At 43.6% G+C, this 113,966-nt stretch overlaps 3 protein-coding genes across 7 annotated transcripts; 2 read left to right on the forward strand and 1 right to left on the reverse strand.

The window, feature by feature from the left end:
• Nucleotides 1-1,347: 1,347 nt before the first annotated feature.
• On the forward strand, nt 1,348-31,211 carry METTL9 (methyltransferase 9, His-X-His N1(pi)-histidine). 2 transcript variants are annotated; one of them, XM_059716853.1, is made up of 5 exons: nt 1,348-1,853; nt 11,995-12,185; nt 15,041-15,250; nt 16,007-16,191; nt 18,623-18,892. In XM_059716853.1, exons 1-5 carry the CDS (start codon nt 1,680-1,682, stop codon nt 18,766-18,768), a joined length of 906 nt encoding a protein of 301 aa, XP_059572836.1. In that variant the 5' UTR covers nt 1,348-1,679; the 3' UTR covers nt 18,769-18,892. The 2 variants fall into 2 exon arrangements, with proteins under 2 accessions (XP_059572836.1, XP_006273736.1); XM_006273674.4 differs by lacking the exon at nt 18,623-18,892 and adding an exon at nt 30,489-31,211 and having other exon boundaries at nt 1,356-1,853.
• IGSF6 (immunoglobulin superfamily member 6) lies at nt 19,912-29,536 on the reverse strand. The gene is made up of 6 exons (XM_006273692.4): nt 29,395-29,536; nt 27,200-27,553; nt 25,693-25,802; nt 25,082-25,138; nt 24,243-24,326; nt 19,912-21,835 (listed from the first exon to the last, which is right to left on the reverse strand). Exons 1-6 carry the CDS (start codon nt 29,456-29,458, stop codon nt 21,791-21,793), a joined length of 714 nt encoding a protein of 237 aa, XP_006273754.1. The 5' UTR covers nt 29,459-29,536; the 3' UTR covers nt 19,912-21,790.
• Nucleotides 31,212-33,714: 2,503 nt separating the features above from the next.
• On the forward strand, nt 33,715-99,930 carry OTOA (otoancorin). 4 transcript variants are annotated; one of them, XM_059716212.1, is made up of 28 exons: nt 33,715-33,846; nt 41,980-42,063; nt 42,461-42,489; nt 42,581-42,611; nt 42,705-42,732; nt 43,166-43,253; nt 45,096-45,227; nt 46,324-46,559; nt 46,775-46,878; nt 49,937-50,043; nt 50,588-50,727; nt 54,976-55,099; nt 55,478-55,693; nt 56,152-56,319; nt 56,932-57,072; nt 57,482-57,537; nt 58,193-58,310; nt 59,012-59,085; nt 60,009-60,144; nt 69,050-69,240; nt 70,892-70,985; nt 71,960-72,089; nt 76,957-77,144; nt 81,848-82,003; nt 84,449-84,591; nt 85,201-85,337; nt 86,550-86,647; nt 97,434-99,930. In XM_059716212.1, the coding sequence occupies exons 2-28, from the start codon at nt 41,988-41,990 to the stop codon at nt 97,632-97,634; spliced, it is 3,342 nt and encodes a 1,113-aa protein (XP_059572195.1). In that variant the 5' UTR covers nt 33,715-33,846; nt 41,980-41,987; the 3' UTR covers nt 97,635-99,930. The 4 variants fall into 4 exon arrangements, with proteins under 4 accessions (XP_059572195.1, XP_059572193.1, XP_059572194.1 ...); XM_059716210.1 differs by lacking the exon at nt 33,715-33,846 and adding an exon at nt 39,673-40,048; XM_059716211.1 differs by lacking the exon at nt 33,715-33,846 and adding an exon at nt 40,776-41,600.
• The last annotated feature ends 14,036 nt before the right edge of the window (nt 99,931-113,966 follow it).

The raw sequence follows: 113,966 nt of genomic DNA on the forward strand, positions 1-113,966 counted from the left end.
AAAAAGGTGTTCACCAGCACTACTGCACAGTAACTCTGGTTACTATGCATTTATTTAGTGCTTGGTTGTACAAATACTATGTTAAGTGCACAGTGACCACTGTGCATTAATGAACATGTACACTGTGTCCACTGTCCACCCATTTGAACAAGGGACTGCATGTGAGTGCTCTGTCAACACCCCCCTAGCAAGGCTATGATGGGATGGTGGCAGTAAAGTGAAAGGTTCTTTGTGGAAGCAAAATACCTGCTTCCTTCTGAAGCCGGGAAGAAACTGTTGACGATTTGGTCCTGAAATTCTGGACCTTGAACAGAGCAACACAACATGGTAAAGTGCAGTAAGGCCTTGCCTCCAATGATGTTAATCTATTTTGATCCACTGACTCCTGTTCTTGGGCAAGTCTTGAGTGACACCTTAGTATCATTAAAACAAAGAAGCTTTAGCAAAAAGCAAATACAGCAGCCTGTCTGCTGTGCTGTCCAGTGAGGATGCTGGGCCTTATAGCACAAAGCTAAAGATTCTCTGATCAGGGATCAATATGCCAAATATCTGGGGTCATGACTCTCAAGATGGGAATCCTGGTGAATTGAAAATGTGCTCATCTCCCAAGTGAGAGGGTGCTGGGGGTTTAGCCCCAAAGAACATCACTTCGTGTTACTAGGGTGTGGGTTGTAGCCCTGTTCTCTTACTCTTCCACCCAGGAAGAACACACCAACCGCAGACCCGTCGTCAGCCTGACAAGGGGTATTTATACCCGAAAGCTTGCCAAGAAGAATTTTTCCAACAATTTGAATTGGTCTAATAAAAGATATCTGATTTACCCCAAAACTCTGGCCTGCCTTTGTGTTGTTTTTCTCCCATCTAAGGCTGCATCATCATGCAGTGAAAGGGAGTTTAAAGGGAAATTTGAGTGGTTGTTTTCCACAGACGCATCTTGGGACCTGGCCCCACTGGGACGTTCCCGGCCCGAGCCAAGGGCACCCCAGGGACGAAGGCTGCCTGGGTGAATCACAGAGGATGTCTAAAGAAGTTTCTCCCCGTTTCCACTCCGCACCCAACGACTTGCTGTTTTGGGGAGGGGGTATCGTTGCCTCCCCCAGGCTCGAGCTCCCTCGTCCCGAGCTCTCAAGAAGCTGCCTGGGGAAAGCCCGGGGGTCCCCGCTCTGCCTGGGGGCAAGGGCTGCTTCCCCGGGCGAAGCGCGGGAGATGGGACCCCGGCGCCTAGCAGGGCACGTGCTGCCCGGGAGAGGCGGGCCGCGACGGGCGCGTGACGCGCGGGGGCGGAGCCGGGCAGGCTCCACCCGCGCGGGGGCTCCCGGGCCGCCTCCCGCGCTCCGGCAGCGAAGGGGTGGGCGCCGCCATTGTCCGCCCGGCCCGTTTTGAAAGCGGCGCCCCGCGGCGCGGGCCTAGCGCGCAGGGCCCCGGGGCGCTCTGTGATTGGCGGGCGAGAGGGAGGGAGCCGGCGCGTGCCAGGCCCCGGCGTGTCCCCGCAATCCGCTCCGGCCGGCCCCGCGGCCCGGCCCTCCCGGGTTCCGGCCTGTGCGTGCGCAGGGCCCCGGCGGGGAGCGCGGAGCTGGGAGCGGGGCCGGCCGAGCCGAGCCGAGCCGCCGCCGCTGCTGCTGCCATGGCGAGGGGAGGCGGGGGCTGCGGGAGGGCATGACTCCGCGGCCCGCCCCCCGATGAGGCGGTGGCTGGTCTGGCTGGGCTGCTACGCCGTGTTCCTGTGGGCGCTGCGGAGGAGGATGCGGGCTGGCCCCGCCAGGTCCCTCAGGAGCGCGCTGTCCAGGTCCCTGCACGCCACGATGATGGGCAGCCACAGCCCGCCGGCCCCGGGCACCGCGGAGACGCACCAGGTACGGCCCGGGAGCGCCCGGCCCCGCCTCGCCTCGCCTCGCCTCGCCTCGGGGGAGCGGCCGGCACGGGCCGGGCCGGGCCGGGCCGGGGGAGCCCGGGCCGCCGGCGGCGCTGGCGGAACAAAGGGAGGACGGTCCGGTTCCGCCCGCCCGGGCCGGCGGGCTGCGCGCTGTGCGGGGGCGCTCGGCCGGGGCTTTGTTGCGGGCCGGCTTCGCCCGCGGCCCGGGGGGAGCGCGGGGGGGCTGAGGCCGGGGCCGGCGGCTGACAGGCCGGGGGCGGGGGCGGGCTCCGGGGCTGCCACGCGGCTGAGGGCAGCGGGTCCCCTCGGGGGGCTGCGGGGCAGGAGGAGGGGGGTGCAGCCCCCGCCTGGGACGACCGGCCCCCTGCCAGGGCCCGTCGGCTGTCATCCCCGCCCTGGTGCTCGCCATCCGGTGCCGCCCAGCTCGCAAAGTTATGGAGGGGCCTCAGGGCGGGGAAGGCTGGACCCGCCAAGGTAGAGCACCCAGTGACGCGGGACGGGCCCTGCGCCCGAGTACGGAGGGACCTATCTGCAGGCGAGGGGTCGCGCAGGTTGGGGCGCCTACTTAGGCACCTGCCTCAGCCGGCAAGGGAGGAGTTGGGGAGGTGCCCTTTCTAGGTGCCCTCCAGGCCAGGGTGGTTAGATCCAGCGTATGCTCAGGCCTGGGCTCTGTGTTACCAAACCTGTGGCAGGAGTTCAGGAAGAAGAAAAATACTAATGGATTTTTTTAAAATTTTTTTTATGGAGCTTTTGATGACTTGAGAAAAATTATGTGAAATACACAACGTGGTTAGTGAGGTAGAAGTGGCTTATGAATATCTGAGGGATACAAAGGAAGGGGAGTAATGACCCTGCACACTTGGCTACCCAGCAGGCGATTCTGCTCACATGTTGCTGCTTGGACTTGGTTGGGGCTCTGCTGGAGCGCAGTGGTCTGGCGCGTACGCCAGGAGACAGGGAGGCAAATTTTAGGCTGACTATTGAGGGAAACTTCCTGACCTTAGAACAAAGGAAACCTTGGAGATGTGTAGTCTGGGATGTTTAAAACACTACACTGCATCAAGAAACTAAACTACATCAAGAAAGTGTACCGTTGGAGGTGATTGTTCCATTACAGGCAGAGAGACTGGGGGGTGGGGATCAGAAATTACAGATGAAAGAGATCTGGCTCTGGAGCTTCTAGCAATGGTTTATCTAGTGTTTAGAGAGCCTCTTAACAAACTGTGATTAATGACTTCCATGGGATTACTCTCATGAATTAAGACTACATGATAAGACCCAAATATCTGGTTTTTATCAGTTGTGCTGTTTTACTTTTTTGTTCTTACGTCCAGAATAAAAAAGTGAATTGTGCGCTAACATTTGACAACTAACTTTTTAGCAATAATAGTAGTAGAGAGATTTGACTATTTCTTTCCAGTAATGATATTCACTGGTTTCATTACAATACTGTTACAAACCCCTATTTTTGTTGTTTGTAAATTACTTACAAAAATTTGAAAAGAATTAAAAAAAACTTGTTAACTGATAGTTGGGTTCATAGTCTCTGAAGCTGTCCAGTTGTCAGCTCCTTTGTGGTGTGGAGTGGAGACTTAAGGATTCTATTGAAGCACATAGCACATGGTCTTCTTACCTCTTTAAATAATATTAAAAGGTTTTAAACTTATAGAAAGGACCTAGCAAAGTTAAATGTTCTGCTTTATGTCTGCAGTGTGTCGGATCGTTCTGTGTCCTAATATGAGACCCTAGTGTACCTAACTGTTCTTCTAGTATTTAAGAAAAGAGGAAAGTAGTAAAAGCACATGCCCGTGAAGAAATAGTTAGAGATGGACATTGCCTTCCTACTCTTGCTGCTTAAGGAGAGAATATTGAGTTTGGACTTGTTTATCCCAGACTTCATTCTTTCAATTTTTCCATTACTGCTGATGTGTGGTAGTGCTTTGGTGCTACTGAGGTTTTAACCTTTGTGTTGTCTAACCCTGTCCATGGTAAATTTAGGTGATGAATGTTTAAAAAAGGTGTTGGTTACTAGCGGCTTGTCTGTGCACTTTTCACTGTTGATTCCACCTGTGATGGAAGAAATTTTAAGGAGAAAAAGTCCAACATGGACAAGGAGTTAGAGCATTAAACCATGTTATATACAAACCTGTTCGAAAGCTTTGTTTGAGCTGTGAGTCTCTTTGAGAAGCTTGTGAACCATTTTGAAAATGGATTTAACTCCTGTAACATTTGCTTCTGTATGAAAAGGTCTTAAAATGTGTCATTGCTGTAAGTAGTTGATGGAGATTACTTGAAAAGCTGGAATATTTGCTGCAGCTGTCTGCTCCCCTCTGCTCGCTGGCACTGTTACTGCAAACCAGCAGGATGTTGAAATAAGAATCCTGTACCATTTTAATTTGTTTTGTTTTATAGTAGTACCTAGACATCCCATTGTACTAAACCTTGTGTAATAGAATTAATATGCCCATGATCATAGAGTTGTTTTGCCCCTCAGAATGGTTTGTGGTTTCTCAGTGTTCTCTGTATTGGGTGTGCTCAATTTACAAATAAAAAGATGTGTTTCTAATTACCAGTCCTGCAGACAAGTCAAGCTGGGTTCTTTCCTGCTTATGCATTAGCAACAGTAATAAATGTTTCTGGGTGCCAAGTTATCCTCTTAAACCTCTTTATCTGTGCAGTTCTCAAATTAGGCCCTTGCTGACCTCCGTGTTTTATCATTTCCTTCAGGGGACAGCACTGATGTGATTGACTGGAACTCAGTAAGCAACTCTCTTGGATGATGCATAAGAAGACATAGTATTCACACCTTAGTTTAGTTATTAAAGGAAGAAGTAATTATGTGAATGCACAAAAATTTGAGTAAGAGGGCCCACTTTCAGTCGCTTTCAAAAGAAGTAGACTAGCCTAAAAACAGGATGGATTAATTTCAAGCCATCAGATAGGCCCTGGCCCACTACCTGTTGGTGAGTTTCCTCTCCATTTTATGCCAATTCATACATGGTTGCAAGGCATCTTTCCCCATGGTATTTCCACCAATCTCCACTACCAAAGAACTTGGTAAAGAATATTGTGCCTATGAGTCCATGCTCTGAGGGGTTCACAAATAGAATCTCCAGTGGTGTAATTTACTTGCATGTCTTATGCCATTTTTATGTTCTCTGACTTGCATATATCCTAGTCCTGAGAGCAGACTTATACTAGTGGACCCTTGAGCTTCTCCAGTGAGCCCCACTGACTTCACTGGGATTCTCCGTGGACATAAGTGTCTGCTGTGCTGATGTGGATTTTATTTCAGGATCGGAACTTCACATTTGTATGTATTTACAATGGTAGTTGCCTTCCCTTTTACGTTACCATTGAACTTGGGCACAGGTAGAGTCTAAGATCTGGTAGCTTCCATGCAGGAAGACAAAAGAGATGTGTGAAGCAAGAAGGGTCTTAAGAAGCTGTAAAATGCACCTTATTCCTGCTCCTCGTTATGTGAATTACACACATTTAGACATGTTTGTAGTAAGTGGGTGGATGTAGAAATAAGGCAATTGTATCACTTTTAGTGTGTAATGTATAAACTTGAAAAACTAGTTCTGGGAGTTCCCACAGTTATACTATGTTTCTTATCATCACCTCAAACTCAGGGGATTAAAGCAAACCCTGACCCTCAGAAGGCTGAATGCAGAAATATTCAGCTCCCTGATAAAAATTAAATTCTGAATATCTTCAGTCCCCTAAGAAGCATTTTCTTCTATGGACCTGGCAGGTGCCTATAAAGGCTGATTGGCTGGTACCTCAGGAGGTTCTTAAAACTCTTGTTTTCACAGCCTGATGTCCCAGGTCTTTATCAAGATCTTCATATTTGTGATTAGGGTTGATCATAATCCGTGATTTTTTTTTTTTTAATGCATACAGTTTTAAAAATTTTTAAATTAGAGTATTTTTATTGTTGTTCTTTAGCATATTTTTCATAGAATCATAGAAAATTATGGTTGGAAGGGACCTTAGGAGGTCATCCAGTGCAACCCCCTGCTTAAGCAGGACCATCCCCAGCTAGATCATTTCAGCCAGGGCTTTGTTGAGCCAGGCCTTAAAGTTCCAAGGATGGAGATTCTACCACCTCTCTAGGTAATCTTTCTAGTGCTTCACCACCTTCCTAGTGAGACAGGTTTTTCCTAATATCCAACCTAAACTTCCCTTGCTGCAACTTGAGAACATTGCTCCTTGTTCTGTCATCTGTCAGCGCTGAGAACAGTCTATCTCCATCCTCTTTGGAACCACCCTTCAGGCAATTAAAGGCTGCTATCAATTCCCCTCTCAGTCTTCTCCAGACTAAATAAACCCAGTTCCCTCGGCCTCCCTTCATCTGTCCTTTGTCCTAGTCCCCGAACCATCTTTGTTGCCCTCTGTTGGACTCTCTCCAATTTGTCTACATCCTTTCTGTAGTGGGGGGCCCAATAATGAACATAGTACTCCAGATGTGGCCTTACCAGTGCTGAGTGAAGGGAATAATGAGTTCCCTCGATTTGCTGGCAATGTTCCTGCCAATACAGCCCAGTATGCCATTAGCCTTCTTGGCAACAAGGGCACACAGTTGGCTTATATTCAGCTTGTTCTCCGCTGTAACCCCAAGGTCCTTTTTTGCAGAGCTGCTGCTTAGCCAGTGAATCCCCAGGCTGTAGTAGTGCATGGGATTGCTTCATCCTAAATGCAAGACTTTGCAGTTGTCATTTTTGAACCTCATTAAATTTCTTTTGGCCCAATCCTCCAGCTTGTCTAGGTCACTCTGAATCCTAGTCCTACCCTCCAGCATATCTACTACACTCTCCAGTTTGGTGTTGTCCACCAACTTGCTGAGGTTGCAATCCATCCCATCTTCCAGATTGTTAATGAAGATATTGAAAACCGGCCTCAGGACCGCCCCCTGGGGCACTCCATTTGATACCAGCTGCCAACTAGACATTAAGCCATTGATTACTACCCGTTGAGCCTGACAATCCAGCCGGTTTTCTATCTACCTTACAGACCATTCATCCAACCCATACTTCCTTAGCTTGCTTACAAGAATGCTGTTGAAAATGGTATAAAAAAATCTTGCTAAAGTCAAAGTATATTACATCCGCTGCTTTCCCTGCATCCACTGAGCCAGTCATCTCATCGTAAAAAGCAATCAGGTTGATCAGGCATGACTTGTCCTTGCTGAATCCATGCTGACTCTTCCTAATCACCTTGTCCTCTGATTGCTTAGGAATGGATTCTTTGAGGGACCTGCTCCATGATTTTTCAAGGGAACGAGGTGAGGCAGACTGGTCTATAGTTCCCTGGATTCTTTCTTCCCCTTCTTAAAGATGGGCACTATATTTGCCCTTTTCCAGTAGTCCAGGACCTCCCCCGATTGCCACAAGTTTTCAAAGATAATGACCAGTGGTTCTGCAATCACATACTTTCTATAAATAAATTATTTTCAATACAGTTTGATATAGCATTAAAGCCAAAACTTTTTATCTTTTAAAATATTTAAATTAAAAAATAAATGTGCAAAATACATGAGTGTCTCTCAAACTTTGAGTGACAGGCTGCGTGCTTCTCTAAATAAAGCAAACACCAGGAAGAAATCTAAGTTTTGAGGTCAAGCTGTATAAATGTGGCACATATTATATTAGTGGCTTGATCCCAGGTGTTGGGGCCTGGACTCTAAATCCAGGAGACATCAGGAAGCATCTTGTCAGGTTTGCCTGTTGAGACAAACTGCATGTTTACATGCTCTTATTTTATAACTTTTTCCTACCTTAGATGTGACAAGTTCAGTTTTCAAATTATAAGTATTTATGACTCCACTCACCATGGCAACTTACTGTTTTGTGTGTAATCACCAGCTTTTGCTGCCGGATGGTTCTGTCTGGATCGTTCTTGCTCTGTCTCCTTGGGTGTATGCACAGAGAGAGGTAAAGCAGTAATTAGCCTCACTGCGGGTATGAAGTCTATTCTAATAGAAAGGTGTCTCTATCTTCAGAGACTTGAACTGTTTTTAAATGGAGACCAGTGTGACTTAATTTCATCTGATGAACAGCTTATTCTTTGAACTATTTATAGGGACATCTGAAGGGGAGATTTAACAGAAGAGAGTTCTGGTTAAAGGCAACAGAGCCTAATATCACAAAATAGATACTGTAGGCTCTATGAGTTTCTTAAAGGCAGGGCTATCATTATGTCTTTGTATTAATTTGTAGGTACAAGGTGTCTCAATTACAGAAACTCTGATTTCAGAAAAATGGAGAGCCCTGGCCTTGTGTTCTGGATGATTGCATGATTCTTGAGGTTGGCAAAATTGTTATAACATCTGCATGGGATTTATGATTGAGGTTGCCAGCTATAGCAGGGCAACTTTTGTAGTTTATAAAATCAGTATTGTCATTCCTGATTGATTGCTCCTAGCTCAGGGACAAGAGTTGCCATTTTGGATCTATGTCTATAGAAAATACTCTTATAGACATCCACTGCAGTTGCACCAAAAGTCCATGTTTCTTTACTAAACACAAGATTCCTGTAGTCCTTTGTTTTGCCCAAGTTCCTTGCTTGAAGCTCATCATAAGCTACAGTAGATGTTAAATGAGTAGTTAAAATATATCATAGTCAAAATAACAAGCATCAGGATAATGGCAACTTTACTGTTTTTGATTCCAGAGTTGGAAGCAAAAGTGCATCCAATGGCTTTAGAGCAGGGGCGGGCAATTATTTTGGGCGGAGAGCTGCTTACTAAGTTTTGGCAAGCCATTGAGGGCCACATGACAGGCAGCCAGGAGCAGATACATATTAATTTTCTAAATTTTTTAGGGGCCCTGTGGGCCAGATAGAACGGTCTGGTGGGCCACATTTGGCCCGCGGGCCACATTTGGCCCACCCCTGCTCTAGAGTTACCTGGAAAATAGCTTGCCTGTCGGGACCAGCATCTGAAAAAGATGGCTTTTTACTTATGGGGTAAAAGTTCATTTTGTGAGGGGAACACTGTCTTCATGTCCAGAAAAAGTGGTCTTGCTGCTAAAACAAATCTGGGAGGCAGCCACATGAGCTGTTTTTTAGAATTTTATCAGATAGTCATATTTTCTGCTGCTGCAGCATTTCAACATAGAGCAGGGGTGAGCAAAATAATGCCCACAGGCTGGATCCGGCCCACCAGGCCATTCTGTTTGGCCCTCGAGGCCCCTCTAAAATTTAGAAAATTATTACCTGCCGGTGGCTGCCTGTCAAAGCTGACATGGTGCCAGCAACAGGAGGAGCCAGCAGCCAGATCCAGCAGTGGCAAGGAGCAAAGCCTGCCAGCCCCCACCCCAGCTCCCCCCACCTTCCAACCAGAAGCTTCTGCCTAGCAGAGCCTTCTGGCCTGGGACCCTGTGGCTGTTCCCCAGCACTCCTTCCATCTGAGAGCAGAAACTCAGATAAGGAAGAGATAGGCACATAAATCGGGACAAAAATATTTTTAAAATAAAATTAAAATAAGTTATACACATGCACTTCGGTGTGGGGCAAATTACCCCACTTCTGGCAAACTGCCCTTTCCGCACTCCTCCTGGCTTCCAGCATGCTGCAGGAGCTGGGGCACAACTGAAGGAGTGGAGATGCTCTGGCCAGGAGCCAGAGCATCTTCCTGAAGGACCAAGCTTCTGTGTCTGCCAGAGCACACTCCTGTCATGTGCGCCATGCTGCTTTTTGTTCACTTTACATTTTTTGCTACCTGGATTTGTCCCCTGCACTGCAAATTTGCAGCATAGAGCACTTTTTAACATTCCAGACATGCGGTTTGTGGTGCCACAAAGTTTTGCAGTGTCACGAACCATACTTGCCTGCACGTATGGATGCATCCAGAGAGTTAAAGACTGTATTCCCTCACTAATGCAAGGCTATTGGGTATAGCAAGGATGACAAAGATATGACCACACAAGAGCCCTGTCATCTGGCCCATGGGGCTCCCCATGTGTCCAGAATTTTGGTGGTGGAGCAATGGCAATATTAGTTGCCATTGCTCCCAGAACCACAGCCGTTAAAGCTGCTGCTGCTGCTTAACCTGCTTCCAAATTTGGACCCATCTGGAGTTTTGCAGCCCACGGACTGACTCAATGCACTGGATCAGGCCTGTGGAGCCAGATGAGTTGGGCATTACTACGGTATACCACTATATTTGCTTGGTTAGGTTCCTGGGTGGGGTGACACTAAATTATTCTACTGTCTTTCCTTATATTATTTTTAGCTAGTTTCCTATATTTGAGGACATGCTGAGAGATGAATCCAGCCAGGGCCATCCTGGGGGGGTGGGGAGAGCAATGAATCAGGGTGACCGCCCCGGGCCCTGCCTTTTGGGGGGGGTGGGTCGGGCTGTGGAGCAGGGCAGAGCAGCAGTGGCATGGAGCTGGGCGGATTGGTGGCTCCGCATCTAGCCACTTGCTACCCCCTCCCCAGCTGCTGGTGGTGGTGGTGGTGGTGGCAGCAGCTTCTTTGGGTCCAGGGCTGTGGGATAGGAGCAGAGGCAGGGCCCCGCATGGGCTGATTTGCCCTGGGCCCCACAACCTGCTCAGGTCAGCTCTGCATTCAGCCCTTTTAAAATTGAATAAGATGCACAAGAATATTTGTGGTAAAGAATCTGATTAACAGTTTTGTCTGTTTCCCACAGTTGCATAGTTTTTTGGAAAAAATGTTCTCTTATCAGATTCACTAGTAGCTTCTTAATGAGACTGTTAGACCTGACTGACACTCATTAAAACTGTTTTAGTCTCCGGCTGAGGACAGCTCTTCAATGACAAAGTAGTGGACATGCAGCATTTGTGAGGAAAACAATCTAATCAGCCAAGGCAGATTTTTCTTGTATGGCTATTTATTGCAATAGCAGTTGAGTGCAATTCAGACGATCAGTTTTATAAAATATCTAATTTTACTGGCATTCACCGCTGCTGTTTTGTACCTCATGCAGACAGCAAGCATTATTCCAAAACATGATTGCCTTGTAGCTTGAGCATAACTTGCAGTGCCATATGTGTCTTTATAGTACCTTCAGGGAAGCAGTGGAGAAAAATTGTTCCTCAACAATTTGAGTCCTTGATGAGACTCTGTGGCCATACACTGTGGATGGCCTGCATTTTGGGAGTAGACAAGAGGAGTACATACGGTGTGCAGATTTGATGGTGCTCTGGGCCCACCGTGGATGCTCTTTGGTAAAGTGTAAATCTGAGTATGCAGGGGACTCACTTTGTGCCGTCAGTCAGATGGGAGTGATTGTATAATGCATAATCTTGGTACATTTTTCTTGTGGAGTTGAGTCTCTGCATCTGGACTCACCTTTCCATTCTGAGCCATCAGGTGCTTCAGTGGTATGACTACTTTCACACCCTTGCCCAACTCCTTTTCCTGATGGATGGAATTGTGTGCAGCGAGGGCTGAGGCAAGAAATTGAGATGTGACAATGTTCTGAGTCAAAGCGTTATATGTTGTTCTTCCTGGTGTTCCTGCTTTGTTTAATCTCCTCTCCCTGGCAGTGTCTCCTTCCTCATTCACTCCCATCTGCTCATTCTCCCTAGTCTTGTATAACCAGGATAATGATCAGGCTGGGAAGGTTCAGAGGTGCTGTCTTCAAAGTTAAGCCTGATCCTGATCAGCCAGTGTATTTTGATATTCAGTGTATGAAGCGTGCCTTGGCTATATTGATTAGATTCTTTCCTTTCCTAGAAAGACTTGAGGGTACACATCCTGGACTCCTTCCAAGAGGAGACTCCATGAAAGGTTGAGAGAGAGAATTAGTAAACAGGCAGCAATATTTCTCAGCTTCATGTTGTTTCTACAGTGCTAGGCAGCTGTGTAGAAAAGTCTGTTGATGCAATATATTTTTTTATGGAAGACACTTGTGTAATAACTGTTCAAAGTTAATAAGAATAATGATTACAACACAGTTTAAAATAATTGTTTCTTAAGGATTAATCTACCTGCATTTTATTGCAGCCCAAACCTAAATTAATCTTGAAATCTAAATGTTCAAAGTTATGGAACAGATTAATATCAGTCTTCTATGAATTCAGCAGTTTTTAACTACTGTTTGTTTTTTGTATTGCTCAACTTTTAAATTGTTCCTTTCTCTTTCTTTCTAGTGGTATGTGTGCAACACAGAGCAGTTGTCTGAATCCCTTCAGCCTATTTTTGTCCAGAGTTACCTTGACCAAGGAACACAGATCTTCTTAAACAACAGCATTGAGAAGTCAGGCTGGCTCTTTATCCAGCTCTATCACTCTTTTGTGTCCTCAATTTTTAGCCTCTTTATGTCTAGGACCTCTATCAATGGGTAAGTGAAGAAGATGTACTTGGTCCCCTTTTTTGTAAACACATATTGGCCCAGAAACTCCAGGTTTAGATCACCAGGTGCTCAGTCCTTTGAAGTCCTGCTCTACAGAGTTGCTGATTTTCTTCCAAGATATGCTTAGCTTGATTTTCTTCATTCTGTCAACTGAATCACCTCTGAACCACTTTTATGTGACTCATTTGATCTGTACATTCAGTCAGGATTTTCTAACCTCACTTAAATGTTTACACTTTTACTCTTATCACAGCCTGACAGATCAGAAATTCTGTCATGCCTTTTTAAATTCAAGAGGGGAAAAATATACACCAGTTAACAAAAGGGGATCATAGGACTCCCAGTTTATCCCAACATAAATACTGCTATTATCCACTGCTTCTCAAATTCCCATTGGAATGGGGGTGCTCCCTTAGTTCTTCAACCAGTTATTTCCCCTCCTTCCATTTACTCATCTTTTGCTTTGCTTACCATCCCTTAGAGCTGTGATGATTTTTTTCCTAGTTGAAGATGGCTGTATAAAACCATCTCTGCATTCTGGCTCATCCAGGTAGCTGTTATATTTGCTGGAGAGGTCGCTTCAGAGCAATCAAAAAATTCCCTTACGTGTAACTTTCCATTGGAGGCTGAGTTCCTTGCCTCTGTAGTTTTGCTAGCTGCAGAAAAGTAGATACAGAAATATGGTCCAAATCTAATATATTGTGGATAGTTACCACACAGTCAGACTCCAAAACCTATTTTACAAATAATTATTTTCATATGCCTGCAATGTAGCTTTTTTATCATTCAGTTTTTAGTAAAACATAAAGTAAAACCAGAGCTTCAGCTTTTCTATAAAAAATAATTTTCTTTTGTGTGTATTTTAAATGTTATATATCCAGGAGTATCTTTATGCAGCCTCTGAGTAGTTAAACAGAATCCTAAAGTTTATGGGTTGGACTTAGTATAGCGCAGTGAATATATGCTGCCCACTTGTGCTAGACCATTGCTTCCCCTTTAGAACCCTATTTTTTCCTCTGTCTGAGGTACTTTGAGGCTTAATTGGTGGGATTATTTTGTTGGGCTCTTCCTGGATTAGTTGGGATGGGCTTCAGGGAGGTGTAAAGTTGAACAGAATTTTGTCTGTGTGCAAAACTGCTCTTCTTGTGAACCCAAATTCCAGACTCTAGAAACAGTTGCTACCCTTATTTTTGCAGAACATATAAAATTCCTTTAATGATGCAGTCTCTTCTCTTCCTAACCATCCCTTTCAGGCGCATGCGCAGTTTCACCTCAGTTCTGACTGTCTGTGAAGAATGAATTTATTATAGCTACATGCTTGATATTTTTTCCCTCTTCCCTTTGCACATATACACCCTTGATTTGAGGACAGTAACCAGCTACCATGGCTAGCAAATAGCCTTTTTCTTTATTTCCCACCAGCTGATTCTCTGAGCTTTCCTGTTGAGTTCTTCAGTTACTTTTACCTTTAGATAAAGGTCACTTTGGTTCCTCCTTTTCCCCCCTTTTTTCTTCCTGTTCCATCTGTCTTTTTTACAAAGGCTTTCAACTGCTTTGAATGATGCCTTTTGGTGCCTTCAGGAATAATAGCCATAAGCCAATTATGCAGTGGGGCTGACACAATGTGCTGCAAGGGGGTTCTACATAAATGGGCTGTACTCTATATTTAATATCTTCCCTTGGCATCTGTGCTAGAAATTTAACTGATGGGTTTTTTCCTGTATCACTTTTTATTAAGTATGTATCCTTTTTTTCAGAAAATTTGGCGTTTCCCAGGTTTACTACTTCCTCACCTGCACTGCTTATTCTCTTTATTACTCTTGATCATAAATCCTTGCCTTATTCACTCTTATAAATCTCTTCTCAGCTGTTGTGGCCTATTTGTATTAATCATTGTCTTAATTTTGACGTCAGACCTGAAGAAGGTAGGTTTGGTATTTCAGACAAAAGGTAGCCCACCATAATGTTCTTTATCTCCCTTGTACCTCTTATTGACCAATTCTTCTTTTTTCCTTGCCTTCCCTCCTAACTCTTTCATCCTCAGCCCTTCTATTGCAACAGCTGAAATCTTATAATATATGCCCTGCAAACAATAGCAGGAGGTCATTGACATGAACCACAAAGAATCCAACTGTCAACTGTCCAGCAGCCAAGTCCTTAATGAATTGTTCATTTTGTATTATACACCCTATCCAGTCCAACAGGGAGTCATCAGATATTAGCAGGGATCCCCAAAACTGAATCATTATTTTGTATGGTTTTAAAAAAGAACGCTTTGTCTTTCCACTGCTGCAGCAATGTCACCCTTACTTGCTCTTCAGTCCTCTTTAGTCCTTTTTCACAGCATATTCATCCTTCTTTGTGCCTATTTACATTTCTGCTCTCACTTCCTATTTCCTCTCCTATCTGAACATTTTGGCTAAGTCCTGCTCACCTTAGGCACAGAGTTAATTTAATGCTGAGATCAGCTGGTCTGCTAATTCAAATACAGCAAATTGGATTTTTCCTTTGTCTTTTCTTCCCATTTTTGGCTTTGTCCTTGTTTTCTTGTGGAGTCTTCTAAAGTAGCACCTCTTTTCCATAAACTTTCTTTCCCCTCATCAGATCTTCCGTAAAGCCCACATAAGCGTATGCAGATACCACTTTGTATGTATGTATTTGAGTTTTCAGGCAAGTACAATAGACAGGTTGAATTAAATTGTAAATTCTGCCAAGCAGGGAGCATTGTCTGTTATGTGATTGTTAAATGCTGGATGTTTCTATTGCACTCCATAAATTATTCCAATGTCCTCTCCTTTAAAGTTTGTGCAAAATCCAACACTTCTTAATCTTTTACATTTCAGGCTGCTGGGAAGAGGCTCAATGTTTGTGTTTTCACCAGAACAGTTTCAGAGACTGCTCAAAATAAACCCAGAATGGAAATCCCAAAGACTTCTCGACTTAGGAGCTGGAGATGGAGAGGTCACTAAGGTCATGAGTCCTCACTTTGAAGAAATCTATGCCACTGAGTTGTCTGAAACTATGATATGGCAGCTTCAGAAAAAGAAATACAGGTATTATAATAAATATATTACTTAGTAATATTTAGTGTAAAGAATGTGGGAGCTGTCTAGTATTTTAAGAATGTTGTTTGGTCTGTCACTGTATAGCTTGCTTATATGAATGGGTAGTTTGGGAATAGCTTGACCTGCGCATAAAGGTGTTATTTGCTTTCCTGTCTGACGTGCCTCACATATCAGAACAACTTTGCCTATTTTTAATAATTCCAGCTTCATGGCGAGCATACGCCAGCTTGATTTAGTTCAAGAGTCTCGGGGAAATGAAAACAGATTTAAGACCGACAGCTCTGAGACGTGAGGGCACTGTGGGGAAACAGACTGAACCCCAGTTCCCAAAAGGGGGGATATCTGAACAAGCTAAGACTACTTATGCTTTAAATAAGACAGATATTCAAGTAGATTTGTGAGAGAACTTGCTGTTCATTTACTTTGTTCCTACTATTGTTAAACAGTAGTGTAAGCAGATTTGATGTAACCAATCTTTGTGAGAGAGATCCAAACTAAAATGTGTGCAGTAGATTGTATAGACCTGCTAAAGTTTTTTGTGGAGAAATTCAACTGTCTTTTTAAAAGGCATAAAAAATTCTTATCTGCATGTTCTCTTATGACAGCATGCCAGTGATGCATGTTAGGTTAGCCTGATCCGTTGGGAATTCTCTTCTTCCCAGTCATTCTAGGGAGCAAGAGCTCTGAGACTATGGGTTCAGTTTGCAGTTTTTATTAAAACGCTTTCTGTATTTCTCTCTTTAGAGTGCTTGGCATAAATGAGTGGCAGAACACAGGTTTCCAGTATGATGTTATTAGCTGCTTGAATTTACTCGATCGCTGTGATCAGCCACTGACTGTTTTAAAAGATATTAGAAGTGTTCTGGAGCCAACTAGAGGCAGAGTCATTCTAGCATTAGTTCTGCCCTTTCATCCATATGTGGAAAATGGTAAGTTGACAGACCAAAGATACTTTGGGAGGTTGGGGAAGGGTTTTCAGGTTGTGTCTTGAATTAAGAGCCTCCTAATATAATTATGTTTACATTTCTGCATTACATTTTTAAAATGTGCTTGTCTTTTGTTCCTTAAGTGCTTCTACAATTTAAAAAAAAATTAAATACAAGTATGTGTTCAACTTAAGATTAATCTATCACTATAGCTTCTGACTGCTTATTCACTATCCTCATCCAAAGTTTGAGCAAATACATGGGTCATACACCACGTCCTGAAAGCTGCCTTGCTCAGGCTGAATCAAAACAAAGAGGGTAGTCAATTCTAGGGTGCTCTGCTGAGATCATGATACTAGGAACCCAGCCTCCATACACAGGGAGCAGCACCACGTAAGGTGAGAAAATAACTTCTGAGCAGTTAGAATCAAGCTGTTTAGAATGCTGTCGGTCAGTGTCAGTGGTTTGAATTGTATCTTGAAATGCATAGGAAAGTAATGCAATTTTGGCATCAGAGTATGCAGCAACTAAAACAGTTACCATTTTCTATAATTCTGATGGGCAGTTATGTGTGTTGGAGGGCCACTTAAGGAGTTTTGGTGAGTTGTTGAGTGGGGAGGGGGTGTGCTGACCTGGCCTCAGCCTCCCATCATGGCTGTTTACACCACTGGGGGGGGATGACTCTGGGAAGATGCCAGTTGACCCTATCCAGCCTGGTTTGCCCTGCACCCACTGCTGAGGACACTAGACAGAGGGGATGCGCAAGTGGGTACCTACTGAGACTGGCTTGGGACCCCTGTGGATAGGGCATGCTCAGCCAGGCAGATGAGATGTGGCAGTGGGAGGGTGGGGAGCAGTGTCCAGGAGCAGGATGGATGGGTGGGGCCTAGGCCAGGGCTGGGATTGTGGGGCAGTGATAGTGCGAGGCTGGGGCCCAGGGCAGAGCCACAATCGGCTCCTTGCATATCCATTGCAGGTTCGTGCAGGGAGCTGATCATGGCTCTGGCCCTGGCCATGCCCCTCCAAACTTCCCCCCTGCCACAATGCTGCTCCCTGCCTGCCCATGGTCCCATCCCATCCACCTAGCTGAGGGTCCCAGGCCAGTGTCAAGAAAGACCCCACCTATGTGTGCTGTCCAGCAAATGGGCCAGGGTGCCCAGGAAGTGGGACCGGGTCTGGCAGTGATGACAGAGATAGTGGCAGCGGCAGCCAGAATGTGAGGGCAAGACTGAGCTGCTGCCAGGAAGCCAAGTCCAGCTGCTGCACTGCTCCAGCCCCACAGATTACAAGCTCCTGGTATGCCTAAGAGCTGTGCTCAGGGACTGGGTGGACTGTGTTTCACGCCCAAGGGCAGCCACTCGCACCATGTCCTGGGCTGCCCTGCACCTGTGCCACATGGGGCCAAGGGGACCCACTGCAGGCTGGACAGAATCACTTGGTGGGCCTTTTCTGCCCACCCCGGTATAAGTTGTGGTTAATGTTTGTTTGATTTTATATTAGAGGGATCTAGAATGACCTTTCAATCATCTTTGAGTTTGGAGAAGCGACTGAAAGCTGGTTATACTTGAAAAAGCTTTTCTTTTAATGTTCGTAAACATTGTGCCCTAGATATTCAAAAGTGACTAGCAATTTTTATTTATTTATTTATTTTTATGTTTTCGGTCTCAATTTTTGAGTGCCAGTGTAAGGCACCCCGCAGGGGTTTACTGAGAGGCTGTGGGTGTTCAGCACTTCTGAAAATAATTAGGCATCCTTTCAGGTGCGTAAGTTTGGACACTGCTTTGACTTTGCCACTTGTGGGGCATCTCTGATCAGATGCTGTCAGTGGCAAGCTTAACTACCTGAATCACCCTGAAGACCATAAGGGCATCAAAAAAGATCCTTTTCGCTTTTGTAGGATAACATACTCTGGTGTCATTGTAACATTCAAGGTATGAAAACTAAAACTAGAAAAGGTTTTTGACTTAATGCAAGACTGTAGTATTATTACATTAATTACATTTTCTTTTTCCTTGAAGTTTTGAAAATAGATCATGGTTTCATATGCATATTAAAATGATATATGAAGGCCTGTAATGTGTATAAAGTGTTTTGTTTTTTTTTTAAATCAGTAACATTTAAATCTGTTTTTTTGTTTGTTTGTTGTTGTCTTTTTTGCTGGGAGGGGGCAAAACTAGTCTTGTAAAAACCTATACAACATTTTAAATGCATTTTGACATTTTGGACACAATTTCTTATGGCCTTTAAGGTGAAAAAGTTTGTTTTTCTGTCCTAAAAATTCTGTAAGATTCCAGTGAATAATGAAACATAGAATAGTCTCTCTAGCAGTATCCTTATGTTCTAGATTGAAACAGTGACTGAGTATTATTCTGTTTGTTATATACCTTTTTAGAATCGTACATGTGTATTCAACTTCTCTGTATTTTGCAATCAGTGGTATCCAGGATCTGCTTTCCTGCATTCACCTCTTCTGACTACAGCCTATTGGGCAACTGCACAATAAAATTTAATGCAAATTCTGGAGATACTGAAGAAGGGACAAATGCAAGAGCATATTTTTACTTCCTTGTGCATCAATGACCTAATATTTAGTGGAAGTGGAACTCTTCCCTGAATGTAGAACTTCAAGGTATTTTTTTATTGGAAGTAGGAATCTGCTGTTTGACACCTTGTAAACTAGAAACCAGCGGCATAACTAGAGAGTGGGGGGGTGATAGGGGAAACTGCTTCCCCCTATTTGGGGGGAGGGGGGGGGAAACTGGGGGAGAAGGGGAATGAGCAAAAAAAAAAAAGGGGGGGGGGCTGCTCCTGGCTGCTGCATGTTCGCATTTGCAGGTACAATCACCAACTGGAAGTCACTGCTTCCACTTTGCCCCATTCACCCAGCAGCATTTCTATACTGCTATCAAGGACGAGCTTTCCTTGGGCTGGTGACCTGAGGCAAAATAGATACTTAGTTTCAGACAGCGGGGTTTCCAATAAGTTTGTTACCCACCATCGTGATCATGAGCAGCATTTTTATATGTCCTTCTGATCCCTTTCAGGTATCTCCTTTAATGTATATGTACATTTGGATATGTGGGGGTGGGGAGGTGATTGGGTTATTTTAAGAAAGCTGTTTTGTGAACATAAGAGTTGAGTGTTTCTGGTTCCGTGTTTTTAATTTTCTGAAATGTTACAGGTGAGTTGCAAACAAATAGCCACTAAGCAAAGAGCGCCTATCTTGTTGTGAAAGGCACATAGTTGCAATTGTGTTAAGTTTTAGAACATAGAGTAAATTCCATTTTGGACTTTAACTTATGCAAACTTCTGATGGGGGGGGAAAAACTATTCCAATCTGGTACAAACTTTTAATAAGTTATGCCACACAGTTAAATACCCAAAAATATTTTCCTAAACCCATAAAGGGAAGGGGTGGAGGAGAGAAGAAACTTTTTAAAATTAATCTATTTGGCCTATCAAGTGACAAGAAAGCAGGAACCTTGGATTCTTAGATCACTTGTTAGAGCCTAGACAAATTGATTTTTTTTTTTTCCTTGCAAAGCAGTCCATAAAATACAATTATGACTTGAATATTAATTTAACTAATTTAGGGCCAAATAACTATAATATTTATATGAACATTAATCCAGACTCTGTCCAGTTTCAGCTCACTCGGTATTATGAGCCATGTCATTTGTTAAAAATTTCAGGCACAGAATAAGACTTTCTTACTTGCTTAATTAACTTTATTTTGCAAAGCTTTATTCAGTTTTCTTCACTCAAAAGTGCAAAACTTCAGTTTTAGAGACATTGTTGTCACTAGGGAAGAGTGGTTGGTAGCATTTCCCACATTCCAGTCTGTTGTCTTTTCAGTTCATTTTATAAACAAGACTTGGGGCCCAGATACAGTATTTTTACAGGCAATGGAGATCAATACCAACAAAAGAGATTCTAATTTTGACAAAACACTCCCTGTTGTACTCAGTCATAGAATCGTAGAAAATTAAGGTTGGAAGGGACCTCAGGAGATCATCTAGTCCAACCACCTGCTCGAAGCAGGACCGTCTCCGACTAGATCACCCCAGCCAAGGCTTAGTCTAGCTGGGTCTCAAACTGTGTGATCCAGCCCATGGGCCTCCCTATGAATCCCATGGGGAGCCCCAGGAGGTGGTATAGGGCCTGATACTGGGGTGCAGGGAGAGCCCCATGCCATTCTGCTGTCCCACAGGGCCAAAACTGTGAGCACTGCTCTTTTGTAAGATGATGCATAAGAGGGAGCAAAGGAGCACTTAAAACAAAGACTTGAAACATAGAGAGGAGTCTAGAAAGAGTATATCTTTTAATGATTCCTGGTCAATTATTAGAAAAAGGTAAGAGCCCCTTTAGAGAAGGTCTTACAGATTTGTATTTTATGATTTAGCCTGAAATTAGAATTTAATTAAAATTGTGTTCGTTAATAATTTAGTCTTTAAAAATCCCATAATGCTCTATACTTGCTACAGCCTGTTTCCTTGTTATTAAAAGTTGTGGAAACTATTGATACAGATGTTACACTGCAGAGAAAACAAAAGAAATGGATATTTCCTTTTTCACATTGCTTTATTAGCTAGCTACTTCTGGAATTATAGTGACATCTAGAGTTGGAAAGTGCTTTTCCACAAGTTATTTCCACAGAGACTTGGAGAGAAATACACCACTATTTTAATGTTAGACATACAATACAATCTTATCACTTTATCTTGACATTTGTGCATCTTGCCAATTCATAACATTTGAAGTAAACGGGAATCTTAAAAATTAATCATAGTACATTACAAAAAAGCCCACAATTTGTTTTTATGTAGTTAAGTTTTACTTTGTCCATGCTTGTATTAAGTATTGTGTAGTGTAATGTGTATAGAAAAATTGTTTATCCAATAAAAAATGTTAACCTGTAGAATTTGCAGCTATACTACATCTAGGCAAATAATTTAGAATTAAATAAAGGATTGCATAATTATTATAGGAGTGACTGCGGAAGTGTATGAGATGCCATACTTCAAGAGTGAAACCAGTTTTAAATGCCTGGGATTAAGAAGAAACTTGGCCTTATTGGTGGATTAATCTCTAACTTTGTCCATGGGGGATTTTGGAGAAGGGAAGTTGTTTCCACTTTCCTCTGAAATATCTGGCGCTGGCCTGTGTTGGGGACAGGACAGTGGACTAGATGGACCTTGGGTGTTGTCTGAGTTGGAAGTTCTTGAATTACTAAAAGTTCTTAAAATGTTAGCATTAGATTCATATGAAAAAATACAGAAAGTTGTTTGTTTGTTTGTTTGTTTGTTTGTTTGTTTTTTATATGCAGAAATAAATTCTGAATAAGAACATTTCCATGGAATATAACCAGCTCTTCAATGGAAGTCCCTTTCCAATGTATTTATTTACATTTGCAGGAGCGGACTTAGACATGCTTTCCTATCACTGTAATATCGGCTTATTTTTCTTAGTACGCAATCAGAAGCAATATTACAAAAACAACCCCCCTCCCCCAAAACATCATTCAGTAAGGATCTATTTTTTGGAAGGAAAGTTGAAAGACTTGGGTTTTGACTGAGAAATCTCAAACACCTGCTGAATTTTCTCATCTGTTTTGATAAATGCTGTCATCATCTGTTCCCAAATTCTCCTGGAAAAAAATATAGAAAGCTTCAATGTTTTAAAATGAGCAAAACTGTTCCATACAAAAAGACTGCCTCATAGAGGCAAGCTTCCCTGCTGTCCCCCCTGCCCAACTTTGATATTCTTTAAAGATGCTTCTTCCCCTTCTTTGTGTTTTATATCCAAATTCCTTCATGCACATGGCATCTGTGGCATTCTCAGCCTTTCTTAATTTGCTTTTGATTGTCTTTGAATACAGCCCCCATGGAGCTCATAGTGAGACATATACATATTTGATTTAAGCTATGTGCATCTGCCATTCAGAGCAAATACAAGCCACCAATTTTATCTGGGTGGAGGGAGGCAAGGAGAAGGGGAGGCAGTTATTAAAAGAAAATGTTCAGGGCCTGGAAACAAATAAAATTCAGTTTTGAGGGAGGGGAGGGGTGACTGTTTGTTTGACCTGTCAGCACTGCTTGCCTGTTTCATTGTATTTTCCTATTAAATGTTTTGATCCTTGGTTAGAATAGGAAAGGGGTTTTATTGCTTCTGCAGTATGAATTCAGGAGATTTTTTTCTCAATTGGAAGTATATGTGCGTGTGGTTCTGTAATTTTTGTGGCACAGGAACAGCCCATTTTGTTTTTATTGGTGTAAAATAACTTGAGTGCTTTTATGCAGTGCTAAAGAAAAAATGTTTTTAGAGCTTTTCAAAACTTTATTGGGACTATTTCTTATATCCCTCCACTTGACGCACACAGCTTTCCATTACCAAGGACCCAACTATACTCAGTTCCAGAGAAGTAGTTAAGATTAATGTCATGGCTAGCATGATGACTACTACTTTGGAAAGAGGAGAACCCCCCAATGCTCAGGTAAGATATAGCTGCCAGTTCTAGTGCCTCAGGAATGCAAAAAATTAAACTTAAAAAATCATGATGTTGTTAGATTTAGAACAGCTGTGCTGGTCTGGAACAGAAACTTTCATTCCTGCCTGATGCCCTTGATAGTAATTTCTCCCAAAATACTACAGGGAAGATGAAGAAACATTTCTCTGGAAGTTCATGTATGCATATATGAATTATTTCTGCTTGGGATATCAGCATGTTAGAATAAATCCAAGGTGGGAGAGATTACAGGGCAGGGGATGCAGTCATAAATAAGTGATAAGTTGTGCAGTCACATAGTAAATACATGCACATGCAGTAAAATAATCCACAACCTCTTTATAGTAAACTAGCTGAAACATTTGTCATTTAAATTTTTATTGCAAAAGCGTGGGTTTTGTTTGTTTGTTTGTTTTTAAATACAGGATTTTTACGTATCCTTTGACTGGATACTGTAACGGAATCGAAACTTCACACTTTCAAAAGGCACCATCCCCGCCAACCTCCTGCCGCCTTGCCTTCCCAGGGCAGCCAGCCTGGTCCCAGGCGGCGGGGATGGTGCATGGTGCATTGCAAGTCCACCAAGCCTGAGCTTCCCTGACCACGACTGGGCTTCCAGCATCCCATGCACTGTTTAATTCAGTGAGTGCTTCCTGCGAGCTGAGGCTGCACCTGAGCAGTTAGCATGCTGCCTCAGTGGCACCAGGGAGCGCTGGGAAGCACCAGGCACCATGACCTGGTGGTAGCTCATGCAAGCAGGCTCCACTGAGGGTTGGGGAGGAGGTGAGGGGCCTGTTCCTTTTTTTTTCTTCCTGGAGCCTGCCTGCATCTCCCATGGCTGGAGAGTGAGCTGCTAGCAGGCCCTGAGTTGTGGGGGACCCTGGTACTTCCCTCTGCGGCAGTGGTGCCCCCCGGGCAGCACCTATCCTCTGGCACCCTGCCTGGGCAGTCCCAGGTACACCGCTGTCATGGAAGGAAGCACCAGGGCCCCCCACAGCTCAGGGCCCACTGGCAACTTGCCCTGTGGGAGAGGCAAGCAGGCTCCGGGGAGGAGAGGGGAGCCAAAGGCCCTTCACTGCTTTTTTGCCTCGCGCCTTCCCCGCAGAGCCTGCTGTCTGTCTGTTCAGATCATGCTGGTTGTTTCGGTAAACATTGTGATTCGCTGCCAAGACAGCCAATCAGAGTGCTGCGGACAGAAAGACTAAGCCTATTATTATTATTATTATTATTATTATTATTATTATTATTATTATTATAGATTACATTTGCAGGTTGTGCATGCACACAGACATTTAGCATAAATGTTCTTGGAGAAAAATGGCTGTAAACTCTCCTATTCATGTAAAAACAAAAGCATCTAAAAGGCCAGTAATTGTTGATTGCAGCCTGTTGCTCAGAAGAATACTCTAAACAAGTAGGGGGAAAAATCTGTTTTGTTGGGAATATTATATAGTTCTGACATTTCAGTTGCTGTTTTGTTTCCTATACAGTTTGCTAGCAATAAACAGAAGATTTTGGTAAACACTTTCTTATAGGACTAGTTACTTACAATCCGATGACAGTTTTCAGCATATCTCTTCCTGTATAGTTCTTGTGCAATTGCTTGAAAAACTCTTCGTCTACTGTTATGTTTCTGTAAATTAAAGTGTGTAGTTAAAGTTAAAATATTGGCAAAGGATTTGGGGAAAAATGCATTTTTCCCCAACTTAAAAGTTAACCAAATTCTTTATTTTTATGTGGCTTAATTTTTGAGGATTATCAAATGTATAAATATGAGCATCACTATAATTTAAAACAAACAAACTAAAAAAATGAGTAACCCTAATTCTGTAGTCAAAAGGGGATTAATCCTTACTGGGATTAATTTTTCCAATAAGTGATAACTCTCTTTTTCAGAGCTTATGTTTTTTTATATATGAATTTTTAAATGCAGCCTAAAACTACCACACAAAGGACAAGAGGGGAAAATTGGTGTCCTAGCCAGGATTGGCTTTGTAATGATAGTTCATATGTTGCTGACTTGTAATATTTAAGGTTACTGAAAACTGAACAAAGCAAGTTGCCCATTTGAGGAGATGCTTAGTGTTGAACTCATTACAATATGCATCGCTTTTCTAGAGTTACCCCAACCATAGATGAACAGAAAACACTTTGAATTCAACAAATACTTTTTTTTTTAAATAAAACTTAGATTAAAAATCATCAGTGCCTAAACCCCACAGGGTTTATTAGCTCTATAGATTCCCAGCCCTTTATTTGAAGCTTCTGTCACCCAACTTAAATCCATGTTCAATGTATATTCAAAGTTATATTTGAAAGAAGAGGAAAAAAAAAAACAAATCTACGAGTTGAAGATGCACCAAATGAGTGAAGTCAATATTAACATACATGTTGCTCTCCATTTTCATTTTCTCTCTCAGTTTTCTTCAGTAATTTAGATTTTGACTGCAAGAAAATGTCATAGTTACTTACAGAGCTTTAAATTCCAACTAATAATTGAAGTAATGCTGTAGTACTGCTAAATGCATTGCCCTATGATAACATTGAAGAATTTATTATCTCTGTAACTTTTATCAAGGTCATTTAAGTCCCAAGTACCAATTATGATGACACTTAAAAAATTGTTTTAAAGGAAATCTTAAATTTTGTTATTAGTGTTTATTTCACTGCAGCTTGGCGCATATGTCTATATAAATTCTGTTACTAGTTTACCAGTAGAAATAAATCCACAGGTCTGATGTGGTAACTGATGTTAGATCTTTTTTCTTTAAACTAAATAATGCTATCGTCCCCCTTTCTTTTTTTTAATTCCTTATTTTTAAAAACTCATAAATAGCGGAGATCAGTTATAATGAGGATTTGGGGGCATTTGTTTGTTACGTAAAACTCATCTGCAAATGCTGCTGCAAACCAATATTGCCCTTGGCTCTTCCGAATAGAAAACATGAGAGTTATTTAAAAAGTGGGAGAAAAATCAGAAAAATCAAATTTAAACCTACCTTATAGTAGATTATAAATACTGAAAGTATGGTGGTGTTGTATAGAAACAGTAAGGCTGAGAGGACTATCATGAGGGTGTATTCTTCAGTGTAGCTCTTTCCAGTCCCTTCTATTCATAAAAAAAAAAAAAAAAAAAAAAGTGTTAGAATGATGTATAGCTGTTTCTATTTGCATGATATTTTTAGTAAAAATAATACATTGTACCAAAGCCCTATTTAGCTGAGGAACTAAACGCTGTACACACATTATTAATAGATTAATACCTCCTGGTGCTGATTTTTTTTTTTCTTTCATTTTTGATACCTAAATTACAATGTTTCTGTTGATCAGCTAGGAACTGCAGATGCATCATAACTTAAGTTTGTCCTCCATGAATCCCTGTGGCTTCTGGTCTAGAATCTGACTCCTAAGGAATGTCTGAAAAATTCATGTTTACTTGAACTTTTATTTTGGAATACAGGGAGTATATCTCAGCATGTGTGTACACAGAAAATGGAGCTCTTAGGAGAGGACCCATTTAATTAGGTCTTTTGGTGATGGGAGTGTTGTGGGGTTTTAGAGGAGGGTTGCTTTTTGCTTTGCTTTTTGTCCATAACTTGGTAACATAAATAGTTTTTTAAAAGTGGGAAACTGAGGCACAGAAATGAAAATGTTGGTCACATAGTAAACTTGTCCCAGGGTCCTCCTCTAGATACAGTAGATAAAGTTTTTCCAGAATATGGCTGTTTCTCAACAGAAGTCTTTTTTTAGTCTGTGTCTGTCTCATTATGAGATTTCCTTTCGGATAGACAAAACCCATGCCCTTATATGCAATTTGTTGCAGAGTGCATGCAGTTTTGACATTGAACAAATAGTATGATGCAATGCACAAATCTTATGGGCTACTCCTAGAATATTTCCTGAGGATCACTCGCGTTTAGATGAGGGTACGGCATCCTGGGTGCCTGTAAATGTGCTGCGGGGCTGCTCCAACGTGCTGTAATTACAGCACGTTGGAGCAGACTCAGTTAATTGAGTCTGCTGGAGTGTGGTAATTACCACACTCCCATGGCCTCCAGTGTCTCATGTATCGGCACCCCCGCACTTCGGAATGGTGGCGGGGGTGCTTGAACTAAAGCTCGTTGAACAAGCTTTAACTCAAGTGCTCCTGCCACCGTTTCGAAGGGCGGGGAGGCTGATACATGAGACACTAACGCTTTAATTAGAGTGGCCCACACTTGGAGCACATGTAAGAGTGCCCCCTGTTAGTGAACCATTAAAAAAATGCTTATTATTAGCTTTACCACTAAAACTAGGGAGGTATTCTATCTTGGCTCTAAATACAGAACTCTTATTGATACCAGTATTTCATTGAAATAGCTTAGGTGGTACCATGACCCTGTTTGCTGTTTTAATTACTATTAATTTCTAGTAAATTAATTCATGGACCATGTTTGCATGTTTAAATAAGTGAAGAGAATATTTTGGCTTTTAGGGTATTCCTATAGAAAGTAGTGATTGACTGACCTCTTACCACCAGAATTGTACCTTTCCCGGTTTGCTTAGAGGTGGGTGAAACTGATTGTGAAAATGCTACTCCACAGAAATAAACAGCACTGTCATTTACAGTCAAATGGCTGATCTGAAGTGAAGCATTATTCTTAGATGGTTCAGTCGCTTTGAATTTGCCAGTGTTTGTGCACAAAGGTGTGCATAAAGCCTCATGTTTATGAGCAAGAAAACGAAACCATAGAACTTGAGCGGATCCAGGGCATCCAGAAGCAGAGAAACTGCATGTTATGTTCACAGTGCTGAGAGTATTATCCACTTCCCTAAGCGAGGGTTGTGCGACAGTAACTTCGCAGGTATCTATAACGCTACCTGTTGAGGAGAAACAAAAACTTAGTTTGGTATTATTTATGTGACTGTATGTAGGCCCTTCTGCTTCACTGAAAGGAGTGTACCAGCAAAAGATTTATAGACATATTGCAAAATATGCATGGCGTGTAATCAGCTATGCTACCACCCTAGTAGATCTTTCTCAGCTGGACATTCACCAGGCTACAGCATCTGGGTCCCAATATGTTAGACTCATGTGTGCTTTTGAGATTCCTTTGGTCTGAGTAAGCCACCACACTGTTCTGCCTTCACACCTCTGATGTCCTAGCAGGGCACAGTCTTTTTGTTAACCCTTTCCAGCAGTGGGACTGAGAAGTCCAGCTACCCTGCTACAACAGATCTCACCCCTAGCCTCTGTAGATCTCTAACCTAGTAGCCACAAACTGAAAGAGAGCCAGCACACAGACCTTGTAAGTGTTCTCAGCTATTCACATTAGCTAGCACAGCAATATACCCATCTAGACAAGGTAATACACACCATATGTATTTTTCTGCCTCAGGTTTCTTACCAGTCTTGAATGTTCTTTGGCCTGTGTCCTCTAAGAAGCCCAGGATCTCCCATCTACACATTGTCTCTGAAAAATATAGTCTCCTTCCTGTGCAGCCAGTTACCTTCTTCCTTAGTTTATTCCACAATTAAACAAGATTTCCACCCCCCCCCCCACCTCAGTAGAAAAGTATCCCCCTGCCTTCTGCTTAACCTTCATGTGTCTCTGGTCCCCCTCCTTAGTGTCTCAGACATCTTTGTTTCTTTGTTCTTCTGAAAATTCTATAGCTGGAAGTCCCAGCACCTGCAGGGAAGTTAGAGAAAGCTGATTTCATCTTCTTTTTTACTTCTGTGTGACAGCCATCCTATTGTCTGTGGTCTTACATGATATCCATTAAAGTTTAACTATCCTCTAGTACTTCTGATCTGAGAGATAGTGAAACAGCCTTGACAGTGAATGGTGATTTTTTTTTCACGCACGCTGAGGCATTCCCAATGCAGCAGTTCTTATAACATCAACCAGACTTCAGAAATTGTGCATAAATGGCCTTGCCAGGTTGTTACACTTGTCTGTGGGTTTTGCAGAACAAGCGGTTTCACTTGTTGATTTTGACATTTTAAAAATGTAAGTAGTACAGTGAGGAAGAGAAGGGTAAGCAGAGCAGAGAAGTTCAGTTAAGGAACTGGATCATTAGCAACTTTAAAGTTTTTCAATTTAATATTAAAAGGGCATTTCCATAAGTTATAAAACATTGAAATCTACAGTTGTAGTATAACTGAGGCACACTTTGGTTTATTCAAGTCAGGGGCTAAATGCACAGAATTAGATCTGTTTGCAAAGTCCCCATTTCAATGTAAGTGCCATAGGCTTACCAACATTCTTTCTCCACTTTTTCTAGAAAAGTATTTGACAAAATTTACAAGAAAGCATGGACTCCTTTCGTATGGGATTATTGCAAAATATGCATTGATTGTTATCGGAACTGTAGAGTACAAGTATGATGGCGTAACTATCACTACTTAAGTGTTCGGTTACTTTGTGTCCTTTGCTGTTGTACTCGGATTCCTTGTGGGCCAAATTCAGGTCGATTTTTAATTTATCGGCCTCCATGGGGAAAAAGAGTAAAGAATCCTCCTTTTTCTGTGCCACAGAACAACAGAGCCATTGGTCACTGCTGCTTCCCTGAGGAAGCAGTTGCTGTGCTTTCCCCTGGATGAAGGATGCACAATATTTCATAGATTTCTTCAGAATTGTAACAGCCAAACTTGCCATTTATCTGCAATAAATACATGGGAGGTTAAAAGTACAGTAAATTTATAAAATAAAATGCCTTACCAACATTATGTAGAAACCAGGTGAATTTCACTGCTAGAATCAGTTTGCATTTGAACAACGCCATTTCTCTGCGTTTGTCCAGAGATTGTTCTGCTCAAAGAAAGAGGAACTTTTCATTAGGAAACTTTTGGAGTTGCAGTGATCTGTATCACATGGTTTGGGTCCTTCCTGCTTGCATATGTTTAGAGGCACTCAATATTGTTGATAGTAATGTCCTTAAAGGTACAGTATTATAAACTAAATCATTGGATTAAGTTTGCTTTGACAGTGACATTCGTTGCTGCTGTTGTAAAACAGCTATCTTCTAGCTATATGGTTTCAGATAGCTTCGTTGGTTATTGAAAATGTTGTGATTTCCTATCATAACAAAGGCATTATTGCAAGTTGCTCTAAGCCTTTTGGAAACGGTGAGATATAAATAAATTAAATTTTAATCTTCACCCACTCTTTCACAAAAAACAAGGCCGTAAGCACACAATCCTCTTCTCACGTGTCAGCAAATGGCCCTTGGATGAATAGAAGCGCTGTATGTGGTGATCCACAGGCGCAAATTAAAGATTCCATAATATAATGTGAAATTCTATTATTGTGGTGAGCTTCTGTTTTTGTTTTCTAGATATTAAGGAAAATGTGATCACATTGAGCACTTTATGGCCAATTATGGTTGTTAGCTTTTTGTTGTATTTATTGTAAGGAACTGGAGCCTACTTCAACAACAGAGACTTTGGGCCCTGATCACCATAAGATCTTGGTTAAATCCCATAATTAGATGTTCTCAATCCACAGAGGTCAAATCCCTGCCTCACTCCATTTGGAGTTAATTACTTGGCTAAGTAGACTTGGGTTTGGACTTTGGAAACCCTTTGAAAAGAACTTAACAAAAAATGAGCTTTATGGGGCACCTGCCTCTGCACTCCAGCCAAACCTCTCAGTGCGATGGTCTTTCTATAGAGCTTTACAGATGGTTTGCCAGCCATGTGTTTTGGGGATGGATCATAAACCCTGGAGTAGAAAGTAAGCAGCTTTGCAAAGAGAACACCATAGACAGGAAAGGGTTTTTTTAATTTTTTAAATAAAGTTCTTTGTTCTCTTAGTAGGTGGCAAGTGGGAAAAGCCCTCAGAAGTTTTGGAAATCAAGGGGCACACTTGGGAAGAACAGGTCAATAGCCTGCCGGAAGTTTTCAGGAAAGCTGGTTTTGCCATTGAAGCTTTCACCAGACTGCCATACTTATGTGAAGGTGATATGTATAATGACTACTATGTATTAGATGATGCTGTCTTCGTCCTCAAGCCAGTGTAAGTATATGTGAAGTAAATCTTCAGAGTCAAACCCAAGAAGCAGCCTCTGAAAGAGGTGTTTGATGTATGATTACTTAAAGGGAGAGGAATTTGGGATTGCCATTCTAAAAAAAATACCATGTAAGAATTTTAAAGGCCAAAATACTAATGTATTTCTTTGTAGTACGATTAGAAAGGACAGTTTTTTTAAAACAGACTCTTCAGTTCAGAATTTTTTACCAACTCTTAACAATGCATTCTGCAATCCAAGAGTAATGGAAGATATTTTTTTATAATTAATTGCAGTAGGAATCAGAATTGGACAGAAGCAATAGTCATGATGATACACAAACTGATACAAGGTGTGGATTGTTGTTAAAGCAATCAAGTGAAATCTGGCCATAAGGCTGTCCATTCAGTTCAAAAACATTGTTGACTATAAAGTGTCGGAATGGATATTCTTCCATGTTAAGAAGTTACTTGACCTCTGACTGTCGTTCTTCATGTTTTTAATCATGCTAATAAACTTTTTGAGATGATGTTTTTGCCTTCGTTTTTGTGTTCATTTTTGTAACTGTAGCCACATGATTGTTCAATATACAAGTAAGAATTTAGTAGCAGCACAATCTTGAGTTCATTGATTGATTAGCATTTAACTAATTGTTATTCACTGATGTAATAAATAGGAACCATTTCTCCTTTGTTGGGAGAGAAGATGTTCTTCCATGTCCTTAACCTCATTAATTTTCTTGACTTGTTTACATCCTTCTCCCTTCCAGTTAAGGGAGATCAACTTTCACAGCCTTTTCTGATGAAAATGTCAATGTTTATTCATGGCAGATTTCCAGGAGTTGAGCAAAACAGCTTTAAGAACTAAGGCCCATATCTTCAAAGTGACCTTTGAGCATCTGGGCCTAAAACTGGAGGGTGGCAGCCATAGATAGCTTAAAATGACCGAAGACAACCTACAGCCACAGCCTACATCTCTCATCTGCAGCAGAACCTTGTTTTTTCCAAAGACTTCTTACCTGAAAACCCTCACTACCTAAAGCTGTTATGTGGCTTTAATGCAAGGGTGGGCAAAATACAGCCCATGTGCTGGATCTGGCCCACCAACTGATTTGGATCTGGTCTGCAGGCAGGCATCCACCAAATGACTGCATCTGGCCTGGCTGCCCCTGCAGCTCTCCACATAGGGCCAAGTCTCACCTGCTGCCACCCAGGACAGCCCATGCCATGCTTCTGCCTGCACCTGCCTCATGCCCAGCAGGCAGCTTTGCCCTAACCCCAGCCAGTGCACACATCTTCCTAGTGCAGCTGCAGCTACCCAGTACTGTTCAGCTCTCCCTGCTTCTAGCAGCTCCTCATTGTGCCCCTGCTGCACCGCTTCAGGCAGCACAGGGAAGTTGTGGGGATGCATGCCAGGCAGCAGATGCCCAGCCAGGTGGCTCCTACCGCAGTGCACAGGACTCCAGCTCCCAGCCACCTTCCACCCACTCAGCCTGCACAGCGCAATGAGCAGCCACCTGTGGGCAGCTGAGTCAGTGGAAGGCAACCAGGAACAAGCTGGCTGTCTGGCTGCAGCTTCACCCCAGCCAATATCCTGCCTGGCTAGGCATGTAGTGCCTGGAACGTGGCCTCACAGCCTCCCCACGCTATCTGCTGCCTGGAGCAGTGCAGCAGGGGCAGGAAGAGAAGGAGGAGCTGCTGAAGGTAGGAGGGGCTGAACAGTACCCAGGCAGCTACAGCTGCACCAGGAACAGCCCCACCAGGAAGTTGTGCACATTGGCTGGGGCAGTGCTGACTGACAGGCATGGAGTGGAAGCACAGTGCAGGCTGCCCCAGGTGAGGGCAGGGCTTGGCCCCATGCAGAGCACCACGAGGGCAGCTCAGGGGGGTTGAACTGTACCTGCACCCCACCCAGGCAAGCTCTGCTGCATGCACCTTCTTCCCCCCACCCTGCCTACCTCCCTCCCACCACCCCACAGCTGGGTCCAAGGCCCTAGTGCCTAGGCAGCCCCTCCTCATGCGCGCATGCACGCACGCGCACACACACACACACACACACACACACACCTATACCACAGTACAAAAGTAAGACTATTTTGAGCTCTTATGTAATCACTTCTATATATACTACTCAAAAAAAATGTAAATCAGGACAAAAAGTATTTTTTAAATAAAATTAAAATGTTATAGTAGATGTTTGATTTTTAATAACATTTTTAATCCATAATTTGTCAAAACTATATTTTCTGAAATATCTTGCATGCATAGCCCTCAACAGTTCACCAAAACTAGTTAAGTGGCCCACCGTTGGAAAAAATTGCCTATCCCTGCTTTAATGCAGTTACATTGGAAAGATCAGTGTAATAAACTATATAGATTGCATTTGCTTATTTAAAAACACTTTCATTTTTAATCTGGTTGAGATAAAAGACTTTTTTTACATATGAAACTTTGAGCCTGTGTCTTGAAATGGCTAATCCAATAAATTTTGACACATTATTATCCTTAAAATTCATGGCTTTCAGAAAGGAGTTTCTGTTTTAAGGTATGTGGAACACCTGAGTCTGAGTGCTATACCTCAGTATAATCAGATCTACCTGTATTTCAAAGCTGCGCTTGTTTGCTAGCTAAAGAACATAATTGTTGCATTATAGTTCCTCTGAGGAAAACTACCTGGTCTTTATTTGAAATGTCTGCAAAGAAGCAGAGGACTGTGTGAGCATGGTGTTTTGGTTCTTCTCTCCCAAGTTAGTAAATTAGCACTTTTAAGCATATTGTGTACAATTAAAATAACTAATGGAGAACTGCACAACTCAGTTGAATCCAAGGTTGCTGATTCGCATGTAATTACAAGTGTTTAGGGATTCTAACTCTCGGAAACCTGATCTCGATGTGTTTCTGAGAAATGTGACATCTCAGGTAGGGAATTAAATGTGCCACTTCACTAACCTGGTACAGCCCTGATTAGGTAATTAAAAAGGCCAATTGGTCATTAAGCCAGATTCAGATACTTAAGGGGTTTTTTACCATTTCATAGCAACAATTAGCAGCATCACCAACACCTAATACAGAGGCGGCAGCTGTTCGACTCATTGTACCTGAAATGTAAGCAGCATGTCTAGCTCTTGGGAAAGAGAACAGAAACCTCAACTTGGTTGTTGGCAGGTAAGGAAGAACTGAATTACCATTTTGTTTTTAATGTTTAAGTCTAAACAAATTCTATTAATGACTGGTGACCCTCATGGTGTGGGGGAATTTATGAGGCTGACAAGGAGACTCTTGACCTCATTTTCTCTGGCCAGAGTTCCAAGCCCCACTACCTCCACTCTGGCACCCCTCTGCCTCCATTCTGGTGCTCCTCTACCTTTAGCACCCAATACCCCATCCCTAGAAACACTACTGTAAATAAACTTTATTCTTTTTCATTTTATTTCTTGCTTTGTGTTCAAATGAGTAAATGAAAACATACATAGATTCATAGATGTTAGGGTTGGAAGGGACCTCAACAGATCGAGTCCAACCCCCTGCATAGGCAGGAAAGAGTGCTGGGTCTAGATGACCCCAGCTAGATACTCATCTAACCTCCTCTTGAAGACCCCCAGGGTAGGGGAGAGCACCACCTCCCTTGGGAGCCCATTCCAGACCTTGGCCACTCGAACTGTGAAGAAGTTCTTCCTAATGTCCAGTCTAAATCTGCTCTCTGCTAGCTTGTGGCCATTATTTCTTGCAACCCCCAGGGGCGCCTTGGTGAGTAAAGCCTCACCAATTCCCTTCTGTGCCCCCGTGATGAACTTTATAGGCAGACACAAGGTCGCCTCTCAACCTTTCCTTGCGGAGGCTGAAGAGGTCCAGGTGCCCAAGTCTCTCCTCATAGGGCTTGGCCTGCAAGCCCTTAACCATACGAGTGGCCCTTCTGTGGACCCTCTCCAGGTTATCCACATCCCTCTTGAAGTGCGGTGCCCAAAATTGCGCACAGTACTCCAACTGCGGTCTGACCAGCGCCCGATAGAGGGGAAGTATCACCTCCTTGGTTCTGTTCATCATGCATCTGCTGATGCACGATAAAGTGCCATTAGCTTTCCTGATGACTTTGTCACACTGACGACTCATGTTTATCTTGGAGTCGACTAGGACTCCAAGATCCCTTTCTGCTTCCATGCCTCCAAGCAGGTCACTTCCTAGGCAGTAGGTATGCTGGACATTTTTCCTCCCTAGGTGCAGCACTTTGCATTTCTCCTTGTTGAATTGCATTCTGTGTTTTCCGCCCATATGTCCAACCTGTCCAGGTCTGCTTGTAGTTGTTCCCTGCGTTCTGGTGTGTCCACTTCTCCCCACATTTTTGTGTCATCTGCAAACTTGAACAGAGTACACTTCACTCCCTTATCCAAGTTGCTGATGAAGACATTGAAGAGTATCAGTCCAAGGACTGAGTCCTGCGGGACCCCGCTGCCCACACCCTTCCAGGTCGATACCGACCCATCCACTACGACTCTCTGGGTATGACCCTCTAGCCAACTCGCCACCCACCGGACTGTGTAGTCATCCAAGTCACAGCCTCTTAACTTGTTCACCAGTATGGGGTGGGATACCATATCAAAGGCCTTCCTGAAGTCTAAGTAAATGACATCAACCCCTACTCCTGCATCCAGGTGTTTTGTAACCTGGTCATAGAAAGAGACTAGATTAGTCAGGCATGATCTGCCTGCTACGAACCCATGCTGGTTTCCCCTCAGCATAATTTTTCCTGCCAGGCTCTCGCAAATGTGAGCCTTGATAATTTTTTTCAAAGACATTGGATCATGAAAAACAAAAGAGGAAATATGTGAACAGAAGATTCTTATATGCTTACCTCTGCTCACACCAGCAGCACTTTGGCCTAACCCTGAGGGGATTTAAATGCATCTTTACACACTGCAAATAGTCCCATTGTTTTTAACTACTACTTCCAGTAGATGGAGTTCCTTTTGTGTGTCTGTCTTTTGCAGGATCTTGACTTTACTTGAGAACTCTCATTTAAGTTCCTTTTTGACTATTAATTTTCATAGATTTTAGATGTGTAGGGTTGGAAGGGACCTTAGTAGATCATTGAGTCCGACCCCCTGCCCTAGGCAGGAAAGAGCGCTAGAGTCTGGGTGCTTGTCCAGTCTCCTCTTAAAGACCTCCACAGTAGGGGAGAGCACCACCTCCCTTGGAAGTCCATTCCAGATTCTGGTAACCCTAACGTTAAAGAAGTTCTTCCTGACGTTTAATCTAAATCTGCTTTCTGTCAGTTTGTGGCCGTTGTTTCCAGTGACTCCAAAGGGTGCCCTGCACACACCTCCTACAGAGCATCTCCTATTTCTTACTGTCCGCCCCGATGAATTTGCAGACAGTCACTAGATCCCCTCTCAGCCTTCTCTTACGGAGGCTGAAGAGATCCAGGTCCCTCAATCTCTCCTCATAGGAATTTACCTGCAGACCCCTAACCATCTGAGTAGCCTTCCTCTGGACTCTCTCAAGGTTTTCCACATCCCTCTTGAAGTGTGGCTCCTGAAACTGAATGCAGTACTCCAGCTGTGGCCTTACTAATGCAGCATAGAGGGGGAAGTATCACCTCCCTAGATCTGTTTGTGATGCACCTGCTGATGTATGATAGAGTGTGGTTAGCTTTACTGATCCCTTTGTCACATTAATGACTCATGTTCATCTTGGAGTCAACTATGACTCTGAGATCCCTTTCTGCTGCTGTGCTGCTTAGGAAGTCATCTGCCAGTCTGTAAGTGTATTGGAGATTCCTTCTCCCAAGGTGCAGTACCTTGCACTTATCTTTGTTAAACTCCATCCTATTCTGCTCTGCCCACTTTTCCAACCTGTACAAATCTGCTCAAATCCATTCCCTGCCCACTAGGCTGTTTACTTTTCCCCATAATTTGGTGTTGCCCATGAATTTGGACAGGGTGCTCTCCAAGTCCTCATCCAGGTCACCGATGAAGACATGGAACAGCACAGGTCTGAGGACTAAACCCTGCGGTACCCCACTGCCCACACTTTTTCCAGGTCAATACCAACCCATCCACAACCACTCTCTGGATGCATCCCTTAAGCCAATTTGCCACCCACCTGACTGTATAATCATCTATGTCACAGCTGCTTAGTTTATTTATGAGAATGGAAGGCCTTTTTAAAATCCAAGTAAATGACATCAACCTTGACTCCTGCATCTAAGCATTTTGTGACCTGATTGTAAAAAGACAAGATGAGTCTGGCAGGATCTACCTGCTATGAACCTGTGCTGGTTATCCTTTTAATACAATACATTCAGAAAACCAATAATTCAACTAGTTTTTACTACATAATTACAGTCTTTTTTTTACTGTCCTCATCAGTGACTATCATCTGGAACCATATGGTTCCAATAGTGAGTTGTATATGAAAGATCAAGTTGACTCCACATTTTCAGGTTCAGTTTAAGGGAAAATAGCATTTTCCATGAGTGTAATTGGAAAAATGTAACTTTTGGAATGTAACTTCAGGTAAAGTTCACAAAAGGCCACAGGAGAATTGAATAACTAAAGAAAGGACACAGGGTTAAAAGCACAAACAGTACTACCTTTAATTAAAAAAATTAAAAAGCCGCTTTACCAAAGATACTTTTGCCCAAGGCTGCTGATTTTAAAATTTTGTATCAATACATGTAAAGACAAATAGTGTTAGTGAGAGAAAGTTAGTCTGAAGTCAGGCAGAAGGCAGGGCAGAGTAACACCTTAGGCCTCTGGTGGACATTAAATTAATGGTGTGAGTGGACCTGAAGAAATTTTTTTTTCCCAGATCTCAACAATCCCGTATCCTGCCATGACTGACATTCAATGTCTGGTATGGCAGGATACATGATTGTTAGAAACAGGGTGGGGGCATGGAAATCCTCCCATCCTATTGCTCATCTGTTGTGGTATGCAGCTGGCACTAAGGGTATACTGGGCTATGAGGAGCTATGGATGAGGAGCTCCCAGTTCCTGGCAGCACACATGTTGCAAGCACCCCAGCACAGAAGCAGCTAGGAATTTGGGATTCCTGGGTCCCTAGCTGCCTATGCTATAAATCTGGCATTGGCTGCACAGGGTGGTTTTAAATGTCCCCACACAGGGAGAGCCCATCAGCTCCCATATGGGGACATTTAAAGCCATGCTGTGCAGCCTGATGCTGGGCTCTATGCCATACATTTCAATTAAAGCCATTCAATTACAAACCAGCCACAAAGATATTTCACATTGAATGTGGAACACATTTGTGAGTGGTTTGCCATTGTATGGTTTCATAAATTGGCTGAACCTGTGGCTTGTTATGGTTTATTGCATGATTATCATGTTAATTGTGCAATACATGCCTGCCAGGACTCTTAGAAATGAACTGATTCAGAGAAGCATAAGCTTTCATAAGTGACAGCCCACTTTGTCAGATGCTATGACAAAGTAAGCTGTTGCCTACAAAAGCTTATGCCTCTTTGAACCAGTTAGTCCCTAATGGAGTGGTTCTCAACTTTTTTTTTAGACTCAAGGCACCCCTGTTAAGTTAGCATTTTCCCTTACACTTGCCTTTTCACTATGTCAAAGAATTCAGAAAGACCGCACCAGGGCAGAATGCTTTGACACTTAAACCCAGAAATTTCAAGTAAGAATTATCTTCTGAATCAGATGTAGGTGCTTGCACACTTAACAGAGCTAATATTGTGTGGCACGCAACAGCACCCTTAAGAAAAATCTTAGGGCAACCAAGGGTGTTTCAGCAACCTGGTTAAGAATCATTGCTTTAAGGTGCTACTCTGCTTTCTGCCAATATTTTTAGTTAAATGGAAGCTGTTCACAGATTTAAAAGAAGATGCGATTATTAAAAAGCTAGATTTTAATTACAGTTTGATTCAAATTCTGAGGTGTGCAAAGCCACAACGTTGGATCTGTATGTGCCTGGTTTTAGGAGTTTAAAATCCAGATTTTCTCATTTTTTGAGGGATGCGAGAAAGAAGAGAGTAGGTGGTTGCAGGGGAATGTTGTGTTCAGTTTCCCAAATGGTTCACTATTGGTTTTGACCAACTTCCACTGACATGCAGACATGGGCTCTGCATGGTTTCCAGCCAGTTCACCTTGTGTGTCATGGTATGCAGCCTTGTGTACTGTCTCCTGGCTCTAAGGCTTCATTGGTGGCTTGCCACAGGGCTCCCTGGCTCCCAAGGTAAACCCAGAGGTCTGGAAACTTCAACTTCCCACAGGGCTCTTCTATCTTGGGAGGGAATGCTTGCCCCTCTCCAGAACTGCAGGTCATGCAGCTGCTTTGGCCTTTCCCTGCATGAGCTGAGCCTGTGCCCACGTTAGAGCAGATAACCTCGCCTGGTGCCCTTAACAGGCGAGGCGGCCAGTGTGGTGGGATCGTCTCTTCCCTGTCATTGTAGGTTGGCCATGTGTAAAAGCTAACTGATTTCATCAATCATTCTGTTCGAGGGAAAGAGGTGGGGAAAGACCTACCTTTAATTGTATCCCATAGTCTATTCTCAGTGAGTTTGTTGTGAAGTTGCAACCGTTCAAATGAAGGAAGTTCAGCATGTGACTGGACACAGTCCTTTTATAGCTAGCTGGCTACAGCATATCGTCCTACAGCTGGGCTTGGCAACACATAAGATCGCAAGCAGCAGCGTCCTCACATGCCCAGATGCTAGGGTTTAGTCTGGCATCGTCAAACAAGGAAGCACAAAAAGTACAAGGCGCACAATTGTCTTGAACGATGTTGCTGAGCCATTCTTAAAATAGTTGACCACGCTAAAGGTCAGGTGAAGTTTAACTAAAGCCATGAGCTAACGAAGTTGTAGGACTTGGGTTGGCGCCTTTAACATAGCTCCACCGGGCTTTGTTTTAAATATGCGCGCCCAAAGGCATGCAGCACGTGCAGTGCCCCCGGCGGGCGGGTCCGGGCGGCGGGATGCCGGCGCGCACCTGGCGCCCGGGAGGAGCCGCTGCCGCCGCCGCCGCCAGGTACGGCCCGGGCCCCAGCGCCCCCCGCGGTCTGGACCGGGCCCCAGAGCCCGCCCCTGCCCCGGTCCCGCGCCCTCAGCACCGCCCGCGGCTCGGGCTCGGGCTCCACCGCGCCGGGGTGGAAACCCTCGGGCCAGCCCCCATGGAGAGCGGTGCGGGACGGGGGAGGCAGACACAAGACAGTTCATTGTGTGGGAAACTGGATCCGGCTGAATGGGACGGATGTACTGGAGCCCTCCCGGGGGAGCCGCTGAAAGAGAAGAGCCCTGAGCTTTTCAGGCAGCCGCAGGATGGATTTGGGACCTGCGAGGCCGCCGCTTCCCCTCCGTACTCAGAGGTTCAGACTGGTTTCTCCTGCAGGAGTTTGGGTCCGTCTTTCATTTGCTGGGCAGGGCAGACGGGAAAGGTTTATGGGCAAGGAAGAGTGGAGCGATGCCCGGGTGGCAGGGAATTCGCATGTAGAATGAAGGCAGTTTAGGAACAAAGAACAGCTCTTGTTTGGGAGGGAGCATCTGAGCAACCGGCCAGGGAGCTACCGGGGGAGATCAAGGATCCAAGGTCTGTCACCAGAAGTACACAGAAAAGAAAGCGTGCAAAGAAAGCATCGCTCTGCGGGAAGGTAGGATTCCACTCCGCAATCTGGAAATCTGGGGGCAGATGGTCCAGGGTGCGTGGGCCTCTGCCTCCTTACTCGATTGGTTGTCATTTTAACAGTGACAGGCATTGATTGAAATCAGGCTACGTGTAAAACTTCAGGTGCGGGTCTGGTTTTCTTTCATTTTTTTTGGTTCTCAAGTGTCAGGTTGAGAATCCTCTGATTTTTTCAAAGAACAGGGTCAATATGGATGTCAGTAGTGAAGCCTGCGAGGCCTTTAAGAACACAAGAATTGCCGTTTGCTGCATCAGACTGTAGGTCCATCGCACCCAGTGTCCCAGGTCACAGAAGGACTTTGGCTGCTGTGGTTCCCTACTTTACCTGTGGCAGTTTTGGGTGTTGGGTCTGTGTTGTGTCAGGGTTGAGGGCATGAATGACGTATGGCCCCGGAGGCTGGGGGGGTGTGGTGACCGCCCAGAGGTGGCAGGAGTGGGGAGATCCCCCAGACAGCCATGCTGGTGTCAGCGGTGGGAGGGGAAGTGGCAAGCACCAGCCAGCGGTCGGCGACTGCCTGCAGGCACCGCCAGCAGTGCCGGCAGCGGAGGGGAGAGGGAAGTGGCAAGTGGTGACTGTCCACAGGCGCCGCCATCAGCATCAGCAGTGCTTTTCTCAGGGGGTGCACTGCCCCCTATGCATTGCCAGTGGTTGAGGGTAATGTTGTGTAGAGTTCTGATTACAGTTGTGCAAGATGGTTTGGATAGGGATGATCCTGCCTCAGGCAGGGGGTTGAAGTAGATGACCTTTGGAGGTTCCTTCCAGCCCTACTTCTCCGGCTCTCCAGGACTCTCTTGCTTTCCTTGCCTCATGGCCAGAGATGGGGGTTTGGGAAGAGATGGAACAATATCTTAAGTCAAGCAGGTGTCCTGCCATGAGGGGCCTGACCTGTTGTGAAGGGGGAGTTTTTGGCAGCTCCTCTTGTACCTACTTCTGTATAGTACAAGCAAACTCTTATTCCAGGAGAAGGATAGCCATATCCTGCTTCCTTTGGATACTTCCGTGCAGAGCTCTCTCACTAGTTCTTACTCCATTGCTTGCCCTGCATGAAGTATGTCCCAATAGTATGAGGTCAAGGGATCTGGTGGGGGCTTTCATACAGGGGTTTCTCAAGGGTCATGTGTGCATGAGATATTCTAGTAGGAATGGTTTATCTGTCACATGCTTTCAAACTTTGTTTTACTTTTCAGATTGGTCAGGATTTGTTCTCTTATTCAGTTGAGAATCCATTGGCCCACTGGCTCTTTACTTTGTCACAGCTATAAAAAGTGGTATGCAATTTCAAAGATGTATATTTCCTTTTTATTAAAGTGGGTTCATCCTTTAGCTAGAATACGACTTAAATTCTATAGAAAGTAAAATTAAAGACCTACCTAATATAAGGTAGGTAGGACTGACTAAGATATGACTAAGACTGTACTTGCATTTACCCGTTTTCCCTTAATATAATGGAGAAGGGCCTAAACTAAGAGCTGAAATTCAAACCACTCTTCCTTCTTAGAGCAATTCTGATCTCTGAACTTAGTAGGTCAGTGTCATCTTTAATTTATAACTGAAAATGTTGTATAAATATTGTCTTTTCAGTTGTACTTTTTAATTTTTTTTTTAATTTTCTTTTGCACTCCAAACATCTTCTGGTTCTAATAACAGTAGGAGAAATGTCCAAAAATCAGTGGATATGGTTCTTATTAGTAATGAATCACATGGAAATTGCAAGTAGTCAGAACTCTGAAGGTAAGATCAGAAATCTTGTTTGGGGAAATAGTTGGTGGGTTTTGAAAAAAGTTGTATAGTAAAATTGACACACTACAATTGGCAAAATGGAATCAAATCCCTTCTATTATAACTTCCTGGAGTTATGACAGCCAAGATTTTGCCCACTTTGTTGTATGTAATATTTTATTTAAATGTATTGACTTTTCTTTGAGGAAACCCCTAACTCTATTTTTATTAGTACTGTTTCCTTGTAGATTTCATAGACATTAAGGCTGGAAGGGACCTCGAAAGATGCATTTGACCAAAGCTGTATTCATTTAAATCAATTGACTTTATCATGGACATATATATGTTTGTCTAATTAAAAAAAAAATGAAAAGCTGTATAATGTCAGTAATTATATTCTTTGTTACAGATTTGCCTCCATTATTACACAAGGCTGTGGTACGTATTTCTATTTAATATATCTACCAAAACTCTGTAATCTAAAAATGCTGGTATTGTTACATATATATTTATAATTTTTGTTCTTTAGGAGGAAGTAATAGCTGGAAAATATCTTAATGGTAATGTGCAAAATTTTCCCTTTTTATATTTTTTAAACATTTTCAAGTATAATACAGTATAATAATCCATTGCATTTGTTTTTTCTGGTTTAGCTTTCCTTGATATACTCCATTTTCAAAGGTAATTTATAACTCAGATATAAATATCATCCTGCACTGTAAATATGAACTATATTAAATTTACATATGAATTACAACATTATGGTTGGAATGGGATGGGTACATCAGGTTATTATGATTTTAGAGCCACAGTGACAATGGTTTTATATCTTTTTAACAGGCATACTAGCACTACTTATGCCTAAATAAGAATGAGGCCGTAAATAAATGCTACCTTATTTCAACAGCTTTTTGATAGCTAGCTTTTTTTCACTGCATTCAGCAGGTTGCAGTTTTTGTAAACCTGTTTTGTCAAAGTTGAACAAAGGCCCCCCATTAATATGGGCATAACTGATAATAGTGCTTTTCTGTTGTCTGTTTATATTCTCTTACAAACTCATGTAGTTTTATATAGTTGTTTTATTGGTATTTTACATTCTTTTTTTTCATTGCAGCACTAATGCATGGACACCAGATATGCTTAAAAAAATTATGGGCTATTTCCATGATCAGGAAGTTATATTTACAACTAGCACCCTCCAGGTTTGTACTTTTTAATGTATCAAAACATTCTTATCAAAGAAAAGGGAAAAACAGATTAAGACAACTAGTATCTTTAGTCCAAACTCAGCAATTAAATCTTAGAGATGGCCAATAAGTCTATATGAGACAGCAGGGCAATATAGACTACTTGTGTTTTGTGGTCATCAGCAGTTTGTAAAGGATTAAGACATCAATAATACAGGAAAGCACTGAAAGCTTTTATGTACTGTTTTCTGCTATATTTATGGTTTAGCAACTCTGCTACACTGTTTCTCCCCAAAATGAAAAACTTCCCGTCCCAGGTAGCTGTGCTTTGCCTTGCTTCTGAGGGAATGTGTCACATTAGAGTACCTTACAGAAGACACTTTCACCTTTCACCAATCAAGCATTACAATTGATGTGTGGCCAAATTTTGATTGGGTATAACTTTATTGGCATTGGTGGGGTTGCAGCCTCCTAAACTAGATCTGAATTTGCTCCCCCAAATAAGAATAATCTGTAATGTGTAGTGCGGGGTCTAATTCCATCTTGCAAAGCCTGTGGCCATGCAGTTCAGAGTTTCCTAGGGTTCCAGTGCTCTTCCTAATCTGAAGGGATTTCTATTAAGGTCTTGTTTTTAATTTAAATTTTTGGGTTTTTCACAAGAGCTCTGTTATGAGTTTAAAGTACTTATTGATGACTGCGGTGAGTAGTTAAGTACATAGGGCTTGTTGATCTTAAGTAGAAATGAAGGGTTATAACATGAATTCAGAAATAAAATTTACAGGACAATTTAGTGTACAAGGTAATCACTGATGTAGGAGGGGTGCAGCCTGAAGGGCCAGATCCTAATCTGATGGGAAATGATATAGCTCTTTTGAAGTCAATGGAGCTGAGGTTCTGGTTAGAATTTTACCTAAAGTGAAGCTTTCCATTTATTACTAGTTATTAGATTACAGCATAAATTAGAAAACATAATTAATTGTTTAACTCTGTGAAACAATTTGTATAAGGATAAAGCGTTTTAAGGATTTATACTCCCCTCTGAGCCAGTTGTATTCCAGCAGTAGGTTGTACATTAATAATGTTTTCAGTAATACATAGTCATACTATATCATTGGTAAATGATAGAACTACTTGTGCACCCAAAAAAGTCAGGCTACCTCATCACCCATATTGCTGTGTTCATTAAGAAAAAGGCAATATACTTCTCTGCTTCTAATGATTTTTAACATTTGCTTATTCAGATTAGTTTTGTTAGTGTTTTGAAGCAGCATTAGTCACTCTTGGTCTTCCTGGAGCAAAAGGTATTTAGAGCTCTAAGAAAACTAAATGTGTCCTGCATGCAATGGATATCTTTCTGTACAAAAACAACAAAATAGTTGCAACCTGAACTTCAAGCTAATTGTCAAAGAGTTCAGTAAAAAATTAGCATAAATTCTTCCTTCAGCCCAGTAAAAAGTGAAGGCAAAGTGCTAGCACTGATCAGTCTTGTGATGCTTTCTGTTTCCTCTCAGAGTTTCAGAACAGGTATGAGATTTTAAACTGGAAACAGTATAAGGGGAGAAAGTGGCTTTTAGCCTAATACCTTGGCACACACTTTTCCCCATATCCAGTTGTGTATTTTTTTCAATTTAGCCTTAATAGGCAAAGTCCTTCATATTCTTTATTTTCAAAATGATGTAAGAGATTGTGCCTTTCAACCTGGTGAGTACTAGGAGCCCTGGTCTTGTACCCTGCAGGTGATGTGCTGAAATATGTCCCTACTTCTATTTACACAAAGTTGTCAGGGAGTAAAAGATTAAGTTAGTAATAACACCATTTAGATTATAAATGTATGTGTGTGTTTCTCTGTGTTTATAGATTTCTATAAAAAACAGCTTGGAGAATCTTTTAAACCAGCCCAAACAACTGCTGTCAGATTTTCAACAGACTGATCATCAGCAGTTTCAAACTGCGATGAAATTTCTCTTCAGCAGCAAAAAGCATCATTTGGTAAGTCACTTTACACAGAGTGCATGTGAAAAGTAAGAGCTGCCTTGGATAAATGGAAAAAGGCCAGGCTAGGGGTTCACAGTGAATGTCCCACACTCTAACATCTGGTCTCTTACACATCTTGTTGGCAGTGTGTGGAAAGATGGAAACATTGATCAAGCAGCTGGGTATGAGACACAGCAATCCTTTCTAACATAGGGCCTGATACTGCAGTGTGATCTATACTCACCCCCATGAAGCCCCAACAAAGTCAGTGGGGCTCCATGTGAATTTTGGAATCACATTGCAGGACTGGGACCATCACCTGGATATGGAAAAAAGAGCCTTTCTCACTGGGTAGAGAGGCTAACAACACACTCCTCCCTTCGGGGATTGAGACCAGAGCTGGAGTAATGACAGGTGTTCCCCGTTGGATGAGTGGCCAGCATAAGTATAACTGGAGAGTCTGCTTAACTCAGGCCTTTGTGATTCTGATCATACTGTCAGAGCACGTGTCTGTGCCCAGTCTACATGGAAGCTCTGTAACTAATACCAGTCAGCAAGAGGTCTGTGCTGGTGAGCTGCAAGTGTCATTTTCTCCCATTATGTTGACAAGTAACTACTAGGATTGATACTGCTGTGGTGCAAAGTCACACTCCCTAGAACTGGCCCTGAAATATTGGTCTCAGAACCATAGACTTCTTGAGAGGGGAAATGACCTATTAGTCCATCATTTTGCTGCAATAAGATTGTTCCTGCAGTATGCTTCTTCATGTTTACTCAGTTCTGGAGAGAGATTGTTTGGTAATGGCTTCTTGAGACAGGACATGAGTAAAAGGACAGTTGACCATTCTATGCCGAAGATTTTCACGATATCTCAAGTACATACATCTTCATGCTGCTTTTCATTTTGCTGAGAGGCTCGATCAGGCCTTCAGTCCATAGTAGAAAAGAATAATCTCAAATAATGGAATCTGACTCAGTGTTTTACAGCTACACTATTTCAGAACAGTAGCTTGTTATTTCTATAGTGCTTCTTGTCACGCCTCAGAAATGAATACTATATTAAATTGATTATCAGAAGAAATATATTCTCTTAACCCTTTGATACCTGCAGGAATTGGGAAGTGTTGTTCTGGATTTGGACGGGATTAGAGAGAGAGTTTTTCAAAGCCCAGGAATAAACAGGACATTGTTCCTTATTACACTGGAAAAATGCTTTGTGGCTTTGAGTGCTATGGAATGTGTGGATATAATGAGCCAGATTTTGCGGGTATCTTCAGTGAGCTATCTTCAACCTGCTATCATTGGCAACCTCCCAAAAGATCTTCAGGAAGATGCTTTCAGAAACTTGTAAGCCATTTATTTCTCAATGAAAACAATTAATAATTAATTTTGGTTTCTGATTAATATATTTTTCCTAAATGAGTTTGATATATAGTGGCTGTGGTTTCCAGGTGTTTAGTTTTCATTAATTTTTGCTGCTTTGAAAGTGTGCTTGCACATCTGTACCATTTAAAAAAGATTCCATTCATCAAATAATTTGCATACATCATTGTTTCATTTAGATCTGTCGTATTCAAGGACCTCTATGACAAAACAACAGCAAATGCACAAAGAGCTCTGTATGACTGGATGAAACAGATTTTACAAAAATCGTACAGTGCCAGTGGTATGTTGAATCTAAGTAGAACTTACCTTTTTTCCTTATCTCTCAGAAAAAAATGGCCAGCAAAAGGGTTCCTATTGCATTAATGAAGTTTTTAGTGTTATGATAAGAGTTGGGTTAAAGGTATCCCTTTTACCAACTGTTTCATCACTGCAATTTATAGCAACATTTCTTTCTCTACTGCGGCACAGCAGGTATACTTTTCTCCAATGTGCTTATTCTCCATTGGTAGTCTCCAACCCTTCTGCATGAGGCTAGGCACAAGGACTATGCACCATTTTAGTTATTTTTGCAAATCTTAAATAGGACTTAACATGGTGCATACATAGTTCTTGTGTAAGATGTCTGCACAGGTGTGATGTTCCCTCCAAAGCCCTGTTTGGAACAATAGGTTATTTTTGAAAATGCATTAGCCAAATGCATACAAAAAAACCCAGGAGGCTGTGCAAGTTCTGACTGAGGCACTGGCTCAGTCAGAAAAGCAGCAAAGGAAAATAAATAGGCATTGCTCCGAGTCTTACACATTTTTTCACAGCTATTAAAGTTCTGCCTCTCAAAAGCAGCAGCTGTTCCAGCGTCTGGGACAGTGTAACGCATGTTCCACCAGAGGGCTCCACAGCAGCAGGAGGAACTCCCTGCCAGGAGTATAGCAGTAATATCGTATTCTTTTAGGACTTGATTCTCTTCCCATTGAAACCAATAGAAAAATGTCCAGTGAAGCAAGATGCAGCTCCAGTGACATCTTCTGACCTAAGCACTAATAAATGACCCTTAAAGCACTAGGCAGACAAGTTTCTTTGGGTGAATCTGATATCTTTTATTAGACCAACTTAAATAGTTGGAAAACAATTATTAAGCAAGCTTTTGGGTTCAAAACCTACACCCCTTAAAACACTGGCATTATCACCATTCGACAATGAGGCACATTCCTTGCTTAAGGTCACAGAGCACATCTGTGGGAGACTGGTAAAGAGTCCAGATTTCCTGAGACATGGGTTTGTACCTTTAGCACAAATGCCTCCTTAAATAATACTCTTAATTATTACCTTAGAAAAATCAGTGTAACAGAGGTATACAGTGCCCCATCTAATGACTGCGAAGCACTGTCAGGGCTGCAGCATAGTACAGATATATCCAGCCTAGTTTTAAACTTGCTATCTCAGTAACTGGTAGTAACCTAGTAATGGCAGCATGGAGCACAGTGCAAGCTACAAAGCCTGTCCAATAGGCATGGCAAATACTGGCACAGTGAGGACATACGTGTGTCTTAAAAGTTGACTGTCAGAGTCCCTTGCCCACTCCTGACCACTGCAGATTGGCAGCACTGTGAAGACAACATGGGGGAGGAGGGAGACTTAATACCTCCTTCCTCTGTAACTCCACAGTGCAAGGGTCTTGAAAGGCACCATGCATGTGTGTTATTAATGAGGCTGCCTTGCTAATATTTTTGCTACTTCGGGTGACAGAGATTACCCCACCTGTACCTTTTGGGGTTGAACTACAGAGGCCTGTTTCATACTTTCCTGCTGTGTCAAACAGACCCATACACCTGTAGCGGGGTCACAGGATTAGCATGAGTTGACAGGTTGCCTTAGTGCCTCAGAATAATACCTTGAGAGAGGTGCCTTTATGTAACTCAGCCTATTCTCATGGGTTTCCTGTTACAAATACCAAGCTATTAAAAAATGAGGCATCCTGGCAGTTGCTACAGAAACTGGTGATTATGTGGTTTGCATTTTCTACCTGATTTGTAAAGAACAAAGAGAGATGTGAAGGATCACAGTCTCCACTGCTGCTCACTGCAAGTTTGAGCTTCTGTTAAATGCTGCAGTCAGGCTATTACATTAGGAATTCTCCTGTTTTTCCTCTTCTGTCTCTTCCCTCCACCTGTCTCTTGCTCTGCATGGTGACAAGGAGGGGGTGTAGTTCCATGGAGTGCAAAGGACTGGGAACCAGGACTCTTTGGATCTATTCTGATCTCTATAATTATCTTGGTGTGCATCTTACCGCAAATCACTTAAACTTACATTTCCAAAAGTCTCCATTAATGCTGTCTGTTTTGGTCTTGAGATAGCTACAGTTTGATTTGTTCAAGATACTGAAAAATTAAATGTATTTATGATGGTGATTGAAGTCAGGTGGAGTTGTGGGTGAAAAGCACCTCTGCAGATGGATCAGCAACAAGTTGAGCATACAAACATTGGCACCCCAAATGAGTGGATATTTTGGGAAGATTTAAGCATTACTTTCCAGGCCTCAGTCTTCCCCACTTACTAAATGGACATAACCATCTCCCTTGTGTTCTGGAGCCTGAGTTTGTGAAGCACTTAGACATCTTGACTTAATTTTCTGTCTAACTGCACTTAGTAGTGGTGTACTGGAGAAGTGTTCTTTGAATCTTTATCATTTTTCACTGTATTAAATATTTTGTACTTTCTCTAGTACTTTCTCTGTCTTGAGCAGGGGGCTGAATTAAATGACCTTGTGAGATCCCTTCCAGCTCTACTTTCCTATGATCCTACAATTCATATGGGTTCAGTAAACAATGACAACGTTCTATATATTCCTAGAATATAGACTGTCCCTTTGAAGGGATACTATCAGGTTAATGGTGTGTATGTATATATGAGAGAGAAATAAGTAGTATAATATTTCTTGCTTTACATCTGTTACCAAATAACACATTGGCTTATGAAAACTGAATTTCATAAATATTGTAATACACTCCATTTATGTTGGCATTTTGTTTGGTTTAGAAGATAAAAATAGTCAATTTAACTTTTTAGGTTCTCGGGTACTAGCATGGCTAGGCGCACACACAAATAATATATTGAAAATTAAAACATTTACAAGTGCTTTTCTACGAGAGCTTATAAAATTGTTTTTATAAAAAAACTTAATTACAGATGGGCAGTGTCTACTCTTAGAGAGGAAACTATAGTAGTGCTTTCTGACCTTAGAGTTCCTTTGACTACCCAACAGAAAGAACTGAATATAATGAATAACAAAAATTAAAAATGTGTTATTTATATTTTAATGAGCTTTTATTTGTACAAAACAGAGTTAAATGAGTCAGCCTCTTGGGTCAGTGCAGAAAACCTATGGATTTTGGGAAGATATATGGTACATCTTCCATTAGAAGAAATTATGAAAATTAGTCTTACTGAAGTAAGTAGCAGAATGAGTTTTGAATGTATTAGTTTTCCAGTGATGCAATTTGCAGCCAGAATGATTACAGTGCAAGCTAAAAAAATGAAGATGAGTGTATCTAATTCCAATTAGGTAAATTCAAAGCCATTCCAGATCAGCTGTCAACCAAACAACCCCTTTCTTCTCCTAGAATTCAGAAATGTATAACATCCATAGGTTCTTATTTCTTTGTGTACCCCTGCCATTGCCTTTTTCTTGTGATCTTTCTGTTTTTAAATGTCAATGTACTACACCAGGAGTTCCATATATTAAGGATTATAGGATGAGGCCCCATATTAAGCAGACACTAAATTATTTAGGAGTGAGGAACACTAAATTAAAATATGTATGAGCAAGTGAGAACTGCTCATCTTTGTCTTCCCAAACTGTTTATTATCTGGATTGTTCTTTGTGCTAACTTCATAATGTGAATGGAGGCAGGTCATTTATAATATTAAACTTGTATGTTAATGCGCTTGATTCCTTTGCATTACTGATACATGTTTTTGTTTGAACAAATTAGATGAAACAATTCATTAGCTATGACAATGCAACAAAACAGCTGGATACAGTATATGATATCACACCAGAACTTGCACAGGCTTTTCTAGAAAGAATAAACTCATCAGGATTTGATATGAGAAACACCTCAACTATCTACAGGCAAGACTTCTTTTTTGGTTGTCTTTGAAAATGGTCTTTAAGGGAAGTTGATGAACAGGAGAGGGGAATGGGGGACTGCATTACTCTTGAGACAGCGAAAGCTATAGAATCTTTTACTCCTGCCTGGGTTTGCGGTTAAAATCCAGCTTTGGCTAATAATAACTGAAAGTCATTGGAATCTCATGGACTTTGGAGCTGGTTGTACTGATCTCACTCCAGCTACCTAGTAGACGTATATCTGGATTATTGGTGACATCACAGCAATTTCTAGGAACCCTAGTCATTGTGCTGACAAGCAACCAATAACACCCCTGCTCTCGAGCAGTTATAATATAGATGTTGAACAAGACAGATAAACATGGTGTTGGGGAGCTGGGAGACTGATGTTCAGTAAAATAAAGCAGCTTAGCAGAAAGTAAGTTGCATCACTTGCCTAACCACTGCAAGTGGTGCTGCCACGGGGGCTACTTGACAGGAAGACTTTCAGGAGGGACTTTCCCTTCACTCTCCCCACAACCAGGAACATCATTTGGCACCCATATTACCATCCTCACCAGAGAGGCTAAAGAATGAATAGGTAGAAAAAATGATCTCCCTTCCCTGCTAGAGGAGGGAGCCTTCTGAGTAGTCTCGAGTTACATTTGGATGCGTTGTTTCCTGTCCTGCAGCAGTTCTGTATGCAGAAGACATCCATCTTCAGGGCTGTCAAACTGGCACTAAATTCACTTTAACAATAAAAGAGTGAGAGAGAAAATAAACTTTTCTTCCTCATAAATGCTTGGTTAGCATGAACCACCTGCAAGAAAGTGCTGTTCCTTTTCATTTACATTACATTTTGTCATATAAATGGTCCTATTTATTCCCCAGACACCACTATCTGAAGTTAGTTGCAGCTCCTTGGGGAATTTCTTGGGGTTTTCAAATTGATAAAGAATACTCTTTATGGCTTCAGTTCTCCTCTGATTACAGTGGTATAACTCACTGATTTCAGTGGAGCTATTAGTGTTGTACATAGGTCTAAGCAAAAGGAGAATTTGTATTTCTGTGTAAAAAATGATGGGTGAAATGCTCATATGGTTTATTGCTCATAAGAGAGGCCAATTTCATCCAAATTGGAGGAATGTCATGCTCCATAATCCTTACCATATTCCATTCTTACAACACATTTATTTTATATTACTCCTTTTAACCATACTGATGATTTAAAATGCACTTTTACTTTTCAGAAGTCATGTTATACAGTCCTACCAATCCCAGAGGGGATGTGGAGCTTGTGGTGGCTGTGCAGTAATGCATCAGATAGATGGGTAACTACTTGTTATAGAAGTGAGGTTGTAGATCTTTCTCCAATTTGTATGCAAGTATGATGGCGTCCTATGAATGCCAGTGGGCTGCTCACACAGTAGTTTGTTATGCTGCTGCGCAAATTGTTGTTAAGGGAAGTGCAGACTATTTCATCTGATCTGCAGTGCACATTTTTACCAGGCATGTGACTCAGCTGCACTATATATCTGTCCATATGTCGCAGTTACACTCCATGGTTCCCATCCTATGAGAGTGGCTATCATGGCCACTTGTGTTGTTCATTTTTCATAGATTTCATAGACATTCAGGGTGGAAGGGACCCTGGAGGATGATCATGTCCAGCCCCCCTGCCCCATGGGCAGGAAGTCAGCAGGGATCATAGGATCCCAGCAAGATAAGCATCCAAATGTGTCTTGAAGGCATTCAAAGTGGGTGCTTGAACCGCCTCTGGCAGCAGTCTATTCCAAACCTTGGGGGCTTGGACAGAAAATAAGTTCTTCCTTATGTCCAGCCTGAATTGGTTGCGGCAGAGTTTATGACCGTTCGATCTTGTCATCCCTTGGGGTGCTCTGGTGAACAGACGTTCCCCCCAGACCCTGATGAGCACCCCTGATAAACGTATAGGTGGCCACCAGATTGCCCCTGAGCTTGCGCTTTTCTAGGCTGAAGAGTCCCATGGCTCTCAGCCTCTTGTCATAAGGTCTGTTTTCCTGACCTCTGATCCTGCACGTGGCTCTCCTCTGCACTCTCTCAAGCTTCTCCACATCCTTCTTGAATTGTGGAGCCCAAAACTGGACTCCAGTTGCGGCCTCACCAAGGAGAATGACATCCCAGGATTTGCTTGAGAAGCATCTATGACTGCAAGCCAGCATTTTGCTCGCTTTACTAGCTGCAGCATCACACTGAAGGCTCATGTTCATTTTGTGGTCAATCATGACCCCCAACTCCCTTTCATCTGTAGTGCTAACCAGTGTAGCACTGCCAAGCCTATAAGCATGCTGCAGGTTTTTCCTCCCAAGGTTGAGAATCTTGCATTTTTCAGTGTTAAACACCATCAGGTTCTCATCCGCCTATTTCATGATCCTGTCAAGATGTGCCTGGATCACCCTCCTGTCCTCGGGTGTGGATGCTTTACCTCAGAGTTTGATGTCATTGGCAAATTTGGCCAGCCCGCTTCTGACACCAATGTCTACATCGTTGATGAAGATGTTAAACAGTATAGACCCTAGGACAGAGCCTTGAGGGACCCCACTGGTGACCGTGCACCAAGATAATTGGCTTCTGTCAACCACCACCCTCTGGGTCCTACCGCAGAGCCAATTCCCCACCCAGCAGATCATGGTGAGGTCGAGGCCACAGTTAGCCAGTTTTGCCAAGAGGTGATCATGGGATACCAGATCAAAGGCTTTTTTTAAAGTCAAGATATACAACATCAATCTCTTCCCCCTTGTCCAGGTGATAGGTCACCTGGTCGTAAAAGGAAATGAGATTGGTCAAGCAAGACCTACCCACAACAAACCCATCCTGGGTATCCCTCAGGATATTGCCATCAGCTTTTATTCTTCTGATGACCAAGTGCTGAGACAGAGTAAAGGAGAGCGGTAGAAAATTCTCCACAGACAGAGTGCTGATATTTTGTCATTATTGTAATAGAGCCATTAAGTCAAATATACCCCTGTGGGCAGTGCACATGCATAGGAACATCCTGTCCACCTGATAGCTGAAGTCATACAATCAACAAGTGCCTGGAGATGGCTGTTTCATAACATGATGTTCCTAAACACTGTGGATAGGGGTTTTTTCTGTATTAACAAAACTCCCCAGTAGACTTAACCCTGGGTGATACCAAATGCAACAGTCTATACCAGAAGCTGGCAATGTTTTCTGGAAATGGGCCAGAATGACGCAACTCAGGTCCAACTGGTGCTAGGACCCAGTCGCTGCCACTTTTCCCCACCACCTGATCATGGTGTGGCATGAGTGAAATTTGCTGTGATGCAAAGCAGCATGGACAAAGCCCCCTGCTACTAAATACCACCACAGCCCCCTGCTTCCATTGAGCCATAGATTGCTGACCCTTGTACAACAATTAAGAAAAAAAGTCCCTCTCTATTTTTAATTAGGGAAAACATATTGCAACCCTCACTCGCAATAACTGTATTTGAATTGTTTTGTGTTTCTGATATGGGAGGTTGGCCACGACACACACAAAGCCAGAAGAGTAGTTGATGTTTTATTCCCAGCTGTACCTGCACAGCTGTGTATGCTTCTCACACCAGGAGATAGAGGCATGTTTGATGTAGTCTGTTAAACATTGTTCCCCCTTCCAGTGAAAACAGCTGTGTTGGGGAGGGGAGTAGCCACAGCATAAGAAAGCATGCTGTTGTGGTTTTGTGGGAGATCAGCTGGATGGTCCTACAGCTGGTGGTGAATGTGTTTACATCCAGTAGAACAACCTCTGGCTGTGGTCTGAAGTGAAGTACAGGTGCTCTAAGCACCTGCTCCAAGACTTCACTTAATCATAGAATGTGTTGAAATCCCAGCTGCGACCCAAGGATCATTCCAGGCAGTTGTTCAGAATCAGTCTAACCACCTACACCCCTGTCCTTTATCCTTTTTAAATTAAAAATTATGCTCAAAATCCTGCAAAGGGAACAGATTCCAGAAGTGGAGTCTTTATGCAGAGGATCCTCCCATGACATACTGAGTCTTTTAAGTTCTCACAATGATCACTTCCCAACTTAATGGAGCTCAGAGTCGTGTAGTGAGATAGGTACCTCTCTCATAACCAAGTCTCAGAACTTTCAGAATTTTAAAGATTACAATTAAAGATATTGGTGACAAGCAGATGTGATTGGGAAAGTTTGAGCACAGGAGAGATGTTCATGCTATATTTCACTGCCCCAGGCATTACCTCACATATCTGGCTGGTCTTTCATACAGGTTAGGCTTGTTGGTTTGCTTTTATGATGATATGGGAGAGATGGAAGCCACTGTGGCTCGGGTTCTACTTCACCAGATGATCAAATGCAATCACCTGAGAGGCTTCCAGGCTGAGGTTCACAAGGTGTGTATGCTGTTTATTCTCCCATAAACTCTCATGGATAATCTGATCCTGGAAAGAGGCAGGAGATTGTTTCTTTACAATCCAAAGTGAAATGTCACTCACCTCTAGGAAATGCAAGAACAAGTACTTGATTGTGTAATGCAGAGGATAGACGCTCATTGATGCTTTTCCCAGATCTTTTTTTTTTTTTTTTTAGCCTGTTTTCTCATTTCGCATATTCTTATACAAAATGTGGTTCTACTACAATCCTTCTGCAAAATGGGTTCTTGTTGAGAGCATGCTTCTAATGCTGATGCCTATTCCAAAATGCCTCTGAGCATGGTGGAAACAGGATCTTGGCAAATTTCCCTGCTCTGCTTCTACCTTTTCTTGTTTTAGCTCAAAGCTCAACTGCTGGACATTGCCATGCAAAACCAGACTTTGAATGATACCCTTGGATCTCTGTCAGATGCAGTGGTTGGGCTGACTTCAGGTCAGCTGGAATCCTTGTCACCTGCAGCTGTGCATAATGCTATTTCAACATTAAACCAAGTCTCTGGATGGGCTAAAGACCAAATTATGGTTTTATCCAGCAAATACCTCACTCATGAAAAGGTATGTTTAGGATTTCTCTGATGTCAATCATATTTGATGAAAGCAACCAAAGCGCAACAGCCATTGCTCAACCACAGCTGCTGATTTGAAACAGGTTAGGAGCCACAAAATGTTTTGCTTTCTAGTTCATTCACAGGCAAATGTTTTGGTAATGCTGTGACTGAGATGGTCAGAAAATGTTGTTTAAATTAAGTTAAAAAAAATATAACCCCTAAAATATAACCTGATGCAGCATGGAGGCACATTTTCAGTGCCTTGTTCTGCTCACTCTTCCGTGTACATTGCACTTTGAGAATTATTACTGCAGGTTACACATTGCAAAGAGTAGGAAGTTGAAAACTGCATCTTAAACAAGAAATGTATTTCATGTCTAGCATTAAAAGTCATTTTACATTAGGGATTTTTACAGTTTGTGGATAAGAAAACTTCCCATTTTGTTTGTTCTGCTCTCCATGTAGGTTTTATCATTCCATAACATTAGTCAAATGGGTGCTTTGGTGACTGGAATTAGCACCCAGTCATTCTACAGCATGAACCCAAAGGAACTCTCTCAGGTGATTAGAGGCACTTTATCTCAGTATGCATCTGATTTATCACCTGCTCAACAACATGGCATCCTTAGTAAGGTAACTATGATCTCTTGTGTGTTCAGACCCAATCCTCACCAGCCCTAATGTGCAAGGAAGGACCACACATGCACAAAAAGATGTAAACTGGCACTCATACGTGGATTTGGGCTATATTCTGAACTGATGTAACAACATTATTCCTATTCTATTTTCTCTTAAGCATCAGTTAAGTTTCAAAGGTTATAAACTCATCCTTCTATCACACTATAACATGATTTAATTTTGGAGTATGAATCAACAATCAAATTAAAATGAGTTAACAGGAGTCAGGATCTCACTGCAGAACAGCAGATGCTCAGTGAGTCTCGGTTTGCCCATTTGTCTGCTCTGAACTGGTGAGTGAGAGATCAGAGCAGCTTATCCCTAGACGAAACAGCTATGTTTCCCTGATTTACTGTTCTCTTACTATGGGTTAATAGCAGGGAGACACAGTCCCTGTCCCCTCCTAACTGTTCCTGTTAACTCACTTTAATTTGATTATTCATAATCTTTGAATAATGAAATGTGTCTTTCCTTGAAACTTCTTAAGATAATGCAACACTGTAATGAAAAAATCATCTTGTTCAGGTATAAACTCTGAGAACTATAATTACTTTGCCTTTTTATTAGATGATTGCACCTAGAGATTTTCCTTCATCAGTCACAGATATACAAGGAGCTTTTTTTAAAGAAGTATCTCTTTCGGCTTTATGGAAAGAAACAGGTTTTAACTCTTCAGTGATGAAAGAAAAAGAATTGAGGAGGAGCCAGGTAATGAGTAGTTCCAGTGGTACCCAGTGGGGATTTCTTCAGAGACGCAATGAAACACTTAGTCTAGTCGTTTTGCTTTAAGAACTCTCCACTTGAGTGGGCTAAGCACAAAAATCATCATGATTCCGTCACGCATTTCTTCTCCCTCCTATACACAAATGTCAAATATGTAGCATCTGACTAGTCATGATTCCAGATGTAACAAAGTCTACCATCTACACAGTACACCATTCCTGAAGTCACTAATAAAATTTACCCCTGCCAATAAGTGTTCTAGAGTGCAATGAGTTGGATGTCATCAGTGCATTTAATGTTCATAAAAAAGATGAATGTGCCAGAAACATTCAGCAGTTCCTTTAGCTATCAAACTTATTACCCAAGAGCCACTTTCATGTGTTTTTAATTTCAGGCCTTGTATCTGTATGAATTATTGTCTAAGAAAACAGCTCCTGCTGACCTTTTAAGGTATGGATATTAGTCTACTCTACATTGCCAGTGAAACATGGTTTACGCCTTGTTTGCCATCATTCTGACAGCGAAGTAAAATATCCTCTGTTATATAAATGTAGAATCTTAAGAGAATGATACCTTTCATCCCCTGAGGCCCCAAGCACTTCACTTTAGGGGCCTCTAAATCCAGTGCCTAGATCAGAACATCCCAAAAAGCTTTGGGTAGTTCAGAGTTCATAAGCAAAATATTGCAAATGTAGGCTCAACTCTGCTTTCTGCTGCCTAAAGGATTCTCAAAGAATGGCACAAGGAAGGAGGGGGGATGAAGAGGTATCCAGAGGAGGTTCTTTCTGGAAAGCTGAGCTGTGGAATGAGAAGAGTTGAAGATTCCCTGTTAGATATGCTAACGTGTTCTTGAGATCATAGAATCGGAGAAAATGAAGGTTTGAAGGGACCTCAGGAGGCCATCTAGTCCAACCCCCTGCTCAAAACAAGGCCATCCCCAGCTAGATCATCCCAGCTAAGGCTTTGTCTAGCTGGGTCTTAAAAACCTCCAAGCATGGGCATTCAACAACCTGTCTGGGTAACTTGTTCCAGTGTTTTATTACCCTCCTAGTGAGAGTTTTTCCTAATCCAAGGATCCAGATTTGTTGGTTTTTTTTTCTATCAGTACAGGGCAGTTGGTGAAAGGAGTAACCTGCCAACAGATTGAGAGGATGAGCACAGACTCTTTTTTAAATCACTTCAGGCTCTTTGAAAAGCATCTTGAGTTGCTTTCTCCATATCAGGTAAAACTGGAAATATTATAGTACGTGTTTAACACAGGTTAATATTATATGTGTTTAACTTTCTTGCATACCACAGTTCAGAAGCCACACACAACTTCTGGACAGTTTAAATATGGCTTCTGATAAAAGAGAAGTTGGGGCACTATCTGCTGATAGTTGACTCTGGGGCACATGCATCTCAAGTATTGTATCTTGTGGTTCTCATCCCGGTGAGATGTAGGTTTGTGGCTAAAAGGATTAGGAAATTTGGTAACCCCAGTATATAATCTGATATACCACTGATAAATTAGATTATATACCAGTGGTATATCAGATTATGTAAAGTAGGTAAATCAGAGCCAGATGAATTCATGAATAAAATTCAAGCTTTATGTGTGTATCTTTCTGTATAACATTTGTTGTTCAAGAGTGAATTGCAGAAAACTTTCTACAGCTCATTCTTGAACTGCAGCTAACTCAAGAATAATCTGTTGTGTAATACAAACACTTGCATGCTTCCCAACATGAGACTTTTCATCTCTGGTACCTAGGAAGAGACAACTTCAAACATTTTTGTAGGAGCTATGTACATGAAAACAATCTACAAAGATAGTACACACAAATCTACATATGTTGATTCATTTGATGTAATAGATAAAACGTATGTGCATTTTTCCTCAGAATTCACAAGTGTCTAATTTGTAAATATTTCTTTTTTTTAGGTTAATTGTTTGGCATGGAAATTTTGGATGGACTCCAACACATCTATCCCCCCCTTCCTCTTATCAGTTCTTCCGTAAGTCACTCTTGTTACATACAAGCAATATATTCAGGGTTTTTTCATCTGTTTTTGCTTTAATTTAACTACGTACTAATAGGGGAGTTGATGACTCAAGCAAATGATAGTTTTTATAAGTAGGTGACTAATGCTAGCTGAAATTCATGTCCCCTGCTCCGTAGGGCTATCTGTTCTTAGGTTAGGTTTGTGTCTGCTAGGGTTCTCCAACCTTGGCCTAAAGTTGTGGCTTATAGAAAGACCTGGAATAGGTTTGGAGGCCTGGCCAATAGCCACCTCCCATCCCTTCAACCCCATCTAGGGTTAAGGTTGAAGCCAGGAGGGCTAGGGTTGGAGCTGATAGCATTGGTGACCTAGTAGTAGGGACAGAGCTGGATCCCCAACCTAGGGTTAGGACAACAGCAGCAGTGTCTTGTGGGTATTTGACCCCTAGGCTTTTGCTTGCTGCTTCCATTCATAGTAGGACTGTTCAGTTTCACCTCAGGAGGTCTCGTCTAACCATCAGGAGTGGAAAATACTGTAGACACATACTGTCTTCTTGCCCTCATCTCTCTTGGAGAGGCACCATGAGGTACTGATTCCACTCACCAGCTCACAGCAGAATGTCTTCACCTACCTGGCTATGCTTTCTGTCCTCTCTTAGCATGTCACAGTGAAGCACTTCAGAGTGTTGTTCCTTTTTCATCCAAGATAATTTTTATATGATATAAGACAATTTGTGGTGCTTCAGTATTGTGTATCATCTGTACGCTCATTTTCTAGAGCATTTTAAAGGTACATGGAGCACTTAAAACATTACATCCTTCCAATCCCCTTTGGGCTAAACTCAGAGAAGAATCTATCACCATAGACTTGACTTGTGGTATTATGGACAGCTGAGGTCCATCTTTACAAACTCAGAAGCACTTTAATTCTTTCTCCAGAGCTCAGTATTTGGAATCAGTTTCAGACTCTTTGTGTGTACCTTTCCTGATAAGTCTGGGGAAGACTGAACTGGATCTTCTAATTCTAGACTCCCACAAAAAGAATGCAGTCCTACAAAAAGTACAGGAGTGTTTGGTAAGCAGATCTTTTTCTTCATGCAGTAAACACGGGATAGAAGGGGAATGCTAATTTGGAATGACTTCTGTTTCATCCAGCTAAAATAAGTGCTGGTTTAACATTGCTTTGGAAGTTTTGCATTACAGCTTTGTCAAGTCTGTAGCTTTTGCTATAATACAGTCACTTCAAATATATGTTATGATTTATCAATTTGTGTTTGATTTAATAACCCCTGTCCACTGAGTTAACATTAAGATATGACTGGGAAACATGGAGTATTCAAACCATGTTATAACATGGCTTATTCTTTTCTGTGGCCTTATCTGTACTTTACAGGAAGTCCAATGCTCACAGTGGTTGCAGTGGTGGTAAAACTAGTGTAGATTAAGTTCTCTCTAACTCTGCCTTAAAGTTAGACAGCACAGTGGTGAAAACTGAAGCTCTGCAAGAGCTTCCATTACTGTACCAGAACAGTGGTGAGAATTTTCAGAAAAATCACACAGTGTTAGATGCTAAGTGGACAGAAAATGTATGTTATGACCATGTTGGAGAAACAAATTTTATCCTAAGTTATCTTAGGACCCAGGGAAGTCCCCAGCCATTCAGGAGCCCGAAAGGGTAGGGGATCCCACAGCAGACAGTCACTTGAGTCTGTCTGCTAAGCAGCAACAACAGCAGCTGGTGGGGTCCACGTGTGAGTAATCACCAGGGATCCTGGTTTTCTCTGATTAAAAATGGCAAATTCTCCGGTTAAAAACCCAAAATCCATGATAAAAATTAAAGGCCCTCCACAGCCCCTCCCAGTGCTGCTGGTGCCCTCCCTCCCCACCCCCCCAGTCTCAACAGCCCTCCTGATGCCCCACAAACAGTCCCCCAGACCATACCCACAGACACTGCCACCCACCCCAGCAAGTAAAATGTATATAGGGGGAAGGGACGGGGCAGGGTGGGGGAAAGGGAAGGTGCTGGGGGGTAGATCAAGAAGTGGGAGTGTGCCCTGTGCCCACTCGCAGGAGCAGGGCTGGGGGGTGAGGGCAGGGGTGCCACTCTGTGGGCCACGCACATGCCGGCCAGCCTGACAGGAGGCTCGCACATGGAGGCCGCCACCACGACTGACACTTTGCCCTGCGCTACCATCCCACGGCCACCTGAATGCGCCACTTATCTACAAAACCAGGGCACAGCAGCAGCAGTGCGGTGGCAACCACCGTGAGTGGGCCACATATGTGCCACCCGGCTGGGGGGTGAAATGGGGGGCTTGCATACAGCGGCATGCCCCACAACTGGTTGCACGGCTCCACGGCAGTGTGTGGTGGTGGCAGCTGCATGCGGGGTGGGGGGGCTTTGTGGGCAAGTGCTGCCACCGTGGAGACATGCCCTTTGCCCCTGGATCCTAGAGGTAAGTGGGGCTTGGGGACTGTGGGGCAGGGCTGGGGAAGATTGTTGGGGGCTGAGGGAGTGGGAGATGCTGCCGGCCCCAGATGGCACATGGCAGCTGGGAGCAGGGCCGGGGGGTGAGGGTAGGGGTGCCCCTCTGCAGGGGGCTTTGCAGGCAAGTGATATGGGGGCAGTGTGGTGGTGCCCACCATGTGCAGGCTGCACACATGCCCCCCGGCCGCCTGTCCAGGGGAGGGGGAGAGGGAGGCTGGCATGTGGCCGGAGCACAGCTCCATGGCCTGCTCTGCAGCCACAGCGAGGGATGTGGGGGGCGGCTTGGACTAGCACACAGCAGCCGCTGCCACTTACTTGGAGGGCCATGATGGCAGTGATGGCCACTGCCTCCACAACCTCCCGCTGCCACTGCAGAGCCATGCCTGGAGTTGTGCAGCCGGTGGCAGCGGCACAGTGTGTCATGGTGGTGGGGATGGCTGCATGCTGCCCCACCACGCTGCCACCCAGCAGCCAGCTGCACAGCTCCGGGCACGGCTCCGCGGTGGCAGCGGGAGGTTGTGGAGGCAGCGGCCATCACTGCCATCATGGCCCTCCAAGTAAGTGGCAGCGGCTGCTGTGTGCTAGTCCAAGCCGCCCCCCACATCCCTCGCTGTGGCTGCAGAGCAGGCCATGGAGCTGTGCTCCGGCCACATGCCAGCCTCCCTCTCCCCCTCCCCTGGACAGGCGGCCGGGGGGCATGTGTGCAGCCTGCACATGGTGGGCACCACCACACTGCCCCCATATCACTTGCCTGCAAAGCCCCCTGCAGAGGGGCACCCCTGCCCTCACCTTCTGGCCCTGCTCCCAGCTATGATGTGCCACCTGGGGCCAGCAGTACCCCTCACGCCCTCAGTCCCCAACCACCTTCCCCAGCCCTGCCCCAAGCCCCACTTAGCTCCATGCTCCAGGGGCAAAGGGCGAGTGTGAGCCTGAGCCTGAGCCTGGCCTTGGCTGCCTCAGAGGCTCAGGCCCCCTCTCCCCCTCTCCCTCCCCCTCCAGCCAGGCCTGGGGGTTTCCCATCCTTTTTGTAAATCGGCTCTTGCAGTCTGGAGCTGCGCCAGCCTGCAAGAGCTTTTTGCAAAAGCGGAGAATCCACGGATTTCTCTGCTAAAAAGAGAAATCCACGTTTTCTCCGATTTAAAAACTGGGAATCCGTGGTTTTGTACGTTTTTCCATGGGAAGCAGAAAACCCAGATCCCTGGTAATCACACCACCTGGTCTTCAACTTAAACAAGCACCTAGGAGGCTGTGTGACTGAGGTCCGCCCCACAGACATGGTGGTGGGTACATGCCATACCCCTAGGCTTCCAGGTCTGGCTGGAGCACCCACCCTTGGTGACGCAGAGGTCTTTACCCAGACAGAGTCAATGGTCCCAGCTTCCACGCAGACAGAGCCCTTGACTCCAGGCTGCAAGGTCTGCCTGGCATGTTTGATGGAGACTGGGAGTACGGCCACTGGCACCTCCACTTGTGGCATGTGCTCCCTGGTGAAGGCTCTGAAGGGCCTAGTGAGGGAGTTCCAGGAGGAGGTGAACAGGCTGCGAGTCATCGGGGAACATGAGGCAGAGATAGATGCGTACTGCGGGGCCCTGCACCCAGAGAAGGACGCCATGGAAACCGAGCAAAAGAACAAGCTTGAGCGAGATGCCCCTATCAATGGTGGGTGGAAGTTGGTCACATCAGGCCCGAAGTCACGAGGTGGGTCAGTAGTTCCACCAATAGAACATGCAGCTATGCAGCCCTCGCATCACAACAGCTATGCAGCCTTTGCATCATCGACATCGAGGGGCTTCCGTGTCCGCTGCTCTGCAAACCGGACAGGAACAGCCACCCCCCACCAAGGAAACAATGAAGGGTAATTGTTGTGGGAGACTTCTTGCTACGAGGCACAGAAGGACCCATTTGTTGTCCGGACCCCCTTGCGGGAGAGGTCTGCTGCCTTCCAGGAGCCAGGATCCAAGATGTCACAGAAAGGATCCCTAGGCTGGTCCACCCTATGGACCACTACCCCATACTTCTTGTCCATGTGGGCACCAATGATAGGGCAAGAAACAGCCCTGAGAGAATCATGGGTGAGTACAAGACCATGAGGGCGAGGCTCAAGGACCTAGGGGCACAAGTGGTTTTCTCAATCCTCCCAGTCAAGGGCCGAGGCCGATGAAGGGAGGAGTGCATCAAGGAGGCCAACTGAAGGCTTCGGAGATGGTGTCACTGCATAGGCTATGGATTCCTCAACCTAGGTAGACCATTCAAAAGCAGTGGGCTACATGCAAGGGATGGTATTTACCTCACAGGCAGAGGGAGAAAGCTCTTCTCCATGAGAATTGGCGACTTGCTGAGGAGGGCTTTAAACTAGACACGACTGGGGGTGAGGGGGGAGGCTCCATTGTTGTATACGAAGCCAATACTGTACATGAATCCTCTTTCCATGATGCCCTGAGAGAGGGCATTGAAGTAGTGGACACCCAGATGAGCACCAACATCCTGAGACACTTGCATAGTAACAGAAAACCTGAGGTGACCAGAGGGGAACTCGGGTGCCTTTATGAAAATGCCAGAAGCATGGGCAACAAACTGGAGGAACTGGCTCTCCTTCTGATAGACAAAGATTTTGACCTTGTCGAGTTGACGGAGACCTGGTGGGATGACGTGTATGATTGGGTAATGGATATCGACAGCTATAGGCTCTACAGGAAGGATTGCATTGGGGAGAAGAGAGGAGGCGTGGCCCTCTATGTGAAAGAGCGGTACCCCTCCCTGCAGGTTAGGTTTGATAGCAGGGAGACATCCCTCGAGACCCTCTGAGTCAAGATACAGGGGGGTTCAGGAGAGAGAGACATGATGGTGGGAGTCTACTACAGGCCTCTCTCCCAAGAAGAGGAGAGCGATCAGGCATTCTCCAGGGACCTGGCAGAGGCAGCCAGCACCAAAAACCTGATTGTCACGGGTGACTTCAACTACCCTGACATCTGTTGGGGGGACCATTCAGCCGGGTCCAGCAGGTCAGCCAATTTCTTGGCAACTTTTGATGACCTGTTCCTGTCACAGGTTGTCGAAAGACCGACCAGGGTGAAGCCACTCTGGACTTAGTGTTTACCAAAGGGGAGGACATGGTAGGCAATCTTAGGATTGGTGGTACTCTGGGTGACAGTGACCACAAACTGATTGAGTTCACCATTTACCAGAAGGCTAGGATTTCAGTTAGCAGAACAGAGGTCCTAGATTTCAGAAGGACAAACTTTAACAAACTCAGGAGACTAGTTAGAAAGGCCATCTGTGACCAGCAACTGGAGGATTTGGGAGTTCAGGAGCGATGGTACCTCCTCAAGGGAGCAATCCTCTCTGCTCAAAAAGAGGCTATTCCCATGATATAAAAAAGCAGGGAAGGAGCCAAGAGACCTGCTTGGCTCAACAGAGTTATTAGAAAACTCTTGAAAAAGCAAAAGGACACATACAAGCAATGGAAAAAAGGATCAGCAACCAGAGAACAGTTCACTAATATAACCAGGGTGTGCAGGTATGAGATACAAAAAGCCAAGACAGCATAGAAATCAAGCTAGCATCCAAAATTAAGGACAACACAAAGTCCTTCTACAGATACATAGGGAGCAAGAAAAAATCGAGTTCGACTGTGGGTTCCCTGCTAAATATGGAGGGGCAGCCCACAGTAGATCCCCATGAAAAAGTTGAGCTCCTAAATGGTTACTTCACATGGGTATTCCAGAAAGCTAACAGGAGCTGTGTACCTGGAGGCCCAGGGAATATGGGGAGGTCAAAAGACTACATGAAATCAGCCCCGACCAGGTGAGGGTCCTTTTAGAACAACTGGACTTTTTCGTGTGTGCTTGGTCAGACGACCTACATCCAAGAGTTGTAAAAGAACTGACTGAACTCATAGCAAGGCCTTTGGCAAAGATATTTGAAAAGTCATGGAACTCGGGAGTGGTCCCAGACAACTGGAAGAGGGCCAACATTGTACCTATCTTTAAGAAAGGGAGGAGGGATGACCCTGCAAACTATAGACCAGTCAGTCTGACTTCGGTCTGAGGAAAAACTTTTGAGAGAGTTATTAAGGAGGCCATCAGTCACAAACTTGTAACTGACAGGGTGTTAAGAAACAACCATCACAGCTTTGTGGAGGGTAGATCATGCTTAACAAACCTGGTGTCCTTTTACAACCAGGTAACTAACCAGCTGGACAAGGGACATGAGGTAGACATCATCTGCTTTGATTTCAGTAAGGCTTTTGACTCCGTCTTCCATGAAATTCTCTCAGTTAAACTGCACAGGCCTGGACCAGTCTATGGTGATATGGATGGATAACTGGCTTAGAGGCCAGTCCCAGGGATGGCTTCATCCTGGATGTCTCCAGTGGTGTCCCACAGGGATTGGTGCTTGGACCCCTGCTTTTAACATATTTATTAATGATTTGGACAAGGGGGTGGAATGCTCTGTGATTAAGTTTGCCAATAATACCGAACTGTGGGGAAACGCAAGCACACAAGAGGATAGGGCAAGGATCCAGGACGACCTAGACAGACTAGTTCTATGGGCAGATCAGAATCAGATGAGGTTCAATAGGGACAAGTGCCAGGCCCTTCATCTGGGTAGACAGATCGTTCACCATAACTATAGGATAGGCAGTAGCCCGCTGGCTGGCGCAACATCTGAACGAGACCCGGAGGTGACAAGTGATCAGAAAATGAGTAGGAGCCAACAGTGCGATGAAGCTGCCAGCAGGGCAAATAGAACTCTGGCAGGCATCAGCCGATGTGTTGCTAATATATCCAGAGAGGTGCTCCTCCCTCTCTATTCAGTGTCGGTGAGGCTGCAGCTGGAGTACTGTGCCCAGTTTTGGGCACTGCACTTCAAGAAGAATGCGGATAAGCTCGAGAGGGTGCAGAGAAGGGCCACCCGCATGATCCTGGATAGGCCCTAGGAGGAGAGACTCCAAGAACTAGGCTTGTTCAGCCTGAGTAAGAGGAAGCTGAGAGGTGACCTATAGCCACATACAAGTATGTCAGGGGGAAGCACCAAGATCTGGAGGAGCAACTCTTCAGGAGGGCACCCCTTGGAAGGACAAGGACCAACGGGCAGAAACTAACAGGGGGAAGATTTAGATTAGAACTTATATATATATAAGGATATAAGGAAGAACTTCTCCGTAAGAGTAACTAGAACCTGGAACACACTCCTGGCAGAGGTGGTGCGGTCACCACCCCTGGAGGTGTTCAAGACAAGCCTGGATAAGCAAGCACCTCGTTGAGCTAGTTTGAGCTCAGTAACCTCTTGCCTATGGCAGGGGACTGGGCTCTATGATCTTCCAAGTCACTTCTGGTCCTATGATTCTGTGATCTATCAAGGTTTCTGTACACTGTTTGTAACAGATTCAGTGCTTCCTTGTCCCCTCGCATCTGTTTCTCTACATCCCCCCCCTGTTGTCTCTTTCTTTTACTTGGGAGTATAAGCTGTTTGGGGTAGGACCCATCTTTTTGTTGTATTTGTGCAATATCTAGGATATTGGCACCCTGATCAATGATGGGGCTTCTACATGCAACACCACTTACAAATATTAATAAGAATACTGTTTTGTCAGCCCCAGGTGCAAGCCTAAGATATTTTGACATGGTTTATCAGCAGCTGTTGCATCAGTATATCTAAACAGGGACAGGGAGTTTTTTATTGGCTAGTTGGGGTCTTCCTGACTTACTTGAGTAAGGATCGTGGAATTGGGTCCACTGCCTTTAAAAAAAAAAAAAATTTGTAGGCAATAACATTTAAGGAATAAGCTAAATTCTTTGGTTGAAATTCCAGTGGCACCAAAATTTAGGGCTCCACTCGAAGCTCCAACACAAGATACTGTAAAGTATCCATGAAATTCTGGACCAGAAAAGCATAGGCAGAGACTGAGGGGCTGTGTTCCTAAAGACAGTTAGTGTTAGGTAGACAGATTTAAATATATTTATATTTACATATCTCTTCAGCTCTGCTCCCACCAGATGTAAACGTGTGTGCTGGTGCATACAAGTCCCAGCACATTTTCTGGCTTAGCAGCCTGCCAGTTTATTCAGGACAAAGGTTGGACAGCTGCAAAGGGCCAAACGTTTCTGTAACTTCTGGTCATGCAGAGTTGTTTTTGGAATGGCTCGCAGGGATTATTGCTTTGGTTGTTTTCTGAAGGAAAGCCATCTAGCTCAGCACACAACATTCCTTTGTTCTCATTTCAAGCACAATAAAGCCTGTATTTGCCACTCATTTCCTTACAGTCCCCTTGTTTGTGTTGTAGTGCTGTATTACAAAGATATTGGTCTCTCATCTCCACTTCTTGCATATGTTCTCTGTGTCCCCCATTAAGTTTTATTGTTTGCACTCTAAACAGTAAACATTTCTTTAAAACCTTATTCACTTCCTTTTGTGGCTCAAAGCACTCTCCTGAGAAGTCACTGCCACACATAGAGAGTTGGTGACCAGAGCCCAGACTTGACATGTTTGTCCTAAAACTGTATCCTGTTCTCCCAGCCTTTGCTGATCCTGAGCAGCTGTACCTGGCACAGGGAGCTCCACAGAGCAGGGAAGTGGAAGATATTTTCCCTCAGGCTGCAGAGTTGGTTTTTTGTTTGTCTGTTTGTTTTATGAAAATTTTTCATGTTTCAAGTCAAATCAGCCAAATCAATTCCAAATCAGTGAGTCAGTCAAGAACCATAAGTGGCCATACTACCGGCAAACATCGTCCACCCCCACCTGTGGCTTCAGATGTTTCCAATTCATTTAGCAGGCATCCTACATGCAGGCCCAGAGTCTTAGGGTTCAGGTGCCCCGAGTTTTGATTGCCCTCAGCCATATGGCTACAGGAGCAAGCTAGGGAGGAGTCTCCCATTTCCATAAAGTGGGCATTAAGCCAAGATCTTCCCACTCAACCTCCCACTTGTTGCTTAACTATACATTACTTCCATGGGTACTACTCCATGCCAGAAAAGAGGTTATCCCCAGCGACTAGGAAAACTGCCTTAGTGGTCACTTTTACTAGTGCTGTTCTGTTTTTGCTGCTGTAAACCTTGAGACTGTAATGGTCCCTGCTGATGTTGAATCCCTGCTACACAGGGAGAATTGATTGGTTGATCCACGTAGCTACAGATGCTCTTTCCTCTCATCCACTGCTACTGAGCACCATACAGCCTAGTGCACTGGCAAGCAGAAAAAGACTCTGCAGAGACTGCAGACCCTCCAATGCAACATCTGTTCAATAAATCTACGCTCCATGATCTCAGCAGATAGTAGCTGCTTGTTTGCAAGTTGGGTAGATATGTAAAGGTGGGAAGGATTTTGCTCTAGTAACAGCTGTACTTGTTGCTTTACTGTTTAATGTACAAATTTGCATTTAAAGACGCAATAACCCCACATTTAACTTTACCAAATTTCCATGAAGTGTATAGTACTGATACTAGCTTTGCCAATGAGGCAAACACATTAGCACGGACCCTCTTTGTTTCAGAATGGCTCCATTGATGATGAGTATGATGTTGATGTGCTTGGCAATCTCATCTGCCACTTACCTCCAGCAGCTATACGTGGTGGAATGGCCCTGCAGGCAATGGCAGCAGCCCTTCACCAGTTCAAATTCTGCCACCAGCTCAGCCATGAGCAGAAGACAGAAATCAAATCCAGACTTATTGAGCTGTATGGGTAAGATCTTAGATGTACAGTAATGCTTTGGTTGGGGTTAATCCATACAAATACTAACCATTTGCTTTGTCCAGACAGAACTGCAGTAAAAACAAATCAAATCAACCTCTGTAATTGGCTGAGCCTGTAAGGCCCACATTCATCTTGATGGCATTTCTCTGTTTGCATGTAATGTGATAAGCCTAATTTATCACTGCCCATGCTCTCAATAGAGTTAAACATCCTGACATCCTGACTGACAGCTCTGGGAGAAAGACTAATAACTCTTTTATTAGTGGCAGAGATTGAAGGGCACACAGATCTTCTGGCATGAGGAGCGTGGGGCATTTTCAGTGAGTCCCTAAAATAGAGGCAGGGAAGGGTAACATACAGGAAGCTTGTGGAGGTTAGGGGGAGCCTCTGGCATATGCAATCCACTTACCTAGAGAAACAATTAAACATACAACCCTCTGGAGTTAATTCACAACTGTCGGGATAAAAGCCCTATCAGAGCCTTACTCATGTATCACTTATACAAAGAAAATGATCTCAGCTCCCCAGATTAGAAGAATGCACAATTTCCCTCTCTTTTGTTCCTTTTGGGGAAACTCTTACATTTGAGATACTCAGTTCAAAACTACTACCCCCTACTTATCCTAAGCTAAGCTGTAGTACTGTCTCTCCACAGCCAGTCACTAAAAGCTGCTCATCATTTGTTGCTCTGTTTGAATTGCCTCCAAATTGTCAGCATTTATCTGGTAACCAAGTGCTCAGAACTGAATACATTAAAGAAAGGGTTAAAAATCAACTTTCTCTTCACACCAAGAAGTTGGATAACAGCAGCTCTACTGAAAACTGTGTTTTAGCTTTTAAACTGTATTTTTCATATACTGTACATGCACTTGACACAGCTTAACACAGATACAAGGTAACAAATCACATCCTGTGGAGCTAAATTGTACTGCATTTAGTAACATGTTCGTCTACCTCAGACATCATGATAATAGGGAAAATCCTGGAAATCCAATAGGACTTTGCTACTGTGATCATGCAGAAGCCTGCATGGAGCTTGATGGAAGGGGAGAAGAATTGATTACACTCCAAGATGTAGCAGCCACCCCAGGTGGGCTGGTAACTAAGCAACAGGCCACCTGTTGGGGAACATGAATACGTGACTGGTTAAACCAGGCCTTTGACCTTTATTCTGCAAATATTTAAGCATGAGAGCAAAGTTACAAGTATCTCCAAAATTAGGCTTTGGATATAGCATTTTACAGCAGGAATGGAATCTATTTTTGTTGAAGCTCCTAACTGATTATAATAGTTGTCCCTTTCATGAAAAAGACAAGAGAAGTTTAAAATGGGGCAGTCTTGTTATTTTGTAGATATGATGGCAATGAGCTGTTATAGATGCTGAAATAGAGGGATGCACTAAGAGGGTATTTGAAAGCTCTCTCTGGCTTTACAGATGGACCATAAATCAGGGAGTTAAAGAAAAATATGGCCTGATGTTAACAAATCTAAAATAGCAGTTTAGCACAGAGACCTTGATCTTTCTGAGAGGATAGGGTATAAATATGTGGTGTTTCAACACTAGCATTAGGCAGATGTGATGTTGCAGAAATTATTGATTTTTTTTTTTTTAATATAGTTTTCCTAAACATTTTCTCAGCTCCCCAAGGAACTGGACAGCTGAAACAACACTGGATATTGGACCATTCATAGCTCTTTTGACAAAAGATGAATTAAATGTCCTTGCTAAAAAGGTATCCTTTCATTTAAATTTTTTAGAATGTAGATCATTTTTAAACTTTGCGATGGCAGATGTTATCGTTCAATTTAAAATGCATCGTCTTAGTACGGATACTGGGTATTGAATTCCCCTCGAAAGAAACCTTGTATATATTTTTGTCCAGTCCTTTATTCCTTGTCAATCAAAACTTGTATGGTTTAATCTGGGAACTCATGGTAATGTAATCAGTTATTTATGTAACCGCTTTAGTTAGTTGTATATTGTTGCATAGGATGATATAGTTGATGGGCCTACCTATTTTTTAAGCTTTACATGCAGCAGTGTTGCCTGCTTTCTCAATCCTGTTAACCCAATGTGTAGACTTACCTTGGTTGAATTAAAACTGTGTCTTTTGTCATTATTAACTGTGGGAGCACACAATGAGAGAGAGAGTCAGATGATCACTTGTACATTTACTGTTTTGCTTAAGAGCTAGTTCGGTATCGGCATCCTCAGTCATCTAACATCCTCAGTCATAACACTATATCTTGCCCTCCCAGAGAGTTGGGCTGTGTTTTCTTTTTCCTATCATTCTTTATAATCTTGTGATCTTTGTGTGTCAATGTAAACTCGTGAATCCACAGTACAGCAATAAAGCACTGTTCCTGTCAGCAAGGTGTTTTCCTCAAGAGATCATGTTTATAACTGGAAATCAAACTGAGTTACAAATCAGCAAAAAAAGTGCTGGTGGGCCTTATTCCAGCCTTCTGACCCTGGGGCTAGGCCTTCACCTCCCCATAATCTTCCTTCCCTTCCTCTTGTCATCCAAGCAGCTATTTTACATTCCTCCACTGCCAAACAGCTAGAGAGGACTTAAAAGCTCAGCTGCAACTAACCCCTTGGTTAGAGACTCATGCCATTGTCCTGCCCTTTGTCCCATCCTAATCACCTTTTTGTTTCAAAAAGGAGGGAATTCTGAAAATGTCTCATTCATCTCTCATCTTGCAGTTTCCAGATACCATTCTGCAAATAGCAAAGATGGCTGGGCCAGCTCCTCTACCTGAAGAGTTCCTATCTACTGTATTTGAAACTGTTCACAACTCTACTGTCCTCATTGCAGCATCTAACCATGGGACTGGTGAGTATTTTTGTTGTGTCAGAAGGACAAATTGATAATGCTGATATTTTTGGTTGTGCTTCTGCAGTCTGAATGGTCTCTTGGGTTTACTTTGTCATGAAATCCATCTTGAGAAATGGCAACTGAAAGCACAACCTCAAGCATTTTAGAGGTTCAGTCTTTCAGAACAATCAGTTGGTTTGTATTATTGTCTAGCTAATGAAACACTTTGTTCCATTAAAAATATGCAGCTAAATATCTACTGAAAGGCCTGGGGGTGCTTGGAGGAAAAAGATGCATGATTTTTTGTTAAGTTTTAGTTTTGTTTTGTTTGGTTTGCTGGTAAGAAATTAAACTTCCATGAATTGAGAGATACAGAAGATGGGCAAGATATTGAGCCAAGAGATTGCACTCATTTAATCTTTTGTCAGATGTCAGTATATGTTGACTCGGCTATTCTGAATGTGACAAATGGTGCTATATTCTAGCTGTCTACATGGACTAAATGTGTTGTAATCTAAAATTTATGTTAATCTGTAGTGACTACATTCAAGTGTTCACTGTACAGGAGATCTTGTGCCAAATGGAGTCTATCTTCTGTATGTCTTACGTACTTCAATTTTACATTAGTGTTTCTGTAACAATAATTTCTATGGGCTTCGGGTGCCATAGCAGTCCTTTTGCCCCAATATCTCATCCATATATGTGCAAGGATGAGTCTGTATAGAGCCCCACTTAAACCCAGAGGAGAAATGCCAGATTTGCTATGGTAGTTGGAGAATGAATTTAGCCCCACAATATGCCAACCTTTTTATGAGCCACCTGGAAGAAGACTTCCTCAAGAACTGCACCATCAAACCCTTGCTATACTTAAGATACATCGATGACATCTTCATCATTTGGACTGAAAACCTGCAATCTCTGATTGAGTTCCATCAGAAAGTCAGCAGTCACCATCCCTCCATCCGACTTTCTTTAGAATACTCCAGCACCAACATCTCCTTTTTAGACACAATGATCGGTATCCAGAATGATGAAATACAGACCATGTTATACAAGAAACCCACAGACCAACATACATATCTGCACAGAACCAGCAATCACCCTAAACACAACAAAAAAGCTGTGATATACAGCCAAGCCCTCAGATACCACCGCATTTGTACTAAAGAGCACACCTGGGATTGCCACCTCACCAATCTTAAAAAGGCTTTCACCCAACAAGGACACTCCTCCAGAGAGGTAGATCGCACGTTTGAAAGAGCCACCTGGATACCACGTGAAGAACTGCTGCAGTACAGAAGAAAACCCCCCACCAATCGCACACCGCTGGTTATGACATATCACCCCTCCCTTGAACCTGTATGGAAAATCCTCAAAAAATTGCAACCCATATCAGAAAGAGACCCTATTCTTAAAAAGATCTTCCCAGAGCCACCCATCCTAGCCTTCAGACAAGCACTGAATCTCACCAACCTCATCACCAGAAGCAAACTTCCTCAAGCCCAGAACACACCAAAGGGATCCAGACCGTGCCAGGACAAGAAATGCAAAACCTGCCAACACATCTCGACCACCCCCACCATTACTACACCCCACAACAGAGCCATCAGCATCCCAGGATCTTCCAGCTGCACCTCCAGAAATGTAGTATACCTCATCCAATGCACCAAATGCCCTGATGGAAAATATGTAGGAGAGACCAAACAACAACTGCACACCAGAATGAACGCACACCGGAAATGTATCGAAGACAGAAATACCCAATTACTGGTGGGGGCACATTTCTCACAGGAGGGCCACTCTCTCTCCAATCTCTCAGTCCTGATCCTCAAGGGAAACTTACACAACACTTCCCAGAGACGAGCCTATGAGCTCCATTTCATCAACCTCCTGGATACTAGAGATCATGGAATAAACATAGACATTGGATTTTTGACACATTATAATCTGCCTGGCAACTGACTCCCCAGCCCAGCCCAGCCCCTGGCTTCTTTACTTGTCATTCCATCCAGGAAGAGCACACACCAACTGCTGAAGCTTCCTTAGCCTGATGAAGGGTTTTTGAACTTGAAAGCTTGCTTAATAACTATTCTCCAACTATTTGGGTTGTTCTAATAAAAGATATCAAATTCACCCAAGGAACCTTGTCTGCCCTTATAATGGGGCATTCATGTACAAAAGGATGCAATGTGACTGTACACTTAGACTGCTGTGTTTTTGCCTCAGTTCAACAAAATAATGAGCTGTGGTATTATTCCAGATATATGCTGATGTAGAAAAGCAGAATCTGACCCAAAGGGGATAGCCGTGCCTTTAGGTGATTCGGCATTTCTGTGGAGGATGGATGAAATTCACCCCTTCTTGCACCAGGAAACTATAAATCCAGGAATCATAAATCAAACTTAATTCCACCCTGGGGTGTGCCACAAATTTGAGGACCCCAACCCACCTATTTCAGCTTGCCTTCTGCTTCCTTTAGGATGTGTTTTAGGATGTGGTCACAATATCATAGATCAGTGATTCTCAACCTTTTTAGACTTGAGGCACTTCTCAAAAATCTTGAGGCACCCCTCAGAAAATTTTTAACTACAGAATAATAGAGGATTTTTTCTGTTGCAGAGAACTCAGAGAAATCGCAATACTATAGATTCCTATTTGAAAACACTGGGTTTATCTTATGAACTGTGTTTGTACACCTAACAATGCTAAAACTGTTCAGCACCCTGCAGCACCTTTGAAAGGATCTCAAGATACCCCAGGGTGCCACAGCATGTTTGTTGAGACTCACTAGTATAGATCCAGAAGCCTTCCCTTATTTTGCTTCACCCAGGGGCCCCTCTGCATTCAGGACTGGTGTAAGGAGCCCCTGTCTGCAGTAGGTAACCAATAGTGACCCCCTCATGCAGCTGCTCTCCCCACCAAGGGATGTGCAGTGGTATGGAGCACACAAATGTTTTCCCCAGTATGAATTAGTTTGACCAGTGAGGAAGCTGAATGTGGAAAAATCTGGGACGTTTTTTTATTTCTAAAACCTCCCCAAAACAGGAAATACTTTTAGAATCACAGCTGATCTAATATTAATCTTCATAATTTGGCAGCAACAGTATCATGTAGCACTAAGAGCTGAGTTTTCATCTCTATTTCCAGACGATTAAAAAATACTCCTGAAAGTGTGTGTTTTTTTTAAGCCCATTTTTTACAGATGGGAAATCCGAGGCACACATAGTAAGTGATTTACCCAAGGTCAACAGCAAAGCAGCAACAGTGCTAGAAACAGAAAGCAGTCCTGAAATGCTATTATATATGTTAAAATGGAAGCATTTAAACAAATCTTTCCCATTCATACTAGGTTAAAGTAGATTTGATTACATCAACAATAAGTATGAAACAGCATCAGATACAGGACACACAGTCAGAGTTGTAATGAGCATTTGTTGCCAGCAGATCTGGTGTGTTCCAAGTAATGAAATCAAAGGTTTTTCCAAGGATAAAGAAATACTAGGTTTTGTGTCTTGGACATGGAACTCTATTGTGTCTGCATTGGCAGCATTTACATAAAAAAAAGTTGACCTTTTGCAGGGGAGGAAAGTGAAACAGTCCTGCTTTATATGAGACCAGTTTAAAAAGCAAGTAGAGAAGTCAGCTGGTACAGTAGAAGCTAAACAGCTATTGTGTTTGCTCGACAGATTTGGTCTTTTCAGTGTTCTACCGGCTGCTCCAGCTTTCTTTGATTCCAGTAAATTCTTCCCCTGCCTCCTTTCAAAAGATAAATCTATTTTATATATCCTTGCTTTAATCTGTTTAGGTAGGGAAGCTCAGCTCAGAGGCAGCATCTATGGAGTTTTGCTTTTCCCTGGTGATGGCCAAACCTGAAAACATTCAGATATTGTTTGTTTTTGATAATTGCTGAACAAGTTTCCTAAACTAGAAGCAGGAGAGGGGTTAGGAAGAGATCATGTTAGGATGCTAGGCTCTCCTATACATCAGAGACAGCCTGAAAAAGAAGCAGATTTGTCAAAACACACAGTGACAACACTGTTCTCGGAGACCCAGAATCTGTCCTTGCATCAGATTTTTGACCATATAGTTTAGCTGCTTGGTAGTTCTGCTGTAAATAAGCATCTCTCTCGGGTTTTCTAATTCCTGGCATTTTAACATTGTGCTTGACAAAAAATAAGCCAGGGGAATTTTCCGCCATGCTTAAATTCTCTAGGCAGTGCCTTGTTTAAATATCCGACATCTTTCCAGACATGCATGTCTGTACGTGTCTTTCAAAAAGGAAAGATCAGTCATACCTGCTGTTAGGCTAGCTGGTGAGTTGGATTTAATAAGTCCTGTTTGAACAAGAATAAGCAGGTTCAGTTTATTCAGCTGCAGTATTTTCGTGTAAATAAATGTATACAATACAGGTACATGGAAACTTCCATGGTCAAATTAAGGAGCTTAATTTGACTTTTTATTCCACTGAAGTCAGCAGAAGGTTTCACCTCCAAATGTGGCCCTGAGGAATTTAGAATGACACATCTGAAAACTCTTAAGCTGATATTCTAGCTGTTGCAAGCAAGGGTTGTTTTAGTAAGGTGTTTTATATAGTCACTGGTTAATCTGCCCCTCCTTTCCTTTCCAATACACATTGTCTTCAAAGAACAAAGCACATAACTAATTAGGTAAATGCTAGTTTTAGATAAAGAATATCAGTTGCATATGATTCTTTAAAATATATATTTTTATTTCATTGTAAGAACATTGGATGCTTAACTTATCAAGATATGTTACCATCATAACAAGACAGCATAAGGCTTCATTGCTTTGATTTTTGCATCAGAATTCTTAAATCAGTCCCCTTGAAGAAAGCTCTTCAAACTGTGTTTTGTTTTCTTTCCAGGTTGTATAGGAATCAGAGCTCCCTCTTCAGATGAGATTATTAAGTTAGGAGAAGCAAATGCCTTTTGGTCAGTTCAAGAACTGCAGTGCATGGGCACAGACACTTTTATCAAAAATGTGGAACTCCTTGGGACTGTGACAGGTTTCAACAAATCCCAGCTTATTGCTTTGAAGGAGAAAGCTAAGCAGGTAGCTATTACATCTCCAAAGGAAAATACATCCATATTTTATTGTTGAAGTCTACATTTCTAAAGTAACTGTTGCTTCAGCATTATTGTTGCTTCAGTAATACCTACAGTTTTTTTTCAGAAATAATCTCAAATGGTATCAGATATCTTAAAGGAAAATTTGTATTAGTTTAGAGTCAGCAGGCTAAATTGGACTGAGCTGCTGGTTGCTGAATGAGTTAAATGCTTCACTTTTGAATCCCTGTTTTAGCTACTTTATTCCTGTTCTTTCAAAACTGAAAAATCATAAGCCAACGTCAAAGGCTATTACTCAGCCTGCTGAGAAGCAAGCTCAGAGTGTTGGTATATCTTGGTGTTTTAAACAACATGTTAAATTAACCTGATTGAAAAGTCTTTTCCTATTCAGGACAAGGCTAGTATTCTCACCATCACTATCTCTTTTGGAACTGCAATGACAACAACAAGTGAGGGAAATTTTAGGTGGAAAAGAGCCCAAACACTTAGAGTGTTTATATGCGGGCTCTGGGAGTGGTGGGGGACACTTTAATTAGAGCGGCTCTGAGAGCTCCTCTAATTAAAACATCTGGATCACATCCGGCATTCCCACACTTAAAAATGGCAGTGGGGCACTTTAACTAAAACTCGTCAAACAAGCTTTAGATAAAGTACCCCCACTGGCCTTTTTAAGTGTAGGTTCACTGATGCAAAAGACACTGGAAGCTTCTGGAGTGCAGTAATTACCACTCTCCAGCAGACAGTGCATTAGAGCAGCCTCACTGCTTGTGTATAGGCACCCATAGGCTGAATCTTCACTGATATAAAAAGGCAGAGTTTTTTTTACTCTGGGATAACTTTTGTGTATTAGTTACCTAACTGTAAAAGCAGAGTAGTGATGAAACGCCTTAATTTTTCCACCACATCAGTTATGGACAGATTGGAAGTATGACACTTCTCTATCTCCCTCATGGTGGACACTAAAAGTGTTTTGTTTCCACTTAGGATTACACAGCAGGAGAACTGCTGCTGGTTGGTATCTCACTATAAATGACCTAACTTCACATCAATCAAGACAAAGATAAAGCCAAAAAATGGAAGTTCAAGCAGCATGAGTCAGGCCTAGCTTTTCAAACTGATGATGAGTTAGGGGGTGGGAAATGGTTCAACTCTGATTTCCAAATTTTATGGTGCCTCCTACAATGGGAAATTCTATGTCTGCTAATTTGGCAGAGTGGGTCAACATGTTGTGTAATAAAAATACCCTTCTGGAGATACTGCCTCTTCCAAAATGAAGATACATGACCAGGAAGAAGAGTAAACATCTCAGAAAAAAAGAGCATTATTTATCTGAGTAGGTTGGAAATTTAAAAAGATATTACCATAGTTTCATAAGTTCATAGTAGCTAGGGTCAGGAGGGTCCTAAACAGATCATTTAGCCTGACCCCCTGCCACAGGCAGGAATGAATGCTGGGTTCACAAGACCCCAGACAGGTGATCATCCAACCTCCTCTTGAATCTGCCCAAGGTAGGGGCGAGGACCACCTCCCTGGGAAGTTGGTTCCAGATTTTGGCCACCCTAACTGTAAAATATTGCCTTCTGATCTCCAACCTAAACCCATTCTCCATCAGCTTATGACCATTGTTCCTCGTACTGTACCACAGTACAGTTGAATGGCTTCCTTGCAGAGTGGTAGAGAAATTGCCAATGAAATTAATATTCCTATTTCCTAGCTGTATTCAGTTAAAAGATATGTAGGCCTGTAAGGCACCGAATAAAAATCTTTCAGTCAGTGCAGGCATTTGTAAGAAACACTGCAGCTCAGCAGGAAGCAACGAACTTTCTATATATTAATTTGTCAGAAATACTACAGGGTTATACTGAATACAAAATATGAGGAATGAACAAGTATAAGCCAGGCTGCTAGAGTTGATTGAAATAATATGCATGAGATGCTGTACAGTATACTGTTAATCACAGGGCACCTTTGATGAAAGGCTTGAAGAAACTGGCTTTATTTCCTCTAAATGAATTCTCAGAAAGAGTTTGTAATTCTGTGTTTCCAAAATAATGCAAGGAATTCACAGTTAACTGATTGTGGGCTAATGAAACTAAGCTTAACCCACTTGTAATTGGGAAATCTCCAAATCTCTGTGCTTTGACATATGTATAAATGAGTTTTTTGTCTCTTCTTGAATGGGGTAAGATCCATTTCAGTTTTCATTATGCCTTATGTTCAGATCTACATGGCTAATGTTTCATGTATCCTCTCCTGCACTGTGAATCCATACTGCCTGAGAACATTATTTGTAAACCAGTTCAGAACTCTCTTTATTTCATAACCGCGTCAGATATGAACAGTTTTAAACAAATGCAAAAAAAAAATCTAATTATGTGTCATTCATGTACTTCTTTATCTAGCAAATCAAGATCTTTAATACTGGGGTTTATACATATTACCATGTTTAATCATCTTTGTAGAAGATTAAAAGGTCTTGGGTTCGATACTATGTACATTATAGTTGCTTTATGCAGGCATAACTGGTCAGATAGATTCTCTCAGGCTAAGGAAGGTCAGTGTTTAATGTAGGGCAGGGCTAGCCAACCTGTGGCACAGATGCCACAAGTGGCACAGAAAGCCTTCGTATGCAGCACACAACAGATCAAGGAGGGAACAGGAAGCAGAAAGCAGCAAATTGGGCAGGAAGCATAGGGAAGGAAGTGAAAAGCAGAGCAGCAAATCAGGCAGAGAGCATAGGGTTGGAAGGAGAAAGCAGAGCAGCAGATCAGGTAGGGGGCACAGGACAGGGAGCAGAAAGCAGAGCAGCAGATTAGGCTGCTCCAGAGGGGATCAGAGTTGCACTTGAGGAGAGTGTGCAGCTAATTTGTGGCATACCTGCCAAAAAGGTTGCCCACCACTGATGCAGAGCAAGCAAAACTGCCTCCCCAGAGCCTTATATAGGAGACATATTTGAAGAAAAGGGTTACACCAGGCTTACCTCTGTGCTCCACTAATACTTGACTGTAATAATGTCTCCATGAAGCCACTGTCAGCCAATGCAATTTAGAAAAGCTCTGAGGCTGCCCCAAGTTTCATTTGAATATTAGAAAAACTTTCCAAGGATATAATAAAACAACTATTTTTGTGCATGGTCCCAAGCTCTCCTGGGTGTCAAAAATCCTGTTCCCAATGATTTGGTCCTTTTTTACTTTATTTCTCTTTAGTTTGTGTAGTGTCATCTTCAGGGGATCTGAAATTGGAACTGGAGTTCATCTTCAATAGGTACCCCTTTTTCACCTTTCAACCAAATGTGAACTTCAAGAAAAATAACTCCCCTGTGTCAGAATGGTATGAGGTGTTTGTTCAGACCAGGGTTGGCCTTCTAGATCTATTTCTCTACACAACATTAGCACCAGGCTCATCTTTGAACATCACATTATGGAGGAACTGACATGATGAGAGGTTGCTGCTATTCCAGAGGCCAAGGTGGAGAACATAGACTTGTCTGATTTTTTTTGAGACGAGCGTATTTCATTGTTTGGGGGGTCACAATTGCTGATTATTCAAACAAACAGTCAAAAGACGTCTACTCTGCAGTAGCGGTAGCTTGGGTAGATCCATTGCAAGCTAGCTTTAACCTTACTAGCTTGAAAACTGGTAGCATTGTACCATAGTGGCATGGCATAACATATAGCCTAGGTGCCAAATATTTACCCACTCTCTAGGCTGAAGCAGCCACTCCCCTCTGCTGTGTGCAGCAGGGTCCTTCCCCCAGCCCCTCAGTGCAGCCAGGTCCTGCCCTTTCTAGGGCTGGGTCCATTCAGTCTCCCCCACAAGGTATGGGGGCTTGCCCTGCCCCTGGCAGTGGGAGCACCAGGAGAAGAAGGAGCCCTTCCCCAGCTGAAGTCCAGCTCCCAGGACCTGGGGCCCAGTTTCTCCAGGCCCAGAATGGTCTCATGGCCCTGCCCTGGGCAGAGGGAGGAGAGTGGGGAGCCTGGCCCAGAGACCAGCCAGTCCTGGACAGCCTGGAAGGATCGCATCTTCCCCCTCAGCCTTGCTGCCCCTGGCCTGGGGTTCAAAGGCATCATGCAGAGGAGCAGGGGCTGAAGGGCTCCACGCAGCCAGTCGCAAGAACTGCTAGGCTTAGCCCCTCCTGCTGCAACTGGCTCGGGAACTTTTACATGTGCTCCGGGAAATGGGGGGCAGCACTTTAATTAGAGAGACTCTGAGAGCCACTCTAATTAAAGTGCCACTGCATCTCCTGTACAAATGTCCCCATGCTTAGAAATAGCAGTGCTCCATGTGTGTGTTATAAATGTAAAACAAGCAAAAAAGGTTTGTTTATGTCAGTAATTTAAAATACCTTGCATTATTACTAAACATTGGTTATTGGATCAGCATTGGCCAATATGGTTGGTTAATAATCGGCCAAAACAATCTTTATCAGTGCACCCCTAGTTACAAGGTAAGGTAACAAAACACAGTATAGTAACCAGCTTCTCCACCCTAGAACTGGAAGTGCTTGGTTTTTTTTTTGTAACATCCAAGCTCTGCTTATGCCAGACAGAGCAGCATAAGCAGACCAGAGAGTCTGGCCCATAACGTTTATCTTTGGTCATTATTTTTTTCAGATCAGAGAATGGGGCATGCCTGTGAGTCTTCGTCATAAACTAATAGATATTGTGTGTTGATGATTTTATTTTAAAGGTTTGGGGCATGTTGCCAGATTGGAAGAAATATCATATTATTTCCCTTGGGTACATTGCCCTAGCTCTCAACGAGAGTGAGATACGGGAGTTGGATTTGAATTCTATTGATACTGTTGCTGCACTTAGTCAACAAACAGAATGGACTCCTGACCAGGTAAGTGTTGTAGTGAATTTATTGCTGGTAAAAGGCCCTAAATGAGTGTCCGTCCATACTGAAGTTGTAGGATTTCCTACAAAACAGGTACAAAACACCACACCCTTCCAGATTTCCAGTTCTTCCCCTTCACCCTCCTTGAAATGGTAGATTAGTGCTGTTCCTTGGCCTCCCTAGCAAGGTGTCCAAGAAGGATGGCAGTAAGTACAACCTGCGGTAGAGTTCACTGTGCTTGAACATTTGTTCACTTAGAATTAGTATGAGGCTGCTAACTCCTCTTATACCAGCTTCTAAGCATGTAGCAGTTGATACAAACTACTAGTCTATTCTGACTGAGGCTCAAGTCAGAAGTACCAGTAGCCAGCCTTTAACACCTCCTCCACCTCTCCCCCAAACAAAAAAATTCTAGTACCTATGCAGGTAAATTATTACTGCTTATTCTATTCAGATACTTGTTCACTACCGCTTTTCAATTCTCTGTTTGCCTGAATGGCCCCATTAATGTCAGTGGGATTTACATGGCATATGGAGGGAAGATTAAAAGGCTTTTTGTATATGCAGTGAGCAGCACATTTTTGCCTGTGTGATCTTGCCATCTCTTCAGTGTATGACATTAGGATGGTAGTATCTAGTATCTAGTAGGGCTGTGTGAGGCTTCGGACCGTGCTTTGGATCCGGAGAAGCTTTGGACGCTTTGGTGTCCGAAGCGGCATGTCTGGATCGAAGCACTGGCTTCATTAGGCTTTCCAAAGCACTTCGGAAAAGCTTTGGAGCCGCCTCGGAGATTTGGCCATAGGGTATAATGGGAAATCAATGAAATATCTATAACTTTGTTGTTTTTTGTCTGATGTGGATGAAATTTGCAGGGATGGTAGCCTCTGCTGAGACCACAAAGCCTGCCAAGTTTCAGGAAGATCAGTGCAGGGGTTCAGGGGTAACTGCACCCCAAATTCTTGAAAGAAAACTCATGTCACGTCTATGTGTTACAACACAGGGAGTTGAAAACTGCAGGGGTGGTAGCCCCTGGTGAGGCCACAGAATACCCCTGCACCAATCTCCTCAACAGCTGGCAGGTTTTGTGGCCTCAGCAGGGGCTACCATCCCTGCAGCTTTCACCCTGCTGCGCCTTAACACACACAGTGTCACCCATGTCACAAGTTTTGCTTGTCCTCAGCTTGAGGTGCAGTTTCCCCCAAAGCCTGCACTTATCTCCTTGACACTTGGCAGGCTTTGTGGCCTCAGCAGGGGCCACTACCCCTGCAGTTTTCAGCCCGCTGCGCCTTACCACACACAGGGTCATCTATGTTACAAGTTTTGCCTGTCAGCAGCTTGAGGTGCAGTTCCTTCCAAACCCCTGCACCGATTTTCTTGAATCATAGCAGGCTTCATGGCCTCACCAGGGGCTACCAACCCTACAGTTTTAACCCCCGTGGCATAATACATACACGTGACATAAGTTTTGCTTTCAAGAATTTGGGGTACAGTTCCCCCCAAACCCCTGCACCGATCTTCTTGAAACTTGGCAGGCTTCATGCTCTCAGCAGAGGCTACCTTCTCTACAAGTTTAATCTAAATCAGACAAAAAACAACAACATTATAGATATTTAATTGATTCCCCATTATACCCTATGACCAGATCTCTGAGGCGTCACCAAAGCTTCAGAGCTGCTTCGGTCAGATCAAAGCGAGAACCTGGTCTGGAGCTCTGGATCGGATCCCTGGCATCCGAAGTGGACGGATCTGAAGCCGGATCAAATAGCTACCTACTTGCACAGGCCTAGTATCTAGTACTGGCAAAATATCACAAACCTCTTTATAGATGTTTTGGCTGAAGAGCCAATAAAAGAAGGAAACAGAAGGCACTGGAGTGTTTTTATATACAGTGCTACTTCACTTTTGAGATTTCCTGTTGTGTTTTAAGAAATGCAGTCATTTACTGACTTGAGCATAGGTTAACATCTTCATAAGACACTTAAACAGGATAAGTTAATGTTTAGGATCCTTAATAACTTAATATTGATTGCTTAGCAGATTTCAGATTTTCTTCGGGGGGGTTAGCTCTACTTAACATTAACCATTCTTTTCGGCTGAATTAAATATGGGCAGTTTTGTGACTACTTCAGTGGTATCCACTCTGGAAGAATTTGTTTGTAACCCAAAGATGGAAAGGGCTGAGTGATCTCAGGTTGTGCTGTATGCTTGCCTCACTCTCTGGGAGGCAATACTCAGCATTGCTTAGGAGGCACTAAGCATGCGATCTCTACTGACATTGCTCCTGCTGAAGGCAATGGTATAACTCCCACTGACTTCAAGGGATGCAGGCTCAGGCCCAGTTTAATAACATCCAGGCCAATTTGTAATAGCTGGTATAGATAATGTCTTCCTCTAGCAGAATCTTATAATGCCTGCATGCTGTCCTTGCATGATGTCTCATTGCTTTTGCAGGCTACATCTATTTTACAAGGGTTTCTGGAAGACTCTAGTCAGACAGTCAATGAGTTGAAAAGCTTTCATTTAGCAGGATTAGGAGCTAATCTTTGTGCCCTGAATACTACAGACATCAAGTCCATCAGGATTACAGAATTCAGGTAGAAACATTTTACTGATATTGGGTGTGTGGAGTTTGTCTTCCCTAAAGGATTTCCAGAACACCATATCTGGTGACATTTTTCTGACATTTTAAACGTTTGTCAGCAGGTCATAATCTTTGGTATGGTGTCTACATGTGTCCTTGTGAGAATCAGCAAAGCTCTGGGTGTAGTGAAACCTGTACAAAGCCCATCCTGGGATATACAACATCCCATCCCATCCCATCTCTTCAATCACTTAAAAAATATCACCAGATTTTTATATACAGCATTACTCAGCCTTTATGTTAGAAACCCCTGGATTAGGCAACTGATTTAAGTGGTGCCTGGACTGGTGGTTTAAAATAGGTCCCAGCATAGTATTTAAATCCTCTACCCCATTTAAATCCAAACATGAGTATTGCATTGAAAAACTTGAGCTTGTTGTTCAAGCATACTCATTTTTAAAAGGTTGACAACACTTTAAATATTACTTGCAATATGTGCACCCTGATTTTTTCCTAAAGCTAGGATAAACTTGGCTAGTGTAGATGAAGTGTGTTGCAGGCCTTTTAAATGCTGGTTGTGATGATTACTGTATGTGGTGCTAAGCCTGTTGTTCTTTTGCAGTGCTGTTGTTTCCAGAGTTGGTATGTTGACTTGCAGTACTCCCCTTCTGCAAGAGTTTAAGAAGATGGCAGAATCTGTGTTTGGAATTGCCACAGGATGGAACAGCTCTGTAATGCATGAAATTGGGACCATCGCAGGTAACAAGACCCAGACTCCTATCAGTGATATTTCTAAAATACCATCTGTACGTAAAAAAAAAAAAAAAAAAAAAAAAGTCCATGTTCATTCCATACTTTGCACCTCTGCATTAGCAAGAGATGCTATAACTAGGAGTCATCTTCAGGTATACTCAGGCAGTTTTTTTTATTGAGGTCTTCCACAGAGGAAACCATGTGCTCAAACTCAGAATCCAGAGTTTGGCCCTATATGTTTATAGGGGTTGACTATAGGCAAATCAGGGCCCATGCAAAACAATAGCCAAAGTTCAAGTGCACCCTCCTCAATGGGTTGCTCTTCTTGCTCCTGGGTCTTACTTCTAAGCGAGATGGTCTACTAGCTTTGCAGCAGATGGGTATCCAGCTGAGTACCATGCTGCCCCCAGCTGCTCTTTCTGCCAAAACTGGTTCTCTCTATTAGTAGGGTCCAGGAATCCTAGATGAAGTTGCTCATATGAGGGCATTTCCACTGATGTAACCAGGAATTGAGTGCAGAACTTTGGATGCTCTTTACTTACTCAGGGCATGTGAGCAGGCAAACTTGCCAAGCTGGTGCTGAAGTTCTAGTTTCTGCCCAATTCAAGTATGTGCTCAGTCCAACAATGACATTTTTTGTACAGCATTAAACAGTGTGTGCAAAGTGCAAGGATAGCTGCCTGCAACAGCAGAAGCTTCCTTTGCCAGTGGGCATTGTCTGCATCATAGGGTTTCTTATTTAGAGCATTTGGGGGTGGTATCCTGTAATTCTGTATTGCAGAGAAGAGCACCACAAACTTCAGTTATTGTATCATTGCTGCACTGATGATGTTTGCTTGTAAAGTAATGGTATAATTCTTTACTTGTGTCTTGTGTGTTCCAGATGTTTGTGGTCAGTTGGTTTGTGGTGTTGGAATACAATGAAAGAAAGCAAGGGGCAGGAAGGAAATAACATATTTGCCTTTAAATTATAACTTGCTAATTTAAATTACAATACACCTCTTAAGGTTAGGATCCTCAACCTTGAGCATTTATATAAGGGCAGTGGGGCTCCTTTTCTCTATTTGATTTGGGAATTATGATTTCCCTTTGTCTTAATGGGAGCTATTTTAAGAACAAATACTGCCTAAGATGTATTAGTACTTGAAACACATTTGCATAAAACTCCCCCAATTAAAAGAATATCAACTAAGTTCTATTCCTGTTTCATTTCTGTAGGAGGCTTGCATGAAGAGGAATTAAAAGCTCTTGATAAAGACCTTATGCCATACTTCCAGCCAGCAGCAATAAGACACATACCTGCTGAAATTTTCAAAGTAAGTGCTCAGTTACTGAAGTGAAATTTTCCATCATTTTTACTCTATTATAAATAAACTGCAACACTAATTTATGCTTTATTTTGGGGTTTCAGCACAGAGGTTTTTGTCTTGTTTATTAAGTGAGAGGCAGTCAAATGTATGAAACTTTAACTTTCAACTATATCATTTGTTTGTGATGCCCATAAAATGTGTCAAACTGTATTTATATTTAGTATGAACTGTATTCCAAGGAAAAAGCATTAACAAACGGTGTAAAAATCCAGCCTGAGGCCAGGGAGGTCAGATGGCTTATAGCAAGGTCTATCTCTATGGATTCTAGGTTCTGGTCGTCTTCTTCTCCTTCTCCTTTATTTATTAAAATGAATTAATCTTTTCACCAGTACAGTCACAGCTGCAAACTGCCTTATTGGTTACACTCAGGGTTTTTTGTTAACCCTGAAACTTGATGCAGCTTTACAGAGCAGCATTTCTCCCCCGAAATAAATGCAGCTGAGTCTGGAATTAGTACATCTGACTTCACTGAAATTGTGCCTGTTTGCATAAGTACCAAATGTGACCCAGATTCTAGAATGTGAATGCTGAGGTCACTGACCTGTGGGCCTCGATTTCCGGATGGTCCTTGGGGAAACAGCCACAGTTGCATGTCGAGTGGGGCACCGGGTGGTGACACCAACCCAGACACGCTCGGGGATGCCAAGTGCGAGAGGGAGATGAGATAAGCACTGCAGACAATGGGGTTTGAAATAAAACTTGATATTTACTTACAGAACTGTCGACACAACTTGAAGGGTGATATAACTTGGAGGCGATAAACTATATACAGCAGCAAGGGACAAGCAGTGGGTGGCGGGTGAAGACCGCAGTATACAAGTACAATGTCTGGTTGGGACAAAGTACAGGGCGTTCTGGATTTGGCAAGGCAGTAAACTATAATGCTCGGAGCGACCAGAGCAGCTTCTGCTATAGACCTAGGGGTCTGGCCAGGCCCCAAGATGGGTGATCAATCTGCCTTAAGAGTCAGAGCCTGGGGACCTCGCGCCGAGGCGTGCGGTCCCCTATATAACTTTTTCGGCCAATCAGGAAGCTCCCCTGATGGTACATTCTGGAACCCATGGACATGCTGGCCAGCCAGCCATGCCCATTAGGTGGTCTTTGATTGGCTAGGCCACAGGTGATCACGCCCTGATCACTCATTGCTCGCATGTTGGGTCAAATTGCTGATACACTCCGCCACCGCATCACTATTTACAATGGTTGCGTCACTTAACACTTTGATACAATAATCTGGTGGGGTCACTTTGTTTGTTGACATGCCCCCTTGACCTCTGCCAGATTATTGCATGAAATACATACAAGATTATACAGTACTGTCCATTGAAGCTCGGGCTCTTCCTCATCGATATCAGAGGTGGACAGTTGGGTGTAAACCAAAGTAGATAACGTAGCTACTCTTTTCTTGATGGTATCTACAATACAGCATCCAATACAGACGCAACATAACATTCCCAACAGGGGTATACACAACGCAATTAATGGGGTTAGTAAATGCATTAACCATGCGGAGGGTCTCCATGCCAACGAGCTAAAAATACTTGCAAGCCAACCCGTTCCCTCATCATTGATCCTGTTGGTTTGCTCGGCCACTTTTTGGAGGTCCCTAATTTGTTGATTTAGGGGTATTGATACGTTTGAGATGGATATGCAACAATGCTCATGCGATAAGTTGAGATATCCACAGATACCTCCTTCATTAAGGAGCATAAGATCCAATACTAGACGATTTTGTAATGTCATTCGGGACCTGGCTTGGAGCTGTTGATCCACCAAAGCAAACCCCCTTGCAGTTTTGTTGGTGGCTGTTTCTACTTGCTCTGCCAACACAGCGATAAGTGTTCAGGCTTGCGCTATACTGAATCGTGGTCCTGCCCACCAATAGGCCCCACCAGTCATCCAGCCCCAGAACTTGTGCTCCTTTTCGTCTTGCGAGAGTGAACTCCACGTTGCACCCCGCTTTTGTCTAATCAATATGGGGCTGGTTGGTTTTGCGCTATTAATGGATAGTGGAGGACATAGCAGTACGTTTGCGCTGAAACAACTTACACTCAATAGTGTAGCCAGGAGGTTAGTATAGAGGTGGCCATCAGAGCACGCCCACAACGTTCCCAGGGGAGCCGGAGTTTTAAGCTCTCCACAGTTTCTATTTTTCCATCTGCTTTTGACTAACTCCCCGGGTAAGGCAATGTCGCTTGGCAGTAGTTCGTACCCATGGCACCACTGACTGATCATAGCAACTTTACGTATTGGATAGAAATAAGATGCCCATTCTTTTGGGTTAGATACATTAACAGCGTTGTTGATATTCCACGTGGTTAAGACCACACGGTGGTGTAATGTGGTACGAACCACAGGAGTTTGGTTGGTTCGTCGAAATGGGCCAGGGGGAAGCTTTATGAACCATGTAGGTTCAGTTTTCTCTGGGTCCCAAGTGAGGGAATTGTCGTCTCTTACCCCATGGATCCCGTGTGGGTGAATGCCCCACGGGATTTCAGAACATCTAATCGGAGCTGGCTTACCAGGTACTGGTATTCCCAAGAGACTCTTTACATATTTGGCGCATCTGCTTGCTTTCATGCCAGCTACCGATAAATTGCTTTCCCAGGTATATTGATGTTCTACAATAGATTGATCTCTTACCCTCATGTCGACGCTCACATTACGGGGGTCATCATGGTTTCTGGCTTGGAACCATGTCCCGAGGTCGAGAGCATGTACATATGGGATGATTATTGAGTCATCAACCGACAAAGGTACTCGCAAACATGCAGTGAGTCAGCTCTTATCCGGGTCCCCGATGATGTTGGCCCAGAGTGTTAGTAAACTAAGTATGGAGTTTTCTTGGTACCCGGTCGTGGTGTCATTGAGACTCTCCTTTGCTTGGGTTGTCACCAGGATGGCAATTACACACGTTACGATGATATGTGAGATCTTCATTTTCATTCTTTTTGTTGTTTTCTTATTGACGTGACGTCGTGTAGCCTGGCAGCTCCAAAACGCTTGTTTCTTGCCTCAGTAAGCCAAGAGTTGTGATAGCAGGTTAGCAGGTTTGGGGTGTCTGCAAAAGAAAACTTAACACCTATTAATATAACTTATTTACAACATTATATCTAATTAGTAACTAGTCGGTCCTTCAGCTTCTCCTGCTCAGCCAATTATGGTGAGCCAGGATGACGCGTGGTGGTATGGCTGCTTCTAAGGAAACAAAATAGGTGTTGGGATAGTTCCCTGTTTTCACAATTGTTCCTGGAACCGGAGCTGGGCGTGTCGATGTGGTTATAGGTACGGTTAACCACACCCTCTCCGGTGCTTTGTAACAAGGTCTCCAGGCTGATGGTGTTATTGCTGGTCTCTTTTCCCATAAGTCTTTTGTTTTATTCATTGATATTAATACTTCATCTTTAAATTGTGTCCAATTTTTGTAAGTTCCATTGTTTTTGAGGCGTAGGTGCTCTTTATATAGGCCTATGTGTCTTTCAGTTATGTTGTTCGATTTGAGGATGGTATTGTACATGATGGTGCCAGTTGATATTATGTTTAGTGGCAAACTGTTCAATAATTTTTGAGGTGAAGGGCAGCCCTCCGTCTGAATGGATCTCACTAGGCACTTGCCAACGGGCAAATGCGTGTAATAAACTTTCTTGAACCTTTATAGCTGTTGTTTTCCTTATCAGAATAACAAGGAGTTGCCTGGTTCCTAGATCCACTATAGCCAACCCTTTATTTGGCGTTTTGGCTTCCGGGAGTGGGCCTAACAGGTCGACCTGCCAGGTCTTCCCGGGTGCAAAGTGTTCGGCATTAAAGGCACCGTGCTGGTGTCTGTGATGCTTCGGCTTCTCCCTGGCACAAGCAGGACATGCCTGTACTATTTCCTGCCATTGTTTTAGGCTAGGCCCTTCTTTTGCGTCTAACCGCCACCGAGCTCGGGCTTTGTCGACACTAGGGTGTCCCCAAAACTCGTGGAGCCAGGCTAGAAATACTTGATTATCTGTCGCATTGTGATTATTTGGGGTCTTCATTTGATTGAATTGTATTAATTCTACGTTGTCCGATAATGTCTTTTGTGCTAGGAGCTGATCTATGATTTGATGTACCGGATCAGTGTCCTCGCGATAAGACTGGGTGTGTCTTATTAAAGGTAATGTTGTGAGTTGCATTAATGTTTCTCTAATATCTTCCCAAATTTGTTGATGTTCGGTGGCTTTAGCGGCCTCAGTTACAACCCGGTACATGCATTCAGAATCGATGGTGATTATAGGTACCGGTAGGGTGTCATTATGGTAGTCTTTAACATGCAACAGAGCTAAGTGGAACCCTCGTAACTCTGATGCTTGCACCGATTCGTTATTACATGCATCGCAAATTTCAGTACATTTGCGTGGCTTACAGTGGAACCCATACGCTCCGTTTCCCCTGGAGGTACCATCAGATGCCAACCAGCCCGGTTTTATGGTTCCGTATAATTTGGGTAGATGTGGTTCTTCTCTTTCCTCTGGTGGCAGGTCTCCCTCCAGCGTTCTCCACCCTGACCAGTAGTACTGGAATCTCAGTACTATGGTACACCAGGTTCTCGCAGTTCCCTGATATTCCGGGTGGCTTCTGCCGGGGTTCAATAATGTTAGGAGCGAACCTCCAGGCGCAACTAAGGTTCCGGTATATGGGGCCAGGTGTTCCACTAATTGGGTGGCTAACATAGTTTTGGCTAGGCACCCATATCTGTGTTGGTGTTCCTGTAAGGTGCGGTGGCCCATATATACTGGGTGCTCCACCTCGATGTTTCTTGCGACAGCCCAAATGTGTTCCTGCGTGAATCCCACATAGATGTGTAGTGGGGTGTTTCCCGATGGCGCAGTTAAGTGAGTATTGCTTACTTCAGACAATACTGACTCTAAGGCCCTTTGGTTCCGGTTTGTCCAGGGCTTACGATTCCTTGGCTTTTTGCAAAGTTGTTGCTGGATACGTTGGACTATTTTTAAATGTGGGGGCGCCACATAGTGACGAAGCCAATTTAATTGTCCTAATAGGGCTTCAAAGTCAGTTTTCGTCTTTGGTTGTTGTATAGATGTAGGTATGATGTTATGTGTGATACCCAACCGGCACTGACCTGTGAATTGAGTTCCAAGGAAAATGAAGCTGTTGGCTGGTTCCTTCATTGATTTGTTGTCGTTTATTCTCCAACCCTCCTTTTGCAGATGGTCTCTCAAACTCATAGCTGTTTGGTGCACGGTTTCCTGATGGTGTCCCATTATCACTGTGTCGTCCACGTAGGACCAGATGCTCACTTACTTGTTTCCTACATAGATACCTCTAAAACTCTGAATACTGTCATTTATTTCAGTAGTGGCAAGGGCTGGGGAGTTCTGATATCCCTGAGGACACACGTTCCATTTATACATTTTGCCATTCACGCACATGGTTAGTATCCCCTTGTCATCTTCTAGTGGCACTGAATAGAACATATCTTTTAAGTCCAGTGTTACCGCCCACCATTCACCTCCTGCCTGGATTTCCGTTATGCCGTGTATAATTTCCATTATTGTGTGGGTTGCGGGCATTTGTAGTAAAGCGCACCAGCGATTGGCCTGTCGGTAATCGACTACCAGACGGGCTTCCAATGGGTTCCCTGGCTTTGGGATACCCCACCCTGGCGAAAGATAAATAGAGGATTTTACCTCACTTATACAGCCTCGATGGTGTAGGTTCTGTAGCAGCTTTTTGACTGATTCTTGTAGACCTTCCTTTGTCGTGATCGGTCTATAACGCCACGGCGTTGGGTTCTTTATGGTCGGTCAGTGTTTTCTCTCATGTGGGACACATAATGGCAAGGCTGAAACAATATACTGTTGTAATTGAAGTAATTTGATTCCTGGTACCCCTAGGATGTTTACACTCCCTAGGGTTCCAGATAAAATTTTGTTGTTGATTTTAAATTTAATTACAGGGGTACTTTTGATGGCGTTAAGCCCCTGTACAAATATTATTCTTGATGTTTTCTTGTGTGGGACATTAGGTTTTAAAACATTTACTCGTGCACACGGGCATTTCCTGGTTGTAATTTGGTGTCTGTACACTTAGGGTTAAATACGGGCATTCGTCGCCATCGGTGCCCGTTACGGTGGCCGCTATTCGTTTTTTTTGTTGTTCTAGCCTTTTATACTTAAATCCCAATCGGGCCGCTAACTCCTTTTGACCTCTATCTCCCACTTTTCGTAATTCTATCGGCGTGAGCCCGCTGTTTTTTAGTAGGAAGCCAAACCGTGCCTTTTCTTCTGGCGTCCTCTCTCTCCAATAATTGTTGGGAGACATTTTAGGGGATAATTTAGGAGATGATTCCTTTCCTCCCTTTTGTTTTGCTACTTGCACTCTTGGAACAGCACATGTCTTCTCTACCTTAAAAACTTTCCTAATCTCCGGCAACTCATGAAGAATATTTCTGATGGGGGTTCCTATTAGTGTAAATAATGACATTTTGAGAAGTGTCGCTTGATCGCCCCCATAAAGCTCTACACACGCTCGTATTGCTTCTTGAGACACAGGAACCTGGTTCCCGGCACCAGCGATGAGGCCAATAATCACGCCGTTGCTCTTCAGTTAGTGTCAATGGATAGGCGTCAGCGTCCCAGATAAGATAACTCATGCCGGCTATAGCATATAAGAGCTGTTCCGATGTCGGGTTACTCGGTGGATTTTTGTGCCACTTATAGATTTGATTTGTTAGAGTGGGGACCACCGCTGCGCTTACTGGGATTGGCCAGACTTGGTTATAGGCAATATGAGTCTGGTTGGTACATGTCCCCCCGCTCCATATCGGGTGGCGCATTAATGTAGCACTCTCATCCACATCCAATAACTCGCCCCCATTTAGTAAAATTAGGTGGCCTACCCACATTACCGGGGTTTCTTCAGAATTGATTTTCGTTTCTTGTATCGATTCTTGCATTTCTCCCCTTGTTCGTGTTCGGTATACCGCAACAGTATGAGTCAGCTCACCTTCTACTGTAGTTTTCACTGTGGTTACAGGGTTCGCGTGGAGAGTTGGGGCGCTCGCGGCTTTGGTCTCTTCCGTGAGGCTAGGGTACATTAGTGGTACACTGTACGGCGGTGGTGAGCTAGATGACACTAAAGAGTTAATTTTTTCACTTCCTACCGTGGCAGGGGGCTAGAGAGCCTCCTGCTGTGCCCTCTGCTGAAGCATTAGGGGGCGCTAGAGGGTCCTTGTTCTCCTCCCCCGCTAGGGTTATATTACTCGCCCCTCCCATCTTGTGGCCCGCGTCTTCTCTACTCACTGCGCCTGCTAGGATTTTTGGCGCCCTTTTCTCAACAGTCGCGCTCTTTCCCTCAGCATCGGCGCCATCTTGGGATCTCAGTGTGGCCGGCGCTGCATTCTTTTCAGTGGCTTCCTGGGCCATGGTCTCAATATCGCCGGCTTAATTCACTGCATGCCTTAAAAGCTCAGTTATTGTGCGAAACATGACATTAATTACTTTTCCTTTGCTCCATCTCTTTCCCCCGCATTTCCACCTGGAGGCTTCCCGTCCACCTATCTCCAATCGTTCCCTGAAATCTGACAGGATTTGGCTCTCTCTGCTCCCCTCCCGGAGAGCCGGGCAAAGGAATCGATCGGGCGGTGTGTCACCACGGCCACTGCTCTCCTTTATATGCTTAATGCACCGACTATACTCTCTTCGTGAGTCTTTATTTTTACCATCGGTGACTTGCTTTGAGGATATAAAAGGCATCGCTTCTTGGCCTTATCACATGGTCGGTACAGTACCGCCGGGCTCGATAGCAGACAGCTGAATGCGGCCGGAGTGAGGCCTTCGACAGCCCACTCCTTCCCCTCTTGGCTCCTTTCAGCGGTGCGGACGGAGAAGTATCCGCTCAGCTTCCCCGCTTCAGCCCGGTGATAGAGGGCATGGGCCCGTAGATCGGCTGTATTTTCTACCGGAGGCCGCTGACGGTCCCTCCGAGGGCAATTTAAAGTGACATAATCAACTTGGCCCCCCTTATTTGCCTGGGGCCCTGATTTCTGGGTGCTGTTTTCCTCTCTCCGCTTTGGCGATCCCATCCTCGTCGCCACGTGGGCCTCGATTCCCGGATGGTCCTTGGGAAACGGCCGCAGTTGTGTGTCGAGTGGGGCACCGGGTGGTGACACCAGCCCAGACACGCTCGGGGATGCCAAGTGCGAGAGGGAGATGAGATAAGCACCGCGGACAATGGGGTTTGAAATAAAACTTGATATTTACTTACAGAACTGTCGACACAACTTGAAGGGTGATATAACTTGGAGGCGATGAACTATATACAGCAGCAAGGGACAAGCGGTGGGTGGCGGGTGAAGACCGCAGAATACAAGTACAATGTCTGGTTGGGACAAAGTACAGGGCGTTCTGGATTTGGCAAGGCAGTAAACTATAATGCTCGGAGCGACCGGAGCAGCTTCTGCTATAGACCTAGGGGTCTGGCCAGGCCCCAAGACGGGTGATCAATCCGCCTTGAGAGTCAGAGCCTGGGGACCTCGTGCCGAGGCGTGCAGTCCCCTATATAACTTTTTCGGCCAATCAGGAAGCTCCCTTGATGGTACATTCTGGAACCCATGGACATGCTGGCCAGCCAGCCATGCCCATTAGGTGGTCTTTGATTGGCTAGGCCACAAGTGATCACGCCCTGATCACGCATCGCTCGCATGTTGGGTCAAATTGCTGATACACTCCGCCACCGCATCACTATTTACAATGGTTGCGTCACTTAACACTTCGAAACACTGAAGGGAAATTTTCCATCATTTTTACTCTATTATAAATAAACTGCAACACTAATTTATGCTTTATTTTGGGGTTTCAGCACAGAGGTTTTTGTCTTGTTTATTAAGTGAGAGGCAGTCAAATGTATGAAACTTTAACTTTCAACTATATCATTTGTTTGTGATGCCCATAAAATGTGTCAAACTGTATTTATATTTAGTATGAACTGTATTCCAAGGAAAAAGCATTAACAAACGGTGTAAAAATCCAGCCTGAGGCCAGGGAGGTCAGATGGCTTATAGCAAGGTCTATCTCTATGGATTCTAGGTTCTGGTTGTCGTCTTCTCCTTCTCCCTTATTTATTAAAATGAATTAATCTTTTCACCAGTACAGTCACAGCTGCAAACTGCCTTATTGGTTACACTCAGGGTTTTTTGTTAACCCTGAAACTTGATGCAGCTTTCCAGAGCAGCATTTCTCCCCCGAAATAAGTGCAGCTGAGTCTGGAATTAGTACATCTGACTTCACTGAAATTGTGCCTGTTTGCATAAGTACCAAATGTGACCCAGATTCTAGAATGTGAATGCTGAGGTCACTGACCTAGGCCCTGTGTATTTGACTTGGAGAGAAAACTGAAACTCTGTCCAAACCCCTCCACTTCAACAGTTCTGTAAAAAGGAACACATGCACCAAGCAGACAATTTACCTGTATAAACCTCCATAAAAAGGGACACACTCCTTGAACACAAGCCATTCTATACAGCATCTTAGACAGCTCAAATGAAGTCAGCAGCTTTCTCCTATACTATTGCTCTTAGTTCTGGACTGGTGAAAATCTACAGCAGAGTTTGAAGGTATTCTATAGACTCTAGAGGACTTTTCCCAACTCCTAGCAATGTTCTGAATTTCTGACAAGGAGGATATTTCTAAAGGGACAAAACACTGCACAGAACAGGCAGTGGTTTTTTTTCCACATCAACTTCAGGAATTTAGAGGGGCATTTGTCTTTGGCCAGGTTTTGTGTAGCTTCAGCTTATGTTGTCTTAGGGTCCTCTATATTTAACAAGACAGTTGGGTTATGGATTCATTCACCACTTTGTAAATGCCCCCACAGGAGTTTGCACAGCTTCATAGAAATGCAGACTAGTGAAACTATCAAGTTTTGACACATACTTGGCCAAAACCAATTCAGGACAAGAAAGGGGTTGATTTGTGACTTGCCTCTTTTCTAAAAGAAATTTGGCCCTTTATCCACATAGAGCTTGGCTGCTGCACTACAACAACAAACAAGTCTTGCTACGTAGTTGGGCTAGAACTCTTCTAAATGCTGAATGTTAGCAGTTATCACTCAGGGCAATACAGCATGTGCTGTAGATGAAAGTTTAGAGCAATGTAAGATAACTGCTCTAATACTGTGATTACCATATTCCATTTTTATAACAAGAATTAATATGACCAAACAGAAGATTTTCAGTTTAGAAGGAAAAAAATAATTTGGTAGTAAAACAATAGAACATCTCCTTTTATTGTTGCATTGGCAGCAGAATCACGTGTCACATGTAGCATATATAGTCAAGGATGGGGAAGCCGTAGAAACCAATATAAGCAGAAAGAGACAAAAACGCATTAGGATGCACTAGAGCATCAGTCTTTGAGCAAATCCTGAAATAAGTGGTTTGAAAATGAGACTCCAGAACAATATTGGATTGTTAGATACTTTCAGTGTATTGTGAGAATATCCATATCATCTCCACCACAGAAGCAGGGAGAAAGGTGAAGGATACATGAGTGGTCTTTGAAGCAAACAAATAGAATTAAAAAAAGAAAAGAAAAAAAGCAGCAGTACTGAGCACTTTTATAGCAATATAGAGTATTTGGCCTATTTGGCTTTTTCTCCCCTTCTAACTATAAGACAGTGTGGTTCTCCAATTCCAGGTAATGTAACAGATCTCCTAAAGCAATTTTTCTGATTCTTATTCCTCAAGGCACTGTCCCCAGAACAAATAGCAAACCTTGGCCCTGAGAATGCAGCCATGGTTACCAAATTGCAGAGCCAGTATCTCAATGCGTTGCAGCTTCAGAGTCTTCAGCTGGCACTAGATGGCGCCAGGACCAGCATCCAAGATGCACAAGAGGGTGCAGGCACCACTCAGTCAATGCCTACGCCAGTCTCAAGCTGTAAGTAGTCACTCCCGCTCTGTCCCAAGAGGCAAGGGCATCCACATTCTGTAGGGATATCAGGATCTCAGCACCAGTTGGGCCCTTATTTTGGACTCATATCTTATTAAAAATTACGGTTGGCATGTTTTAACAACAAATCAACAATCTAATAGTGGTCCTGTTTTTCTAGAGTGGCCACGTAGTACAAACAACTCTTGTCAGCTTCAGTGGAAACTTTGGGCGGTCAGCTGTCTGAAGGTGGGAGGCAGTTATTTCTTTAGTTGCATAAGTACAAATGTAGATGTCTAACTTCAGGCACTAACATCAGAAAATGTTGGCCTCTACTTTTCCAAGACACAGTTAGGAGAAACTGAGCCATGACCATCATCCTAGGCTGGTAGTTTATTCAGCTGACCACTTTCAGTAGCAGAGAAAGTATTACCTGCATATTGCCACATATACAGTCTTATTTCCAACCAGGAAAATCAGACATCAGTTCACAAAGAAACAGGTCTGGGAAGCAGCTTTCCCATCTGAAAAATGCACATTCCTAAACCCCCCTCTGCCTGTCTTACACATGAGCTATGAGGCATGTCTGCTTCAGCTGTCACTAGCCTCGTTCCAAGCTTCCTCTGCATCTCACATGCACAGGCAGCATTAATCCTGTCAGATCTCTCTCTCATATTGAAGAGAGTAAATCCTACCATTTCTTCATCATGTAAAAAGCAGTAGTGAGAGCTGGGCTTCCACATGGACAGTTGGGATGATACGAGATGAATACACCAGCCACAAGAGATGGATAGTCCCAGGTAGTGTTTACAGTGAAACCCTGCAGGTAGTATCATGCCATGCTAATAAATGGCTCAGGGATTCTCAGCCAGGGTGTCATGGCATCCTGGAGCATTACAAGATCCTTTTAAGGGTGCCACACAGTATTAGCACTGTAGGTGTGCAGAAAATTCATAAGAGAATGATTCAAAAGAAAAGCCCAGCGATTTCCAATGCATAGTATCAAAACATTCTGACCTGATATGGTCTTTCTGAGTTCTTTGCAAAAGAAAAATTGCTCTGTTATTTTTCTGTGGTCAAAAAATTAATGGAAATGAAGAGCTGGCATTTTCCAAGGTGCGTCTTGAGTTTAAAATGGTTGAAAACCACTGAAATAGCTGATGTAAAATACAGTCTAAGAAACCCATTTTCCATTACTTCCTTCCCATATTTCTGAAAGATTTATAGCCAAATCATGCTCTTTTTGACCCCACAATCCCTGAAAAGCTCTTTTGGATCCCTGAAAAGACAGGGATCCTAATGAGAAGCTTATCTCACAGAGGCGGCCATGGGAGGAAGTAATGCAGGGGGTAACACTCCATCCGATAGTGCTTAGACCATTCCAGTAATTTTCCTGCCATTTCCACCCTGTTTGGAGGAAGGCCACACAGAATATGGGCTGCAGTGACTGGATTACTAATCCTCAGGACCAAGTACAAAATTCATAATTCAGAGCACAGCTCTTTCAGTTGGTTACATTCACCCCAGCTGGTGTCAAGGAACATAAGTTACCTCTCCAGCCTGGCTCTCAGCCTGTTGCCAAAGAGGGTCAATGTTGCTGGTCCTGCTGACACTCTTCTTTCTAGGTTCCTCCTGAGACATGGACAGGAGGAGGGTGGAGCTCTGTGGGAGCACTTCCAGGGGAGATGCTAAGTTGCCACTGAGAGCTGCTGAGCTGTTTTTGCTGTCACTAGAACTGACCTTCCTAGAACTAAGGAAAGGATGTTTTCAGCACAATCCCCTTATTTGTGCAACCTGCTCCTGCTGTGTTGACAGCCAACACCTCCAGTGATGAAGAGTCTACAGCTTCCCCAGGCAGTCTCTTCCACTGCCTCACTATTCTAACAGTGAAGTTTTTCTGGATATCCGATCTAAACTTATTTTTCTGCAAATTTATGCCATTGGTCCACATCTTTTTCTTCTGTTGATTTAGGACACCTCCAAGCCTTTATAATTTGCAGAGTTGGTGGTATCTGATGTGCCTTATAAGAAGACCAATGCAGGTTTCAAATGTATTCATATATTAAAGAGGAATGTGAATGGTGCTGGAGACTGGGTACAGGATATTAGGCAGCTGGTATGATATGGCCACTTTTTGTATACTATAGTTGCTTTGTTGTATCCATCTATTGTCTTTTGTGTTATACTTGAACTGTAATTCCTCTAGGTATAGTCTGTCTTTTTATTGTGTCTGATTAGTGTCTAACAGTAGGGGATGCCACTGGGGTCCCTAGGTGTTATTATACTACAAATAAATAGAATCTCTCATCTCTAGGTTGCTGGTTGAAATCCTGTCCAGTAGTAATTAAAAGTTAGTACCAGGGCCGGATTATAACATGCTGGGGCCCTAAGCTATGTCAAGCTTAAGAGGCTCCATAGCATTATCAAAAAAAAAGTATTATTCTAACAGAAAGGACAAATAAAATAGAAATATTAAAGCTTTATATTTGCATGTATACATAGGAAAAGGTGCAACGAAAAACTAATAATCTAACTAAAACATATCTTGCAATAAGCCTGTTTGTATCATCAGTGGCAACACGTATGGGGTGCACGGGGGTTCAGGGGAAAGCACCAGTGCACCCCCTGTCAGGCCACACTCCATGTTTACCCAGCAGGCAGAGGGGCAGGTAGGAGCACCAGTGTCCCCACCCTGCAAGCAGCAGCTGGGGTGTGGGGTTGGCAGCAAAAGCCTGCCAGCCATAGGACTTCCGGAGGCGGCACAGCCATTTTTTGGTGAGCGAGATTGGCTATGGGGGACTTCCCCCCCCACCAGTCAGTGGGATCAGGCCCCCCACCCCAGTCAGTGGGATCGGCTGCTGGTCACTGACTCATGTCAGGGGGGGCACATGCCCCCCTGACTCAAAGCACCAATCACCCATGTGCAAGTTAAAGTACTTTATGATTTCTTGATTAACATATATGCAAATTTTTAATCTACAGCAACACAAGAGCAATTACACAGATCAGCACACACAGTCTCTCTGTCAGACGCACACATACACACAGTCAGTCTCCGTCTCTCACACGCACACCCCCACTTCTGGCTCTGGGGTGTCCTGTGCTCCCATGGTCTGGTGATGCAACCACATGGTGCTGAAGCAGCCCGAAAGGTGTGGCAGGCAGAGACTTCTGGTTAGGGGGCAGGGCATTGGCGTGGGGGTGGGGCTGGGGGAAGCTTGCACACAGCTGCTGCCACCTCGATTAAGCGCCCTATGCCACTGCTCTGCATGCAGTTGGTTCTCTGGGACTGGCCACCACTACCCTTCCTTCCCCACCCCCCGCAAGCTCTGCAACTGGCAGTAGTGCTGGTTTTAAAAAAATGGCGTTTTCAAATTTCCGGCACACGCTGTATCCCAAGCACATTGGATTTGTGAGGTTTTACTTGGGGGGGAATTTCATATTTAGAGGCCCCTCATAAATGTGAGGCCCTAAGCTATAGACTTAGCTTGTGCCTAAATCCGGCACTGGTTGGTACCGTTTATTGGCCTCTATGAAATACAGTTCCTGGTGGTTCTGTGTGTACAGCACAAAACTATCCATGCAGTTGGCACTTGGCAATACTATTAGTGTCTCACATAACTGGCCAAGAATTGAAAGGACCATGGAGACCTGGATTGCTATCTTCATCTTTAGAAGTGGGGCAGTGAAGTGAAGCAGATGAATGGGGAAGCTTGCATGACTGCTAATATGGTAATTCTTCTGGGATTGACTACAGTCCCCAGGTCAGTCAATCCTGCCTTTTCCAGAAGCATTGCATCGACAGTTGTAATCTACTCCAAGTGTTTTATCAACATATGACTCCTGTGTCCAATGGTAAATGAAAAGCCTTCGTGACAATTGTAATATTTTAAGCAGTCAAAAGCAGATTAATTAAAAAAACTGTAGCGGGTATAAGCCTTTTTTCTGTCTCCCTTGTACCTTTTGCTGCCTAGATTTCATGGAGCACATATTTATTGTGCCATTGCAAAAGTCTGTCCGGAATAAGAAGGCAGTGTCCTATGTAAGTACATTTAAACAGAGAAAATAATACAGTTAAAAAATAGTGCTATTCCTTTTAGGTTGTATTATAATTATAGTAAATAGCTACCATTGTTGCAGTTGTTACACACTTGTTTTTTTGGTGTAGCATGTAAGATATCATTTTTCCCCTTGAGTTTTTTGCATGAAAATAGTAGATTATTTAATACACACAATCTTTTTTTTTCCCCAAACCTAGCAAATATACTTTAAAGCCTAAATAGCTTCTGTGAATCAATTGTACTATAAAGATTCAGCTGTTTAGTCACATTAAAAACTTCTGCCTCAATTAGATGTGAAAGCACTGAAAGCTTATTTGATTTTTTTGGAACTTACCTGACTTGAATTCCACACACCTTTCCATGGAAAGGCAGAAGAAATATTTTCATACACAAGGTAACAGTCAGTGCTTTCAGTTCAACTCTGTTATGAAAAGTATGTACCTTAAAGTAGCTTCACCGAGAACTTCAATATCTTTAGCAAATGAAAACGCTGTCAAAGTACCTAGACAATTCTGTTTCCGCTTATATCAGTAGGTTTCTTTTAATAAGCAGTCATATCCTTTGTTTTTTTGTACAGTCTTTGGAGTAGTTTCTGTTAAATGCAAATATTTTTAGAACCTTCAGGCCTCTGATTTGTTCTTTTTTAGATTAGTTACCAGGCTAATTTTTAGTTTCATAGTTTTACATATTAAGGGGGGTGTGTGTGTGTGTGTGTGTGTGTGTGTGTGTGTGTGTGTGCATGCCATAATGAAAGATATGATATGTACTCATCTCAAGGTGAAGTTTTAAGGCCTAATGGGCACTGATAGAGGTGAAAAAACCCAAGAAACAGCACTTTACTGGAAGAGGCGGTGCATTAATTTGACAGCTCCTCAGCATCTGTATAGTGTGCGCGTTTCAGTGGGGCATTTTGACGCTTGTATCTAATAGCTGATTCAATCATCATCTATTAGATACAAGCACCAGAAAAGCCCCACTGAAGTGCCCAATCTGTACAGACATTGGGCAAGCCAGGTCCAGCCTAACACAATGTCTCTTCTGGGCATGCAGCAGGATCAGCTTGGGGACATGCCAAGTTTAAAGTATGGCACTACTGGGGGGGGGGGTGCTACATGTATAAGCAGACAGTGTGTTTGTTAGGTGGCTATGGTTATCTGGGATGAAAGGTTCTGTAGAAATATAAACTGATATTTCCCAATATTAGAGGCATTCATAGAAAATAGATTCCTGTTTTGCAATGATGAAATTCAAAGTGTGGTCCTTTTCAGTACTCTTGTAACTTAGTTTGTGTGTGTAGTATCCTCTTACCTGTGATTGTAACCAGCCCTCCTTCCCCTCTTCCTCGGAGCTCAGTGTATCTGGGGTTCCATGGCTGAGAGGAAAGGGAGTGAGAGAAGCATCCTTCATGATCCAGGTGCAAAGCATAAGGAGCAGCACAGCACAGGCACACTGGAAAGGTCCTGCTGATCAACAGCTTGAGTGTAAGAGGCAGACCTCCCAACTGCCACATGTGCAATTGGACAACCCCTCCCAAAGACCTGACATTATGTTACAGTGAGTAACCTTCATGCCCCTTGGGCTAGGCAGAGTTTAAACTGCAACATTCATTCTGCACAATATATTTTTAAGTACCATATTTACTCAAATATAATACGAGGTTTCCTTCCCCAACAGCATGGGGGAGGACAGCCCCTTATGTTCTCATACCAAGGGGAGGGGGGAACAAGGGATTGCTGCAGCTCTGACTCTCTGTCTTGAGCCCAGGTCAGGGCCAGAGTCAGACCCACAGCAGCCTCTTGCTCCCCACTCTGCTCCTCTGCACCCACTCACCCTCTTCCCTGGGCATGGAGTACATGGAAACTCTTTCCCTGGCCCAGCCAGTCAGCAGTGTGGACACTGCTGCATTGCCTGCTCAGCCAATCAGCAGCCTGAGCAGTGTCTGACAGTAACGGGAGGGAGGGGAAGAGGCAGAGTCTGGTGGGGTTGGTGGGATAGAGGAAGAGACTGGGGGAAGAGACAGGCTGTTGGGAGCAGAGGGGAAGAGGCAGAGACTGGGGGAGTGAGGGGAAAGTAGGTGCTGTGGGGAGTTAGGGGTTGGGGTGCAGGTGGCAGGGGTCAGGAAGGCTGCAGGGGGAAGAAGTGGTGGGGCAGAGAGCAAGGGAGCCACCTGATTTCCCTCCCCTACCTCCCACTTTCCCTGCTGTGGTAGGTGGGGGGAGAGGATTCAAGACAAGCCTCCAATACTTAGATTCTATACCTGGAAAATTATAACAAATTTATAAATGTTCCATATATAAAATAGAATTATGGGTGGGGTCTTATATTCAGGGTCATCTTATATTTGATGAAATATGGTAGGGTTCTTCTGGACAGAGGCAGCAAAAAGGAGCAGAGTGAGCCACATCTGATCCTGCACTATAAATTCTGCTACCATAGGGTGGAACAAGTTACACCGAATCTGTCCTTTAAATGCTTCTTTCAACTCTGCTATTAATTTAGATTAAAAAGAACACCCTTACATAAATTACACAGTGCTAATCAAACTTAGTCCAGGATGTTTTCAGTTAGAAAGACCATTTGTCTACCTACATTTTTTGTAGAAGAATTTAAATTTCATTAATGATTTGAAGATGTAAGCCATGCTAGTCTGAAATCAAGTAGAAGGCAGGGTAGATTTGCCACCTTATAGATTAACCAAAGTCGGTAAGCAGGCAGGTACATGAGCGACTGGTGCCGCCTTAGTCAGAGGGTGCACATATCCCCCCTGCTTCCTTCCCCCACAGTGACCAGTGAGTGACCGGGAGGAAGTCCTCCCCACGGCCAGTCTCACCGACATACTCACTGGGCAGGTAGATAAATATAGCTTAAGCTTTCATGAGCCCCAAGTTCGCTTCATCAGCCCCAAGTTCGCTTCATCAGATGCTGTGAAAAGGCATGCATAGAGCAGTGTATAAAATGAAGACAGTGATTAGAATACAAAAACCAGGAAGGGAGGGTGTAGCAGGGCACTGAGATGTGCCTGCTCCTTTACGAGATCCTGAGAGACTGCCTGTAGGTGGCAGAGGGAAGCTAATGAGAGGGAACCTTGACCAGGAGAGGGCCCAGGCTGCAGCTATATAAGCCCAGAGCCTGCACCCATCAGGTAGTTATCCCCAGCAGCCAAGAAGTGAGGAGCTCCTGGCTGCAGGGCTCCTGAAGGAACTGGATATTGCTGGACAACACTGCAGGTTTGGAAGCTGAGGTAAGTCCCCTGAGCTAAGAAAGACTGGGTTTAAGGCAAGTAGCCTTTGTTTAAGTTAAACCCATAGAGGGGAGAGGTGTTTGCCATAGGGCAGCGATGCTTCTTGTTTATTTGAATAACCCTGGTTGTTTAGCCTTGACCCCTGCTAGGGCAGGCTCAACGCCTATTTTAGAGGACTGGTACACAGGAGCCTCAAACTGAGATTGGGCCCCAGTGAGGCACCCAGAAGCTTAGAAAAAGGCTGAGACCCAGACCAGAAGGTCCCAGAGCCCATGGAAAGGTGGAGCTCTGCTAGAGGGTACACGAGCCCAGAACTGGCCAAGCCGGAGTAGAGGGTCCAAGAGCCTGGAGGAGAGGCTGCGTGCGGGACCGAGGGTCCCACAGTGCCAAGGGAGACTAAGGCCCAAAGCAGGGTAAGGATATAAAGACAAAGATCAAAGACAACATCTGCAAGGCTTGGGGTGTGGTATAGGGGAGGTGAAGGAGCCACACAATTTGTACTTAAGGCTCTTGGTGCCATACAGAGGCCTAGTTAGGTTGAGAGGGACCTACCAAGCCTGAGGGTTGGATCGAGGTTAGCAGGGTCTCAGGAGACCCAGTTGGAATTTATTTGGTATTAGGGCTCACTCTAAGGCCTGTTTGCAGCCTCCCTGAATCAATGTATATTAAGAACAAGGCATGACATGCAAGTAATCCAGGGAGACTGGCATTAGAGTTTGAGCCAGGCAGGAGCAGTAATGCCACCAGGGGCATCACAGCTGCCCCTGTGACAACAAGTCTACCACAGAGAGATAGTGAGGGGCTGGGGAGGGTGGGGCAGTACTGGGAGAGGCAAACATGCAAGCAGTAAACCCATAGGAACAAAGGAGTCGCAAAAGCTAATCCAGAAGGTGTAAAGCTTACTAACCCAGGTTAAATTGTAGGATTTCTTTAAGTTTTCATTGCATTATAGAGTTTAAAACATGTAACAAAGGAAGAGAAAGCATGGTGTGGGTGCTTGTCTGAGACTTGGGACACCTGGGTTCAGTTCCTGCTCTACCATAAGCTTCCTGTATGATCTTGGGCAAATCACTTGGGTGTGCCTACACTGCAGCTGTACCAGGCATGTGAGCACTGCCGGCAACCTGCACCCCCAATGTGCTCCTGCCCTGCATGCACCAAGTCCCAGAAATGAAACAGTGGAGCTGCTTTAGAGTAACTGTTGATGATCAAACTAATAAAAGTTGTGAAAGCATAGATAAGGCCATGACAAAAGACCTGAATATCGCTACTAAGAAACAGGAGTTATTAACCTTCTCTTGTCTGACTAATTGCCTGCAGCATTAGGTCTCGAGAGGACCAGTTCCGAAACCAGAAGGCAAGATTTTGATGGGAATGGGTGGGTTTGGTCCAAGGTACTGTAGTTGTAGCAGGACTGAGAGCTGAAGGAGACCAAAGAAGGGTGTGTATGAGCATTTCCAGTAAAAAGTAGTAGCTAACTGTGTCAGTCTGATGTCAGACAGAAGGCAGAGAGATGCACTTTATAAACCAGCTGAACTGGAAATGCATAACCTTTCATGAGCAAGAACTTACTTCATCAGATGAGGCATCAGAAAGCAGCTAATGAACTGAATTCTTGGTCACAAATGCTTATGCAGCTCTGATTCAGCCAGTCTATAAGGTGCATCTCTACCCTGCCATTTCCATCAAGTAACTTTATCAAGAAGCAAATTTTCTTGTGAATTCTTCAGACAGACACAAATAGACGCACACAACTGGGTCACCTTCTTGTCAGACTGGATCACTAGCCAGTCAGAACACATGACGAGCTAAAGCTAGTGCTACCAATGCTACAGAATTGTCTTTGGATTTCACTTACCCTTCCAGTGAATTTTTGGAGGTAGTATGATAAATAAAAACAGGCCCTTTCCCCTAGTTGGGATTAGTGACGTGGAAGATGTGCTGGCTCTGAATTGCTTTCACCTCATAGGGAAGGAGGATTGTTCCCAAACATCACTTAAGTAAAAGGTGATATATTAGGAAACGGAACTATGCAGGCAAGCCCAAAGGCCATGTCTAAAGCACATCCCTTCTGAACCTGCTATTGCTGCTGACAAATCCCCACTTGCTCTTGCTCCATTCAGGATTATGCCCAGCAAATAGGCACAATCAATGGCTTGGAGCAGTGGGTCACAACCCAAAAGTGAGTCACAAGAATATATGAAAGGCTTGCAAACAAACTTTAAAAATGGATTCTCCTTTAAAGAAGAAAAATGTGGGAAACTGTGGCTTTTCCCTTGCAGGCTGGCAGTTCCAGCCTGCAAGGGGCTGCTTGGGGTCCCCCCCCTGCCATATACACAGGGCAGGGGTCTGGAGGCAGGGGACAGTGGGTCAGGAGTGAGGGGCACTGTGTTGGACTGGCCATCAATATTTACAAATGGGCCCCGGTAGAAAAAAAGGCTGAGAACCACTGGCTTAGAGTTCTGAGTGTACCTGCCAGAACCAGAGACTGAGAGCAGCATCCGGGCACATGTTTGGGACTGCTCTGAGTCTTCTTCTTTAACTAATGTTGGGCTTGGACACAGATATGATCCTAGCTCATCAGGGCAGTGGTTTAGATATGACCTAAGGGTGAAATGATGCCAGCTCACTGGGCTACACAGTTTCCAGTTAGGAAGGCCCTCTGTGAGAATGGGGGTGGCTTCTCCAAGCACAATGCTTACTATAAGCATGCTCACTGGTAGGGAGGAAGGGAGGGAACACCTCATGTAAGTCACAAAATTCTGGCCGTATTAAGCAGTGTTATTTTTAGTGTCCCTTCATACTAATATATATGCATTTTGCACTTTTACCAGTTCTGAAGTGTTCCTGCAAGTTATGACTGTTGTTAGGAACAGGGCTGAGATTTTTTTTTAAACTGAAAAAAAATCATTGGGAATGTGTGTGTGGGGAAGTATGGAGAAGGGAAAAAAAAAAAAAAGAGGATAATGGCCTGATGAATGGGCGTGGGAGATTTGTAGGCAGAGATTGTATTTCTTACGTTAGAAGGTTGCAGTACCGTTTGACAGCTACCACAAGGCCAACACCCTTGGGCTACAAATTCATTGCAGTGAGTGAGAGGATGGAAGAAGACCTCTTTGGTTTACAGAAAGCCATAAATTAGTTGCTGCCTCTGCTTTGAAATTTAAATTCACGTTTTGCCCTTGCTTTACAATTATGCGACAGTTCTATGTGCAGGGAGGTTTCTCTCTCTCTCTTCAACCATTGCTCTGGAGAACATACGCAAAACAAGATACAGGCTTTGACATGCCATGTTCCCTTCTTTAACATAGACTATTAAAATTAAAACAACTTAGTATTTTACTAAAATGGTAGGTAGCCAAGAAACTAGTTTTATCATTAGATCCAGCCCCTTCGACCCAATTGCAGGAGCAGGTTATTAAAAAGAAATTTGAATGCACCTTTGAAGCCATTAATTTGTTAGCACTTTAGCCAGTTTGTTTAAGCAACATTTATTAGTCAGCTTTATTCTTCTTTCAGCTAACATTAATATACTTTTGAGGATGCCTATGCTGAAAAGAAATAGTGGTTTATAGACATTTGGTTTGTAAAGACAGTAGTGGCTTTATCAGTCCTAGCTTTGGCAGGGTTTTTCTTGTTAAAACTAATTTGACTTTACCATGCCTTTCCAATTTGATTTTGATAATACCACAGATCAGAACCTCAAGACGAGATCTACTGTTTGACCACGAGTCACTTTCTTATCTCCATGCTGTCAAAGATACAGCTCTGCTCTTTGCTAATCTCTACTTTGGCTGTTGCCAGCTGTTGCAGCATACACTACCGGATATATATCCGGCAGTGAGCCAGAGGTGGTTCCAACCTTTTCATGTCAACCAAACCTCACTTGATTTCTGAACTGCAGTGATTCAAGTGACAGATGAGGCTAAGGAATAGGAGGAGAGTGGGAGGGGATTCCAAGTTGACTGGATTTGCAGGATTTGGAGGGATTCACACAATTATCTAGGTTAGCAAAACAAAAAGGAAGTTTGTTGCACCATTATTTCAGTTTATGCTTTAAATGGTATTTCACAGTTGTTTGGAAATGTGTGTGTGTAGCAAAGAAAAAAAGATCTCTTGCCTTCAAAACACCCCCCCTTGGGGGGGATCATTCCAGTGACCTGGTGCTGGTCAAGTTCCCACTGGATATTCAGGTATAGTTCAATCACTACAACCTCCTCCCCCCCACCAAAACAAAACAAAACAAAAAACCCACCTTCCTCCAACAAGTGTCAGACATGCTTTTGATAAGATGACACAGTTATTAATATGCCAGGTCTATGCAGTGCCTACAATATTTGTCTCAGGTTTAATTAACTTACTTTGTCAGATCAGTGCTCACCTACCCCATGTAATTATTATGCTCTGACATCACTCCCTGTTCTTTCAAGAGCATCTCCCTTTATTTTAAACATACTGAATCTTTGGCATTTCATAGAAACTGCCACAATCTGACTTGAGATTTTAGAAGAACATATGTATTGCACAGTGACAGAGTGCATCTCACACATGCAGCACCTTACTCGGTGTTGTCACCACCCGATTTGTTTTCACAAGATGCAGCCAGTTGGCACTGCAGCCCTTTTATCTTAGGACAGGACTTGGCCAGAATTCTTATGACACTTCCATATGAAAAAGTCACTGAAAGTGTGAAGAAACAGCAGAAGCTTAAATGTCCATTATTATCTCCCTCTGGCTTGAATCATCATCAGGAGAAACTGCTTCCAGATGTGCCCATTTAATTCAGCCAGAGGTGTGGGGGGAGAAATGTGATGCAATAATTTTAATTCTGTGGCATAAAAACGTGTAAGGAAACTCAAATAAATAATTCACTTGAGGGTATTGCTTACACAGGTAAGTTATATTACCATGGTCCCCTAAATCCTAGATGATTGTAGATCTGCTGCTGTTCTGGCATTCAGTGCATCTTAGAGAAGGAGTTGAAGTCAACTGGAAAAGTGCTTGTTTTTCTTGAACTTGAACCCCCAAGCCATGAGTTTTCCACACAGAGTTAAGCAACCTCTTTTGTTTTGGAGAAGCTGGTATCAGATACACTGTTGTGACCAAAATGGTTTCTCTAGCTCAGTGTTTTCAACAAGAACCCCAAATATAGGAAGGCAGGAAGGAAACTGGATGGAAAAAGGCAAGGCTTCAAACAAAGAAACTCCAGCGCCTTGCAAAGATTCAGCTTCTCTTAGCAAGTCTCCTTGTTCCAGCTCAAGAACATCCTTAAAAACAGCTCTTTTTTGAGTCACAATGCAACCTGCATTCATGAGTGGCTGGCACCTCTTGGGGGGGGGGGGGGGGGCACCTGCAAAAGCCGGCGGTGGCATCAGCAGCAGGGATGGGTCTGGTGAACACCAGCAGAAGCAAGCAGCAGCATACTTGTGGTGGTTGGCCCATGTGCTGCCATTCAGGCCACCTCTATAGCCCCATTCAACACACCCTTTGGTGCAGCCCTTCAGATCACCTTCACATCCCCATTCTACACCCACCTGTTTGGGTTACAAGGCACCCCTACCCACCTTTCACTGGGAAGGCAAATGGCCTAGCATTTCTGGGGAACTGCCCTGCCACAGGCAGTCCCACCAGGCCATCCTTCCCCAGCAAGGTACAGCTGCAAGTCATACCCAGGACCCTTCTGCCATACCCATAGCTCCTGCCCTTATCTCCAAAAAGTGTTCCAAGCAGCAGCCCAGCCCAGCCCAGCCCAATATTGCTCTTATAGCTGTCAGCAGCAGACTACTGCCTCAGTTCTGAGGTGCCTAGATCTAAAATAGAGGTTGCTCAGCCCTGTCCTCCTATCCCAGGGCTCTCCTGCAGTCATGTGACTGCCTCATTAGGACTAACCCACACCTGCAGGCTGCCCTGCTGCCTGCTCTCAAGCCATAAAGTAAGAGGCACCAAAGATGCCCTGCCACAGGGCTGTAGGCTGTTGTGGGTCTGACTATGGCCCTGACCCAAGCTCAGAGACAGTCAGAGCTGCAGCAACTGCCTGCTCCACTTTGTATGCAAATATAAAACAAGGGACCTTTCTCCCCTTGCTGGATGGGGGGAATAATACCCTTACCTTATGTTTGAGTAAATATTTGTTTTTCATTGCTTTCCCCCTGTCGCCCCCTTTTAACTAAAATCAACCCCCCAGCTTTGTCTTCAAGAAGTAAGGCAAACACAAGTCATGATGTAAACAACCTCAGTTGCTCTGAACATCACATTTGTAGTCAGCTTTTGGATATTTGAATGAACTTGTTAAAAAATTGTGTGAATGCAGGTACACTCATCTCATTTACCTAAACAGATCTTTTTAAGCATAGGACATCCTACATATATAAGGTATCCAGCTGTCTAGTTACTACATCCTCTTCCATGACTCACCCAGTCTTTGCCAAGAATTTTAATAACTAGATTCAGTAAGGGCAAGGCACTAGAAACACTTGAGCGTACTTACACTATATGTATTTCTAAGGCCACAACCATAATGTTGTAGGCTTAATTTACTGATGCTTGGAGGTTTATCAAGTATTCTCAATGGAAATGCCTGCATGAGTTCCTAGAGCCAGAAGCAATCCTGCATTGATAGGATCCTAAACATCCCAAAAGGTCTTTTCCATTTCCCTGACAGGTTACCTGGCAGAGGAGCTCAATGTCCTTCCCTCATTCTTGGTATTGCACAGGTTGCAGGTGTGATATTCCTTCTGGGGACAGAGAGATTTAATGAAAAGCCTAGATTATCACAAAAAGGGCAAGTTATGCTTTTTGTGGTTTCTTCTAAAGACAGAAACAACTTAATCTATGATCCCACTATTCTGCCTGGTTTCATTTCACTTCAGTCTCCCACACTGAGGAAGTTACTTTAATGTTAGAATTGCAGGTACAGGCAACCCCTGCTTAGTGCTCTTAATTGGTTCCTGAAAAACTGAGTGTTAAGCAAAACTGAAAATATTTGACGACTCAAGATGGCAACTGCAAATGTTTGTAATGATCCAAGGTGGTGACTGCAAGTGTTATAACAAAACTCACTGAGCACTAAGTGAAATCAGGTATCAATTTAAAATGAGTGTTATAGTGAAATAGCGCTAAGTGAAATAGCATTAAGCAGGGTTGCCTGTAATTCACAACAGCATATATTCAGAGAGAGTCTGTAATTCACAACAAAACCTAATTCTGATCCTGCACAAATCGGGATCTCACCATGTGATGTGTCAGATTGAATTTTGAAGACTCACAACAAGCTGTTAGTGAATGAACTACAATTATTCATAAAGATTAACAAGCAAATAAGTATGATAATCAGCATGGACACCTGGCATAGAAAAAAACAAAACCACTGTTACTTATTGTGAATTATTTTCCCAACTCTGTCATGTTGAACATTTGGCCTATAGCGGAGACGGTTTAAAGAGCTGTTCAGCTGATGGTGGTTCTCCTTTAGGTTACCTGACAGAGAGGCTGAATGTCCTGTATCTCATCCCTGATATTGCATAGGTTGCAAGTGTGATGTCCCTTCTGGGGACAGAGTATTTATCTTGGTTTTTTAGTTAACCTCCCTTCATTGCCATGGAGACCCCAAATGAATCCGTGAGCAGTAGACAAAGCAAGCATGTAGTTTGTATACAAAAAGGACCAGCCGAGGCCATCACTTGGATACCATCACATTGAGACCAAAGCATTACAGTTTTCAGGAAGCCAAACACTATACCTCAGAGGGTGCCTCTACAAGAGACGCTAACTGCACCGTAGCCTAATAACATTGTACAGTAGCATGCCAGGCAAGAGAGGTGCAGTAGCATTAAGCTATTGCGCAGTAAGCGTCACTAAAAACCTGTCACTACTGTGCTTGCTGTAGGGCAAGTTACTGTGCATTGATTGAATACTTGGTTAACCAAGTATCAAACAATGCACTGTAACTACAGGCAGACAAGGTTTCTTGGGTGAATCTGATTTCTTTTATTCCATCCAGGAAGAGCACAGACCAACTGCTGAAACTTCCTTAGCCTGACAAAGGGTTTTTGAGCCTGAAAACTTGCTTAATAACTATTCTCCAACCATTTGGGTTGGTCTAATAAAAGATATCAGATTCACCCAAGGAACCTTGTCTGCCTATGTCCTTAGACCAACACGGCTACAACCTGTAACTACAGCATATTAATGAACATGTAGACGCACACAAAGACCAATAGCAACCAAGGCACTGGTAATATCCAAGGCCCCTGCAATAGCAGATACAGGTTTCCCTTGCCTTATGCAGGTTTTGTATGTGCAAATTTGCTCTTATGCTATGACTGTTTTTATACCAAAAATTGGTTATATGCAAGGTAAATTCACTCTTATGCCATCAATGTGGTGGAAGCCCGCAGTCAGTTGCTTTGTGCGGTGCACTGCGGGAGTGATGCACACCAAAATATAGTCTGCTGTGTGGATTTTTTTTTTTAATAATTTTTTGTGTTCGAAGCCAAATCAAGTCCAAATCCGTGAATCAGTCCACAACCATAAGTGGCCTTACCACTGGCAAACATCCTCCACCCCCACCAGGGGCATCAGATATTTCCAAAGTCTTTTGTCCAGCATCCTACGTGCAGGCCCAAGCCGGCAGGCTTGGGGTTTGGATGCCCCCAAGTGTCGCCTGCCCTCAGCCAAAGGGCCACAGGAGCAAGCTAGCGGGGAGCCTCCCATTTCTGTAAATGGGCTTTAACCCCGACACCTTGGCAGATACTAAACCATGCCAGAAGAGCAGTGATCCCTGGGAACACGTAAGGAAAACTGCCTTCTTGGACCCAGATATATGGAGTTTCCCCAAGAACCGTGCTCCTTGTCTGCCACGTGTTTCTGTAGTTGCCATCCCCACCACGAACGGCGCGTGTCCCTGGCAGCTGGCGGGGCACGGGGGCTGCAGGAACGAGGTGGCGGTGGCGGCAGGTGGGGGAGCTCCCACAGGTGCCACCGGCGCTGTCGGTGGCAGTGACGAGCGTTGACTGAGGGTCAGTGACCACCCGCAGGCGCCGCTGGGA

This window comes from Alligator mississippiensis, chromosome 13 (assembly GCF_030867095.1).
Source record: "Alligator mississippiensis isolate rAllMis1 chromosome 13, rAllMis1, whole genome shotgun sequence".
Lineage (NCBI taxonomy): Eukaryota > Metazoa > Chordata > Crocodylia > Alligatoridae > Alligator > Alligator mississippiensis.

What these genes read in the sequence shown, in the direction of transcription:
- METTL9 (XM_006273674.4), top strand. Translation starts at nt 1,680, where the DNA reads ATGAGGCGGTGGCTGGTCTGGCTGGGCTGCTACGCCGTGTTCCTGTGG. An exon ending in TCTAGGACCTCTATCAATGG is followed by an intron (nt 12,186 to 15,040) that starts GTAAGTGAAGAA and finishes TTTACATTTCAG; the next exon opens with GCTGCTGGGAAGAGGCTCAA. An exon ending in TCATCCATATGTGGAAAATG is followed by an intron (nt 16,192 to 30,488) that starts GTAAGTTGACAG and finishes TTGTTCTCTTAG; the next exon opens with TAGGTGGCAAGTGGGAAAAG.
- IGSF6 (XM_006273692.4), bottom strand. Translation starts at nt 29,458, where the DNA reads ATGGCGTTGTTCAAATGCAAACTGATTCTAGCAGTGAAATTCACCTGG. An exon ending in TACAATTCTGGTGGTAAGAG is followed by an intron (nt 25,803 to 27,199) that starts GTCAGTCAATCA and finishes TTTTATGAATAG; the next exon opens with AAGGGACTGGAAAGAGCTAC. An exon ending in TATTTATAATCTACTATAAG is followed by an intron (nt 25,139 to 25,692) that starts GTAGGTTTAAAT and finishes ATTTTCTTGCAG; the next exon opens with TCAAAATCTAAATTACTGAA.
- OTOA (XM_059716210.1), top strand. Translation starts at nt 39,823, where the DNA reads ATGGAGAGCGGTGCGGGACGGGGGAGGCAGACACAAGACAGTTCATTG. An exon ending in GCTCCTGCTGACCTTTTAAG is followed by an intron (nt 57,538 to 58,192) that starts GTATGGATATTA and finishes TTTTTCTATCAG; the next exon opens with TACAGGGCAGTTGGTGAAAG. An exon ending in AAAAAGTACAGGAGTGTTTG is followed by an intron (nt 60,145 to 69,049) that starts GTAAGCAGATCT and finishes TCTTTGTTTCAG; the next exon opens with AATGGCTCCATTGATGATGA.